The 122,567-nt window shown below is 44.1% G+C and overlaps 1 protein-coding gene across 4 annotated transcripts; it reads right to left on the bottom strand.

Moving 5' to 3' along the window:
• Positions 1-4,466: 4,466 nt before the first annotated feature.
• PRICKLE2 (prickle planar cell polarity protein 2) lies at positions 4,467-112,395 on the bottom strand. Of its 4 annotated transcripts, none has more exons than XM_075005703.1 (9): positions 112,165-112,395; positions 104,841-104,972; positions 59,759-59,942; positions 42,954-43,067; positions 40,922-41,059; positions 38,329-38,532; positions 32,409-32,595; positions 27,413-28,273; positions 4,467-7,322 (listed from the first exon to the last, which is right to left on the bottom strand). In XM_075005703.1, the coding sequence occupies exons 3-9, from the start codon at positions 59,888-59,890 to the stop codon at positions 6,454-6,456; spliced, it is 2,505 nt and encodes an 834-aa protein (XP_074861804.1). In that variant the 5' UTR covers positions 59,891-59,942; positions 104,841-104,972; positions 112,165-112,395; the 3' UTR covers positions 4,467-6,453. The 4 variants fall into 4 exon arrangements, with proteins under 4 accessions (XP_074861804.1, XP_074861803.1, XP_074861805.1 ...); XM_075005705.1 differs by lacking the exon at positions 104,841-104,972 and adding an exon at positions 24,084-24,142 and having other exon boundaries at positions 7,123-7,322; XM_075005702.1 differs by lacking the exon at positions 104,841-104,972.
• Positions 112,396-122,567: the final 10,172 nt, after the last annotated feature.

The following is a 122,567-nucleotide window of genomic DNA, read 5'->3' as shown; positions in this document are numbered from 1 at the left end:
CTTGATGTAAACATGGTTGCTTCTCTGAACCTGTGAAAGCTAGTGTCCCATTCTGCCTTGGAAAAAGCAAACAAAGGTGCTGCAAACATGGGGTGGGTTTTGCAGTCAAAACCTTTTTAGACCCTGTGTTTGAATGTCCTTTGCAACATCCGCCTGTCATATACAAAGAATAGCCGTCCCAGTTTGCTTTGCCATTATCATCCTTACATTTCACCCGAAACTTCCCGTCAGTTCTGAAGAAAAGGATGTGCTCTCTCTGCAACTCCATGTTGTCCTTAGTAAGTGACCACTACTTGAGGACCTCTGCCTGCTAGGAAACCTCAGTGCTACAGTTGGCTCAGATCACAAGGTGTGGTCGCTGTGCACTGAGAAAAATGAATGACAATGGGCAAAGAATGTTGGATTTGTTGAGGATTATTTCCACAGTGGGCCCACCTGGAAGGTGTCATGGAGAAACCCTGGCACTAACTGGATTTAATTGTCATTTGTCGAAAATACCTACAGGATGTTCTCCATACTCTCAATATTCATAGCGTAGCTGGTGACGCAGGCCAGCAGCACGTATATTGCAAAAAAGAAAGAGGCCTGTGCTGCAGAAATACAGTCATATGAAAAACAGCTGTTGTCCGCACATTAACATCAACATGTCGAAAGATCCAGGAAGGTGTTTTCAATTTACTACAAATCTCAGGGAAGCTAGGGCATTGATTGCACTGCCCCTGCCTGTTAATGCAGCACTAAATGCATGCCGAATAAATATCCATGTGGCTGCGAGCTTAACTTTTGGTTAAAAAATCTGTATGTGATAAAGACTGGTTTGCAACATAGTCTGAAGAACTGTTTCCAGTTACTGAAGTCAGCTGTGCTGCATATTTCCATCACCACATGGCCTGAGACACATGCTAAATTCAGAGTGGCCAAGAAAAAATTGCAATGAACAACAAAGGCAATGTGCCCATTGACAGAGGTGTGGTATCTGCAAGAAGATGCACACATCCATTGCAACTGGAGCTCTAAGAGGTGTGACTGAGGGGAGTCAAGACCATACTAGGTTCTTCAGCCAAGGAGCTTGCCCCATTCGAATTTCTTAATGGCGACCTCACTGACAAGCAAACGGATGCAATGCTGACTGGAATACTATCACCAACAATATTGGGCTGAAACCACTGTTTCTGAAGCACTACTAATTGTGATGCCCAACACGCCAGTCCATTGGAGAGTGTTTGGCCGACTGTGAATGAGCTTGAAAATGCAACCGCCTCCCTGGCTGCAGGAAGTCTTAGGGGGAAAAGGAATGGAATTCCGGTTGAAATACTGAAACGAGAAGGTCAGAGTGTGCTCAAACATCTGGTCCTGCTTGCCTCTTGGAAGGAAGAAGCCAAACCACACAATACACAGATGCAACAGCACCTATATATACTATTGTAAAAGGAGAGATGTCCGTCCTTCCACCCATCCCACCCGGGCCTGGTCCCCAGGGCTGCAGCTGCTGGCTCCCTCCACACCCCACTCAGCTCCCAGCCCCAGAGCTGGAACTGCTGACTCCCAGCCCCAGACAAATCCACAAGGCTGGAGCTGCCAGCGGTGCTCTGCACCCTGGCCAGGTCCTGGCCCTGGGGTCCCTTGGCCCCGGATGGATCCCTAGAGCTAGAGCTGCCAGTGGAGTTCCGTGCCCCTGCAGGCCCTGGAGCTGCTGGGGTTCCCCTAACCTTGGCTGGGTCCTTGGGGCAGGAGCTGCCAGTAGAGCACCATGTACCAGCTGGCTTCCAGCCCCGGGGCTGACAGGGTTCCCCAAGCCCTGATTGGATCCCCAGGGCTGGAGCTGCCAACAGAGGTCTGTGCCCCAGCTGGCTCCTGGCCCTGGGGCTGCTGGAGTTACCCTGGGGCTGGAGTTGCTGGATTTCCCCTGACCTGGTCCCTGTGACCATAGCTGCCAGTGGAGCTCTGTGCCCCAGCCAGCTTCCAGCCCTGAGGATACTGGGGTTCCCCCAGCCCTGGCTGGCCCCCAGGGCTGGAACTGCCAGCAGAGCTCCATGCCGTGTCCAGCTCCTGGCCTGGGGCTGCTGCAGTTTCCCCACGCCTGGCTGGGTCCCTGGGTCTGGAGCTGTTGGTGGGGCTCTGTGCCCCAAGCAACTTCTGGCCCCGGGGCTACCAAGGTTTCCCTGGCCCTGGCTGGCTCACTGGGGCTGCAGCTGCCAGCAAGCTCCTGGCTTGGTATTGCCACAGAGGGGAGGGACCTGCTAGTAATATATGTATGTGTTGATAGATCAACTATCAGCATAATCTTTATGCTTGGGCAATTGCAAGAAAAGCATCAAGAACCAAGAAGCCCCCTCTACATGGCCTTCTGAGAGCTTACAATGCTTTTGATTTGGTCAGTGGAGAGGCTCTTTTCTAATCACAAGAAAGAATTGTTTGCCCTCCCTCCCAACAAATCTCCTCAAACTCCATCCACGGTGGCTTGAAGGCTACAGCCCAGTATGGCAATGATGCTGCCAAGCCAGCACCCGCTTTGCCAGCAACATTCCCCCCTCATTGCTTTGTATGCTTTCTCATCTAGCGCCAAGGATGTACATCACCATGCAAGCTCGGGTAGAAAATGCTTCACCATTGCATGGCCAAGAGCGAAAAGCAATGTTAATAACGCTGATAAACGCTCCTTTTACCAGTTGTCTTTGCATACAATGAAGAGGAGCTCCAGCAACGTCACAAGTGCTTTGCTTCAGCTTTGGAGGGATTTGGCCTCCCTCTGTCTAAAGATCATGATTACGGCACAAGATAGAGTAGCTAGTGTGCTGTGCTGAAAGTTGTGCACAAGTTTTGCCATCAAGGATCTACTCTGTTGGCTAACATATCTCCGCTGCCAGTCCAGCACTGTCTCCAAATCTGAAGAAGTGGGTCTGCCCCACGAAAGCTCATCATCAAACAAATTGTTTTGTTAGTCTTTAAAGTGCTACATGCCTGATTTTTTTGTTTTGTTAGGATACAGACTATCACGACTGCTTCTCCGTTACTGTATCTCCAGATGAATAGCTGAATTCTTGCACTGGCAAGGCTGGTACAACATCTGGCCAATTGACCAAATGCTTGTGAGAAAACAGGAAACCGACATTGCACAACTAGCTACAGTTCTACCAAGTGCTTTTATTCTAGAAAAAAAAGGTGCTGGAACTCAAGTCTGATGATTCCTCATAGGGGTTAGGGTGTTCAGTTGTGAGGCCCTGGTCCCTGTGCCGCTGTGGGGAGGTGGGGGTTTCTGCCAGGTTCCTGCGCTGCTGCAGAACCAGGAGTGAACATTTTTTGGTGTTCTAAGACAAAAGAGGTGCTGTAACTCCGTTCTGGTGCATTCCACCAGAAAAAAGCCCTGGGTTCTACCAGACCTGCATGGAGGCGATATCTGTCCCACCCACAGAGGCCTGAGAGAAGGGCAAACATCTTCAAGACTCATTTTATTCCCAATTGCACTAGGCGCTGTAAAATCAGATCACTTGTATAGGTATCTCTCTCTAATTTTAGGTGCCTAAGTTTAGCAGCCAGGTTTGAAAATGTTGGCCTGGCTTTCTTTGTTGTGTGCAGCAGTAAGTCCTGCTACCCTCCCACCTCAAACGTTTCTCATTGTCCTGCGAAAGGACCTAGGAACTCCTTCATAGGAGCTGGCAAAACAGATCCTAGCCAAGTGGTCCTCGAACTGCCTCTTTGAAGCCTATGGACATGCTCATTGACATGAGCTGCTCAGATATGAATATACAGGATGGACTTCTCTAGTCTGGCACTCTCGGGACCTGAATGATGCTAAGTGAGAAAATATGCCAGACTGCAGGATGTCAATGCTTTCTAGCAGCACTTCTAAATCATGCCAGACAATGGATATTGCTGGACAAGAGAGTGCCGGAATAGAGCGGTTCACCTCGTATTCACTTTTACCTTACTTCAGCCTTGCAGCTTTTCCTTTAAGGCAAATGTCACGGTCAGGCTATAAGCAAACCTTTTCAGAAGTGCATGAGACCCAATTAGCAAGATTACTGCAGTGCCTAACTCATGACCCAGGAGGAGGCATCTCACCCTCTGCTCAGGATCCACAGCCATGAGCTTCTCCTGGAGTTAGGCACCTATGGAAATCCATGCTCTAGAAGTTGAAACCCAGAGGGTTTTTTTTTGCCAGAAGAGGGAGATTTTCCCCTCCATATAGCCAATAGTCAGAATTCAAGTCATCGGGGGCAGTGTTTCTCCACAAGTGATCTGTAGCATAATCCTAAACTCGCTCTGACAGGATTTAGGAAGGCAGCAGGCAGGTCCCTGGTATCAAAAAGGCCGAGAAACACCAATAGAGGGGCTTTTGTTAGCTTTTGTGCTTTAATTATAAAGCAGACTGAAAATAAATAAAAATATTTACTCATAAATTCACAATTAACAGACATCTTCTTTTTCAAAAAAAAACCACATACACACATTAGTCTTTTTCCCCTTTGGATCAGTATTTCCATTTATTCCAACTGGAAAAAAACATTTGTTGTTTTAATACTTAGTCTTGTCTCTCTTGTTTTAAAAAAGAATCATCATCACATTTGCCTTACAAACAACAAAAGTTTCCTCACAATAGTTTGTAGCATGCAGACATCCATCTTTAAAATTTCCCACAGTCACTGCTTCTGACAGGCAATCCTTTGTTCCCAGCTACACGATATGGTAAGTGAGGTCCTGATCCTGCAATGGAATCTGCCTGGACACAGGGTGTACCTTGGTGGATCTAACTGCAGGAACGGGTCAGGTCTACAAGCACGCAGGTCTACCTAAATGGGCAGGTAAGTGCTTTTGTAAACCCCACTAAGTTCCTAACACCCCTTGGCTTTTAAGCTTTTGAAAAAAAAGAAAAACATTCACAGCTTTGCTGCAACTTTAGGCACCTAAACACGTTTGTACCTCCGGTCATTCTGCCATTGACATTAATGAGTATTTTACCATCAACTTCAATGAGAGATTGGTTGAGCTCCCAACCCTTCACAATACCAGGCCAAAGCAGTTGTGAGCAGGCAACAGACTGGCCTGCTGCAAACATGTGAAAGAAACTGTATCCATGTTACAATGCTACAGAAAATCTGCCCTCTCCACTGTTCCATCTGGGAACTGGATGGGACATGCTTTGATGTCAGGACCCCACGTGGTTTAAAGCATACATTGAAAAACTCACGTCTACCATAGCACAATGCATCGGAATCCTTTGCTCTACCTTGTTCATGCTTTTGTTGATTCCGCCTAACTCCAATAATGGGCTTAGTCCCACCCTGGGACTACACACTCCGAATTCCTGTTGACCTCCAGGGGAGCTTAGGGCTGGGGCAGACCTTCATGGTGGAATTCAGCCCAATGTGATTAGCTTCTATTCATTTTATTATGCTCTGTGTAGTAGGCAGTGTTGAAGATTCCTTTTGCTAATGAACAGCAGTTAACAAAATCCAGGAAACTAGAGCACCATAAAACAATTCTATACTCAAAACAACGCCATGCTCACATCACACAATTGCACCATTTACACTTTTATTTACTCCAAATAACAGCTCAAAGTTTAGTAACATCAGCATTCTCTACAGAGACAGAAAATTCAACTTTGGTCGTTAAAACTTTGCGGACATTTGGTAGTTTATTCTGTTCTAGTTGCCAAAAAAAAGTCACTTTTGCAATTGTAAAGACTCTGTACTGGACTGACCGAATAACTGAAAATTAAAGGTGTGAGCAGACTCCCAGATGCCAGTTAGGCCTCTAAGATTGAACAAAGCATAAAATGTTCTTTTCATTTGTCAGGAATGAAAAGCCTTAACACACTTCTCACCCAGGATTTCACAGATATACTTAATACATTTGATGGCAAATTGAACAGGGATTCTGAAGTTACCATTTATTTAGCGCTGGGTGAAAACAATTATGAATGTGCATGCATGTTCCCAGTGACTCCTAAGATATAGAAATTCCTCTGATATTATAAAATACAAAAATATTTTCTCCAAACTCTCATTTACATTGCATTTACAACAATCATGGGAATAACTTAGACTCCAGCACTGACTGAGTGACAAATTACTTACCAAAACAAGTAATGAAAACCAAAGCGCCCTAGGAGAACACAAGCTATTCGCAAACTGTTGATTATAGGTAACAGTGGTAACTAAAACATATGGACAATCTGGACTTAAAGAAGTGGCGGTATTTGGGAAAAAGAGGAAAAATACTAAGTAAATATTACAGGTTAAAGTGAATTTTTTTTTCCAAAGTAAAATGTGCAAAATATATTCACCGTGCCAATGATTATGACTACTTATAGAAGCCAATCTACAACCTTCTTACAATTCGCCAGTCTTCAGGGCTTTCTGTTACAATAAAAAGCGCTTATCAGGTCTAAAACAGTGCAAGTTTATGAGTTAATTTACATTCTCAGATCATGCCCCGGCAGCGACACCATTAAGATATGATACAGTTTTTGCTCTTCTGCCTTTTTCGGCTGTGCAATTGTCCTCTGCCACCCATTGTGGAAGATTTGGGCAGGCCATACGATCCATATTTATGCAGGAGTTCCTCGCTGGTGACATATCGGAGACGGGCAGGTTGCGGGATTGGCTCCCCAAGGAAATAGCCTTCATTGTCAGACTCTGAAGAGGAGGAGCAGGTAGAACACCAGTCATATTCTGCAAAATAGGGCCCCCATCTCTCCCCTAAATTGTTCTGCAAAGCTAGATCTGACACAGTCCTTGGACACTGACCATACAGGTCTCTACGGGAACCTTGTTCCATCTTCTCTCTGCAGCTTCTCTGATGCATGAATTGGTCATAGTCCTCCCTGGTTCGCAGTGAGGGCCTCTCTTTCAATCGACAGCACTGTTCGCTGGCCAGATGGAGGGCGTTGTCTGAGCGGGAGCGCCTGGACCGCCGAGGTCTGTGCGGGCGGTAACGCCGATCGTCATCCTGGAAATTAGTTCGCCTGCGTGTGCGCTCGCTCATGGGAGCAAGTCTAGCACTATCCTGTCCAGGAATTTTGTTCCCTGGTATCCCACCATCATACTCAAAACTTTGATGCATCCTTCCACGTGGCGGCATCTCTCTGTATCTGATGGGATTGGCAAGGTTGCGCAGGTTCGGCTCCATATCTTGGTACTGCTGCACGGACAAGAGGCTCCGGACTGACTCGGCACTTCTAAACTGCATAGACGAGTTCAGCGTCCCCATGTTACTCATCTTCTCTGAGACGTTCATTCCAGAATCTTTGCTCAGATCGGGCATTGAGAATCTAGAGAGATGCTCCTGGCGCTTGGCACCACCATCTGCAGAGAGTCCTGGTGAGGAAGAGGAGGAGAAAAAGGCAGTTATCATGAGTTTTCCATCACAGCAGCACAGTGTGAGGAACTGCATTTTGCTTGGTACAACTGATCCCACTTTGTAAAACGACTAAGGCCCAGAGTATTAAAAAGTATTGGAATCACATCTGAGGCTCTGCACCAAAGTGGTTTTGGGTGTCTCAGACCTTGTCTGCCCTAAGCCCCACCCCAATCAATTTACACTACTCAACTTCAGCTATGTAAATAGCACAGTTGAAGTCGACATACTCACCATGGCATCTTCCATTTGGTAAAGGTGGCAGGGGTGGCTCTCCCATCAACTCTGGGCACTCTTGTCATTCTGGTGGAATACCAGAGTCAATGGGAGAGCGCTTGGAGATTGATTTATTGTGTCTAATCAGACACAATAAATCAGCAGCTGGTGAATCAATCACTACACTGTTTGATCCATCACATAATGGAGGTAAGCCCTCACTTGAGACACATGAAGGAGGCCTGGTTTTTGGAAAGTTTCTGAGCACTCCTGCTTGGTAATCAAGGCTGCTTTAAGGTGATGCAAATTCCACCCCCACTCCAAATATAGGGGGTTCCCAAAAATAACTTGTCTCCTTTCAAAACCTGGACCCAGTCTCCCCTTGCATGTCTAGTAGGACATGACTGAGGCTTTGTGAGAACAACCAGTGCTATTTCTGAGACCATTCATGCTTGTCTAGCAATATTAGGCCTTCTGTCCTATAATGGACCATTGAAATAACTGGTGATACCATCAGACGCTGTTCAGAGATGTCAGTGCTGTACATTGTGTGATCATATTTAGCCACTACTGGGAGACATGGCCACAAACTCTTGGGTAGACCTACAGGCCCTGCAGTAGAGGACTATGGTGACACAGAGGTAGGACAGAGCATGGTAACAAAGCCATGGCCAGCAGAATGTCACAGTGATAACAGTGACAGAAGTCAGATGCTGCTGCAAATGCACAGGCCACCTCTGCCACCTGAGCTCAGAAACCCTCTCCATTAGCTATTAGCAATATAGGGGCTATATGGGGTTCCGCAGGGGTCTGTGTTAGGACCAGTTCTGTTCAATGTCTTCATCAATGATTTAGATATTGGCATAGAAAGTACGGTTATTAAGTTTGCAGATGATACCAAGTTGGGAAGGGTTGCAACTGCTTTGGAGGATAGGGTCATAATTCAAAATGATCCGGATACATTGGAGAGATGGTCTGAAGTAAACAGGATGAAGTTTCATAAGGACAAATGCAAAGTGCTCCACTTGGGAAGGAACAATCCGTTTCACACATACAGAATGGGGAGAGACTGTCTAGGAATGACTACAGCAGAAAGGGATCTAGGGGTTATAGTGGACCACAAGGTAAATATGAGTCAACAGTGTGATGCTGTTGCAAAAAAAGCAAACATGATTCTGGGATGCATTAACAGGTGTGTTGTGAACAAGACACGAGAAGTCATTCTTCTGCTCTGCTCTGTGCTGGTTAGGCCTCAGCTGGAGTATTGTGTCCAGTTCTGGGCACCGCAGTTCAAAAAAGATGTGGAGAAACTAGAGAGGGTCCAGAAAAGAGCGACAAGAATGATTAAAGGTCTAGAGAATATGACCTATGAAAAAAGGTTGAAGGAATTGGGCTTGTTTAGTTTGGAAAAGAGAAGATTGTGGGGAGACATGATAGCAGCTTTCGGGTATCTAAAAGGGAGCCATAAGGAGGAAGGAGAAAACTTGTTCTTCTTGGCCTCTGAGGATAGAACAAGAGGCAACGGGCTTAAACTGCAGGAAGGGAGGTTTAGGTTGGACATTAGGAAAAAGTTCCTAACTGTCAGGGCGATCAAACAGTGGAATAAATTGCCAAGGGAGGTTGTGGAATCTCCATCGCTGGATATATTTAAGAACAGGTTAGATAGATGTCTATCAGGGATGGTTTAGATAGTACTTGGTCCTGCCATTGGGGCAGGGGGCTGGACTCGATGGCCTCTTGAGGTCCCTTCCATTCCTAGTGTTCTATGATTCTATGACAGCATTAGAAGGTCTATAAGACCCAAAGAGGAGCAACTGTGTCCTCCAGGAGAGGACAGTAATGCAAACAAGGCCTAGCTAGTTTCAACAGTGCACGTGATCCCTCACATGTGGGAGTTGGAAGAGTTCCTTCCATGGCCCTATATACCACCCCACTTTGTACACCAGGCTAATGGAGAGACTGGGGCCTGGCCAGGCTGTGTTGGAGAAGTGGACAGATATCTGCCTCCCTCTAGGCTCACGAAGATCCCCCAACATGGTGTGGGGATTCTACAAAGCTGCCTTGAAGGGCCCCAGAGGTAACTAGACTGTTATACAAGAGAATGTTACTTCCCAGTGTAGAATAGTTCCAGCCTCCTACTGATCCTTGGGGAACTAATGCATTTGGAGGGTTATACTTGTGTAGATTCTCTGTCCCAGAGCCCCCTCTTGTAAGATGGGGAGCCCAGGCTTTTCTTAGTACAAAGATATACAGAATGGCAGCTGGATGGGAGTTCAATAGCTCTCTGCAGCAGCAACAGACAGATTGCTACAAGAGCACAGGTCAGCACAACATCCCATTTGGAACGGGAACCAGAACACAGCCCAACCCTTTGCTTGTTCCGCCCAGTTCTGTTCTCCCCGAACATCTGCACATAGGTTTGGTAAGTGGCTCAGCCAAAGGCTCACGTTGGATCCTCTACATGTCACATTTCAAAAGCCATTTTAGCTGAAATATAGTTTATTCCAAATCAAATGCAGACAGTTTCTTTTGGAATTGTTTTTGTCATTTTGAAACCCTTTCTGCACAAGCTAACTGGTGAGTCTCTGTGCCTCCTGCAATCCCTGAGAAAGTCTGACTTTGTAACTGAGTTTGAAGAGTTCACGAGTAAATTGCTCTGTTTTTCTTAACAAAACTTTCCATTGATTTAATCTCCAGCATGACTTCTTTGGCATAAGTCGTTTTCTGGCAAACTTCATTTTATTAAGGCCAAATTCTGCTCTCAGTAACAATAACTTTAAATTTAGCACAGGTCTGTCAAAATCAAGATGTTACTCTGGACTTTCTGCATAATTTGGTCTCTGAAAAATCAGCCCTTGACAGAAAATTTCAAAGATAGAGCAGGAGTATCCAAAGTGCTTAGTTTTGGCTTAACCCTTCAGCTACTGGCACTAATGGGAGTGTGACCAGTGCAATATTACCAACTCTTGCAATTTTATCATGAGCCTCATGATATTTCATATTTTTCTTCAAGCCCCACCTCCTGGAGTCATATGATTATGTAAGAATCTCAGAAGAAGTATTATTTCTAGACCTAATGGTTGCAGAGAAAAGCTAAAAATGTGACCTCCAAAGACTCAAACACCAGAAAGCAGATAAAAGAGTGGAGAATATATATTAAGCCATTCTCAAAAGTGGGCTGGGGGTCATATGGGACATTTGGAGTTGGACACACTGACTGTTGACTTTAATGGGGCAAAGTGAGGCCAACCTTGCAAACTTCTGAAAATTCTACCCGCAATGTCTGCTTAGAAAAAGTCCTGTGTTATGCTCAGTGCCATTTTCGTTTTCCTCTCAAATGGACCTTTGGTGCTTGTGAAGTTCTCTTCTCCTGCTCCTTGTTCCCTGCTGCCACACCAGTCCCTTCCAGGGCAGGCAGTTTTGGGATGTCACAAAGAAAGAGGTACAGATTCAAATAAGGAATACCTGTCCTCTTGTAACAATGAACACCAGAACCACTTTGCATTTATATTATTTCAAACATCGCAATGTATTTCCTCAACAGCAATGGATTAAGCCTCACAGCATCCTGCGAACCAGACGCTGGGAGAGAGAGCAATTCATTTTCCTTACAGACTTAGCAAGGATTATCAGATCAAACATTAGAAGCCAAATCTCTTCATTTGCAGTCTCATGCTTCAACCATAACGCTCTTTTCAAAACAGTCTGCTTCCTTTTATTCAGCATCAGCAATAATAAAAAACACAGTGTAGGTAGAGTTACATCCAACATGGAAGCTGTTCTAGGGCTGTCCATTCTTTGTATATTATCCAGAGCATACAATAGGATCATCAATGCCACCAAATGAGATACATTTAAAGGAAACGCATGTGCCAGAGTCACACTGGGCTGTTATTAGAGCCCTGTGCAGATACAAAAAATTGTGTTTGCCTCTGCTTCCGTATCTGCAAAAACAAGCCGCGGCTATCTGTGCTAACAACTGTGACTACAAAGTGGGAATCTGCAGCTTTTCAGGGTTCTAGATACAAAATTTGTATCCACATCCACACCTGCAAAGCGAGCTGAAGATATCCGCACTGACATCTGCCGATGCGGATACCCACAGATGTAAAGTGGCAGTCCATGGATTTGCAGGACTGTAGCTGTTACCCTCTTGGACCTATGACATTCTGGAGAGACTATCGTTTATTCCAGGTAGTGCCCAGGAGGTGGTCAACACTTTCCAAGAGGCACAATTCTTCCCTCCAGGAGATTACCACCTAAAGACAGTCAGACGGACGTATGAAAGGGAGTACAACAGACAGACAATTATTTTTGTATGAGCCTTTAACACTGTTTCCCTTTTCAAAGATGTATGAAGGAGGTGATCCCCAAACAATGACCATACAAAGACCCATCCTCTCCTGCTCACAAGAAGCATCAGAGCTGTTATGAGATTGCCAATGTCAGAGAGAAGCTGAACATTTGGACAGACCACCTTAAAACCCTGACTAGAGATAGATTGGCATGGTACTAAATTTTCAAGGAGTCCATGTCTCTTTGAGGATGGTGGTGATGTGTTTCCACATTGTACAATTGGTTCAGAAAGAAAATAAATGGGTATGTGGATGGCTGGTTGGCTGCCAAGAGGTCCTACTCTTGTATACTGGCAACCCCTCAACCCATGGAACTTCAAGCCAAGAGTGTCACTGCAAGTAACAACAGCTGTAACAGTGAAAACAAACAGAACCACAGAGAAAAAACCACAGCCAACTGTTACTTGGCAACAGAACATGTGAATGGCAATGCAATGCTTGCTTGTTCATGGAAAGAGACAAGAGACACATCACCATAGGAACGCAGAACGGGGGCAGACAGAGCATCAGGAGAGGGAAGAAGAATGCTAGAGCAAAAGCTAAGTGCTGGCCAAAAAGAAAAGTCCTCTCCTCTCTGATGGGTAAAATAAATGCACCAATGCACTGGGCCCATATAAGACTTCATATATAAATTACACCGTTAAAAATAGGACTTATTTCCAAAATCTAAAAGGAATCCAGAGATCCCTCAACCAAACTTCTCCCACATTTTCTCCGTCCCATCTCCAACAAGTGATATGCCTTGTTGTACACTAGGTACATCAGCTTCATGACCTTTGCTCCCCAAGAATACTGCTACCATAGGTACATTTCTGTCTAAGGAAGTGGAGGGATTAGAGTTGCCTTTAAGGTGCTTTGAGGCTCTCCAATAAAGGCTTTAGAGAAATGCAAAAGTAAACTCAATGAGATGTTATGCAGAGAAGCTATTCAGACATCAAATGATGCACAAAAGCGCCTAGATCTATATCTTTAGATGCCTAATTCCCTGTGAAAATCTGGCTCTGAAACAAACGTGTGCATATACGTGTGTTGGGATACAACACACTGTCACAAACATACAGTTAACTACATTTAGGGTAGTTTACAGCAGTTTTCTGACTCATCCTGTTGCACAGCAGAACTGCAGCATGTTTTGAGAACCGCGGGCATCACTGCAATCCCAACGACAGACCGTAAACTAGCGGTTCACAAAACGGATGTGGCAACGTTTGGTTTATACATGAAATTTATCCACCTTGCTACCCAGTTTGAAAGGGGCAGGCTCAAACAGGGCCTAGTCCTGGGACAGTTATCTGCCTAATACCCATAAAAGGCCCCAATGGTGCAAGGTGTCAGTTCCTCAGCACAGAGGAACTCCTCAGCTAATGTTGATGTGAGATAGCGCTAAACCGTATCCTTTTGCAGCAGATGGGCACTGGCCAGGTGACTGGGAAAAGAGGGCGTGTCTAGAGTGCCTCTGTAGTATGGCAAATTCCAGCTGCCAGAGCAATGCCTTGAGTCCACGGACAGCCATGGGTAAACTAGAGCACCATTTGGGGCCACACTGGCTCCTGCTAGCTCCAGAATTCTCACTCTCATGATGGTGTCCCTGGTACATTTTAATATAAATTATGTTCACTGACTAAGGCACAACTGGAAAAAAAAACGTGAGCATGAGTCTCCACTCCATTACATGGGGTGTGTAACCATTATGTGAGTGTCCCCCCATTGGCATCTACACACATGTAAAATGGGGTGTGACAGGGTTGAGATACAGGCTCCACCGCTCAGATCAGCAAAGGTATTCATGCTTTTGCCTCCCAATGATTTCAGTAGATCTGGGCCAAGCTTTTTAATTGTGCACAGTACTTCCAGAGTCTCCCCACTCACACTGAGCAATTCTTCTTGATAATGGGTTACCACACAGAGAAACAAGTTTAGTATACAGGACAAGTGATGCAGCATTATCAAATACTGAGGTTTAATCAGCACTTCTTAGGGATGTCAGGGCTCTTCACCAATAAATCTTCATTATTATTAAGCATACACTAAGATTTAGAGGCATGGGAAAAAGGTTGGTTATAACATGAACCCAGTTCTGAGAATGCTGTCTGTAAACACTGCCAAACAACACCATGGCACACTACAACACAAGCCGCCAAGTGCAAAGAGGAAGTATGTCAGCTGTCCAGCAGCTGTGTATCATCCCAAAGCTACCCTGACCATATCTTGGAGAGAGGTTAGGCCCGCCATAGCTAAAGGAGCAGCAAGCTTTTCATTATTAGGCTTAACTTGAAATAACTTCGCAAAAACTCAACCAAACCCAGTTGAAACTTCACAAAGATGATTTCATACCACCATAATTTTTTTCCTACTAAGTTTGAAGCCAGTTGGAGAACATGAGGGGTTCAAAAAAAATGAAGTGGGTTTCAGGTTAGGATATTTTTCCCTAGCATTCGCCTCCTAATCTGTCAAAAAATGGCTTGGCCTACAACTCCAAGTTTGTTTTCTTCATGTTGACCTTGGCAATGAGAAGCACGTTTCATTGGTTTGAGATTGCTGAAGGAGGAAATCAGTTCATTAATCAATGGCATTGATGCAGTTAATAGGAATACTTTGGAGCAAAAGCAAGCAAAAGTGAGCAAAGCAAAAAGTGAGCAAAGCAAGGACATATGTTGTAGGTTATTCAGAAATACCGGCTGTGGAATTTCTATAGTGCCTAAAACACAAGGGAAGCTTTTCGGTTATGCTACAAGAGATGACTAAGTGATCCAAGCACCAGGGCTGAAATCCTTTTCCCATCGACATCAATGGGACTTTTGCCATTGACTTGTGGCTGACTTCAAAAAGTCTCCCTTAAGCCACAGGTTTACATGTAGGCAATATGGGCTCAAATGTCCTGCTTGCGCTGTCTTACCATCAGAAAATCCATCAGGAGTTCAGGAAGGCTGCAGATTTGCCATGGTGACCTCTACCAATCTTCTCCCGTACCTATGCTCCCACACAGCATCCTGCCTTCTCGCTGAAGGTACCCACCTCACCAGGGGCAGCTGCAGTTAGAGCTCTTACGGCTAATGTGACTAGGCTGCCTATGCTTTGCTTGTACACCAAAAGGGCCTACATTCAAGATGTCAGCAGGCCCAAATGCAATACACGTGGCCGCAGGGTCTGAGGTGTTCTTAGATACTGGGGTATCCAGTGGTACTGGGGTTTCGTATTACTTGCAATTATTGTCTCAGGTGTGCACTCTCTGTGGAGGAAGGAGAAGACACAAGGGAAGTATTTAAGGAGCACTGTGCTTCTGTAAGGCGGAAGTGTGTGTCATTAATGTTCCATTTTCTCTCTTTTTTTTTTTTAAATTACAACAATGAAATCTAGGGTGATCCCCTTAAATAACTGATATTTACTTGCAGCAACCTTAACTCCAGCTAACTGAGGTGTTTGGTCTGGGAATGCAGGTAATAATTCGATCAACTGGAACGTTACCCCCTGAAGGAAGAAAGAGGGACCCTGCCAGGGAAAGGGCATTTTTCCATTGAAGATATTTGAGAAACTTTTTCACTAGACTATCCAGAGAAGTGGAAAACTTCCCCTAGCCCATGGCTGGAGCACGCGTTTATTGTACATATGTAATTTCCCTTTTTTCTTTGCTTCTGTAGGACTTTCTAAAATGTCCCTTTTGGTTGGGGTTAAATCACTATCTGCCAATGACTCTTCAAAGCCTCAATGTGAGGAGTCAGATCGACTGCATAGCTTATCTAAGCCTACTCCCGCGTAAGTTGGCTGAAGGAAGGTGGTTCCCTGATGTTGCCAGACCGTGGCCTGGTGCAATTGGCCAGTGTGTTGTTTTGCTGATTCAAGTCGGATTTGCTGAATAAAAGCACTTGCCTAACCAAGACACCGTGAAATTCAAACCTAAGACCAAACTGAGCCTCCTCTGGCTTCAGTCACAACTGTGCTGGAACTAGAATTCTGGGGCACTGCAGTATCTCATCAGGTTCCAAACAACATGAAAGCCAAAAAACAAGACTCTGATTCCATCTAGAGTTGAGAAATCTGCCCCCCACCACCCCGCATGCACTATCATTGACACCAATTGATCTTAAGCGACACTATTCCCAGTCAACAACTATGTAGCTAAAGGAACACAACACCCACCCCCAAATGTACACACCACGCACAAATGAAGCTCATGCCCTGTAACAGTGTACCTGAGTAACAACAGATGAAGCTGCACAAACTTCATTTGAGGTCAGTGCAGTGAGTCTACATCGAGGGTGAAGTGATGTGACTGAAGGGACAGAGTTACACCAGAAGAACAGAAAGGGCAGCCAACATAAATGCTTCAAGGAGAATTTCAGCTCATAATGCGTATTGATAACTTTGAAGACCCAGCCAAGGACAGACCTGAACAAAGAGCAACTATCGATAAAGGCTGTAAACACTCGGAGAAAGACAGATGCAAGAAACAATGAAAAAAGGGCTCTCTCTAACGAGAGGCCTTATCTTCCTATGTGACCTCTGTTCACAGCCTTGCTCCTCACAGACCAGACTCTGAAGCCACAAGAAAACACACGAGATGTCGTGACACCATCATTAGATATGATGGATAGCCATATACAATTACACTGGTTCAAATGTCTCAAATGTAGACAGGGCTGTAGCTTAAACCAACAACAATCACCTTTTTCCACGCCAAAGCCCCATAAATCATCTGTTGGTTACTCTAGCTCAGGGCCAAGCTTCCCTAAAAGATCTGTCAATCTAGTGATGATGCACACGACAGGAGGTAGATTTTACAATGGTTTTATGGTTTTATGATGAACATTTTGCACAAGTATCAGAGGGGTAGCCGTGTTAGTCCGTGTCTTCAAAAACAACAAAAAGAAGTCCCGTGGCATCTTACAGACTAGCAGATATTTTAGAGTGTAAGCTTTCGTGGGCAAAGACCCACTTCATCAGATGCATCGCCAACTTAAATCCCACCCTCGTGCTGTCTCATCGACAGCAACCAGTTTTAAGCTCACGCTGCTGCTTTGCTGACCTGGGCAGAAAAGAGATTTGGATGACTGATGAGTTTATTGTATCACTCGTACAAAGAGCAATTTACCGTCAGTCCATTTCCTTCCACACTCTGAGAGCACAGAAAGCAAGTCCTCTCTATAGCACAATCACCAATGCCTGAATCATGTTAAATGTTTAGCCGTGTGTACGTTTCCAAATCAGTGTACCCGGAATTAGTTTTGTTTAACTGCAGCTTACACAGGCAGAACAAAACAGAATAGCTTTTTATGATCTTTGACGTCTCTCCTTCCCTCCCTCAAATGCTCCCTGAAGCTGTTGGATTCAGGCTGTGTAATGCTAGGCAGGCACTCTCCTAAGAGCCCACAGCCCATGGAATGGGATTTATTTTGAAGTCCGCCTCAGGAATTGAAAAGAACTTAAGAGAAAGAGGTGCAGCACCATTAGTGAGTTGTTTATAGTGCAGCTTTGCTCCCCCATTGACCTTGGAGTTTGCAGAAATAAAAGTGAACAGTTATGTAACCACTGGAAATAGCTAAAAATAAACAAGGCTAAGAAAGAAACGCAAGGAACTGTGCAAGGCAGAGACAACCGAAGAGCCCGCCATGCCATTAGTGATTCCGACGCTAACTGTACAGCTTGGTACACTGCAATTTACAAAAGGATTCGAATGGTTTCAGAATCCATTTCTTGTCACAAACAACGCCATCCACACAGCACAGTGAAAACAGACACTAGGCCAGTGCCAGCTGGGTGAAAGATTTGACTGGAAATCAGTGAAGCCTCAGTCTTTGGGGTACTCGATGGGACAATCAGGGGAGGTTTCTTCACCAGTCATTCTGCAAAGAGCCCCCACCCCTATTTGCATGCATCAAAAAAGAGAGCCCGCTTCTTGCAGAATCCTGTGGCTCCCTTTCTCTGCCTGCTTTGCAGTGGAGGAGTTTTCAGTAGGACAGAAAACTCTTGAAACTCTGATTACCATGAAGAAGGGACCAGCTGTCATGTCAGTGAATCATTTTGGGAACAAAATTCCAGTTTTAATCCCAACATTTTATTTGCAGGTGAGGTAGATGAACACTATTCAGAGGAGAGTAACAGATCAGAACATCAGAGCAAACGAGGGAGCACCACCAGTCACCAAAGAGAGGGCCAGCTGGACGTCACAACTGTCCACCAAACAGGATTCTGTCTCGACGAACACAAAGTCTTGGGTTTGGAAGGGTGGCTGACCAGTTGGGGAGGCACAGCTATTTAACGCACAATTGTTTTCTTACGATACCTGCTTCCGAGGGTCTGCCTCAGGGCTCGTTTTGTTTCACAAAGCCTATGCTTCTGTGCTTTTGCCAAAAATTCAAGTCAATGCCAGCAGCCTAGTGTTTGCCAGCAGAGATCCAACTACAGCAAACTAGCACGTACTCAGCTAATGCGGGAGCATCTCAATATACACACAGGCTGCAGGCCAAACTTCCGTGGGGGTGGTTGTAATGAAGGAATGAAAAATGGAAGTGCACAGAGTGAACTAGTCAGGGGTAATACACCTTGACATTGTCTGTTGCAGAAGGAGAAACTCAGTCGTCGCCTGTTTGATTGGGAAATGCAAGAATACAGTTAGATCCGTATTTCAAAGTTGCAATAAATCTGCTAAATGCTGTTGCCCTAGTGACTTGAAAGAAATGTTCCATTTCCCAGGACTGGAAGGGAAGGGGGTGGGTGAGGGTTGGCTGAAGAGCTGGGAGAGGTCTCCCGGCCAGCGAGAAAGCCAGCGACATCTGAATGGATTTGGAAGTATTGAGTTGCCCAGTTACTGACGGTGGCTTTTCACTCCTGCCATGTAACCAGCTCCATCATGAACATCTGCATCCTCAATGGCTTCACAACCCAGGGAATGGCAGGGAGACAAAAGACGACACCACGACTGTGATGTTCAACAGTTTTCAGCATTGGCCTCTTTCTGCATCCCAGCTCCCAGGGGCTTCTGTGGGTGCTGAGCGGTTTTGGAAAACCCCACTCAGGGTCTTCTGCTACCTTTAAAGTAACAAAGAAAGGGGAGAGGATGTTCTTGGCCCCGGTGGCTGGCTAGCACGTGCTGCCTTCAAGGAGGACTTCCTACTTTGAATCCCCTCCTCATCAGGGGGAAGAACAGGAACCAGAGACAGGTGGAAGGCAAACAGCTGGCTGGGTCAGGGTTACGGCCACTCCTCTCCATGCACTTCAGCAACTGCCAGGCTCTCTCCACCCCCTCGCTCCTGCTATCAGATGCAGGGAGGCAGATGGCTGGGCAGCTGCCAGGGAAGGATGGGAACAGAGCCACTTCAATTGGGTGAGGTGCTGTCTGATGAGATTCCTATGACCATGGCTGAGTCTTGCCAAATATGGGTGACTTGGCAAAGGGAGATGACCTTTTAAAAAAGGTTTTTCTAGCCCATAAGAAACAACTCCGATCGTGGTGGGCCACCTCCTCTCTCCTCTTTTTTGCATTGAGAGCAAGTGTTTGCAGAAAACCCTTGCAGAGATGATCATTCCCTCTCTCCCCTTCTGCTTACAGGCTGTCAAGAGTTGCTACTTGGATTCCTATAAAGCTCAGCTGGAATTCCCATTTTAATTCCAGAATTGGGTTTTGTTAAATACCAGTTGGCCCTGCTTTTATCCACAGTGCATTTATTTTACAACCACCACGTCCACTCCGCAAACGCCCACTTCTCTGACTCTTCCAGCTGGTCTGCATCTCGCCCTAACCAGAAGCTGCAAATCGCTTCGGGCAGGGCCTGCCTGTTACACCTGGTGGTTTAGTTTTTGGGAGATCCTAACTGGAGTCTCCAAGGCTACGTCTACACGAGAGGCTTTTCCCAGAAAAACTGGACTTTTGTTGGGAAAAATCACAGTGTTGACATGCAAACTTCGCTTTGTCGACAAAACCCAGCACATCTGCTGGCACTATATACCTCTCCTCGTTTTTCCCTCTTTCAACAGTGTTCTGTCGACAAAACAGTCATATAGATGCTCCGGGGCCCTTTTGTTGACAGCCAGGGCTTCCGGTTCACCGGGCAGCCCTGTTTGCAGACCTTCCAGTCAACCAATCTGTCGAGAAAGGGCTGGGCAGTCTGGCTGCTCTCTGTTGACAGAGCGGTTTGCTCTTTCAACCTGCTTTTATGCGTAGACACAATCTGTCGACAGAAATTTTGCAGGGAAATCCTTTCCGACAGTCACTTCCATTGACAGAGGCTTCTCCTGTAGATGCAGGCCAAGTATTTTGTGATACAACTCACTCCAGTAGAAACCTGCCCTCTTGCTGTTCCCGTTGAACCAAATTCTGCCGGGACTGACACCCATGGAATTCCACTGATTTCAGAGTGGTTACTCCAGATTTCCACCTATGGCAAAGGAGGGCAGGATCTGACCTACACTGAGGTGGGTTTCTGGGTTCTCCTTCTGAGCACTCCAACAGTGTCATCATTCAATGTGGATTTGATCTCTGATCAGCGGTGCCAAGAGGTGCTGCGGGGCCCGGGGCACAGTGGGAGGGAGACCCGGCTCAGCACCCCAGAAGGGGAGGGGCCGAGGGCAGGAGGGATGGGGCCTAGGACTTTCAGCCCTCAGCAGTGCCTGGACCCCTTCCCAATCCTCTCTCTCTCCCAGCTGTGTACAGCAACTGCTGTGGTAATTCAAAGAAGCCCAGGGGGCAATTGCCCTCTTTGCATCCCCCAAGTCGGCGCGTCTGTCTCTGATACCTTCCAAGCTGTGTGCAAACAGTGGAATTTAGCTTGCCAGTAGTGACTAATATTCTGCTAAAACCATTGTTTGGAAGCAGCAGAGAGAAGCTTTTATTTATGATTTGGCCTCTAAGCACACGCAACATAGTGCTTCTTCTTTGACGAGGTTTCGAAACGTCCACCGGAATTAACATGAGAATAGCAACAAGACAACTATTGGCCTTGATTCTGTAAGGGACTAAACACTTTCCGGGGGTGCTTAGCCTCAGGAGGGAGCAGCTTGGTCTTATGAGATAAGGATCAGAAACCCCAGAACAGCACTTCCTGACCGTTTAATGAATGAGCCAGAAACTTCAGTGTAAACCCATGGTATCTAACGTGCTAGCCACGTGTGGCTGCCTGGCTGGTTGAGTACAGCTAGTTGACTTGAACAATAAATGTATTTTCAGAATAATGTGGCTAGTTCACTATAGCAGTAGCCACTAAACCTTCAGAACTAGCTGGACACCATGGGCATAAACCTTTTTACAAGGGTATGAATTACGGATGCTAATTTTGTGATGCCGGTAACTTCCATTTAAAGGAGACTCCCAAAGCTGGGTGGCCAAAGGAAACTGCCCCATCACAAAAGCAACTGAGAACACTGTTAACTGGAACTACAGCTGTGAGAAAGCTAAAATGCTGATATACTCCCCCTAGTGGGGCCATTCTTGTTGGCCAACAAACAACGGAGAGCAACAAACTCTTCATTTTCAGAGGACTCCAAAAACATGAATGTTGTAATATTTCAACGCCCTGTCTGTCCGCAGGAGTGAAGCCAGCAGAGGGGCTAGAAAGATGGCACAGCTGGGAATTTAAGAATGTTGCAGCACACTCTTTTGGATGCCAAATGTTGGGTTCTCTGACAATTAGGTTCTCTTATGAATCTGTTGGGACTGGAATTGTTGTAAAGTTGCTCATCTGATCTCAGTGGGAGCATACTTGCTGGCTTTCTCACAGAGTTCCATGGAGAACAGACTGGCTCCATCCTGCACTGGAAAACAAATGTATTTCTCCTCCCCACTTCTATTTCTGAGTCTGTTTCTCATACATTTAGACAGATTAGTCCAGTCTCTGCGAAGGCACCATAGTAATTCAGATTGTGTCAGACTATGATTGATACCGGGGAAGAGACAGGAAAATATTTTAACAAATCTTAATAAACAATGAAAGGAAAATGAGACACAAGAACTACAACCAGGGGTTCTAGCCCCCTTGGTTGGTATGTGTGTGGTTACGTCCCATATATGTTAATGGAGCTCAGACATGCCAATCTAGAGACCAGACCGCTAGGGAACAAATATCAATCCACAACCAGAAAGGAAATCCAGTGCTCTAACTGACTTTCAGTATATCAGTACACATCATATCACAACAGAGGACAACTAGGAACTTTAAGGGTGAGTGCTTAGTAAGCTTGCCCTTAATATTAGTGTGACAATGTTGTGGGTCTTAACTAACTCCTTAAAAGAATTAATGAGAATCTGTTTAGAAATAACCCCTGCTGAATTGCGTGCCGTTTTCAGGGGTGAAGAGTCGCTGCTGATGCATGCTTTTCTGCTCACGCGGTGCAACAATTGGCTGGGTAGTACCATGAGGAAAGAAAAATACTCTTGATCTCTAGGCACTGGACTGAGCCTCAGGAGAAGTGTGTTGATTCCTGAGTGACCTCAGACCAGTCACTGAGACCCTGATCTGGCAAAGTACTCAAGCACTGGCGTAGCTTGAAGTCTGTGAGTACCTCTTTGACTTAAATTGAAGTATTCCTGGCCTTTGCTGACTCTCCCTGTGCGTGTGCTTCCCACCTGGCCACAATACCACTACATTTTTCCAGCCCATTTTCCCACTTAATTAGATAGCAACTCTTTGTAGGTCTCTTCCTGTGTGTTTGTACAGCACCTAGCACAGAGGGGTCTCGGAACTAATAAGAATGGCCATACTGGGTCAGACCAAAAGTCCATCTAGCCCAGTATCATGTCTTCTGACAGTGGCCAATGCCAGATGCCCCAGTGGGAGTGAGCAGAACAGGTAGTCATCAAGTGATCCCTCCCTTGTCACCCATTCCCAGCTTCTAACAGAGGCTAGGGACACCATTCCTACCCACCCTGCCTAATAGCTATTGATTGACAGATCCTCCATGAATGCATCTAGCTCTTTTGAACCCTGTTAAAAAGTCTTGGTTTTCACAACATCCTCTGGCAAGGAGTTCCACAGGCTGACTGTGCGCTTGTGAAGATATTCTTCCCTTTGTTAGTTTTAAACCTGCTGCCCATTAATTTAATTTGGTGATCCCTAGTTCCGTACGGACTGCAGTATGGATATAACTGCAACCATAGCTTTTCCCAGGGGTAAGAAACAGGTAGCTGTTTACCTATAGAAAATGGATTCTAGCCACATGCTTGGTTTGTTATCTGCTTTCACTGGAACCTCCAGCTAATTACTGGTTGTGCTATAATAGAAACATCACTGCAGAATTTCCTGCCAGGAGGGAGTCAGTCAGATTTTAACATGTGCTGTGCAGGTCAGAGACTGTTTGCCCTTCAGCTCTATATAAAATAAATGCTTTCAGTGTTGTCATAAAACTGTTGGACAGATTCAGAGTTAATTACGCTGCACAGAGTATTCTACAAGGTGGAGCAGCTGTGTGGAGACAGAATTTTAAAGCGACTTCTTCAGTGTTTTGGTACAAATGGAAATCCCGGAGTGCTTTGCAGAAAACGCACGCAGGCTTTGTTGGTGGGAGTCGCCGATCGCATGGTGTGAGTGACCCCTCCCATTGACTTCCTTCATTAGGAGAGATGCCGTTTAGCAACCTGTCACAGAGAGCTCTGGGGCAACAGGCACCCTCAGCTGTTTCTGATTTGTGATATATTTACTGTGGCATTTGCTCTGCAAGGGATCTGTCCTGAGTGCTTTCCAAAAGCCAGGCTGAGCCCTTGTGAAGAGGACAAACACCACGTGTGAGCTGCATGCGGTAGCACGGGCTGAGCAACAGCAGTGGTGAAGCGGGCTGGAGGAAGGAGCGCTGTCTCTGAGTGGAGAAGCAGATAAATGAGGGAGCGTGCTTTCTCTACCACTACTACACAGAACGGAGCCTAGCTGGCCCCAGCTCCCAGCTCTGCTGCCAAACACCTCAGTGACCTTGGGCAACTCACTTAAACTATCTGTGCCGGACTTAGCCATCTATTAAATGGGGAAAACAATCCTCTTCTTCCCAGGCACAAGACAGGTCAGCCACTGTCTTTTCAAATGGGGAACAATTTGGGGCAAGGACTGTGTCTTACTCTTTTTGTTCTTTACCTTGCACAATGGGGCCCTGATCTCAGTCGGGGTCTCTAGGCATTATTTTAATACAAATTATTGCAGAAAACTATGATCACCCCCTCGCTTTCATAAATACCTGGTTAACAATGTCAACGTGAGCCTCAGCATTCTGAGCCAATTCTCCAGTAGAGGAAGCTAATGAAGGAGGAACAGCTTCATTAATATATAGTAATAAAGGAAGTGTTTTGAAGGACAGTTTGAATTTAAGGGGAGATTTACAAAAGCACAACTGGGAGTTGCGTGCCCTTGAAAACCTCTTGTAATACTTTAAAAAGGGCATCCTAAGACTAAACAGAGATAGCTTGCCTCCTAATAAATAAAACCTTTTTTAAAAAGTTGAGCTTGTTATGTGGAAGCTCCAAACCATGAAATAATTATTTAAATATCTCTACTTCACTTCTGCCCTGAAAATCCAGCAACAGACCTCAGTGCGGCTCAAGTTTATTTATGTTAAGAAAGTTTCCATATTGGGAGTGTTCAGGGTGAGGCTCTTTCCGACTGCTTTCACCCCCACTCAAGCTTACATGGATTTCTGAAAGTGATTTATTATGCTTTCTCCATCCCCAATTTCCAATTCCCTCTGTGATCTGTATATAGGGTGGGAAGACTGCCCTCCTCTTGTGTCCTGTTCTGAGCTTAATTTATGGAGGTTGAGCGAGGATCTGGCTGGAATCAGATTATTTCAACACCAGGTATGGTGCTGGCAGGTTTCCCAGACAAACACACCAAACTCCACAAACAGGCATAACAAAAGAGTCCTGCTGGGTCAGGCCAAGGAAATTCACAGTCCTTCTAAAGATTAGTCTCCACTAGCCCCACTTTACTCCCCAAACTGGGGCTTTAGAGACATCCACACATGTGCTTGGAGGGCACTTCCTGAGCAGGGTTTGTTTATATGCTCCGTTAGCACTCAAGGTCTGGACAGGGCCTTGCATCTGTTCATGCAGTGCCAAGCATAGAACAAACACCCTGTAAACAGTAACGATAGCTGTGCATGCAGCTGGAGCCTGAACCGTTCTAGGCAGCTAGTTCCGAGGTGGAAGCATGAGAGGTAGCTCATCCTTTCTGAGGGAGGGGATTATACATGCCTGAGTCTGAACAAAGCTTGGCTGAAAAGTAGGAAAAAAAAAAAAGCCAGAGGGGTGGTGCAGGGGGAGGGAGAGGAGCGAAAAAGCAAAGTAAATATCTGTGGTTAACAAACCATACTTGGTATTTTCCTGTCATGAGGATCCAGGCTTTAGGGACTCCTGAGCACAGGCTGTAAACTGTGCCAGGTTAGCGTGGCATCTGATAATGTAAACTACCGTCAACTAGAGAAAAACTCCACTGCACTGAGAGCCTGTTTGCAGACTAATGTGTTTTATCTCCTAAGTCCCAACAGGGTTATTCCACACACATGCTTTGCAGCAGCCCAGGAACAAAAAGCAAATGGAGTCTATGTATGTCCCTGGAATACAGAGAATGCTGAATATTTTATTGGGATACATTTGCAATCCTGGAGGCCAGCGTCAGCTCTGTTTTTGTGGCTAGTTACGGCAGGAATGGTGTACAGAAAAAGGAAAGGCTAGTACAACACTCAGCACCACAATGTTCAATTAAAAAAAACCCGAACAATACCCAAAGGGGACTTATCGTGGGTCTTTCAGAGATTATATTTCAAATAATTTTTGCCCCTAGCTGCTGCTTACAGCAGCTCCTTGGTCTCTTGAGGCTAAAACCCATCTCTTCTCCAGCAGCCAGCATTAATGATTTCCCTTCTTTGCAAGGCAGGCTTAAAGAGCAGTGATGGGTTTGTTTGGAAAGACACTAAAAGACCCCACCCAGAAATAATGATATCTGATATCTACATCTAGGAAACAAAGAAGACATGAATTCAAGGGTTGGACGTGCTTGACTGGCTTATTAAACCTGCAAATTCTGGGATTTCCACACCCACTCCATTACTTACATGGGCCTTTGTCTCATGGGCTATATGGTACTTTCTAGGTTCCAGGGATGCTGTACTGCTGGCTGTCACATCCTGTGTTCTCATGCTAATCTTGGCTCAGCATCTATGCTTCTGTGAGCTAAACCAGGTGAGGAGGACAAGTTTTCATCTTCCCTCTCTCTGCTGTTCTCTAAACACAATAGGGCATGTACTTGATTGTCCCTCCACCATGCCCTTCGGTCCTTGCTTGATCTACTAGCATTTGTATCCTAAAGACACCTCTCAAATAGATGCATCGTGGATGAGATCAGCTAAGATGCTCTGGCCACTGGCCCCATGGGACAGAAGCACAGTGGCAGGCTGTTCTCGAGTTGCTTCCCTCTCTTGGTTGACGGCACCCAAGCCTATTGGCCTTCAGGGCAAGCTGCAAAGCTTGGCATAGCCTCAAGTGTTCTGCAAAGGGGCTGAGCCCCAAGAGGGGCAGGGGGTTAATGCAGTTAGACGGAACAAGTTTCAGAGAGGTAGCCGTATTAGTCTGTAGCTTTGAGAACAACAAGGAGTCTTGTGGCACCTTATAGACTAACAGGTATTTTGGAGCATAAGCTTTCGTGGGCAAATCTTTGCCTATGAAAGCTTATGCTCCAAAATATCTGGTAGTCTGTAAGGTGCCACAAGACTTCTTGTTGGTCTTATACAGAACAGTGATTTCTGGCAGAAGCTGAAGAGGGGACCAGTTTGTACCTTCTGTAATACAGTTACTGAGGGATTTTACATGTATGTGAACCTAACATAATGGACAGCTGAAACTGAAAACAAAGTATCCTCAGAGGTACCCTCTAGATTTGAAAGCACATCAACTGCTCTGTGAAGGCTTAGCTCCACCTCCCAGCCCCAGGGCTTCAAGCTCTGGTTTTTCACATTGCAAAATCCATTAAACTGCCAACACCCAGAGGCATTCCAGCCTGCTCATCGTCATCGGCAAGCGTTCCCAATGCCACCGACTGCTCTGCAATTCTACTTCCACACAGCAAACCATCCTTTTTTAAAACACAGGCCGAACCTCTTTAATCTGGCACTTCATCGTCCAGCAAAATCCATCATCTGGCAAGATGTTAGTTAGCCGAATGTCCACTTATCATGGATGTATCTGAGTTTCCCATGGTCCCATAAAGCTTTTTACAACCCCCAGTCTCTGGTTCCCAGTGTTCTGTGCTGTTATTTAGCTGTCATTTACCCCCAAATGACTTCTAAGAGCCCATTAAACAGTAGAAGAGTTGGTAATGCTGCTACACAACATCAACCTCACATGGTTCGGCAAATTCTCTCACTCGGCACTGGTCAGGATCTGAGGGTTTGAGACTAGAGTAGTCCAACCTGTAGGACCTCTACCTACTTTTCTGGTAGGTAGTGGTCCACCTACCTTTCTGTCTGCCCGCAGGTTTCATAGCAGAACACTGTACCAGCTGTTAGCATCTTACCTGTGGCATTGGAGAGGGCGAGGGACTCCATTGAACCCCGTGGAGTTTGCTCGGTAGGTGTTAGGTCCTCAGTGAATTTAAGTGCATTAATTGGATGCCTTGTTCGACACTGTTGGGTGGACATTCCGCCTCCTTCTTCTTCATCATATTCTGGAACCTTGATACTTCCTCTGGTTTCATTGAAACTCTGGTTAGACATATCACTGTAGCTTTCTTGTGACCTAAGCCTTCCCGGATAATAATCTTCTCTACACTCCTGGATGAAACTTCCACTATGCCCCTTCATAGCCACAGAACTTCTCTTTGGATTGCTGAAATGTTTCCCCCATAAATCTGTCTGAGTGCCTGGGACCTGTGCTGGGTTGTAGGAAGTCCTTATATTACACTGGCTGAGAAGCTGCAATGGGCTTTGGGACTGACTTTGCTCTAGTTGATTTCCATAGTGGTAGAGTTCATCTCTGCTCTGCCATATGTGCTCTCTGTTTAGACTAGGAGTCTGACTAGACAAACTCAGCAGATCCATCTGCAGTGACAGCGGGTCCACATCTGCAGAAAGTCTATTTGAGGTCACTTGCAGTTGACTGCACTGATTTAACAGGTTCTCCTCCACTTTCCCTTTGTTCTTGCCTATTTTGGCGCTGCGGCGGGACTCCTTTGCTCTTGCGCTCTGGAATGCTGAATCTGACGAATCTGAGCCATTCGGGTCATCGCCCATACTGCATGCCCGGGAACAGAATATCTGCCCTTGTTTTGGTAGGAAAGGTCGACCCAGCAGGGATTTCTTGCACTGAGCACAGCAAAAACAGGTTTCTGTAGCGTGCCAATGTTGGCCATCATAAGTCATCTGGCCCTGGTCAATACCTTTTGGGGGAAAAAAAAACATATGGAAAGTGTAAGACCTATGTTGTGAGTTGGAAGATACACCCCGGAAATGTCTGTTGGTCTCATTTTCTCACAACGCATATATGAAAGATGACGAAAACACAGAAGACCCTGATCCTACCACACTTCCTTACATTGAGTAGGCCCATAAAAATAATCCACAGATAGGTTCCGATTCCTTGGCAACATCAATGAGTCTACTAAACTGTGTAAAAGCAGAAATCTTCACAGGTTAAAGGCCTAACCAAGGGACTATTTAATGTGAGGAAAAAGCGGCACAACTGAGCCAGGGTTATTTTATTTCAATGGGTTATTCCATAGTTAAAATGGTAGGAACATAAAAACTCCACAAAGTTACTGAAATTAAAGCAACAAACCCGGTAATTACTTAAAAAACCCCCAAAGACTAAGGCTACGTCTACACTACAGAGATCTTTCGAAAGAGGCCCTTCCGGAAGATCTCTTCCGAAAGAACTTCTTTCAAAAGGGTGCATCTACACATGAAAAAGTGGATCAAAAGAGTGATCTGCTCTTTCAAAAGACAGCAACCACACAGAACTCGCTCTTTCGAAGGAACGGGCCAGGGATAGAAAAATCAGGTGCCATGAGGACTGCTCGTTCAAAGAAGGGCTCTGAGAAGCATGTACAGGTGTTTTGTTTTGAAAGAAGCTTTCGAAAGAAGGCACCTTTCCGGAAACCGGAGTGGAAGCACACTGTCGAAAGGAGTGCTGCATTCTTTCCATCCACTTTTGAAAGAGCACTTTTTGTGGGTAGACGCTCTGTGGGACCTTTCGAAAAAGCCCCCTTCTTTCAAAAAATCTTTCAAAGGAACTTGCTAGTGTACATGCAGCCTAACAGTCCACAAGACATATCTGTGCTGCTTTCCCATTTCTGTGAGGAAGTCAAATATAACCCCACCTTTGTTCTTGACTGCTCTGTTCCCTGTAGATTTTAAGAACAAAACTTATTTTAACTATGACAGCCTCTTTCCACAGAGAAGAGGTGAAGAGACCATATAAAGAATCACCTTGGCTTGCTTTATAGTCAAATTCTAATAGGCAGCAGCAGTCGTGAGGATGACGTTTGCCTTCCCTCAGCTCTGCCTGGCTTCCCGAGGGAATTAAATTCATTGTAGGCCTAACAATGAGAAGCTGTTCCAAAGATGTAGACTCACAGGGCTTCTCAGTCATAGGTTACACCAGCTGTAACTGAAATACCATTGATCTCCACCATATTTACCCAAGAATTATTCCAGCCAGGTTAGCTCTTCTTTGCACTCACAATGGGAGGCTGGCTTTAAATCATCTATAGTTCCTCAAATCCTCCTTACTAAGTGGTATTAAAAGCTTCAGTGCGGACTGATGTGCTATCCCTCCGCTCCCCTACTAGGGTTCAAAATTCAGTAAGATCTGAAGACAGTTGTTAAAAATGGGACAGCCAGTTGGAGAGCGGGCAATGGGCAGTACACAGGACTTACGTTGTCTCTCGAACTTCCTGCAGCCAAGATTGAAATGGGCTTTTTACATTAACCTCCCTGCTACCCGCGTATATTGCAAGTAGAGAGCAGTTACACTGTATTTATGACCGGGGAGCCTGACACCAAAAGAATTGCAATAAGCTGGCTCAAAGAGAGGCTTACAAAGAATGCGCGTGGTACACACGTGGCAGTCTTTTTTTTTTTCTTTTTGGTGGGTGGGGAGGGTGTCAAAGCCATACATATTTTCCAGCTACTGAAGCCACCACTGTAATTTGTACGTTTTTTTGTGTTGGCATTTAGGAAAAAGGAACTGCTTTGTAACTGCTGCATGCTCAGGGCCAGTGTTTCTTCCCATTTTTTCCATCATTGTGCGGAATAAGTTTTGTTATGTGCACCAAGGCATGCAAGGATGTGCACCACCAATAAACACATCTTGCCAGCTGTGGGTGCTCTGCTAATCAGCTGGGTGGCACCCTGAACCTTGCAAGAAATGAGCCTACAGGGAACACCATTCAAGGCTAAAGAAGATCATGAAGGACTTAACTAAGTGTGTGTGCAGAAAAAGGACAGTTTACTAACATATATATATTCCCATTAATCCACTACAATATACCTATTAGCCTGTTTTCATCCAGGCTAGACCTCTTTTCAGTGTAGCTCTCTTCTGCTGTGTAACAAGCAGACCACTTCCACTGCACTTGAAAGCACAAGGGGCAGAGGGAGACCATCAGCAGGGCACGCTATCAGTTCTTCATTCCACAGCCTAGTGCCCTCTCCCCTGAAGTTTCCTCTGAGAGAAACAGAAGGGCTTTTCCTCATTTAGTGGCACTCTTAAACACCCCAGTTCTGCAAAGCTCTTAAGCTGATGCATAGTTTCAATGGACATATAATGCAAGCACGTGCTTAAGCCCTAATTATTATTAATTGTTTGTATTGCGTTAGCACCGAGGTCCAAGTCCTGCTGTGCAAGCCGTTGTACAAACATACAGTCAAATATATTCCTAGTCTGAAAGAGCTTACACATCTCATAGAACTAGAAGGGGCCTTGGGAGGTAGGTCACGCAGTCCAGTCCCCTGCCTTACCATCCTTTTGTTTTTTTTTTTAAATAATCTGTTTGCCCCAAATCCCTAAATGGCCCCTTTAGGGGCTGAATGCACAACCCTGGGTTTAGCAGACCAACGTTCAACCACTGAGCTTCGCCTCCCCCAAGCTTATGAGCTCAGTAGGAAAGAGATATGGAAGGACAGCACAAGGCAACAGTGAGGCAAGTGTGATGAACCTGGCAGCTGGTTTGCCAGGGCTGGGTGTTCTGATGGCAGCCCAGCAGTCATCAGTTTTAAGCAGGGTGGTGCGGGAGGACAAAGTTAAGCAAGTCGGTAAGTGCTCTGCTGAAATCTTTATTCCTCCCTGTTGACTATTTGGTCATGTCATGCGAGAAAAATGATTCCCCACCCCCCGAGTGCACTAAAATGTGCACTCACCTATGGGGACAAATGAAGGCCTGTCTGTGCACCTATCCATGCAAAGAAATTTTTCTTTTTTTTCTTACTGTGTACCGCAAAACAGCCAGGCAGATCTCACAGTACAATAGCATTAGTTTTGAAGCTTATGTTAACCATTTTGATTGGTACGAGCTTATGGAATGCTAATGCGCCAGTGTTTAGGCAAGAAATGAGCCAGAACCTATTGTACAAATGCACTTTGAGAATATATATAAATGCCAGAAATCTAGACCAAATTTTTAGTTGTTGCTTTTCTTTTTTTCCCCTTTCTCCTCCCCACTCCCCCTTACTCCTCAGAACATCCCATCTACTGGTGGATTAAAAAAGCAAATTGAAATGTAATGAAATGATGTCTAATGAGCACACATTTTCCCTTGCACGAGCTCATTAACCCACATACACCCTTTGAAAGCTGGAACAGCACAGATCAGCTGCAACAAATACAAGCATATTTAAAAGAAAATGTTAGAACAGACGATAAATGAATGAGTGCAATCCTTTGGCTTTTGATAGTTGTAATATCTCCTGAGATTGCTTTCCAATGATTTCCCTGTCTCAAGAAAACCCGCCCTAGTACAAAAGGGGATATGAGCAGCTTCTCTTTCTTCTCCCCATAAAAGCAGTAATTATCTTTCTTGATTGTCAAGGGTCAGATGTTTGTATCTGCAGTTCTTTCCTTTCTACACTACCCACAGGGCAAGGATATGGCTGGTGGTATCTCTCGCTGGACATCTTCCTTGTGCAGTGGAAATGCTGAAATACTGACTGAAGTCCACACAGGATTCTGCATTGCCAAGTGTTTTTTCAAGGATATATTAACATAAGTAACAGTGCCAGAAACACCCTTTCAAGTAGAAGTAATTTCAACAGGTTGCCTGAAGTGTGTTCTGCTTAAAATATTCTTACACATTTCTTGTTTCACACAGGATAATTTATTTTATACTCATGTTCTGTGCCAAACTCCATTTGGCTAAAAAGTCAATCAACATGCACAAAACCAGCAAAATAAAAGCAATAGCACAAAAGGCACTGCAACACTACCTTAACTGCACCCACATCAAAAGGTGCATGACTTCATCTCCCTCTGATTTGTTCTTGCTCCTGTTGATAGCCAGAAGGAAGTTTTGCCCTTACCTATGTGTTGTGCGCAGGTGTCACAGTACTCCGCATATAAAGATTCAAAGCAGTTGCAGCAGTATGGCCTGCCTTCCTTCATGATGTACCTCTGTCCGCCCAGCACCGTTTCACATTCAAAACAGCAAAAGTGCTTCATGTGCCAGTGTCTCCCTTCAGCCTCGGTGCATTCATCTGCAAAAATGATCTGGGAAAAGCCAGAGGAGGAAATGAACCAAACAGGATCATGGTGAGAGAGAAGGCTTAGAACACAGAGATTTGTATGGCACCCACCATCCCCAGGGTTGCCAACCATCAGTATATTTACAGACGGTTCATAGAAAATTAGCTGGCATTGGCCGTGTCCATAAAAAATTTAGATGTCTGTAAATTTCATAAAAGTGCAATAAAATTTCCAAAACCTGCAATTATTCTATAGCAATTAAACTTCCGTGCTGCGTCAGCCATTTTACTGCAGACCAGCAGAAATGGAACGTTTTGTTGAGGTGATGTAATGTGAATCATGTGATCCACACGATGTTATCGTCTACTTTATCCCACCGAGTTAGCGTCAGCACATTGGCAACATGACTAGCTAAATGAAAGAGTCCCACAAAAGCTCATCACCAAATAAATCATTTTGCTCATCTTTAAAGTGCTGCATTTCTGCTGTTTTGTTTTGTTAGAATACAGACTAACACGGCCACCTCTCTGTTACTAAATGAAAGTGAGTTAAGTGGCATACTGTTCTTGTGATGTAGGAATGACAATGATTACTCTGCACTTTTGGCCATTTATGTCGCTTTAATATAGTATAAAAATTATGCCTGTAAAAAAATGTGTCTGTCTGTAAATATTTCTCATTTTGTCCGTAAACGAATTTTCTGTGGGTTGGTAACCCTGGTCATCCTGCTCCCCTCCACGGCCTCTCTCAGTTTCAACCCCTGTGGTAAACTGTCCAACATGCAGATTGGAAACTCTGCAAGGCGGGCAGCATCACATCTGTACGGCACCTACCACAACGAAGTCCTGACCCCAATCAGGATTTCTCAGCACTGCCATAATATAAATTATGCTAATAATGGAGGCTGGAGAACTCCACTCCAATGAGAGGATAGCGGGAGGGAAGGCAATCTAAGCAAAAGAGCTGCTTTGGGTTCATTTATAGCCAGGGGGATTTATTTTAATTATGACTGAAATCAGCAAGCAGGAAACCTTGATTTATAATGTTGATTTTAATTGCGTTTTGCATGTCTACTTTTTAGTGATTTCCTCTAAAACATGTTGATTTGCACTGACTGGTGACCACTAGAAGAGGATGAATTGCTCCTAAATCTTTGCACTAAATTTGGTACTTGCTTCTCCTTGCTAAGAACAAGGAGAATTTTTTTCAAACAACTGGATAGCTTAACTTAGTGGTCCCCAATCCTTTCACGAAGGGGGCTCCCCCCAGCCTGACTGCAATTTGTCTTTATTGGGGATCTAAGATTACCCTGGCTCCTCGTCATCTCTCCATACCTGCTCCTTTCCCAGTCTCACCCCCAACCCCTCTGTTTCTCACCCTCTTCTCAGCCCAAGCAACCCGCTCAGCTCTTTCCAGTCCCCAGTCACTGACTTCCCTAGGCCTTGTTTATTTCTGCAGCCTGCACCAGCCTCTGTCCCCTGTGGCCAGTGTGACTGCTATCAGGCTGCTGACTGTCTGCTTGCTGGCTCCAGACACATCCTCTGTGCTACTGCCGTCTGGAACCTGCTCCCTATCTCACTGCCTGCTGCCCAGGAGAAGTCAGGGTTTGTCCACATGCGGTGGAGCCTTCTCAAGACCCACTGGCGAGTTGGGACTCACTATTTGGGAAACACTGGCACAAATTACATTTATTCAGATTCTTAACTCTTACATTTTGTGCTTGTGAAAGGTGAATTCTTGTTTCACAGAGGATGATTCATTTTATGCTTATGATTTGTGCCAAGCTCCATTTGGCGAGAAAGTCAATTAGCATGCACAAAAACAGATTTTTAAAGGAATAAAACTATCGTTGAGTGTTCTGGACACGTAAGAAAGAAGTAGATCAAAACGGGGTTTTATTTCAAACCAATTCATGTATTACACAAAGGAAAAAAAAATATCTGTAATTAGTGAGCTGAACTGATTGCTTCTGGTCAGTATGTCCTTCAAGATGTTAGAACGAGTCGATCTCATCCTCTCACACCAAGTCTGTATCCAGAGATTGAGAGAGAAAAACAGGGTTTCCTACTTTTTCAGCTCCCAATTGGCTTCATTATTTTGAAAGAACCAGTCACTGAACGGAACTAGTTAAATAAACTTGAACTGAAAAAATATTCTCTTTGCTACCACAGAAGAGGTTACTGCTGGTAAAAGCTGAATTAGCTTTTCAACAAGCTCAGGTTCTTGGTGCTTAGCCAGTGACTTCTACCAGCTTAACACTTCGATTCTCTTCAACACTTGGCAACAAATATGTACAGCTGAATATTAATTTGTACATTTAATTTAATTAATTTGAATACATTATAACACATGTAAGCTTTAATGTGTCAATTTCAAATTTAATTTTAAAGAGTCTAATTTTTTTAAAATAAACATATTTAATTTTTAGAAAATCCAATTTAAATAAAAAAATTATTTTTTTTCACTTTGAAAAATGATCACATTTTGTCCATCCTGTTCATAGAACAATACTGCAGGCATGTCACAGGAAAATAAAAAGTTCAGCTCCTCTATCCACAATCGTATTGTACTAATTAGGATCATGGCACTAATTACAATGTAAACACAGTCACATCTTCTATTGAGGTTCATTTGTACATGGCAGATGAAGGATTAATGAATGATCAGTATATGCAATGAAGATCTTACACACGAGCAGTATTTGTTATAGATGCTTCTGAGCACATCAGTAGATGATGTGAAGTCAACACAATAAGCAACATATTGACCTGTGGGACTTTGTATAAGTAACCAATTACCCATTTATTAAAACATCAATTAACCATTTATAAAAGGATGAAGTGTAAGACAGCAGCAGAAACACCAGCAATCTTAGCACCCCTATAATGCTTTTTATCCACAGATGGCCAATTGTTCTACAAAAACGAGAAAGAATCAGCCTCTCCCGATTTTACTGAGGGGGAAGCAGAAGCACAGAGTAGTTAAGGCCATGTCTACATTACCCAGAAGATTGACCCGCTCAGGCTCGATCTTCTGGGGTTTGACTTCACGTGTCTGTTAGAGACACTGAAATGAACCGGTTAGGGGTTGTCTGTCACCCCTGTACTCCTTGATATCATGGGAGTAAGGGAGGTTGACAGATGAAACTCTCCCGTTGACCTTCCTCAGTGAGGATGTCCAGGTAAATAGAGTGCAGATTAGTTAATTCTAGCTATGCAATTGCTGTAGCTAGAACTGTGCATCTGCAACCGACTTAGCTGCCTAGCATAGACAAGGCCTAACCGAGCCATCTGAGGTCATACAGAATAGTAACAGAGAGATAGCTGTGTTAGTCTGTACTCCAACAAAACAAAGCAGCAGAAACGTAGCACTTTAAAGACTAACAAAATGATTTACTCAGTGATGAGCTTTTGTGGGACAGACCCTGTTTTTGTTTTTGAGGTCAGACAGTGAATGAACAGCTGAGCTGCAAACAGAATGTAGGCTTCTCGACTTCTAACAGCACTCCCTGTTCAGTGTTCTACTTTGCTTTCATGACAGAGGGTTAGGAGCTGCATAGGATATTCCATGGAGCAAGTGCACAGGAAGCTGTGTTCTACAGTTATTTCATATTATTTTTGATAAGTGTTGGATGTCTTCATGGAAGAAGGTGTCTAGAAAGGGAAGTGAATAGGATATTTGTACAAGAATTTGTAACAGGACTTTGCAGGGATAAAGTGCATGAAAAAAATTACTCGCCCTAAAAAAGGAAGAGGAAAATTTCAATGGTTAGGAGGTTTTTTTACTGGTAACCTCACAAATCTAATTGGATACAAAAGTCAATGTTCTTTATACTTGACAGGCACCTAGAATGGGATTTTTACTGTACATTTGCACTGATGGGATTTAGAATTTTTATCATACATAGGGTTTTCCACAATTCAGTTTTCATAATGCTCAAAACCAGAACAATTTCCTTCACCAACCTCCGAGCTGAGATTGACACTTGAGAAACAACTAGAATCTGCCTGGAAGGCTTTTTGTGTATTATATTTGTTTAGCCTCCCATATTCCTTTAATCTCCTCTATTAAGTTCGATTTCAATACACTGTAGAGACAAACACAACATATCATAAGATATAAAACCTGTTTTCCTCCAGGACCGAAGTCGGTTTTTTTTTCCTGGTAGATCTGCGTACAGTGGAAGCACCACCAACCACGACTGGATTGAAATCACACAGTTTGGTGTGTTGCTACAGGAAAGTTCTCAAAAAGTTCTCCCCGGCTCCTGATCGGGTGAGAAAACCTGAACCTAGATTAGCATGACCCTGGGTTGATTAGCCTGAAAACTTCCCAGTGCGAATCTCCTGGGGTGCAAACTTGAAACCAAGAGAAAAAATCTTCATGGACCGTAAAAAACTGAAACCACCAAATTTTATCTGGGCTTTGTATGTGTTCTGTGCCACTTAGTGCAGAACTTCAGCTGTATCACGTCTCTACACATTAATATGCAGGCATATGTGGACTATCAGAGGTACACTGCATTGAAGTGGGACTCTGTAGCTACACACAATGGGAGGGAAGCATCATGCTTTAATTAAGAAAATTCTTTGTTTTGCCTTAAGGTGCTGCACCTCTGTCCACCAACTGCAGAACAGTGCAACGAGAGTTTGTTTTCCTGTTAGCTGCAGAATACAGAGAGTATCTCAATATCAGCAAACCTCTGTAGGGTGATTGTTTTTCTAAAAGCAGAACATATCTAGAGGCAAGATCTGACTTCTGCCAAATCCTTGGAACTCAGCAAGCCTGATGTCATTTTTCTGTTTAGCGTTTTGGGTCTGAGCATAAAAATCTTAAATAACCCATCACAGCCCACGTCAGAGCTGAGTATGTAATTCCTACCACGTCATTTACTTTATGAATCAGGCCTATTTTTCCTGGTCTCAGGACGTCTGTGAACACATTGCAACTGTCTCAGATTTATTCATTATTTAACATTATTCATGTTTTTTCACAAAGTTAGTTTTGCACTCAAAAATCAAGGTCGCGTTCCGTGGCTGCGCTTGTCAGACACGCTGGAACCATTGGTGCCGCTCCCTGACGGGATAAGCTTAGACACTTGCAATCAAGCTTCTGGTGCAAATTACTGTGGAAAGAGAATTCTAACCTCACTGTGAGGATCTGAACATTTCCACACTCATTTGCGTTATGAAAAGAGACAGTCCCATAAAAGTGCATGGAAAGTGTAAAAATCCTGTAAAAATCGCACGGGAAATATTCTGCTGTATTGGCTGAGCTCACAGCCTGGTAGAACAGGGGAAACTGCTGGCAGTCAGTGCAAATACGCAGTTTTCAGCCACCCCAAATTCACGGATCCCAGGAGGGTCTCTCCACTGCCATACTGTTTATGGAAGGCCTAGCAGGGGGCAGAGGCAGACTGTTCAGTGGACAGCCAAGTTAGAGGACAGGTGAGATTTTGAGAATCTCCCACAGTAGAGCTGCTGAACTGGTGAATGAGCAGCAGTGGCTGGTGCTTCAGGCTCCTTAGAAATGCTGTGGCAGTGCTGCTCCGACTGGCACTGAGAGGGCCACTGATTGTCTTAGGCCCTGCCCCTTCCGCTCTTGTCCTGGCCCCTCCAGGAGGCGTGGAGCTGGGCCCCTGCCCATCTTGCCCTGGGGCCTGCGGTGGATGTTGGCCCCACTGCAGTCACAGCAACCAGAGCTCTCCTGCATTCCTTAACACAACGTTGCCCACCACCAAACCCAGCTGGTTCTTACCTCGTCACACGCAGCACATCGAGGCTTCAAGCATTCAGCGTGGTGTCGGCCACAATAAATCTTGCCGTCTTGATAAAAGTAGATCAGATCAACCAGCAGCTCGTTACAGACAGAGCATATAAAGCAAGGCGGGTGCCAGCACACGCCATGGCCTGCTCGGGATGCGAACACAGCGATGTCGCCACCATTGATTTGGCCACCACACTGGTAGGACAAGAACGGAGAGGAAGAGGGTTCATTTTACACGAGTCCAAAGGGGCACGCTGCTTCTGGGAGTGCTGTCCGGCAGTCACTGCACAAGCTGACTTAGGCAAGGGGAGGAAGCAGGAGTGTGTTTGTCCTGGCTTGCTGGCCGCCCGTTTGATCATCCCTATCAAATGAAACTTCTCTTTGGTGTCACTGTCTCAATGCTCCTCGGCCGTGATTTGGGGCAGGCCAAAAGGTCCCTAGTGTGCTACAGCTGTCTCTCGTGGGGTGTGAAAGGGAGCATTTGCACAATTTCTCCAGAGCACAAACAGTAAGGACTTTTGGTTCACTAGGCGGCTGCACTTACTGTTACCTTCCACTGCACCCAACTCTTTGGTGCTGTCGTAAGCTGACTTAGGCAACAGGATGAGGGGGAGGACAGGAAATAATCTTCCTGGCACAGCTGAGTTTCCACTGCTCACGGAACTTTATGGAAGAGCCAAATGGAGTAGCCACATGGGCCAGCTGGTCATTTATCACTGCACTACACAAGCAAAGTCTTCTGAAGACTTCAGCTGTATCAAGGCTGCCTTTTCTCACACAGCTCCCTGACTGAACACTAAACCTTCCCATAGGGCCTCATTCAACCTTCTTCCAACTCCTGGCTCCCCTGCTCTTCCAACAGTCCTCCCTCCCGCAAGCTACTCATTAAGGCTACGTCTACACTACAGCGATCTTTTGAAAGAACAGAACAGGGATCGAAAAATAAATGTGTCCGCACACAAAAAAATGGATCAAAAGATAGATCTGCTCCTTTGAAAGAGAGCGTCCACACAGCCCCCTGTTCTTTCAAAAAAACGGGCCAGGGATCGAAAAATAAGACCCTATGAGGACAGCTCTTTCAGAAAAAAAGGGCCTGCACAGATTTTCTTTTGAAAGAAGCTTTCAAAAGAAGGTGCTCATCCTGAAATGGGATTGTAAGAGTGCTTTTGAAAGGAGCGCCATGTTCTTTTGATTTAATTTCAAAAGAATGAGTTTTGTGTGTAGATGCTCAGCTGGTTATTTCAAAAGAGGCCCTTCTTTGGAAAACTATTTAGAAATAACTTGTCTATTCCCATAGACACGACCCCAGGGTATGTCTACACTACAGAGTTATTCCAGAATAGCTTATTCTGGAGTTGTTATTCCAGAATAATGCGTCCACACTACAGGGAAGCTCCAGAATAATCAAAACTTGTTTTCAAAATAGCATGTCCACACACAATAGAGCCTACTTTGGATTAGAGTCCCTGGAAGCACTTTATGTCTACACATCAGTGCTATATCTACACAGCAGTGTTTTTCTGGAATAAGTTACTCCTCATAGAGTGAGGTTTGCAGAATTTGAAAGAAGATGCCCATTATTTCAGAAGAGCAGTTTTGCTGTGTAGATGTTTGCAAAGTTATTTTGGAATAGCGACCATTATTCTGAAATAACTTTGCTGTATAGAAATACCCTAAGTGCCCCCAGACCAACCTATCCCACTGCCACCCCTATGGGCTTATTCCTCAACTCCCTGCTCCTGCCCATGGCGGGCTGCTTCCCTGTTGTTACTCAGTCCGCTTCCAGCCAGTTCCTTCCTGGACATGGTGGGTATGAGCTCAACCCATGGTGGGGTCCAGACCCAGTGCTGTAGAAGTGGCTCCCATGAGAAGCACAGGCTGGAAATGAATTAGGACTATTTCCAGCTTTGAGGTAGGCAGGACAGATTGGTTCACCTGCCTGGACTGAGTTGTGCATGAAGTTCACACCACTGCCTGCTACTTGAGCTGATAAATCCCTAAAAACACCCGGGCCATGTCTACACTAGCCCAAATCTTCGAAATGCGTATTCAGCGCCTCATTAGCATGCCGCCGGCTGTGCTCTTTGAAATTGCCACTTTTCGCTGCTGCATGGCTTGTCCAGATGGGGTTCCTTTTCGAAAGGACCCCGCCACCTTCGAAATCCCCTTATTCCTATCAGCTGTCCTTTGGAAAAGGACCCCTGTCTGTACGAGCAGCGCAGCAGCGAAAAGCAGCAATTTCGAAGAGCCACAGCTGGAGACATGCTAATGAGGCACTGAATATGCATTTCAGCACCTCATTTGGGCTAGTGTAGACGTAGCCCCAGACTGCTCCCATTTGGGAGCTAGCCAGTTACCTAAGGGTTAAATTCAGCCACCTGAAAGGAGATACAGGAAGAAGAGGCAGAGAGACTGTGTCACTGCCATGCATTCCCTCAAGGCAAGCACTGGGGTCAGACTTCCCAGCATCTGACACAGAGATAGATGTTAATGTATGGCTGTGCTTTCCATACCACAGAGAACCCTGCGTGACTCAAACAGAGCCACCAGCAGTGTCAGGATGTGTCCCATGTTGGGCACTTACCTGTTCGCAAATGGCCCCCGTCATGGTGACGGGAAATGGTCGAACATTGCCTCTCCCCAGATTCTCCCTTTTCCTTTGATTGCTGAAGAGTTTGAGTTCCCTCTTCTCTTCCTCATCCAATGAATTGCAATAGCGGACCTGCAATGCAAGTGGAGGTAATTTGCTTTATGCTGCCCAGAACCACAAACACACCTGGTATTACTGTGACTATGATTTCCAAAGCTCGGACGATTACAGCAAAGTGAGACTCGGCAGGCATGATCTGGAAGCAATTCAGCTATGTTGATTTAGGCTCGCTGAGAATCTGGCCCAAGTTTGGAAAGTCTGGGACCACAAGTGCACTTTATAATCCATTAGCAGGAGAGTCATTTTCTTCCTTCAGCCTTTTCATGCCTGAGATAGCAGAGCAGCACTATAATGACTCAGCAATGTTTGTCCTCTGATACCTACTCCTCATAAGTTTATGATCTGGTACTAATTATTTGCTATTGGGTGAATGCTGTATATCCAGCTTCAACTAAGGATTTATTAGAGATTCCAATTTTTTTCGTGGCGGGGGAAGTGACAGGACTGGGGGAGGGGAGTATGTAAACAATCAAAGTTGTAATTTCAACAACAGTTCCGAGAACAAGATGTTTCCACTGCTCAGATAGAATTTCCTGCTTATGGATTTGATCTGAAACTAATGAGATCCTGAAAGAATCTTTTGGGGAGAAATGTTCCTGCTACAAGCAGTAACAGGACTAATCCCACATACCTTACTCAAGAGAGTAGAGTCATTCAATTAACAGAACTTCCATTGGAAATGGATGCTGAACGCCTTCCCTGTTTGCAGAAAAATGCCAGGTTCAGGCCTCTAACTTGTACGAGTAAATTTCGTGTTTATTTACTCTCAGGCACTGCAGGGTCTCACGGGAGCTGCCCAAGCTTAAGACCTACAGGATTGGGCCCTGAAGAATTTGACTGTGTCCTCAGAGTTCAGCATTCTCCTTGCTTCTGAGAACACTGCATTGTATTAATATGGCAACTTGCCAGGCACAGATGAGAACATTAAAACATGACCTAGATAAAACAAGTTAAGCACATGCCTTTTGCCGAGGAGCAATGTGAGGATCATTGTTTATGCAACAGAACTTCATGAGATATTCAGGTTCAATGTCCACACTTACAAGAATTAAAAAGATGGGGCCCTTTTTTGCTGCCTCAGCTAAGTAACACAGGATTCAATTAATATCTAAATATAGTAAGCTGCTGTAAATAGTCTTGACTCAGAGTTGAGGTTCAACTTCTGTAAAATCAGAGCTCCTCTAGCTGTTCAGAAAAAACAAAAAATCTCTGCCTGTTTAGAGACATTTGCAAGCCTTAGGTGAGCCAGTAGGATTTTGGACAGACTTCTGGAGTTCTTTTAAAAACTAGCTCTCACGGATTTAACCAGAACAGTTTCCACCTTTGAACATAGAAAGAAGGAAGATCAATTCAAAAAAATTAAAATTACAGTTAAAATTTGACCTTTAAAAACAAAACAAGAGCTACTAAATGAGCCATGTCTCTATCAGCTTAAAAGGGATTCAGTGAGTAAGGATCTCTAGAAATTCATGTTCTAGAGAAATGTATTTATAAATATGCAGAGAAGAGCTCCCTGTCTATGGATTTTTTTTAAACCATCCTAGCAAATGTAATGGAGAATTGGGTACTTGCCATCAAATGCTATAGGGGTTGGTTTAAAATGTGAGACTATTAAATCTACAGGCGTTTTGGATAAGGGGCTTACAGCAATATGTGATAGTGAAAGGCACCTGGTCATACCGTTTTCATAGTACGACATGCCTGACAGATAACAGCCCATCGCAAGTGGACTGGTTCTTTTAAAAATGTAATCAAGAAAGCCCCGTCTGAAAGCTGCCGTAATGTACTCCGGGTCCTCTTCAGTGGATTGGCTAATCACGACACCCATGCTAAATCTAAAAGGTACATTCCCCTCACCACCAAATATGATCTATTGCTATGTTTAAATTATTTTTAAACCACTCACCTCATTGTCATGTGGTGGGAGTTGGTGCAAAAGCTGCTTAATGCGCAATTTCTCTCCTGGACTGTTCACGTAGGGCACTTTGTCTTCTGGGAGGCAGCTGTAGTACTGGTGAACCTAAACATTGAAAAAGGGCACTGCAGTACACTTCCTTGACTGACTCTGACACATTCTCTCCAAAGGACAGAACAGAGCATTTGGAGACCAAGCGGCCACTGAGAATGAAACGTTCAAATGGAAAAAAAAAAAGCCTTTCAAGTCAAACCATCCGGTTTTTATTTTATATACGTAAACAAAGCAACTCGTCTTGTTTTTAAAAAAGAGAGATAAACAGGATATAGCAGAAGTCCCGTGTCTAACCTAACTCCGGGGCGGTTGTTTACCGTTTTCTCCGTTAATGTCCACACTGTTAGCATGTTTCCCTTGGCCAGGAGAATGTGTTAGCACCTGCCTTTGCAACAGAGGTTAACAGTTCTACTCCCTGGCACCTAACACATTACTGGGTACTTCAGCCTCCACCTACTCTGACACCCTCAAGGTCTTTTCTGTAACAATTTGTGAAAATAATCAGCAGATAGAACCTGTTGGAAGGCTTGTTTTTCTTTTTACTCTGAGTATATAATTAAGACAATTATTTAAAGTGCAGCATTGTGTAGCGCAACGTATCCGCCTCCCAGGAGATCCCGTGTGTGTGTGTGTGAGTGAGAGAGAGACGTACACACACAACTCCAGCTCATCCTTTTGTGTATCTGTATATACAAAGTACATGCACAGCTGCAGCTCAGAGGTCTGGCTGATACCGTGGCGTGGGTGAGGACTAAGCTGGGGTTTGCTGAGTGAGGCACAACTCAGTAGTGGCTGAGGTGATGTTTGAAGGCTTGGGAAGAGCACCCAGAAGGTCCGACGGATACTGAATTGCTCCCCTTTGGCTGCGGGCACGAGCCCACCATCAGAACTGGAAATGGCAAAGAGACCGGCCTGTGCTAGATGCCCGGCTGGCAGCAGCAGATCAGACGTCTCTCTTCAATCTGTGCTTGGTGAGAGCGGAGCAGATTTCCGCACAGCGCCTCACTCATGCCTTTGCTGCCTTGAAGTTAATCTCCAGCAGTGCAGCTCTACCGTGTGGTAACTTGGAAATTTAATTTAGAGCAAGACACTGCTGTCTGCCTATCTAGCCATGCTTCACTCCAATGGCACCAAAGCTATGGCGGCTTCCCACCAGGTCCTTTGTGGAACTGAAATTGCATTTGACTTTCCTGAGAGACCACGTCTCGCCTGCCCCCTGCCACACCACCGTCATGGCAACGAGGGCTATGGTGCTCTGGCTCACAAGTTCTTTCAAAGGACAGGAACTAAGGAGAGGGGATTTTACCCTGGGACTCGCTGTCCCACTGGTGCTTTCTGAGGGCTGCTGCCCACCCTGCTACTCATGGGGGAACTTTCCCCAAAGGGAGAGGAACATGGACACATGGAGGAACATGGACACATGGCCAGTGGAGGGCAATTTATATTCTGAGGGGAGGAGAGGTCTGAAGATGACAGTTCACCCTTTAAATTAGTCTACATTCCTCTAGCCTCTAAACATCTATGGACATCCACACCCTGAATACCAAACAAAGGCAGCCAGGCATGAAAGGACAGGTGGCCAAGTCATGGCATATTATTGACCACATACCTAAGAGACTGGCCTTCAATGAGGCTTGTGCATCTGAGGGCTCGTTCACACAAGGCATTATTCCAGAACAGCTACTGTACAGATTGAACCTCTAAATATGTGGTTCTCTGGTCCAGCAAGACTACAGATGTTCCTAGACCAGAGAGCCCCGGCAGCTGGGACTTGGGTGGTAGGAGGGTCTGTGGCTGGGAGACCAGCCAGGGCCGATGCAAGCAGGGCCGGCAGCCCAAGTGGGACTTTCAGCAGCCAGCTCAGCTGGAGCTGGTGAATGTGGGACTAGAAACCTGAGTGGGGCCAGCGGCTGGGAGTCCGGCCAGGTCAATCAGCTCAAGCATGGCTGGCAGCAGTGGGCCAGCATTTCTGCTACTAAGGACTAGAAGCAGAGCTGGTCTAGGTAGCCAGGGGACCAGCAGCTGGGGGCAGGAGCAGAGCTGGGTGAGGGAGAGGCTGGAACTGACCTCTGCTGGTCTGGCAAATTCCCTTGTTCAGGACGGGTCAGGTCCTGAGGGTGGCAGATCAGAAAGGTCCAACCTGCACTTTAAATTCACACCCTCACTTAATCTGAAACAACTTTCAAGGTACTTCAGGTGCTTTTGAAAATCTATCCCGTGGTTCTGAATTTTGGATTCCTCATCTGAAGCCATCCTAATCTGCAACCCTCCTATCACTGCTTTCATGCCGACGGTGAGTGTTTTACATGCCTCTGTACGTACTTTTGCTATGCTGATGGCAAGGGTCTCTTACATGCAGCATGAACAGCTGGATCCTGAGAGCCCATGAGCTATATGCAATGACCTAAACAGATGGCACATAATTAGTTTCAATAACACAACAGACTGACAACCAACCTCCTATTGTGGAAACTGAAAAGAAATTGAGAGAGCCAGATAACTCTGTGATTTAAAAATAATAAATAAGATACTAAAGAAAATAGTACTCACTTGGCATTTATAGAGCATCCAGCATCCACGGATAGCAGAGTACTTTACAAATAACCGATTAAGCCTTACAATGCCATGACATGTAGCCACCATGGACACATAGCTAGTGGGTAGTAAAGTTACTTAGACATTCCAGTGAGAGCCCTGACTGCCGTACCTTTCATCTCAATGTGGGGATACACTATCCTTCATATCATGGCAGTCTCCTGATTTCTCTCTGCAGAATTTCCCATCACGTCTCTTTGCTGCATCACCTTGTCTCCAATTGTTGCAAATGAAGGTCTTATGCACACTGTACCCTTGAAGTTGAAGGAGCCCAGAAATAATTTCTTCTTGACTGTCTGCCAATTTACATTATGTTGTTCGGGTCCCTAATGTAATGAGCAATAAGACTTTATACCGTACACTAACGGAACAACAGATCAGCTGTAGGTCAGCAATCCAGTATCCGGTACTCAAGTTATGTCAACATTAATGCATTGGCATTTTGTCGACAAAACCCACGGAACATACAAATTCCCGAAGTGTTCTGTCGATAGAATGCACCACTTTTGTCAACAGACATATCCCGCTCCCCGTAAGGCATAACACCTCTGTTGATAGAGATCTGTCGACAGAAAACTGGTCTGGATGCTCCGCCCCGCCCCCGTCGACAAAGGGCTTCCAGGACACCAGGCAGCCCAACCTGCTGTGCTTCTGGTTGGCCATTGGTCAAGAGCATGGCTGGGCAGTCCAGCCACTCTCTGTCGACAGAGTGGGTTGCTCTTTCGATACGCTTGGCAGTCTGGCTGCGATCTCTCAATAGAAGTTTTGTTGAAAGACGTTTTTGTTGAAAGATCTGTCGACAGATCGCTCCAGTCCAGATGCAGCCTCGGTGTTTGTTTCCTGCTATCAGACACAAAAATCTGTGCATGCAGCCATTAGCACTTCCTCTGGGAAGTTTTCCATTTAATCTCAGGAGGCCCGCTGGAGACGGCTCTCATAAATTTAGCAAAATATTTCTGTAGGGATGGGCAAATTCATTTGGAAAACAAAACAAAATAAAACAAAACCAGCAGGCCCTGACCTGTGCAGCGTTGCCTAAAACCAACCTGAAACATTTTGTCAGATTCAGATCAGCTCAGGCAAGCCTGACACATGGTCTCTGACAATCTGCAGAGCCAGCAGAGGGACTGTCCTCACCAGGACAGTTGCCTGTTCCTTCGACGTGCTGACCTTTCTCCCTGGGGAGGTAATGCCTGCATGGTGTGGAGTTTGCACAGTCATATTTCTCCTGGCTGTTCTATTTGCTTATATTTTTGACCAAATGGCCAAATCCTGGCTCCAGATAAGTGCGCTCTAACAATGGAAACACAGAGTGATTGTTATTTCTGTTTGATGCTGTCAGTGCCACAATGTGCTAGGTTGCTTGACAGACATTCAAGAAGGGACATTCCCTCCTCCAAGGAGTTCATGGGTTAGGGATATGGAGATAAATTTGGGGAAAGGGAACAACAATCAAGTTTATATAGGGAAAAAAAAGTTAGCTTGATTCTCAGGAGGCAGCACAGCAGGAGTGAATCCTTAACCACGGTCAGCTCTTGTGTTCTGCCCTGCCTGCACATCTCCCATACTAACAACTGATGCCGGGAACAGAAATTGGATGAAGTGGGGAAAGAGAGCCTAGATGCCATGGGAAGACTGGGACATGGAGAAGATTCCACACCAAAGCACATGGACAGCATCCTGCCCTGGGACACCAGGCACGCTCTGGACTGTCCTCTTTTTGGGCTTGGGAAAAACCAGGATACTCGCAATCTGTTGCACAGCTGCTGCTTTGTGTAAGCACAAAGCCAGAGTCTAGCCCTTGAATTCCTTTTCTTTACTGTTTGCGTTTTTTTAAAGACAAAGATCTAATTTGCTTATGACGTCTATAGCAAGGTAATGGAGATGCTGCTTCCTGATGTGCTCGGAGCTGCTTTTGACGTTGCGCATGTATGTAAAAGTGCCTGACGTCTTAAGTGAAGGGTTGGAGCTAAGTGTTACGGGGAGAATGCTTCCCTTGTGTCCAAGGGTAGGGAGGGAACCTGACCAAAGATGTTGCATTGGGGCTTGGATTCTTTCCTATGCAAATCCCATCTACCCTGATTCACGCAGAAGTGTAGGCTGCAGTAGCAATAGTGGAAGAGCTGATTGGTCTGGTGGAGAAAGAATCCTTCCCTTAACACACCCCTCAGTGATACGATGTGGGCACACAACTCAGTTCTCTTCACAAGCAGGGGACAATCACTGAGCATTCATGGCAGTGTACAACAGATGTTGTATCAGTTCTACACAGCTTTTTTCTGCTGACCATATCGGTGTAACAGAGAGGGAGACTGAAGTCTGAGAATCATGGAATAGAGCTGGGCAATATGTGTGAGTGTAACATAACGCGCTGAAAAATGCAGCTGAGAGATACCCACCTGCTTCTGAATTCAGATTGAATTTGGCTACAAAAATGGGGGAAAATTCAACATAGTCAAAACATTCTGACTTTTCATTTCAAAACAATATTTTGTTCAGAAGCTGTGCTACATTTAACTACAAAATAAGCAAAGGAGTTGGAAATGACAGAAAACATTTCATTTTGGGTCTTTCCTTGATTTCTGCAGGCTTGGGAGGACTCCTGAAAGGCATCTAAAATTTGATTACATCACAGTTGTTTTGTAATGTAACCCAAATATATATATTTATTCTGCTTATGGATGGAAAATATTAGAGGGAATCCTGGTTAACAATGTGTATGTGTGTGTGTGTATACACACACACACACACAGAGTTAAGCAGGATTCCCTCTAATATTTTCCATCCGTGGGCAGAATAAATTTTGTTACGTGCACCAAGGCATGTAAAGATGCACCAACAAAGAGAAACACACGCTGCCAGCTGTGGGTGCTCTGCCAATCAGCTGGGTGGCACCTGAATCTCTCCTGAGCAGTCACCCAAGTGCTCAGCTTAAAGAGGACACTGCTCTTAACTATTTTTAATTACCACATTATTCAGCACTTTTGCCATATACAGCATGAACGTTTAATTTTGTGCTATTTCTCTTTGTAAGAGCCTCCTTTGTCTGTAGGTATCTTAGCAAGGACTGTTATGTGTTTCACACTGAATTCATCTGTTCTGCTCTCAACTCTGACTTGTGCCAGATTTGAATCAGATTGACCCTGAAGGAATTTAAAAGATCTTGGACCAAGTCCTAATAAAAATTAACCCACATCACAGACCCCAAGATACAACCTAGACCAGGAACCTGACAGGAAAGCTGTGGCAGTCAGGACTCAAGAATACTGCCAAGGCAAGAGAAGTACCTCCAACAAGTCTAGTCTTGCTTTTAAGAAGGCCTCTCTCTCTCTCTCTCACCCACACATACACACCCACACTCTGAAATTCACAAAGCAGGCAGAAGAAAACAAGACAAAATGAAAGATATTGATCTTTATACTGATCATTCTTTCCTGCAGTCTCCAAGTCGTATATTCCCCTCATCCATCTCAAAAAGCAGATCAAACAATATACATTCTAAAGATGACATTATCAAACCCACTAATAAGTATTTTGGAAATGAACAGCTCCTTCAAGAGAAAAAAGCCCTTGTAAAATAAAGCTAGGAAAAGAATTCTTTAAAGTTGAGCCAAATCCACAGGGGAGGGGGGTGTTTTCAGTTTAATTCCTCAGTTTAGGAGTTTAACCTTCAAATTCTGAATAAATGATAACTTCACATTCCTATGGTTAATCTATTTTCTTCAAGTGACTAAGTATGAAGAGCCTCTTTCAGAAGGAAAAGGTTGCACAGACTTCAGGGACTCAAGCTATCATTTGACAAAGACATTCCATGTGCAAGAGATTGTGAATAGCATCAACAATCTCTTTTGCCTTCAGCTGTTGCAGCAAAGTAGAACTCACCCATTATCCTCCTATGACACACTCTGGATGCTATGTGACAATTTGAGACTGCATGTTTGGAAATATAAATTCAATCAACTTCTAAAAAAAATAATCACACTCATGTTTCTACAGCCACACACCAATGAAACCCTCTTGTTTTTCATTAAAATGGCGTTCTGTGAGCTGATGACTCAAACTGCCAAAATAAAGCCTTTTTCACAGTTCAGACTATTTCTCTGCTTCAGTTTAATTGGGATCACTGTAGCAACAACCACTCAAAACACAATTACAAACATAAATAACTTTTTAATATTTAAAAGCTTTATTGCTCTTAAAACGTAGCACAGTGATACTGATCTCCCAATCTGTTTTCTATCTAGATTACTGCGTGGTCTTTATTACTGTAATATCAGAGTCTTCAATACCAAAACTACAGATCTCCGTCTCTTGGGCTACAGGAGAAGTTATTGAGCTGTGAGACGGTAACAATGTTCTAGTGTCCGGACAGCACAACTAAAGGAGATGTGAAGCCATGGCCAGTGTGTTACATAGTTGGTACAGGTTGAACCCCTCTAATCCAGCTTCCTTGGCACCACACCGGTGCTGAAACTCTGTAGGTCAATATGGTCTTGCATGGGCGTCAGCAACCTGTCTGAGGCGGAGTGCTGAAATTTGCCCTTTTGCCCTCTATGTATGGCCCAAGTGCCGGTGATACTTTCTAAAGTCACTAATAGTCCGACTTACAACAGCTTCAGTAATAAAAAAGTTAAGATGCAGAGCTTTACTGTTTTAGGTGGTGCCCGGTAGCATTAGCTGATCTTCTGTTAATCCACCGGCAAGCTCCCAGCTACATGGGGGAGAAATGGGGCTGAACTCCGGTCTCTTGGGATGATGAAAATTGGCTTGCATGCCACTCTTGGTACCTGTACTGAGGGTTGCTGACCCCCGGTCTAGCAACATTACTAACACTTCTACTGCTTCCTGGGCTCTTAGAAGACATTTGGGGAACATTACAGCTAAACAGCAGCACAGAACACTGAGAGCCAGGACTGGAAACAAACTTTATGGGACCACAGGAAAGCTGGCCACATCAATCATAAGGGGACCTCTTATTGATATGGAGCTATGCCTATCTCACAGGGCTGGAAGGGAACTTCAGAGGTCATCAAATCCAGTCCCTTGTACTGACAGGAGGACCTAGTACCCTCCCTGACAGATGTTAATCTATTTGCCTCTGATCCCTAAATGCCCCCTTCAAGGATTGAATTTACAACCCTGGGTTTAGCAGGCCAATGCACAAACCACTGAGCTACCCCTCTCTTGTATTTGGTTAGCTAAAATCATGTTGGACCAGAGAGTGCTGGACCAGAAGTTCAACCTGTATTTCCAAGCCTGACCCTAATGCCTTTCTTAGCAGGTGATGTGCGTTGCCAAAGCACCAAGCTTATTAGTGCAGGCAGCTTAAATATCTGGGTTTGGTTGATAAAAACACTTCCTATGGGTTTTAAACAGCTCCCAGGCTTGTCTTTTGAAGGTGCGGTGCAGCTTTCCCTTGAGGACCAGGACTCAGTGATCAGGAACGGAGGGGTCACCTTGGGGAAAGGGTTCGCTTGTGGATGAGAGGGTGTTTGTGTCTTTTATCTTCTTTCTGTGTGAGTTCATTTGGGAGCACAGTGATTGCCTGGTTTCACCCAGACAGTCGTGGCTGGGGCATTTAGTGTACCGAGGTACCCCACAGGTTGTGATCAGTGTTCTCTGGAAGCGAGGCACTTGGGCAGCCAACCAGGAGAGATTCAGGGGCAGCCCAGTGATTAGCAGAGTGCCTCACCGCTGCCCCCAGCCAGCAGCGTGTGTGTTTGTGGGTGGTGCACATCCATATATGCCCTGATGCACATAATAAAATTTATTCTACCCATGGATGGAAAAATTAGAGGGAACACTGGCTGTGATAGGCATATTTAGGACCTAGGGATCTTGAAGGGTCTGTTGTGGGGATACTAATCACTGTACCAGTGGAGATATTATGTCTGCAGGTTCTGCATCTGTTGTTCTGGCAGTATATTGCTCACTCAGGAGTTACTGGGAGGCACAGACATATATGCAGCCCATGGCTCTGTGCAAAATCCACAGCAGTCAGTCAGGGAGCAGGAGGCATTGGCCTCCACCAGTGACAGCAGAATGACGAGTTACCTCTCACCTGTCACTGAGCCGGGAGGGACTCTTGAGAAAGTTACCATTGCTGCAAGACCTGTTTATGCATCAGAGAGCTGCTGATTCCACTATCCCCTCTGCAAACACAGGGAGCCCTTAACTCTGCTCACTGACCCCTTGCTGCAAGTGAATTGATCATGTTGGGAGGAAAAGCTGTTTACGCGGAAGTGTGGGGCTATTTCTGCTGGTATGTGTGCATATATATGTGAAATCCACGTGTGCCTCATCTTGTGACCTTCTATGGGGAGAGCCTGAAAACACATACTGGCTTAAGTGAGATGAACGCAGCAAACAGTTGAAACAAGTCTGTACTGGCTTGAATAAATAGAGCTGTTACTGTAACTTTAGCTGGCAGAGACTGAAAACTCAGGGATCCAGGTTCTGGTCCCACTCTGACTTCTCCCTGAAGACTGGCATTTTTACGAGATTGTTTATGGCCTTTAAGAGTGCGTGTTTAAAACTGACATACGTCCAAAGAAATGAACACTGTTTCCTTGCTAGAGGTAGCATTTATATTTATATAATTCAGAACGGGCTAAATTTTTTAAATAATGACTGCAGAATTTTGCTTGTGCCTTTATTTACGTGTCAGAATTCTGTAACTCCTGTGCCTGGAAGTGCCAGCACCTGCACCCTCAGAGGAAGGGTTAGAATCCTTCTGAAAAATCTGGCCTGTCATGTTTTCCTGTGAGCATGATATGAAACAATATATTCACACAGATAACCTTTATATTACATTGACACACACTCTAGTGTAGAAGGAGATAAGAATGACTGGACTGTCCAGTTCAAGCAAGAATACAGAAATCGTCAGATCCCACAGACGGATGGCTAGTACTTACTATTTGTAGTAATCAAGCTACAGTTACATTCATATTCCCCTTGTGGAGGTCTAGGACCCCGTGCTGGTCAGTGTACATAGGAAGAGAGAGATCCTGCCCTGAGGGGCTTATGAGCTCAACAGACAAGACAGAAAGGAGTTATTTAGACCACACAGGGACTCTGTAGCAGTCAGGTGTTGAACCCAGATCATGCGTTCCACATCCAATAGCTTAAACAAAGTCCATCCCCTCTCCTTACCCACTTTCTGTCCAGTGCTAAGGATGGGCACTGTAATTAAATCCAAACTAGGAAGGTAAAACTTTTTGCAGGTCCAATGTTTTTTTTTTTCTATTTTAACACATGAAGACTGAAGTTTGGCGTGCACCTCTGGAATCTCTCCACTTAATCTCCCCCCAAAACATTTCATGCTGGGTTGAACCGTGGTTCTGGCTCAGATGGTGTGTGTGCATGTTGGAGAGGGGTGAGCTGTATTTGGATGACAAGCGTGGGAACAGACTTAGTGATAAACACACAGAGAATAAATAAAAACTCTCATAAGATTGGGGTGCGACCACGAACAATCTGACTAGCAAATGGAGCCCAGCGGCGATCACTCAGGAAGAATTAATTAATCTCTTTGGCAGGAAAGAAACCATATTAAAAGAATCCTTGTATGTTTGTTAGTATTTGAAACCACATTAATCCATAGCATAATTGAAGAACACCAAGGTGTGCATATAATCCCATGCCTCCGGCGGTGAAAATCATTCTGTCTTTGATTTTAAGCCTCACCGCACAAGACAGGTGTACTCGTGTATGGTGTATCGTAGATGAAAATGCTAGGTAGGATGAGAAGTTCATTGCGCTGTAAGTCTACTGGCAAGCTCAATAGGTCTTAGAAACTGGGGGCTTTAAAATTCTGAAGGTCTAACGGTAAAGCACAGGCTGATCTGCATTCGTTGGATGTAGATCATGGGCCAGATTCTCAACCCCTCTAAAATCACAGGTTATTCCTTCCTCATCAACACACCACATTTACTCAAGGCATAGGCCCAAAAGGGGATGCCTCAGTATGCCAATTTATGCTAGCTAAGGGTCTGGTTCTTTTTATCGGGATTGCTCAGAACTCTTCTTGACTAATCAGAATTCTGCCACATTTCTTAGGCAATCATTCTCCAGCACTCTTGTTCCTGTTGTCTTTCTAATCATCTTGAAAGGGACAAGAACAGGTTAAAAATTAAAGTTAAAACCCCCCGTTGTTACCAGTGACCCCTTAACTTTTTCTTGGTTTTATTTCTTCCATTTTTCTCAGCACGGACAGTTGAGTTAGATTAGTCAGCATCAAAGCTGTTATGCTCACAACTACACTCCATTTCTCATGTTCTAGATGAACTCTGCAAATGTTCTTTAAGCAAACTGACTTCATTGGCATTAAAGAAAAATAATGAAACTGGGAAAAAAAAAACACTAGTGTTTAGAGTTTGTAAAAGCCTGGGAGGGAGGTGAGGAGGGGCCAAACTATTTTACAAAGCTTAAATATAGCTTTGCACATGACAATTTAAGCTCACATGTAAAAACGACTAGCGGTTGTTTTAGGCTGCAATGTACCAACTCTCTGTATCAAGACCCTGCCAAACAGCTCTAAATCCTAGGCGTCTACATGCACCGTAATTACCAGGTCTAGAAATTCACCAGAGTGCCAACCGAGAATTCTATCATGCAGTTGTATATAACACTTGAAACCCCACTGTAACATATATAGGTGGCAAGCTGAGATTAAGCTTCAGAACGATTTTAGACAGCACACTGTGGGATTTGTCCACTTTAATTTCCCTGCCCTGGATATTGCTGTCCAGTACACACACATTCCCAGTTGCAAAACATGTAAACCGCCTCAGATTAAGTTTAAAGGAAAGGAGAAGAAATCGAGAAGTATCCGCATCTGGTTTCTGGTGCAGCGGTTTGTACAAACAAGCTAACTAACTGTGGGATAGGACAAGTTAGGGAAGTCAACTCCCACAAGAATCAAGCTGCTCCAGTAATTTCCATCAGCCAGAGTTGACCAAATTGAGCCCACTGACCAAGGGGTTGGATTCTCTGCTTCACTGTGTTTTACATTCAGTGAAGCGGAGAGAGGCCGGCACAAGGAGCAGGTTTTGCTGCTCCCTGATTCCCAGCATAGCCCCACAGCAGGCTAGAGGAAGAATCTGTAGAGAAAACAAAATTTATTCCAAGTAAAATAAATCTATGAATCTAGAGCAGCGGGAGGCTGCTCTAACCTGTGCCAGCTGGCAAAGGGCCCCAAGGGAACATCAGTCAGAACACTGCATGTCCTAGCCACTGCCGTTGTCTGCTGCCACCACCACATCCGCTGGATCCGAGACGGTAGCCAGGATGATCTAGGAGCTAGCTACACTGGCCTTTCCTCTGTTGCCAACTCACAACACTTGTGCAATCTTCAGCTAGGGCCACAATGTCCAACATGCTAGTCACTGGCCACATGCAGCTATGTGGCCGGTTGAGAGTGGCAAGTTGGCTTAAACAATAAGTTTGCTGCTTCAGAACTGGTTGGACACCATAGGGCTAAGGGATGTGAGCTGATCCTTCCGCACTATCCGAGCGACATACAGGTAGCCAAGTAAAGCCGCAAATGAAAAATATATTTAAAAATATATATTTGCTATCTCTTGTATGCATAAATGCAACAGTCGAGAACTTTTATTTAGTGTGTAAGGCTGTAAATCTGAGTAAAGCTATAGGAGACCCTTGGCTGTTCTTTGCAGTACTGTTTAAAAGCTAGCCTAGCTACTGCTGTAGCTTGAGGGTATTGTAAACTAAGCTTCCTTCCGATATGTCTAGCCAAAGAGAGAACAGAAGCTACTGAATGTATTAACTATTGAATAGATTCTCTGTGACAGCAGCCCATTTCAGACGATGTTGCAAAGCTCCAGGTTATAGATTCCAGTGTATGTTGTAGAAGAAATGGGTCTCATGACCCTTAAAACTATTAATATTACCTTAGATAGTATTTTTATAACTTCTAAGGGACTTGTCCTGAGCAACTGTGCTGGCAGCAAGAGGGGATTAAATTCTTTTGCTATATAGAGGTGGACTGAGTCCCACCCATTGGGAATGAGCGGAAACCCTTTGGATGTTATGGGGCAGCTGAAAGTGGACCATTAACTACTATAATTTTCTTAATTTAGAGAACATGCTCATCACAATCCCTTATCTGCTGTTACGGAGGCACAGCACAGCCACCATCATGAAACCTGTGCCAAGCTTTGCTGGGGATTTTAAATATCTGTCACTCAGTCTCTACATTTCTGAAAAACTAGAAATATCATTGACAATGCTTTCAATTTCCAAAGCCATTGGCAGAGCAAATGAGCGCGCCCATCACACGTTATAAACCCACAAAATTCCCTCCTAGTCAGAAATGAAGGTGGGACATTAAACCTTCTTCTAAATGTCTCTAGTTAATAAACAACAGCCCCTGAGAACTCCAGCCTTCCCTCCCTGCCGCACACGGTGTCCAACAATACAGAAAATACACTGCTAAAGTTTATGGTTTTAAATGTATGGCCTTAATCTGAATACAGGAAGCCACGTGAAGAGTTAGTGAGCAGAGCACCAGCTCCAGCTGAGACTTTGGCTTCGGACACTGTCTCCCCGGTTTCCTGAGTCAGCAGAGAGCTCTGGTCTGTGATTCATATTTATTTGGTCGATTTTTTTTTTGGTCGTCTCTACTGATTTTTTAATACTGAGATGCAAAACACATGTAAGGGTAATGAACTATGGATGAGTAACAAATATCCCTCAAAACCAGTCTTGGATTGCTAGGCCTTCCCTATAACGATTCGTCCTAACAATCCCAAACACATCCCTCATGGGTATATCTGTGTTTTCGTTCATCTAAGAAAGAAATTCCTTTCCAAGAACCATACACTTTCAGATAATCTTATAAATCAGATGCTCATAGAGGCCACTGCAGTCAAATGACTTTGGACTAGGTCCATGAAGCAGTTTCTTCCATTCCAATATTCCAGTCTTTCTTGGGAAATAACAACTTTTCTGTCTTCTGAGATCAGTCTCTTTCCATAACTGAGGCCAAATAATAACCATTTTGTACAAGACTTTGTAGCCTCATGCACTGAACATCATTGCTGAGCTAATAAGATTTCCAGCCAGTGATCAACACAATCTCTATACAGTAAACCCTCGAAATACGCAACTTCAAATTGCGCATAACTTGCTGTATTGTGAGTTAAGCACAACTCGAAGCTTTTCTGCAGCTGCGGGCAACTAGGCAGGCTAAAAGCCTTACCCCTGCCACCCCCCAGTGGCATGGCTGTTTGCGGCTGTCAGTTAAGAACCTCTTCTCCCTGTCTTTCCCCAGCAACGCTGCTGTCAGGCTGACAGCTGTGTGGCTGGGGGAAGGCAGGGAGAAGCAGCCAGGAAACTGACCAGCCCTGGGAGGGGCTGGTCAGTTTCGTGGTCCCACAAGCAGCGGGGAGCTGGGAACCAAGAGTCAGCCTGGTTCTTGACTCCCCATCCTGACTTGTGTGAAAATGAGTTATGCGGCAGTTGCAGGAATGTAACCCCCGCATAACTTGAGGTTTTACTGTACCACTATTTATAAAATTTTGACCTGCAAAATTGTACTACTGCCAAATGACGTGTGTCAAGGTACCAACCTGACTTTTACAGGGTCACCAATCGTCATTTTCCAGTTGATCGTGTTTGAAGTCGGCAAGAACTCAAGCCATTCTTTTTCTGACTCAACTAACTCTCCTTTAGCTAGACTTAACAAACATCTAGCTATAGACTTTTGGGAACATCAGAATTCTGTAACAACACACAAAAGTTGTCAAAACCCACTACTGTACCCTTGGAATTTCATACATGGTGTGTGTTTGTGTGTCCTGATATTCATTCAAAATTCCATCTTCTGATGCTAAAAGAATATGGAAATACTTGTTTTCATGTAGACCTTAGAGATACCCTGAACAGAAAAAGAAAGCATAAATCTTAGAAATCTTGGTGCATGATGACTGTTGGTCATCTCCTCTGATGGCCTTCAAAAGCCATTGTTAAATCATTGTGCATTACGGAGATGGAACCCCTACTCTCCAAACATATTAAGAAAGCCATAGTCTTCCAGGGGATTATTTTCTAATCTACCCAGACTTGTTTTTAGAACATATTTTAGTAGAGCTGAAAACTAAAGAAAAAATTTCCTCCACCAGCAAACTAGTTCACATCAGAGAAATTCTTTAGAAAAGTAACAAAAACATGGCAATATTCACCTCTTGCAAATCCATATTTCAAGAGACTTAATCCATATTTCCAGAAATGAATTCAGACAAGATCAGAATGCACAGTCCCAAAATGGTTCCTGGCTCAGCTCAGCAGAAAGTATTTAAGCATCCATCTTAGCAACAGAGCAGCAAAGTGTAAGATTCACAGCACTAGACTTTGTTTGTTCACTGTCCTTTTTCATCTCCGTGGTGATTAGAGCCAGACCTAGAGCTGCACATCTGTTAGTCTGAAGAGCAAACAAGGCAGTCCAAGAACCATAACTAGAAAGTTAACTTTCATGCCAAGGAGCAAAGTAACCTCAGAGATCAGCACAAACTAGAAGCTGATAGATTAAAATGGATTAACCTGGGTGGGACAGGTTGAACCTCTCTAGTCTGGCATCCTCAGGACCCGACCAGTGCTGAACCAGAGAATTTGATGAACCATGGGAGGTCAATATTGTCTACCAGCATTACCAATGCCTCCACTGCTTACTGGGCTCTTAGAAGGCATTTAGAGGTAAATTAGAGCTAAATAACAGCACAGAATGCCGAGAGCCAGGACTGACAGCTGTAAACAAATTGTATGGGACTGTGGGAAACTTGGGCCACACCCATGATAAGCAGACATGAGGCTAACTAATATCATATTGGACCGGACTAGAGAGTGCTGGACTAGAGAGGTTCAGCCTGTACTTCAGCCTTTCAACATCCCCAGCAGCATTATTATTCTCTTTACAAGATCCTAAACCACTGCTCCAAGCCCATGCACTATTTCTCAAGATGTGTCTGCAGCCAAATGTCTCTTGGAAATAAAACAAGCAACCACGCGAGGGACTAACATCAACGTCCTTTTGGAGTATGCGCCACCACTATATTGGTATTTGGGTTCTTTGACTCAAAACTTATGTCCTCCATCTCTGGGAGGGCACAAAGGAAATCTTCAACTTGTGAAAGCTGAAGGAAAGTGATGCTGAGTCTGAACTAGCCCATCTCGATGCAAACGGTTGAAATGGAAGGTGCCTCGCAATTTAAAGCAGGATTGAGCGTTGCTGTAATGCTCGCCGAGACAAGAAAGAAAAATGCAAGTGGATTTTCTCCAGTCCAACAGATAATATCTGCAGCCCGTGGTTGGTGCCAAAATATTTCAAGAAATGCCTAAGACTTTCATAATAAAGCTAGGGAAAACAGAATATTTAAAGACAGTTAATGTCAGTCTGCGACTATAGACTACCCTCCTATTTCAGCCTCTTTACACAATTTAAAAACGATCACCATAGTAATTATCAAGGCTAACCTCATTTCACATTCTCCTCTGGAATTTAAGCTTTAAGTCTAAAATGTAAAAGCTCAGCATAATGCTACACAAATCAAGTAAATGGCAAGTAAGCAAAAAATTCACCTTTTACACTGACAACATGCTGAGCTAAAGTCATCTTTTTATTTTCCTATCTAGAAATATGCAACCTTAATTTTAGTCATTTGAGTGACTTTATCCAGTGAGTTATAGACAGTATGTATGAGAAACCCAACTCTCTTGCAGAAAATAGCAGCATGTGTTCAGCTTCTTAGAAGTACTCGCTTGTTCCATTGCTTTTAGAGCAGGAAGTCACAAAATTACCTTGGTCACTTATCTGTCATGATACATAGATTCATTTCTTCTTAGAGAGGAGGCACTGGGAAAAAACAACTACCGTGAACTAAAAATTAAATTAAAAGAAAAGGGCAGGCTTCCACCCAGCACAAGTCTCAGTTTTGTCTCACTTGTTTACCCAGAACAGACAGTACTGTATATGAAACACTACAGAGTACACAGAGACATCTAGTGGCTGAATAACATAATGCAATAAACATATCCTCATACTCAAACCCATACTCTCCCACTCTGGAAATCACGCTAATTGTTTCTAAAATAAAGTTTAAAAGGTCATTTTAAACTAAAGGTTTTACCTGTTCTGGTTTCAGGCCTGGAGGCACCCATGCATACTCTTCCAAGGCACAACCCGAATCATCATCAGATGTGGAATTCCTCTGAAAGTCAAACATGAGCTTGGTCACAGTTTTCTCCATCTCCAGGGGCATAACAGTTACAAAGTGCTCTTCTTGCGGGCACTTACAGTGAAGGCAAATCTTCCTGCAAATTGTAAAGAAACAGCTGATGGTGAGTTTCATTTTGAAAAAGAAACAATCTGAGTGATTTCTGTCAATCAGCAGCACTCAGATACCAAACCATAATGTGTCACTCCTGGCAATAACCCAATTCATCCAGAGCAGTTTTCTAATTCAGCATTTACATCTTTCATGGAGGAAAAAACTGCAGATGTGCTAAAACAACCTCAACCCTAACCTGATTGTTAAAGGAAGTTGGAGACAGAAATCTTCCATCCTGTATGCTAAGAAATAAACTGCTACAGGGCTAATAAATATGTGTAGATTCTCAGTTTCAACTGGCATACCTGCAATGACTTCAGATTGATACCATCTGAGGGCCTGGCCTGTACTATTAAATACATAAAATGTCAGCTTAAATGGAAAGATATGCATGAAAACTTCCTTTACTATTTAACAGAATATGTTGGCTTAAAAATGGCATAAAATGTATTATAATATGAGTACTTTAAATTATCGGATGATATGAAACACAATGCAATAGTCTCTTTCTGTTAGACTGTAAGGTCTTTTGGGAAAGAGGTATCTTTTTGTCATAGGCATTCGTAAAGCTCCTAGCACAATGGGATTCCAATCCCTGACTAAGACTCCAGGTGCTACTTCAGTACAAATAACTAGTAATGTAACTATAGCTTGAACCTCTCTAGTTCGATACCCTGGGGACCTGACCGGTGCTGAATGAGAGAATTTGCCAGACCATGGGAGGTCAGTATCATCTAGTAACATCACCAATACTTCCACTGCTTACTGGGCTCTTGAAAGATATTTAGGGGTAAATTAAAGATAAATAACAGCACAGAACACTGAGAGCCAGGATTGGTCACTGTAAACAAACTTTATGGGACCATGGGGAACTTGGCCACACACATGAAAAGTGGTCATCTGGCTAACTAAAGTCACGCTGGATTATGGATGTTGCCAGACAAGAGAGGTCAGGATTAGAGAGGTTCAACTTGGACCTATAAATTGCCATTCAGAGATGCACTAGTTTAATTCACTGAAAGCATCACTTTTTTTTTTTTATATAAACTTATTAACCCTGTTCTTGCACCACGAAAGTCAAGGAAAGGTTTTCCATTGTCTGGAATGGGAGTGGGAGCAAGCACTAGGGAAAAGCCACGAAGATAAATTGTACAACCCAATGTCCCTGGACTGCTTCAAGGACACACAGTGCACTGAGTGAATGGAATGATGGAAGACCGGGAAACCAGGGAGGTTTTGGGGTATGATTCACACCGGGGCACTGCAACTCAGAGAAGAGGGAGTGGAGTCTGTATAAATTGGGTTTTCATTGGCCGTATTTGGAGATAAAATGCTTTCCTGTAATACAGCCTGTCCATGTGTATTTTGTTTAATGTGTCAGATTATGCTCACTTGCACCAGCAATTTCAGCTATGATTTACGCCACTGCAGCAAAGGGCAGATTTCACTTCGCTGTCTGTCACTCAGAAAGCAATGAAGCAATACAGGAAATAAGGGAAGGAATGGGTTTCCAGTTTGCTGGTTTCTTTTGCTATAATTTATAGCCAAGGAAAACCTGGAAGCAGGAACATGTAGGCTCCGTGGGCTTTTTCTCCCAGATTTCCTTATTTCATTTCAGCCATTTCTTCAAAGAGAGTGGAGACTGTTAGCCCTCTGATCCAGTTTTGAATCTGAATTTCCACTGGGCCCTTCTACAGTACAAAAAATGCACTCTAGCAAAAGTCAAGAGGCTCCATTAAGTCAAGCCACGGAGACCTGCCAGACTTTCCCATTTCCTCCTTTTCATCAGATCTAAAGTACACACCGACCAAATGCACACAGTGTCTGGCTTGCCTCCAGTCCATCAAAGGGACTCACTACAGCCTGTGGCTGTTACATTAAAAATAATCAAGGCACAATTTCATGTGAATATTTTAATTAATCAGCTACTGTCAAAAAGCAGAGTAGTCAGTTTCACAAGTGTTTCCATCTCACTTGTAATATGATTAGATTAAAAGCAGCTCAACCTTGCAACAATATGGTAGGAATGAAGAACGTATCGAGAAGCTAATACTTTGCATTTCAGAATTTGGTACGACGTCTAGCAGGGTTTAGTGGTTTTTATGAAATTCATTTCTCAGGATAGCAATCACATTCTTTCAGCCAGCCAGCAACACAATATTGAAAGCGTGGGGAACCAGCAAAATAGACTCCAATATTAGGGGGCAAAATGAAGACAACAGAGAACACAGAAAAGGGAACCAGAACATATAGCTAATTTCTCATTGATTGAATTCCTCAACACTTCTCTCAACACAAAAGCAGTAAAAGGAAAGAGCATTTGTTATAATCAGTAGATATTAAAGCAGCAGTAATATAAGCTGCAGGCCTTCACACTCACAGAAAGGAGTCAGGTAATCCTTGGTGCAACTAACTAAGTGAATCTGTTCTTTCCCTTAGGGACATGGTTAGTTTCACACTGTAGTCTGTGTACTAAAAATTACATATTAAGGGAGGATGTTTCGTCTCCCAATTACTGTGTGTCCGTGCAATCTTGGAGAGGAAAAAGTCTGCCTCTTTAAAGAATGGTTCATATAAGCAGAGAAGTTGGAGAGACAAAGATTAAATAACTTATTATTTATCCAGCCATGTGGAATTGTTCTGGACTCGGAGCTTTCCAAGGCTTTGTTCATTTCAGTTTAGAAAGTCTCAGAGGGTGGGATTTCTGTCAGGTTTTTGGGAAGATTTCACGAATGTCAAGATCTTGTCACGAGGTAGATTAATTTTCTGCCTTTCCTCTCATTACACCATTCTAGTCAATCTTTCTGTCCCACTTTCCAATCTCTGGCTCACTAGCATCTTGTCAACCAGTATACACTGATCAGTCAGACTGGGCTACAGCCTTCTCATTTTGTACAGAATGCCCTTGGGTCTGTGTAGCTGAACTGTTGCCATCTACTGTACTGCCATGTAATGGAAAAGTGAGGAAATAATATTTTAATAATCTTATTTTAAGAAGTTTGGGATCTGATCTTTTATGAGGGATATATGCAATAAATACCTTGTGGGTATCTTTCTTTACTAATATATAGGTCTCATTTGTTCTAGACACAGGGCAGGCATATTTCTCTTTGTTATATGATCTTCAAGCCCAATTCAATTAAAAATAATCCCCCTGGTGCACATCTGGTAGAATGTGTAAATTTCAAACTTCACCTCCTTGAAATGGAACCGGCGAGGCAAAGGCATAAAACAACATTTGGTGCATGAAGCAGATATACCTACAATAGCTAAGTGTATCTAATTATGCAGCAAAATGAAGAAAATGGAGAAGACGGTGTCAATATTCTATTTGAAAGGCAAAAGGTGGCCGATTCCGACCTTGGTTTCACATTGATATAATTCCACTGACATCAACAGAGTTAGATCTATTTGATTAGCCTCTGACTGCATGAATGCTCATCTCCGTACACAGCATCACTAATGTCATTTCCTTGCAAACCAAAGCAATTGGCACACACATGGACCATAGCAAAGACAGTTTTTGGCCAGGTGTGCATAGGAGAGGTAAGAATATCAGAGCCCATACAAGTGCAAGATCCATTAGTTCCACGAAGACATGAGAGGAACCATCCAATATGACGGCGCATTATCGGATGCTTTCAGAATCAGGAGCGGCGTCAAACAAGGATGCGTGCTTGCTCCGACATTGTTCGGGATCTTCTTCGCACTCCTCCTGAAGCATGCCTTTGGATCTTCAACAGAGGGCATCTTGCTGCACACAAGATCTGATGGGAAACTGTTTAACCTTGTAAGGCTGAAAGCTAAGTCTAAGGGGCGAGAAGTCCTCATCAGAGACATGCTGTTCGCAGACGATGCTGCTGTAGTGTCTCACACAGAAGACCAGCTTCAAAAACTACTGGATCAGTTCTCCAATGCGTGCAAGGACTTTGGGCTTACCATCAGCCTAAAGAAGACAAACGTACTCAGTCAGGATGTTGCTGAATCCCCATCAATCAGCATTGACAACTATAGGTTAGAGGTCATCCACGAGTTCATTTACCTCGGGTCCACCATCACTGACACCGTGTCATTGGACACTGAGCTCAATAGGAGGATTGGAAAAGCGGCCACAACTCTGTCCAGACTCAGCAAGAGAGTGTGGAATAACAACAAGCTGTACGCTCACACCAAAATGCAAGTCTACAGGGCCTGCATCCTCAGCACCCTCCTGTATGGCAGCGAGACTTGGACCCTGTATGCCTGCCACGAAAAGAGGCTGAACGCCTTCCACTTGCGCTGCCTCAGGCGCATCCTTGGAATATCATGGAAGGACAGAGTGACCAACACCGCCGTCCTCGAGCAAGCTGGAATCCCAACCATGCACACCCTCCTCAGGCAGCGTCGACTCTGCTGGCTTGGCCACATCCACAGAATGAATGATGGAAGGATTCCAAAAGACATCCTGTATGGTGAGCTAGCCTCTGGCAAAAGACCTCCCAGACACCCCCAGTTGCACTACAAAGATGTCTGCAAGAGAGACCATAGAGAGGTAGACATCGAGCTGGACAACTGGGAAGAACTAGCAGATGACCGCAGCAGATGGAGGCAGGGGTTACACAAGGGCCTTCAGAAGGGCGAGATGAAGATCAGACAGCTAGCAGAGGAGAAGTGAGCGCACAGAAAGCACAATAAGGACTTGCCAGACACCCACTACATCTGCAAGAGATGCAGCAAGGACTGTCACTCTCGTGTGGGTCTTCATAGTCACAATAGACGCTGTAAATGAAGTCCTCAATTGAAACTTTAAAGGGCGCAATCCATAGTCTATGCAGACTGAAGGATGCCTACTACTACTACTACTACAAGTGCAAGATTCATAGCCGCATGCTGAATACATTACTGTATAAAGTGACACAGCGCAGGTATAGCCACATATTTCACTCTGGGGTAAATCCATTATGGAGAGAAGCACTGACTTAACAATAGCAATGTCTGATGAACAAAGACTTTTGTCTTTGAAGTCCTGGGCAGCGTGTGACCTTTGCACACATGCAGAGAAATACAAGGCTGCCTGAGAAAACTGCTCACATTTGCTAATGAGAACAAAATTAAGCAGCTCATTCAGCCTGAAAAAAAAAAGCTAGAAATCTCATCTCTTCTTCACTCCAAAGCAAGACTTTTTGGTGTCAGTCTTTTAACTGCTGGGATTAATTCTACCCTGGGATTCACACTTTCACGCCAACCTGATGTCAGTGCAGGAGGGGGCCAAGTTGCGTTAGACAAACGCTTGCCTATAGTAATTAATATCATGTCAGAAACACCTAAGCAGCTATTTTACATGATTTTTTAATTAATTTCAGAGAGGCCTTTGGAAGATCAGTTCAACATGTCCCACATCAAGCATTCAGGAGTCATGAGTTACACCCTCAAAGTCATGAGACTGGCTTAGAAATCATCAGTGTCTTTAAACAGTAATTTGAAGTTCTTTCTATGCACTTGCCGTTTTTTTGAGCCTTTTGGTTTCATCTTTGTCAAATTTTTCTGACCAAACATGAAGACTAAAAACTTCTTCTTCCCTTCAAATGATAGCTGAGGTTCACCTGGAATCACCTGACTCGAGGAGGTAGGGCTTCGAATGACCTAAGCCTTGCAATGAAATCACTGAAGTTGGCAGTGCTGCAAATCCAAAAACAGGCACAGGACCTGTTCAGGAGACTGTGGAGATCACAGGGTTTGAAAAAAAAAAAAAATGGCGGGAATAAGGCCAGGAGGAAGGAGGACACTCGCTATTCTGCTATGGAAGCTTAATACAAGAACAGGATTTGCGTAAGGAGCCATACACTTGTTTGCCCTGATGCAGGGCCAGGAAGAAAGGAGGTAAATAGGGAGGAAAAAGAATATTTCTTGGTTTCATATTTTATTGGAAAGAAGCCCTCACTGAGGTGACTTCACAGGGTACCAAGATGTACCGTGCCTAACAGACTGAAAACTTGGGTCTCCTCAGGGTGAACAATTCATTGGATGAAGTTACAGGATGGGCACGTTCTTTGGCAATGTTTGTCTCTCTGTTGTTTTCCTGGTACAACTACTGCTGTACTCTACAGACAGGGACTAAAGTCTTCTCAGTGACATCTCACTCCTGTACAGCCGCAATGGAATAGTGGAATAGACGTTGGCCTCTGGGTCTCAAATTAAAGGGGACCTACTTGCCCCTCAGCAAAATAAGCAGCTCACCATTACTGCACTGCAACAATAGCTCAGATTGGCCTGTGGAGAACAGGAGCCCAGTGCAAGCTCTCTTGAGATGTCACATGCATCGTACCGCTTTTGTGGTACAGCTCTGCTGCTACAGGAAGAGCTCTGTAATAGCGAGTCAGCCCAGGGAAACAAGAACAGTAGAATCCATAGGAAAGATGGAGCCAGTCAACAGGTTTGGGGATCTGTATCCCAAGCACAGAGTTTGGAGTCATGTTCCCAGTTTTGGGCCCATCTGGCCTTCTCAGTGGCTTCACCAGTGTAATTGTATTCATTGTGGTGGCAGGCAGAGGCAACGTGTGAGGGTGAACATGGGGTCACTTGCACCCACTCTGTGCTAAGCCACTTCTGGTGAGTGTAGGGGAAGCCCTGCCTCTCCCCCAGAGTGATGTGGCTTGACAGCAGTGCGAGTATCCTAGGGGAAGGAGGGAGACTGCCCCCCCCCACTCACAGGAAGTGAAGGGGTGCCTCCACAGGAAAAGGTGGGAGGAGGTGAAGCAGGGGGAGGGGACAGAGGAGGAGCAGGAAGGGGCGGAGCCTGGGCAGGGCAGAGGCGGGACAAGGGTACACGGCTGGTGCCCTCCCCCAACCCTGAATCCCTGCACTAGTTGCCTCTGGTGGCAGAGGTTCTCTTTTGCTACATGCTTGTACAGCATTTAGCCCAATGATACCCCCAACTCCACTGGCACCTGCCTTTGGGGGTGCAGCAGAAAGCTCATATAGGTGAAAGGTGTTTATCGGTAGTAGGATGTTATTACGAGAATTGCAGACAGGCAGGTTACTTCACACAACATAAGCTGAGACTGAATCTTTGCTCCCAAGAACCTGCAATGACTTTAAATTGTATGAACAGAGAACAGCACCTGCAACGCCAATGGGACAGAGATTCACACTTGGGTGAACTTGAAAGTTGGACGTGGCTACTTTACAAAACCTCTTCTGACACAAGCAACGACGCAACTTCTCCCTGGACGGTGCAAATGTCAAGCTTCCTCACAGAAAACTCCTGGTGAAAAATCAATCACCTGGTCGTGCCAAATTCTGCAGGGCACTGTTAGTGCAAGATGATTTTATAACCCTCCTAAACCTCTCATTGTAGCAGCCCTAGTAACCCTAGTAATGCCTAGTAACCCCTGCTGTGCTGAAAACCTTCTATTCTCTCCCCCGCACCATCCTGATTTAAAACCTTACTTTCCGGGACAATGTTATTTTCAATGCATCATCTGCCAATTGATTTTTGTACTGCAGTGTTTCACAAACTGTGTTCCGTGTGACATGAATAGGTGTTCTGTGAAAAAAATGTTGATACCCGTGATGATTTCCCTTCTAAAATATTAAATAAGAAATAATGTGTGTCTCAAAAATACTAAGGTATCTGAACAGTATTTAGATTGTAAGTATATTAATGTTTATAATGCATTCACACTAGTTATTCTGGGACTCATGCCGAAGCAGAGATGCAGAAAAAGTTCCCATTAAAAAAACCTGTCAAATGTACTCAATTTTATTTTTCAGTAGCTTTATAAATAACTAATTTATAAAAACACAAAATTTAAAAATACCTAATTCGTGTCGCATTTTTTTTCATAAAAATGTTTGTTATGTTTCAAGGAAGAACAGTCCTTTTTTCAACAGCACTGTCCTTTCCATTTTTCTACAAAAGAAGGACACTGTCCTTCCTTTGGCTGTTACATTGATGCTTTGTTTTGGGTTTGTAGTTAATTTTTTTACTTACTTATAGGGTTGCTAACTGTTCTATCAGGACAGTAGCTGTTCATTCAGATGATTTTCTCGTTATTTTTTCTTTTGTAAAATAAAAGACATCTAAAAAACCCAACTTTTTAAAATCAACTTTTGAGCAGAACATCGGCAATGTTGTGGTATGAACGCCTTCCCCTCCCAGACCAACAGGTATGTGTTTTGTCAATATATTCCAAACACAAAAGTGTTTTGTGCCCATATTCGTTTGGGAAAGTCTGTTGTACTGGATTCATATGGCCTCTGCTTAATGGAGGCACTCAGCATAGAAGTCTGTCTTTAACTCAGGTTTCTCTTTGCAGGTCACCTTTAATGAAACATCACAAATCCCAACTCTAGGTCTTTTTCACTCCTGTACTCTGATGTTTACCATCTTTAATTAGGAAACAGCTGTGAATGTAACGATTGCAAGCAGGCTCCCGCTAGCCACTTTTCTTCTATCTCCTGACTTATTGTAATGACATGTTGTCATTATTCTGCAACCATTCATCAATAAAGCTACATGATAGCCCTGTGAACATGAGGTACAGTTAGCTGCTGGGAGTCAATGGAGATTGACTCCTGTCATGTATCCCTTGACAGAAATCCTGTGTGTCAGACCCTTACTACAGCACCCATTCTGCAGATTGGTAAACCAAGGCAGAAATAATAAAGCACATGAGTTGCTTAAGGCAGTATCACTTCAAGACAGGAATAAAAGCCAGGATCTCTTTGTTCTAGGCAAACAAAACAAACCTTTGACATTTGTGTAATTTCTACAAGCACAGCATGCTGGAATGCTGTTGTTCGCTTCACAAAGCTGAAGAAAAGCGTATGTCGCGATGGCGGGGGGGTAGCGGGACAGCAGTCTGACATTTAATGGATACAGTAAGGCATAAACATTCTAAATTTTGACTCCAGCCATCAGTAAATCCTGCTGCCCCAGATCATCCTATGTGTGGAATGCAGGAGTCTGATCTTGTCTAAAATGGAAGCAGTAGCAACCACCAAGGCAGAGATGTTAACCTCAGTCAAACTAAACAAGGGACAGATCACCAGGAACACTCAACATTCCTAGCATAGCTTCTCCTTCCTCCCTTGTCTCTTGTGCGGCTGAATCCAGTAAATTGTATCAGACAGAAACTTTGTTACCAGGAGAATGTGTAGCAAATACAAATTTCCGTCTCCCAGCACTGGCTACTGGCTTTGCTCATATTGGATGCAGAGGAGACTGTTTTTCCATCTGAGTAATTAAGGATCTACATACATTTCGGTACACGTAGAGGTGTGATATTTTCTAATCCCTAAAAGCCAATTCTCTGGCTTCCGAGCAAAAATTACAGCTGAGTTTCACCCATTTTGCAAAAATGGTGAGGTGTTTTTTAGCTTCTTGGTTGCTGGACACACATGACCTCCACTGTCATTTGCAGGACAATTATTTCAATTCTGAGGAAATGCTGAGACATGTTATGCAAGTCGGAGTTATTATGAAAAATAACTGGAAAGCTACCTAATCCCACAAATGCTCTCAGGCATGGTTTCTTAGGACCCACTTCTGTTACCCCTCCTTTTGTTAGAAAAGAGAAACAGACAACGGAGGGGAGGAAATGAGCTCTTTTGAAAGCGCCTGGGCTTCTCCTGTAGTCCCAGTTCCCAAATAGGATGACCAAGCAAGAATGAGAAACTGTTTTTTCCTGCTTCTCACATCATTGGCTTACTTACGAGCCCAACCTGCCCTACAGTGTGGATAATTGGGACGTAGACGAAGTCAAGTCTTGAAATGTTTCTGTGGGATGGGTAACACATCTGGGAGAAACATCCATGTTTACATCAGCACCCTGCTGTCTCTACAGGTCATGGTAAGAGCAGGTGCAAGAGGAGTTGCAAACAGTCCTCCGGGGGAAAGCTGAATTCTTTTCCTCCTTCTGTGGCCAGCCCCGTCTTTGTTGCTTTGAGGTTTGGTTACCATAATGAGGTTTCTCAGCACTGTGCCTTCAAGTGATTCATAAATCAGGGGCAATTAGAGCATGTGACAGGCTGCTTGCCAAGTAGCCAGCACATTACACTGGCTACCAGTTGGTTTCCATGGGAAGCTGAAGGTGGTGGTTTGCATTGGAGGGCTCTAAATGGCTCTGGTCTCAGCTGCTTTAGAAGCTCTCTCCCTCCCTTGGTGACACTATAATCATTGCCTTCCTCCAAGGTGCTGCGATGTCCTGGGTCTTCAACACAGGCCTGAGAGGCACCAGACAGCCACCCAATGGCTACCGAACCCAGATGAACTGGGAAGCTGCCAGGGATATAGCCCCAGCCATGGCACCACCTCGGGAGCTCTGACTGGGAGATGGCCCATTTCCACTGATTGCTCCACTATGCTATTTTAGCCAGGAGGAGGAACCGGAAGGTTGTCTGAGCAAATGGCGGCATCCTGTTATGGCTGCATTGGACGCTGCTTGTGTCTGATTACTGCATCCAAACCTCTTCCTGGTTCTGCTCTGCTCCTGCCTTCACTGATCCTACTCCAAGCTTGATCCTCACCTCTCCTCCTGTCCCTGTGCCTCGCCTCCAAACCTCAGTGGCCAGTCCTGGCTCTGGCCCTGGATTCAGACTCTGCCTTTGCCCTCAGCTCTGACCTTCAGCTTCGATTCCTGGTTCTGACTCTGCCTTGGGCTGTGGCTCCAGTAACTGGCAGTTGACTCCGGTGCAGACTTCGGGCTTCATTCTCCACCCAGAACATCCCTTAGACATGACACCTGCTCAGGTCACCAGGCCAGAGACCAGGATACAGGTGGTCTAACAGGTGGTGCAGTCTCCAGCCCCCTCGACTTCAGTGAGAGAGGAGTGAGGGCAAAGTGCCCAGTCTTTGGAACTGTATCCCCAGGGCCGCAGTTGGATAAGACTCTCATTCGGTAGGGAGAACAGAAGGTTTTTAAGGCGACGGGGACACAGCACAAAGCAGTCTTGTCAGCACAGAAATCAGAAGCTGTCAGTACAATCCATCTTGGGGAGAGGGGCTCGGGGGGGGGTCCCCAAACCGGGGCCCTCAAGCCCCTTCTTCCCTCTCAAGTCATCCAAGATCCCCATCTCCACTGCCCAGTTACAGTTCAAACCAGCCTTCCACATTTCTATGTCCTGTTTCCCAGGGAAGAAAGGTGCCACCTGGTTGCCTAGGTTGCAAAAGGCACGGGTATGTGTCAGAAGTCATCACACTGAAACGTCCATCTCCAACTACGCATGTAGAGAAATCAAGGCGCCACCTTGCGTTCCTGCAGGCCAGTAACAATCACATGCAGTCTAACCAGGGGAATAAAACCCTCATACACATGACTTTGTGACAGGAACGCTCTTCTCCTTGCAGGCCCACTAATGCTGCATATGGCGCATGCTATGAACTCTGGTGGTGGTTTCTGGGTTGTGGTTGCTGGCTGGGTCTTCTGTATTAGGTTAGAGAAGGTTATGTTCCAATATCCTTCTTAGTATCGCCTGCGCTGGTAACAACACCCCTGGATGCTGACATGAGCAAGTGAGAAGACTCAAAATAAGCCTGTGGAAGGGGTGTTCCACTGGGGTTCATATCTCCTTCCGTATGACTTTGTTCAAGCAACTTGAGTAATGTTATAACAAAATATCCTCCCTCTGAGTTGTGCCCACTGAAATTTCCTGTCTGGAGTCTGGCCTGGCTGCAGAGAAATGGTCTCTCAAGCATGGAGGTCTAACACTGCAACTATCTGTGGCAGAGCAATTGAGGAAGATTCATATAGAGGCCCTACTAGGAGAGCAAAAGAAAAATAAATGTATGGTATTGACCAGATCAGCACAGCCAACTCGAGCCCCGAACCCACACTGCGGTCACTCAAAAGTACAAAGTCGCTCCTCAGTCGCCTTCTGGAATGAAAGGCTGTGAGGGATCAGGGACTGACACAGAAATGCCAAGAAAGGAACTGGGTGGTGGCAGTCTGCCCAGTGAAGAAACAGTGCCAAGAATTACTACTGCTGTCGCTCTTCACACTGCAGACAGAACTTGGGGATTTCGAGTATTGCTGCATTAATTCTGCAGTTCTGGATGGCAATGGGGGCAGGGGGAGGATAGCTAAGCGGTTTGATCATTGGCCTGCTAAACCCAGGGCTGTGAGCTCAGCCCTTGAGGGGGGCATTTAGGTACCTGGGACAAATAGATACTTAAAAAAAAAACTGGTAGGGACAGTGCTTGACCCTGCCAAGAGGGCAGGGGACTCAATGACCTCCCAAGGTCCCTTCCAGCTCTATGAGAGATGTATCACTATATACTATATTATAACAGGTTTCACAGCAAACCATCCTCTCACATGGAGGCTGAGGGTTCAAACTCCACCATACAATCAACTTTAAGTCCATGAAGGGCTATTGCATTGAACTAATGCACCTTCAGCTTCACCTGTGTAAAACCAGGGTGCTTCCATCTTCACCCCTCTAAAATTCAGCTGCATCAAAGCCCACAGAGATTATTTTGCTCTGAACTCTGGCAGTTTGGTCCATGAGCAATACTTTATGTGAGCAAATTGTGTGATCTAATCAGCGCAAATCTTCCTGCAAAGCAATGTCTACATTGCAGCACTCTCTCTTGAGAAGCTCTTCCAGAAGACCTCTTCCAGAGAAACTTTCAAAAGAGCATGTCTGCACCCAAAAAAGTGGATTGAAAAAACTGATCTGCTCTTTTGATAGAGAGCATCCACACAGTCCCTGCTCTTTCGAAAGAATGGGCCAGGAACTCAAAAATCCAGCACCATGAGGAGTGCTCTATCAAAAAAGGGCCTTTGGAACATCTACACTTGCTTTGGAAGCAAGCTTTGGAAAGAAGGAGCTATTCCTGCAACAGGAGTGGAAGAGTGCTTTTGGAAGGAGCACTGCGTTTTCAGTTTCATTTTGAAAGAACACTTTGTGTGTGTAGATGCTCTGTTAGCTATTTCCAAAGACCTCCCTTCTTTCAAAAAATATTTCAAAAGACCTTGCTAGTGTAGACATGGCCTACATCGTTATATGCACTGCTGAGGTGGTTCCTCTAGTGAGCTGGTACAAACTATGTGAGGCACTGGTACAGAGCAAAGACTTGAACAGGATTTTTAAATGGCTGAACAATATAATTTGTCGAGGAGAATCACAGGAGAGATCAAGAGAAGAGCTGCCAACTTAAACCATGAATTACCCCTGAGTCCTGCCACCCAGAAACGTCATATCACTTCTCATCTCCTCCAATCTCTTCCGAATGCATTCCTGGTATTGAACTTCGTACCAAACTCTCATGGCTCTACTGGTATTAAGTGGCATGCGCGAAAAACAAGGGCACATGAAGTGATGTGCGTGATGACTGCACACAACATTGACTGTGAGCCAGGCACTCTCTCAGCATCCCATGGAAGTGCTGCTACGGTTCAATCAGCACACCCAGCAAATTCTAGGCTTGCAAATGGCATTATAAAAACTGCCCTATCCTGGGAGACCATCTTGGTTTTGACAATCCTGTGGCCAACTGAGATGGAGGGATGCTCATGCAGCCCACTCACTAGCCTAAGTTGCCCATAGTGCATGATAGCGTCACAGAAGAAAGAACTAATAAACAAGTACAATGGTTCATGTGAGTAACTTGACCTTCATGCTACTACAGGTTGAACCTCTCTAGTCCAGAACTCTCAGATATGGCAACATCTGCAATCTGTCATGATTTTAGTTAGCAAGATGAGCACTTATCATGGGTGCAGCCAAGTTTCCCGTGGTCCCATAAATTTTGTTTACAGCCACCAGACCTGGTTCTCGGTGTTCTGTGCTGTTATTTAGCACTAATTGACCCCTAAGTGTCTTCTAAGAGCCCAGTAAACAGTGGAAGTGTTGGTAATGCTGCCAGACAATATTGAACTCCTGTGATCTGGCAAATTCTCTCATTTGGCCACTGGTCAGATCCCACAGGCTAGAGAGGTTCAACCTGTACGTTCACACTGTGCCATCTACTGTGGAGTGATCTTCCCATCGTTGCAGGCCCATACTGTGAGGGCAAAGTAACTGCAGTGTACCAGAGGAAAATTATGCTATTAGACTAAAGAAATTTTAAGAGCAAAACAGCCTATACCTTAAAATATTAACAGAAGCAGAAAGAACCCTCTTGGTTAATGAATAATTCTAGTGACTATCATAGATCAAGCAAAGCTGCACATCTCAATACAGTATTTGCATTACAGGGATTGCCTTTCTCTTCCTAGGAACAACAAAGCAGGAAGACAACAAGCGACCGGCTGTGTCTTCTCTGCAAACTTTAAATTTCCTTGGTTTAGGAATGTACAACATACCCTTCAGGTTCCCTGGATTTAATTCCCTGTGACTTCCATTATGGCAACAGCAGTCTATGTTATAGCTAAAGTTATGTTAAATCCTTTATTAAAATTAGGCTACAAGATTTTTATTGGTAAATATTGGGAAACATCAATTCTATTGTACACATACAAACTGCGTTTCCAGACAGGCAATGAAAGAAAAGTGCTGCTCGATACCCGATTAGGATTTAAGGATATTTACACTGAATATATTGGCACATGATGTTGATAGTCTGTTTTAATGGTGATTAAGCTTTAACTTTTGAAACTTACTGTATGCCATCATTAACGAATTATTGTCTGATGCCTCCCAGAACTTCCTGCAACTGGGAAAATTTCAACTGATACACAGAGTAAAAAATGCTTAAAAATGTAATTTAGTACAACTGTGAAAAGTAAAAAAAGTTTCAATATAAACACTGATATTAGTTGTCAACTTATAAAAATAAAAATTGAATTTTTCCAATCTTAATTATAACTTCCTTTACAGGCATTGATAACTCTGAAAAATTCCTCTTTCTGGCTGAAATTCTCATTTGCTTGATCCCAGATCTTGAATTATTATTATTTTTTTAAAGATTCGGCAAAATCCCTTTATACAGAGATGAAAGATACAGTGTCCCCAATCAATTTTAGGAGACCTTTTGCTCAAGGGGTAAAGTGTACATGGCTGAAACAGACAATGTGAAATGATGTTCCAGCTAGCTTGTCCTTGCTGTGAATTAGGTATTTCAATTCACACAAAAGATGAAAGAGACAGGAGTCCCTCACTGCTCTGTTCCTCAACTTAGCACTAGTACATAGAAGGCTTGGGGCTAAGTTATCTTTAAGCTATCATTGTGCTCCCCAGGTTTCTAAGTCTTAATTGAGGGACTGCACAGTTCCTGGTACATATTAGAGCAGCCTCAAGGCTGCCTTAGTTTATAATCTGATACTTACAACTTCCCTGCCAAGAACACTTGGAGCATATTACTTTCTTTCCGCACCTCTCAATCCTTGGATATTCTCCCAGAACAATAGGGGTACAAGGACTGCATAGAATCTGGGGAAGACCTTCATGTACTAGAACCGTTTGTGTTTTCAGCCTCTTCTGCACTGCTGTAGCAGAACCAAGGAAAGAACCCATGAACATATGAAAGCTCAAGACCTGATTCTGCAGTATTTCATACCTTGAGTAATGGAATGTTTTGATTTGATTTGTGTTTTACACCCAGGAGTTAGACTGCGACAATAAGTACAAAGTATATGCTGGATAAACATCAGGATCTTGTAATAATGATAAATATGTAGCTTTTGCAGAACACTTTTCATCCATAGAACTCAAAGCAACTTGCAAAGGATATTGAGTATCACTGCATCTATGTTACAGATATGGAAACAGAGACATGAGAAGACAAACTGATATGTGCAAAGTCACATACCAGGCCAGAGGTCAAGACAAGAGTAGAACCCTGGTTTCCTGAGTCCCAATCCAGCCTTCCAGAAGAGCACAGAAAAAACTAAACTAACTACCATACCATTTGTCATCTCACAATTCTATCATGAATTGCATAAGATTTGGTGTTTTCCTAAAGCCCTAGCTTCTGGAGTCAGGTGATTACATGACAACCACCTTCCATTAAAAATAAGTTTCTTAGCCCTCAAACTGTGGAGAAAAAGCTAGAACACGTGATCCAGAAAGATTCAAGCACAGAAGGCAAATGCCCCTAACCTCATCTCACCTCCAAAATCATGGTGTGATAATCTTAATCCCAGAGAAAGCAATGATGGCATTCTCATTGACTTCAGTGGGGCCATTATTGATTATTATTATGTAAATCTCATGATTTTTAAGCCAATCCCACGGTTTTTCAGGGGTTTGCCTCCTGAGTTTTGAGCACTCGTGATTGGCAACACTACTGAAGTTTCCATATTGCAGTGCTACCGTAGTTCTTAACCTTTTCATGAACTGAAGGGACCCTTTCAAACACATAATGGCAACGCCAAACACACCATTGTCTGTGTTCTACAAACACCATTTCAAGTGTCCTGTGAGAACCAGACTTACATAATGAAGACTCAGCAAAATCTTTTACTAAATGCTCATTCTCGTTTTAATTCCACAGCACTCTATCCAAGAGAGCTCTCAGTTGTTAAAACATCAGTGTCCCTTGAAAAGCTTGCACTGTACCATAGGTTATCTTCTGACATCTTTAATTACACCATTCAGTTGCTTTCCAGCTCAGCACGATACAGCAGTGTGGGCCAGTCTCAAAGGATTTCTTTATATCACTTAAATAAGGCAGAAGATTGCTTCACAATGCTTGATTCTACCAGGGTTTATACTTTAATTTCTAACAGCACAGCAGCTATAGTGAGCTCCAAACAGATGATTGTGACCATGGTAGCCTACGCAGTCCTTTATTTGTAAGTTTGTATAATACTGATCTCGGCACAGTTATTTCATTGGTCCTCCCTTGTGAACCATCACGTTCTTGATATCATTTTTATAGTGAACTCTGCCAATTCTATTTTAAATTAAAGCAGTTCCATTATGACTTCTTCAAGGTGTTATTTTTTTTTTATTTTAAAAGATATTTACAGCTTTGGATCTGTACCAGGTAGGGAGTAAACATGCTCCCCTTTGAACATATCCTGGACTCCATATGCCAAAGAAAGAAAATGTGACCAACAGACAAAATATTCAGGGCTACTATAAGCAATCATACTTAAAAATACTGTAATTATTTCAAAGTTAAGGCTTACCAGAAATACTGACCCACCTGTCAGTGCTTTGTGAGTATGCTGGCTAAGAGTAGCAAATACCGCATGAAGGAACAGACTAAGCCCTTTCATTTTGTTAAGTACAATAGAATTGTTTAAGATCAACTATAGAAGAAGAGTGAAACACCAAGCAAAATATAATCTTGTGAACTGCAGACAGCTTGCTGCATAAATTTTTGTCACAAATTCATCTTGGTACCCTTATAAATAGACCACATGGAAGTCAGACATTTAAGTGCTCACACAGTAAGTGAAACAATCACGGACTAAGAATGAGAAGGTTGAGGAACGAGACAGAAGTGCTGAAAGTAGAATGATGACACTGCATCTGATGTGAATAATTATTCTGGCATTATTCTGTCCAGGACTATTCCCCAATGGTTTATAAAGGTTTAATCAATCCATCTTTAATATAGACCAGGAATCATGGCTACAAAACAAAGAGTAACTGGGATTGAAATCCTTACATGGTCACAGGTCATGTCTATTCACACATGGCTGCTTAAAGGAATATAAAGAAGACTCTCTGAAAAGAAAAGTACATTAGAAAATATAACTCTCTGGTTGAACGCTATCTCAGTTTCTGGAGAAGGTGCTCTGGCATGACAAAGGTGCAGTATAATTAACTCTTGAAAACTGTTTCCAGAATTATGTTAAATAATAAAACAAAAATAACCCTAATTGCAAAGTCATCCTTCAGACACACAGACTGTATGCACAAAAATACCCAATGCTGCCACACTTCCTAGAGCTGAATTTACCATGCAGTAAATCAACACAGAGATCAGCATGTTTTCCTACTGAAAACCTTTCCTAATTATTTTTAAAATGAAAAACATGTTAATGGGGCTGTAGCATTTATCTTTGACTTCCTGTAGCTGTAAACATCAATTTAACAATTAATCTTTTTCATTCATAAACAGCAAGAACAGCGAGGTTAAAAATAAGCATTTTGTAACGGTTCCCAATAAAAGAGGGTAACAGCAAAGTTATCACATCACCACATGCACATACAGGAGAGCTGCCAATCTCCTGTGCCCCCTACTACATACTTCAGCTTCTCTCTAAAAATATGTGACAATCTAAAAGTTGCTGATAAAAGGTCATTTCTTACCTATTCTCACGGATGAGTATGCCAGTCCAGGGGAAGAAAATCCACAAAACTGTTTGGCTATATTAGTTTTTACCATTTACTTTCCTGTGGTACGCCGTTACCAAGAGCACACACAGCACTGCAGTGTGAGAAAGCATCTTGTTTTCTTTCTCAAAACTGTGCGAAGTAGACTGGTAGGAGCCTTCTTGAAATGAACAGCAGGCTTCTGTGAAAGCCGTTTAGAAGAGACGCACGCAAAACATACTGTTGCTTGAAGGAAAAGGTACTGTGGAAACCATCAGCAGGAAAAGTGTGATTTTTGCCCTGTGTCCAAATAGATTGCGTAGCTTAGCGTGCCTTCTTCCGAATTCCAGCCTGATCGCTTTGCTTTCTCCCTACCATATGCTTTTCCACCCATCCAAATGCTTGCAGCAGACCTCCCAGCTTTGGGTTTAATAAACGATGCTTAGAGGCAGCCAGAGTATATTCCATTTGCTCTCCAAGGCACAAGACATTAACAAGGAAATATGCAGCCCATGGAGAATAATTGCCAGCCTGATAGCTGAGCCAGAATCTTTACTGTTGCAGTGCTCTCATCTCCTGCATGCTAATGAAGCAGTGATGTCAGCAAGTCAAAATCACTGCATCTGGACAGTTCAGATTGTCATTGGCCAGTGTCAGTAATTTATTTGCATGTAAATCAAGCTGTTCTTACCAATCAATAATCTTGGCAGGCTATTTAGAAAAAGACAAGAAAATCCTTCTATCTGGCTCATGTTTGTATTACATAAAGCTGTCGAGGTACCAACAAACAAAACTTGAGGATCTGAAGATACTAATGATCTTTCTAGAGCTATGATCGTATTTGTTGCTGACCAAATCACTATCCAACGGCATATTATTTAAGCTTTTCTACCTTAATATCTAATATTACAGCTAACATGTGAAGAGACTTAGAGCTCACAACAATTTTTGTTCCTCATAAGTTTTAATACTCTCTTAATTCAATACCCACTTAATTTTATTTCCTCAGTTTCTTATGATGCCCCATTGATCTTAGCCACAGCATGTTTACGCCAGGTTGGTTAAATATTCTGAGTAATACACATTATTAAGGGGGCATTTTGTTCAGTGCCTGTTTTATAACCTTTACTTATCTGGTCCAGAGTCATGAGATTTGTGTATATTCCAGGAACATGTTTGACACCACAGGAATAAGCTCTCATGGTCAACAGAGAAAGAGAGTATCCCCATCATACTTAAAAAAAAAAAAAAAAGAAGTAGTCATCGAGAGTCAGTGTTGTCCATTCTTGGGATTTCATCATAAAGCTGACAATATTTGGTGTTTTATCTTAAAGACCAGCTCATCAAGTCAGGTGATTTCATCAGACTCTGAGGTTCAATTTAGGGAAAAATGTGTTCCTAGACCTCATAGGCTTTGTCTACACAGCAAAGTTATTCTGGAATAACAGCTGCTATTTTGAAATAACTTTGCTAGCATCTACTCTGCATACACACTACTTTTAAATAAACTTGAAATAGCAGGCACGTTATTTGGAATTTCACAAACCCCATTGCAGGTAGAATAATGCCTATTTCAAAAGAGTTGTTTCATAACAGGTGCTGCTAAGACACGGAATAGCACTATTTTGAAATAGGCACTATGTGTCCAAACATGCTATTTTAAAATGTATTTGTGTGTGTAGCTATGCTATTTATTTTGAAATAAGCTATTTCAGAATACCTATTCTGGAATGGGTTATTTCAAAAGAATGCTGCTGTGTGGATGTAGCCATAGATCACGATAAAAGTTTGAAATTATTGCCCTTGTAGGCTAAAACCCCCAAACCAACCAACCAAAGAAACAAAAAATCCGTAAGGCAAATAAATACAGAACCCCACTACTTTTTGGCCTGACTCGGGATATTTTGAGCACTGGCAAGGCGTGATGCTGAGACAGTTAGAGAACCCTGTGTTTTCAAACTAACAGCAGGGGCTTCCAATGCCATCGATAATGGATTTGATGTGATATAAAATGGGTTTCATTATGTGAGATTTTACTCAATATACCAAAGGTCAGATGTTCAACTGGCCTGAATCAACACAGCTCCACTGACATCTGTAGAGGTCTTTGGGCCAGACCCTATGGAAATGAATATTTGTGGAATTAGACATTTTTTAAAAAAGGAAGTACCATTTTATGTAAATTACTGGCTCAAACACATGGTCCTGCATTCACATTCATAGAAGCAGAACCCTGAGGCTGCATCAAACTGCCCCCAGACCTCCCCCCCATAGGGTTGTGTTTGTAAATATATGAGGGATGAGAAACCCAAAGGTGTCTTTAAGGCACTTTTGACCCCTCTGCCAGGTCCTATCCAGAGTTCAGCTCAGCAAGACTCCAGGACCTGACACCCTTTGTTTTGCACAGTTCTCCATACAATTCTACTGAAGAATAACAGCGTCAAATGCTTCCCAAGGAGACACTAGGGACTGGAGTCACTTTCTATCCCTCTCCTCAAATTACACAATTCCACAGCATCTGGAGGAGAGAAAACAACCCCGCCCTTCCACCCGACACATTTTGTCTGTTTCTGCTTCCATCACTGTACAGCCAGGCTGGCTGTACGCTCAACCCTGAGTGGTTAATGTGAATAGAACACAAGCATTTGCAGAGCCCTGAACTGTCTCCCTACCAAGGCCCCCAAAGGACATATTTTATCTCTAATGCAGGATATGTTCATTAAAATATGTAGGCAACGAAACAAAACTCCACTGGGCTGAGAGCAAAATGAAGTTCGTTTACAGACTGATAATTTAAAACAGAAACAAATCAGACTTGTTTACGGTTACAATTTTCTCTGGAAATGCTGCTAAAACCACATGCCAGCAAAAACGGGGCTCAGTTCAAAGAGTAAATGCTATTTGTATGACAGCTCACAGGGTGCACTAATCTTCATTAAACAGATACATAAACTACTTGTAATGGATCGGTCCTATTGAGGAGTTAGATATACTTCATACATGTGCTTACGGGTGGATTGGCTTATCGGAATGAGCGTTACACTCCATAATAAGTACTGGCAGGAGTTATTAGCTCTGCCCCTCCCGGCACACATCCAGCCACTGATCCTAGGGCTATCACACGCCTGGGTTTTCCTGGGCATGTCTATTTTTCTGTCCTCCAACTGGGCAGATTTTTGAAATAAGAAGGAACGTCCAGGAATTTTCTGCCCCACATTTTGCAGCTCAGAAAGAGCCACCTCTGTGTCCAAACTGGTCCTTCCCCAGCATCTGCCAGATCCCGCCTGCCTGCGCCCAGCACACCAGGTAAGCTGAGCTGCAAAGCACCTCTTGACTGGTTTGCCTGCTGCACCATGAGGCCCAGAGCTTGGCTGGGAGGGGTGACAGGGCCAAGACCCTTCTCTCTGCCCTGGGGAGGCGAGAGGCTTGCAGGGACACACCGACAGGCCACCACTGCACCCTGGGCCTGCACCAGCCACTCTGCTGCTGTGACAGGGAGCATGGCACTGACCCCCACCTAGCGTGTGAAGCTGCAATTGCCCCACCCAGCACCCCCCAATGCTCACTCCAGCACCCCCAACTACCCCTTCCAGTACACACCCACCCATCCAGAGACCCCAAGTGCCCCTCCCAGGACACACACACCCAGCAGCCCCATGATTACTTCCAGAACCCCCAAATACTGCACCCACCCAGCACCCCAACTCTCTCCAGCACCCCATGTACCCCTCCCAGAGCACACACCCATCCAGCACCCCCAATACTCTGAGCACCCCAAGTACCCCCTTCCAATACACCCCCTCATACAGCACCCCAATATTCCCTCCAGTACTCACAAACACTCCCAATTCACACACCCCTCCTGTACCTCCAACACACCTCTCTAACACCCCCCTATATTCCTTCCAGTACACATCCATTCATGCAGCTCCACCAATACAGCCTCAAGCACTGCCAGTACACACACCCTTCCAACACCCCAAAACACTCCCTCTCGCACCGTCCCATCTGTATTCCCTCCTCCCCAACACCCCCTCCCCCTGGCAGTGTTCCCTATCGACAGCCCGAAAAAACTGGAACCCTAATCCTGCAGCACTTCTCCATGCATGGAACCACTCGCCTTCCCCTGCGCAAATCAGGCAGAGCAAGCTGGTACGATGCACCCGATTGAACCAAACTGTCTTTTACCAGGCACAGCATTGTCACAACCATATACACACATTTGGTTTGGTCTGGTTTGGTTTGGTTGCAGGCAGTGTCAGAGGCTCCCCCTAAAATGGCTGCACGGAATCAGAAGCTGGGGCTGAAAATTTAGCCTGTTGTAGCCCTGTTACTCCTCAGCTGGCCTATTTGGTTGTTTGTTTGTGCTGGTCACCAAATACTGCTGGCATAAGTAATTGCATGAAGAATTCCAAGATTTTAGGTTCTAATTGACACACAATGGGACAATGAAGGGGCAGGTTGTGACCTCAGGTAACAGCCCCATAAAACAAAGGTTTGTAGGTATGCAGCCAGCAGTGGATTAACATAGGGGCAAAAGGGGCAGTGGCCCCAGGGGGCCCCCACGCATGAGGGGCCACAAGGCTCCATAACTCCATTTTGTTTAAACCATTCTCTTTAATAGAACAAAAGAACTGTACCACGTCATTCTAACTTTAAAATTAAAGTGTAATTTTATTATGCATCATGAGTAATAATAATCATGGGTAGATTTTAATATATTGGGGAGTGGGTGTCCCTTGTGACTGTGTTGTCCCAGGGCCCCTCCTGTTCTTAATCTGCTCCTGCTTGCAGATAACCTAGTGATTAGCTTAAGAAGAAGAAACCTTTGTACCACAGGACCGCATGTATGTCCCACAATTCCTGGCAGACTTCCCCTCCCACAATTCCCGGCAGACTTCCCCCTCTAATAATTAGGGGGCTGGAGCATATGACTTACAAAGAAAGGTTGAGGGAATTGGGACTGTTCAGTCTTCAGAAGAGAAGACTGAGGGGGGACTTGATAACAGCCTTCAACTTACTGAAGGGAGGCTGCAAAGAGGCCAGAGAGAGGCTGTTCACAGTGTTCATGGATGGCAGAACATGCAACAATGGTCTCAAGTTGTGGTTGGAAAGGTCCAGGTTGAACATTAGGAAAAGCTTTTTCACTCAGAGGGTGGTGAAGCATTGGAATGGTCTCCCCAGGGAAGTAGTGGAGTCTCCATCCGTGGCGGTGTTTAAGTCTCGGCTCGACAAAGCCCTGGCGGGGCTGATCTGATGGGTTTGGTCCTGCTTAGAGCAGGGGGCTGGACTCGATGGCTTTTTTAGGTCTCGTCCAGCTCTATTGTTCTATGATTCTATGTGAGAGGCAAAGTATCCTCAAGGCGCCATAACGTACATTTCTCCTGAGCCAAAGCCGATTTGATTGTTCCAGTTTTGGTTCCAAATCTCTCATGGAAATGTACTTTTCTCTCCTGAACAGGTGCTGAAGGGGTTTGCAATCATCCCTTTCACATTCCCTGCTCTACTGCCTGTGAAAACACCACACATGTTCAAGTAACTCCCCAAGGCACACTGGATGCCCTCCGACCGAGGCAGTGCATCACGCAGTTCAAATGGGTGTTTCATTAAAGGAGAGAGGTGCAGGCCAAGCAAGTGGGGCTTGATTCACTAAGATGACTTGAATGACTTTTACAACTACAGAGATGGATCCAGTCAACACTTGGAGGAGATTAGTGCTCTAAGCTGGCATTTTGTTCAAAGAAAAACATTGGGATTCAGAAATCCAAAAAGGGCCAAACGATTATGATCAAAACTTAGAACCTCACTCACAAATTAGGCAGAGCATGGGTCATAATTCTGCCACAAAATGTGACACCCTTGTATGACTCTAAAATGGTCACAAATGTCTACAAATTCAGCCTACAGCTCAAGTGCTGGAACTGTCATTTTAAAATAGGGGCAGGCAAGATTGTGCACGTGGGCTGGATTCAGCCTTTCAAGCCTGTTAACCCAGCCCACCCCTGTGCACAGAACAGCACCACTCAAAGCAGCTAGCTGCTCCCTGTGGCTCTCTGTGCAAAGATGGGTGCAAATGAACAGCCAAAGCTGAGCAACTCTCAGACACCCTCTACTGTCTTCTTCATCCCAGTCCCCTTCCCCATGTTCCCTTCCGCACCCAACCTCCATCCCAGACCCCACACCTCTTTTCCAGAGAACAGTGCAGTCCCTGAGCACTTACCAAATCTTGGAGCGCCCCCAACGTCAAACATTATTGCCCACTCCTGTTTTAAAAGCACACATGCTTCTTTCCAACAACTCATTTTCCTGATTACCCATCAATCAGTGTGCACTCATGTTACACTGCTTACTCTTTAGACTGCAAAAACCGACGCAACATGGCAAGCGATAGCAGTGGCAGATAATCAGCAGCAGGATCACCAGGCTCCTGAACCAGACACAGATGTCAGATCACGTTGCCTTTCTGAATTATTTAGCAAACATCCTCAGAAGAAGCTGATGGAGCTGGTCAAAGCAGCCTGCTGCAGAAAGAACTGTTGGCTTGCTGATGATTCACAGGCTAGCAGCCTCCCAACGTTCCTTAACTGGCATGCTGTGAATATGCAGCACAAATCCTGCTTCGGAACTTGATTTCTGGCACTTCCACCAGAGCAAAACTGCTGCTGGTCAATGATCACATGCAGCTCAGAGAATCAAAGGGGAAGAAGAGAACGCAAAAGGAAACGCTGGTAGATAAAAGTGGCTTTGACCTACTTACAATACATTTCAGAAAGAGACATTACCACCCTTGGATAGAAAAAGAAAATCTAGCTCCCAACACATGTATCTTCAGAAGAGATACAGGCTGAGGAATCTGCAAAACCAGGCACCAGGTTGCAAAACAAAACAAAACCAAACCAAAAACAAACAAACAAAAAAAAACACCAAAAAACAAAAACCACACACAGCGCTAAGCAACGCTCCTGATTTAAACCTACAAAACAATTTATCTATTTAAGAGCAAATACTGTCTGGAATTCTTCTTCCAATGGTGATGATGGTGGTCGGTGGAGATGGTGAATTATTTTGCTGCTGCTGCTGTTCGTGTCACAGTACTCCCATCACGGATCCTTTGTTTGCTCAAAATAAGCCTCTTGAACTGCAGATACACACAAGGAGCTCACTCTCTCCATATTTTATCCCTCAAAATGCAGAACTTACGGTTGTTTCACAGGTATTTTTTTTGTCCTCCCTTTCTGCCCTCACCGGCTACGTCTACACGTGCACGCTACATCGAAATAGTCTATTTTGATGAATAACATCTACACGTCCTCCAGGGCTGGCAACGTCGACGTTCAACTTTGACGTTGGGCAGCACCACATCGAAATAGGAGCTGCGAGGGAACGTCTACACGCCAAAGTAGCACACATCGAAATAAGGGTGCCAGGAACAGCTGCAGACAGGGTCACAGGGCGGACTCAACAGCAAGCCGCTCCCTTAAAGGGCCCCTCCCAGACACAGTTGCACTAAACAGCACAAGATCCACAGAACCGACAACTGGTTGCAGACCCTGTGCATGCAGCATGGATCCCCAGCTGCCGCAGCAGCAGCCAGAAGCCCTGGGCTAAGGGCTGCTGCCCACGGTGACCATACAGCCCCGCAGGGGCTGGAGAGAGAGCATCTCTCAACCCCTCAGCTGATGGCCGCCATGGCAGACCCCGCTATTTCAATGTTGCGGGATGCGGATCGTCTACACGTGCCCTACTTCGACGTTCAACTTCGAAGTAGGGCGCTATTCCCATCCCCTCATGGGGTTAGCGACTTCGACGTCTCGCCGCCTAATGTCGATTTCAACTTCGAAATAGCGCCCAACACGTGTAGCCATGACGGGCGCTATTTCGAAGTTGGCGCTGCTACTTCGAAGTAGCGTGCACGTGTAGACACGGCCAATCTTTGCAATTTGCACAGCAAGAAAGCTGCAGTAAGTGACTTACACACTAGAGGCACACAGTGCAGTGACCAGCTGCTAGAATGGAAAGCCAGGATTCTGGGTTCTAATCCTGGTTCTGCTACTGAATTCCAGGGTGGCTTTGAGCAATTTGCTTTCCCTCTTGGATCTTTAGCACTTCATCGGACGTTGTGGTTTTTGTAACCGCTGACCTTCCTTTCAATTCCTCTTTTCATGACCATTGCAGGTACATTGTGGCAAAGGCTCAGAGTGACATGACCACCGCAGCTGATAGCTAAGGTGGGTAGGATCAGAGGTTGGAGAAGCACTGGTTGCTGCTGGTGGATGAAGGAGATATGGAAGGTGCTGAAGCAACTTCTCAGTGCCATCTTCCTCCTAACAAACTCAGCAGTGCTGGTCTGAATGGTAGTCTCAACTCCTGAATGTCATCACAGAGGGCAATAAAGACATGAGTGATAGCTCAGTGGTTTGAGCATTAGCCTGCTAAGTGTGGGGTTGTGAGCTCAATCCTTGAGGAGGCCATGTAGGGATTGGTGCAAATAGATGAGAGGGTTGGTGCTTAGTATTGCCAAGAGGGCCTCCTGGGTCTAGGAGAGGTGTATCTCCATTACTCAGAGGGCAGGGGTAGCTTGGTGGTTTGAGCATCAGCCTGTTAAACCCACAGTTGTGAGTTCAATCCTCGAGGAAGTAATTTAGGGACAGGGGAAATAGATGTCAGGGATGGTGCTTGGCCCTGCTGCAAGGGACTGGACTAGATGACATCCCAAGGTCCCTTCCAGTTCTAGGAGATGCATATCTCCAATTATATGTAGATGTGGAATACCTAGACTTCAGTAAAGCATTTGATAGTTTCACATGATATTCTTATCAAAAAACTAGGCAAATACAATTTAGATGAGGCTACTATAAGGTAGGTGCATAACCGGCTGAATAACCATACCCAGCGAGGAGTTCTTAATGCTTCTCAATCCTGCTGGAAAAGTATAACAAGTGGGGTTCCACAGGGGTCTGTGTTCAGACTGGTTTTGTTCAATATCTTCATCAATGATTTAGATATTGGCATACAAAGTACGCTTATTAAGTTTGCAGATGATATCAAGCTGGGAGGGGTTGCAACTGCTTTGGAGGATAGGGTCATAATTCAAAATTATCTGGATAAATTGGAGAAATGGTCTGAGGTAAAACAGGATGAAGTTTAATAAGGACAAATGCAAAGTGCTCCACTTGGGAAGGATCAATCAGTTTCACACATATAGAATGGCGAGTGTGTGTCTAGGAATGACTACAGCAGAAAGGGATCTATGGAGGACCAAGCTAAATATGAGTCAACAGTGTGATGCTGTTGCAAAAAAAGCAAACATGATTCTGGGATGCATTAACAGGTGTGTTGTGAACAAGACACGAGAAGTCATTCTTCCGCTCTACTCTGTGCTGCTTAGGCCTCAGCTGGAGCATTATGTCCAGTTCTGGACACCACAGTTCAAGAAAGATGTAGAGAAATTAGAGAGGATCCAGAAAAGAGCGACAAGAATGATTACAGGTTTAGAGGATGTGACCTATGAAGAAAGGCTGAAATAATTGGGCTTGTTTAGTTTGGAAAAGAGAAGATTGAGGGGAGACATGACAGTGGTTTTCAGGTATCTAAAAGGGAGCCATAAGGAGGAGGGAGAAAACTTGTTCTTCTTGGCCTCTGAGGACAGAACAAGAGGCAATGGACTTAAACTGCAGCCAGAGAGGTTTAGGTTGTACATTAGGAAAAAGTTCCTAACTGTCAGGGTGGTCAAACAGTGGAATAAATTACCAAGGGCGGTTGTGGAATCTCCATCGCGGGAGATATTTAAGAACAGGTTAGATAGATGTCTATCAGGGATGGTTTAGACAGTACTTGGTCCTGCCATTGGGGCAGGGGGCTGGACTCAATGGCCTCTCGAGGTCCCTTCCAGTCCTAATGTCCTATGATTCTATGAGTAGGCTTTTGGATTCTTGAATGAAAATCCCCATGTGGATGAGAGCAAAAGTGAGCAGGTAATAGACAGGGAAAGACTGCTGGCCTCAGAGAAGAAAGCAGCCCACTGAGAGCTATCCTGGGCTGGAAAGCCAGTTTGAAGGAAAACAAGCTGACCACAGTAAAATTAAGACTGTGGCCTCTCAAACATAGTTGGACAAAAATTGGCAACTTTTTTTTTCTGTTTGCAATGGCCATTAGAAGCATAAGCACCTACAAACAGCTGTATTTGATCAGACCAAAGGCCTTCTGACAGTGCCAATGCCAGAAGCCCCAGAGGAAATGAACAGAATGGGGAATAATCAAGTGAGCCACCCCCTGCCGCCCATGCCCAGCTAATGCTGATGGGCCTGTCCTCCAGCAATTCATCTAGATCTTTTTTGACCTGTTTTAGTCTTGGACTTCGCAACATCCCCGGGGCAAGAAGTTCCACAGGTTCACCATGCAGCGTGTGAAGAAATCTTTCTTTTGGTTTGTCTTAAATCTGCTGCCTGTTCATTTCATTTGGTGACCCCCCCACCCTTCCTTCTCCACGAGGTCTGAACAAAGGAATGTGCTCCCAGCTGTTTGTTTTTAAACGCTGCTGGGTAGACAAGTAGGCTGCCCCATCCTGATCTCGTCCCATTCACACTCACACTTAAAGTGCATGGAGAGATGAACTGTACAGGAGATGCTTGCATTTACTCACAGCACATCTAAGCATGTGGCTCAAGCCAGAGCTACCCATTTCTCTCTTTCATTAGCATCACCATTCTTCACATAGTTTACAAGAAAAAGAAAACACAGGAGGAAGATGATAAGCTTACCGCTTCCTTAACCCACTATGCTGCAACACACTACTGAAGCGGGCATGAGATACTGGCAGATCTTACGTGTCCTGTACATTGCAGAGACACAATGGAGCAAGATACAAACTGAATTTCAATCAATCACTGTATCTTTTTTATTTATAATTACCTTAATGCTAAATGATTACACTGTTTAACAGTAATAACCCTGCTTCACAGCCCCCAGCCTTAGCTATGCATTATTAAATTTCTTGTATTGTAGTCAGATTTTAAATGTTATTTAACAATGGTTGTGTATGTTTGCTCTTTTTTTTTTCTCTCCTCATTTTAGGAGGAAGATGGTCTTTTTAACAACAATCTCCTAAGGCTACCTAGAGCAGTGCATCTGAATTTAAGCTAAATACATCTAACAGTATTTTTCTAATTAAATGTTTTTCTTGGGGCTTCTCCATGGTCAATAACACTTTCTCTAAAAGCCAAAAAACAAAACCAAAAAACACCGCAAGGAAGAAATTCACAAATCTTCTGCTTATCTTGTGCCATATTTTCCAAAGATCTAACCCTTTCTATCAGTTACACAAATTAATTTTCTATTTACATAAAATTACACATTCACAATGAGATTTGACATCTACCCTGGCAGCAGCTCCACATTGTTTAATTCTAGCTGTTCTTACTGTCTGACTTTGTCTGGATCAATATCATGTTAGACATTTTTACTCTGAAACATGCTCAATGGTGTATTCTGGAGCAGTGTTTGTGCCTTGAGAACTTCCTGTCTTCCACCATCCATCTGCTGCCCCCCTTTCTTGCAACACCATCCTTCTAGCAGGTGAGGCCAGGAGATCATTTGGAGTCTATCAACGTAACCCCTTGATCAGCAGACAGGAGCGCTGTTGAGTGGCTTTCCATGTTGCAGGCCCTCAGAGGATGGTGGTATTACACTGGCCCAGGAGCAAAGACTATGCTGAAGATTCTGATACACTTTCCTGCAGAACAGTGCACAGGCCAACTAACTTAGTCTGCCCAATTATTTTACAACTGCAGCATGGCAAGATGACAGAGCTAATTTTCAGCGGAATGCATTTGTCCCTTTGCCTCCTCAGGAAACATTCTCCCAACCTTCTTTCCTTGCTCTTTCTTCCTCTCCTCTGTGTACAAATGGGTATTTAACATCATATTATGTGCATTGTCTTACCCAACCTGTGTGTGAAAATGTTTCCGCTGTACATGTTGCCTGTTCGTGCATGAGCCTCTGCTACTAGAGAACATACTGTCTTTTAGGTCCATCAAGTCCACGCAACAGAAATGAGAGCAATGCCGTGACTCTCTCTCCTTAAGGGAAGTCGGAATCTCAGCACAGAGCAAAACACACCATGGTTTAAAACGCAGCATGGTCCTCATTTGGAGAGCTAACAAAAGAACAAAACCGACTCCCATCAGCAAATAGCAATGCAAACCAGAGAGTTCTCCTCATGTGCTTGCCACATGCTCCTAAATGAACCAAAAAAACAGTCCCTGTTGACAGTGCTACGACTGAAGAGAGATCCCACATTTGCAGTCTTTGACACTGGCACAATAGCTTCCAGATCACTGCCCGCATCTGCCTCCTCAGAAAGGTGTGACTATGTCAATAATGATGCACATTCATTTTCCTGCACGCGCCTGAGTGTCTCCATGCTGACAGATGGATCTGCTGCCCTCCTGGATGGCAGAGAGATTGCGCAATTTCCTGAAGTGCGCTTTAGAATTGTTGTACTGGAGCTGGGTTACACCTCTAATTCAGCGCCATCCTAATTTGTGAATCAGCGGGAGGATGGCCCTACTGCCATGGCACAGGAAGTCAAAGGAAAGTGTCATTGCCTTAAGATGGCATTTGACTGGGACAAGCATCTTCCATTGAGGCTGCAGCACCAACTGGTGACACTTGGTTGGCAAATCTCTAGTGACCAGAACACCGGCAGAGCTGCTTGCATGCAGACAGGTGACCACCGTGCTCAGTGATTGCATCTGAAGGGTCTGCTGGGTGGCACCTAATCTAGGGGGAGGAGATTTCCCACATGGCAGTCTTGATTTGCATAATTTCTGAGTCATAAATGTGACAGACTGACAACGTCTTGTCATATTCTAAGTTGCACTCATGGAACTAAGATAAGCCTAAGTTAATTAAGTTAATCTTATTGAGTGAAGGTTAATATTTTGGCGTGGGGGAGCATACACTGCATTACAAATGCTATTGTGCAATACTGTACTAGTCTCAGGTAGAGAGAGGATGCTAGTCTCCTTCCTCTGCATAAGCCTTTGACGCCCCCCTCACTTCCAAGGTGCATGCATCTGCTACACTTTGGACTTCCATGCTTAGCACCCTCAGGACCTGACCAGGACCTATCACCAACCCTCACAGATTTTTTTAATCTAACCTGCCCCTGAATGGCACCCTGAAGGGCTGAACTCACAATGCTGTGTTTACAAGGTCAATGGCCTAACCCCTGAATTATCTCTCCCCTCCCCCACAAGCAAGTAATAGCATCTTCCCCATTTAAGCTTACTAAGTAAATAAGTAATAGAATCTTCTCAGCTGGTAAGTAGTAGCATCTTCCCAGTTTAATGGCGTGGACATTTTTATTTAGACCTCTCAATAGGTTTACCGGGAAGTCATTTATCTAGGATCAACCAACATACAGGCTGAACCAGAGCCTTTGCTGGGCCACAGGAGGTCAATACTGTCTAGCAGCATTACCAACACTTCCACTGCTTACTGGGCTCTTAGAAGACATTTAGAGGTAAATTACAGCTAAATAACCATCCAAAATACTGAGACCCAGGACTGGTGGTTGTAAACAAACTTTATGAGACCAGGGAAACTTGGCCACATCCATGATAAATGGACATCCAGCTAATTAAAATCATAGAAGGGCATGAATGCTGCCGAATGAGAGAGACCCGGACCAGAGAGGTTCAACCAGTATTGCCTTATGATTATTTTCCCAGCATCCTTACTACTAAATAAAATCAAAACATGCTTACAGCAAACATTCCAACCCAATACACCTGTAACAACTCTCTCAAGAAGCAGGTCATGTACAGTATTCATAAATTATTGCAGAGCAGCAGCAAGAACTTCACATGCAGTATAAGAGCCTACACAGAAAGAGACCAAACTCTATCTATGATCTTCGTCTACCACTCAAGCTCAGGCCACTTACATTATCTGTGCTGTTACCAGTCAACTCTTCACTGAGCTAAATCTTCTCGAGAGTTTCTTCCCTCAGCTTTACTTGTGGAAAACAAGTTACCATGATGCAAAAAGTTACTCTCTGATGTTTTGGTTTAGAGACCCTGTCTGGCTTCCACTGATGTTACTGGGAATTTGCCAGATTTGATTTTCCTTCGCAAAATAAAAAAAAATAAAAAAAATTAAAAACTCCTTTGTTTCTGAATGTAGGTTATGGTTATGGCAACAGTTCTTTCCTCTCACAGGAAATACATAAGAGCACTTAAATGCAATGAATAGTTTGGAACAGGGAGTCTCAGACTGGAGGTTCGGACTGTCGAGGGTGCAAAGTTAATACACGTGGAGTTGTGAGCTGCCAACCTCTGCCCCAAACACTGATCTGATGCCAGCATTTATAATAGCGTTAAATACATAAAAAACTGTTTGCAATTAATGGGGGAGGGTGCACTCAGAGGCTTGCTGTGTGATGTGCTCATCAGTCAAAAAAAAATTTGAGAACATCTCAGTTCTTATTCTACCCACATAAGAAGAATGCTTGTGGCTTATTTAATGGCAACTACAAAGAAAAGATACTTGTTTGGGCAAGAGAAAGTGGGTATTACTGTTGGTCTTTGGTGTCTCCTGTGAGTACTACGGGCTGTGTACTGTGCTCTATGGAGAAAAAATGAAAAGTCTGTTCAGGTGTCAAAACGAGAGCAGATTCACATTATGCTTTTTGCATCCTTTGAGGCGGGGAGGTGCGCACATGCAGAGGTCTGATTAAAGCTAGGGACTAAGAATACTGCTCACATCCAAACATCCAGCTCTACACTTCAGAGAGAACTTTGGAAAAATGAGTGCCTACTGTTGAGTTCCTAAGCCCTAATTTAGGCTTCTAAATAGGTGACCTAATTTCCCAAAGTGCTGAGCATTTCAGTGAGAGATGTGAAGTCCACACCATTTTAAGAATCAGGCCACCTATTCTGGGGCATGGTCTTAAACACCTAACTATAGGCAGGCAGGTTGTGAAGGCTTTCGACGCATCTCTGTCCTATTCACTGACGCACCTCCTTGCTAATTTACATTGGCTGTATCTTGCGGTGAGGCTCATCATACTCCAGTGCCAAAGCGTGTCTATGAATGTGATGGCATTGTGATGCAGACAGCAGCTCAGCTTTGCCCAGCAGTCTGGTCATGCTTGTGAATAAAGCTGAATGAACTCAGGTGTCTATCAGTTAGAGGTCAGTCTGGCATACTAATCACATCTGACACCTGCTATTTCCCCCTTCTGCAACTATTTTAGTTAGAAATAACATTGTTATCATAGCTTGAGTTTTTTCATACTTAGGAATAAACTGCTTTATAGAATTCTATTTTGGGATTTCACTGTGCTTTTTGTGTTTGTATTAGATTTTGCTAGCTCATAACACACCATAACATTCACCACTCCTGCCACAAGCAAACCATGAAATATACCACCTAGGCAGTGATTTATATGGCACCTGACTCATGGAAATTAAAAAGTTTTAACATTCCCTCTAAGACCTTATGTAACTTACATTTTGCACAGCTAATGTCTAAAAAATAACAGTACAAACTATTTCATCATTTTATCTGCCTCAGAGGTATGAATATTAAGTTCAGGTTAAAAATAATTTGCTAAATGTTAACTAACGAGAATGCGTAATTTGAATAGCCTTCTTGGTAACTTGCTTTTTAGTCTGCCAGGTATTTCATTCGTTTCTTTTTCAACCATTGGTATACAAGAGGAACTATTTAACAATATAACGTCCTCTTCACGTAATTAGCCAAAACATATTCTGGATGAAAGTAACTGAGAATTGTCTCTGCCTCATGACACTTAATAGAGAAAGGGCTATTCCTCACAATCTATAGGCCTTTCCCAAAACCACACGAGGAACATCCACCAAATACAATATGCAAATAGCCAGCTACATCAAAATCATTTAAAAAAAGCCCCATGTGCCAATATGAACAGGTCACCATTTCAGCTGTCAACTCTGTATGACTGAAATACAGATCAACCCCATATCCACTTCAAAGGGGACTATGGTGAAGTCAGTCAAACTGCTCACTTTGAAACCTGAACCCCTTTGGTTTTATAACACATTCCTTTTCAAACTTGGTTAAACCAGTTTCTTTATTACAAAATGTGACAGATCTGTTATCATATATCATCCAGAGGTAACAAGCAGTCCTGTAGTGCTTTAAGGACTAACGACAGCATGCACTCATGAGCTTTCGTGGGTAAGACTGACTTTTTCAGATGATTGGATTATAAATGAATAAAAGGATGAATAAGGAAAGATTGTGATTCAGAGCGGTAGAGGACTACACTGAGTCTGAATCCACCAAAAGTTTGAACAATGCCTTCAATACCCTCCTCCCTGCACTTGCTTCTTCTGCAGAGAATTAGCGCTGTGGACACAAAATACCTAGAGTCAGAGTTAAAGCCCAGAACAGATCCATACACCATGTAGTCCAACCGCCGTATAACACAGGCCACCAACACCCGCACACTAAACCCAAAAAGTAGGGTGGCCGTGTGCCCAGATTTTGACTGGGAAGTCCAGTCGAAAAGGGGACCTGACTGTGTCCAGTGAGATCTACAGATGGGACACCCAAACCCCACTTATTGTAAGGGGAGTTGGTGGGGGGTCCTGGTTCATCACCTGTTCCAGCTGTACTCAGCCAAGGCCACCTCCTACTTTCCTAGGATAGTTGCAGCTTACAGCCTGACTTTGCAGGCAAATTCCTCCTGACCCAGGTGGCAGAGGGTGCAGAGGGAAAGCAGCAAGTGATCAGGGAGCGGGGAAGGAAGAGCAAAAAGGAATTGAGTGACAGTCTCAGAGGAAGAAGCAAGGCAGGGACAGAACTCTGGGGGAACAGGTGGGCCATTGGGTGAAGAGGTGGAACAAGGTTGGTTCTAGCACTCTGGTTAGAGGGTCTGGTTTTTAAATTTTACTGATGACAAATGAAATGAGAGCAATGTCATACACCACACATCGCCTGTTCCCCCTCACTCCTCCAACTTCCACAGCCACCACGGACCCCCAAAGACAATGCAAAGGCAGCCATTGAAGTCAATCGATCAGGACCTTGGTGTATTTCCTCCAGCTTGTGCTCGCTGCCAAAAAATGGCCAAGCAGCATCCATCAGCTGCGTGCTTTGTTGCCTGTGGCTCACTGACTCACTCCCAACCATGGGAACCAGATCACAAAGATCCTGCCTTGCAAGTATCCCTCTCTCTGAAACCATGAGAGCAGACTGACCACTGTGAAGTGAGCTAACAGAAAGCCCAAGAACGGTTTGTAAAATCAAATCACCCAGCATAAAATCTTGGCTTTCATTTTAACACAAACGACAAAGTCATTACTTCATAGTATCACTGCAATGAGCCATTACTCATTAAGCACATTGAAAAACCACAGGCCATGTATTTTCCTACCCCACTGTGTTGCATGCAGCATTATCGTCAAAGGGTGAAACCAACATATTTGCTAAACATTAGCAGACTAATTCCATCAGCTTTCTAAAAGTAATTATTGCCGCTAGTGATGGCTGTTGGCCTCGTTGTTTTGTAGCTCACAAAGTATTTTGCCAACTGCTCTAGAATGAATTGAATTGTTCTTCATAGGGAGATCTGTGCAACAATGAGCAAAACTTTTTACTTCTCTAAAAATAAAAACCAGGTGGAGATCAGAAGGAATCTTCTCTTTGCAAGGGTTCAGCTTTGCAACCAAATCGACAACACAACTCATTTTGGTTGAAATGAAAATCACAAAAGCAGTCAGTACTGCATGAGAGCTTCACAACAGCGCTGCATGCTGTCTTATTATAGTTAACATATTCACACAATGCCCCCTTATTTTAAGGGCTTATAGATGAACTGTAAAAAATCCTTCTATGTAGAAACTATTATCTCTGTATATTATATTTCAATAGCAGATCAGAGACCTAAATTACACATTAGGACCCTGCTGTGCCAGGCACTACATGCACATCACAAAAAGACAAGCCCTATCTCAAAGAGGAAAGACAACAGGTGGATAACACAGACAGACAAGGAGAGCGCAAGATATCCTTATAATTAGCACACTGAAAGGCAATCACAGCTGCTTAGCCTCTGCTGAGTATCTGTAATGTCTAGCAAACAAACCTTCCAACAAGCAATATTTTATCACTACTTTTCTAACAAATCTATTGTGTTAGTTTTCGTTATTCTGGAATGACACAGGCAGAAGTTGCAAACTACAGAGGCCTTTATGTAGTTACAGAACTCAAACAATTTACTGCAGAAGTATCACCTAGTGCTTAGAGAAGTGGATCAGAGAGAAGAGGCCTGGGTTCTGTTCTCAGTTGTTCTACTGACACATGGTTCAACCTTGGAGTAGCCACTTCACCCCCCGAGCTTCAGTTTTCCCATCTGCAAAATGGGGATAATAGTATTTAACCATATTCACAATGTGCTTTGAGCATCTCTGATGAAAGACTCTATGCAAAAGTGCAAAGCTTTATTAAATTGTTCATCACAGAAATGTGCCAATCATCTATTTCTGAAGCATCTGAGTGTACTCTGCATGGCTTGCACTCAGGCAAAGCCAATTCCCTTGTAATACTCTGACATTTGCCCTGTCTGACCCCCACATCAGAACTTTGGAAAGTTAGTGATGAGGATAACATAAGAATGGCCATACTGTGTAAGACCAAAGGTCCATTCAGCCCACTATTGTGTCTTTTGAGAGTAGCCAATGTCAGGTGCCTCAGAGACAATGATCACAACAGGCAATCCTCAAGTGATTTCATCCCATCACCCATTCTCAGCCTCTGGCAAATAGAGGCTAGGGAAACCATCCATCCCTGCCCATCCTGGCTAACAGCCACTGAAAGCATGCAAAGGCGACCTGGAGCTCATTGAAAAGAGTCTGGTCAAACAGCTGAACTCTTAAATACAGTCAGGTTCCAATGCATATCTGACAGTTTCAAGACTCCAGAGGAGATGTAATTGCTGTTAACAAAAATATGGTATTCCTTTATAATAAGGTTTAACTAATTTGGGAATTTTGGCAAAAAGATAATTGAAAATGGTGGCAGTGTTTAGAGATGGAAATTATTTCCATCATATGGGGTCCTGGAACTGAACAGAAACACATTAGATTGTATATATATATCATCCAGTAATTCCTGCATCAAACCCAGTAATTTACAATCTCACACTTCATTTGTATAATCTTGTCTGATCGCTTTTTCAGAAGAGATTATTTTGGGAAAGAAAAAACTTTTTCAAAAGAATCCTGTAAACTTCATATTTTCCGGGAAAAAAAAAAAAATCCCTTTGATGCTGAAATGGACATCCTGGCTGTGCCTACACTACATTCCTCTTTCAAAAGAGGAATGCAAATGAGGGAAATCAAAAATGCAAATGAAGTGCTGATTTACAAATCTCACATTTCATTTGCATAATCTTGTCTCATCACTTTTTTGGAAGAGTTATTTTTTAAAAAGCAGTGTAGATGGGGTTCTTTTGAAAAAAAATAACCCTTTTTGGAAGGAACCCTTATTTCTGGAAAATATGAAGTTTACAGGATTCTTTCGAAAAAGTTTTGTCTTTCCCAAAAAAATCTCTTCTGAAAAAGCGATCAGACAAGATTATACAAATGAAGTGTGAGATTTGTAAATTACTGGGTTTGATGCAGAATTACTGGATGATATTCTAGGCACTATGTTACCCCTAAGGTCAGACAGTGTTTTTCCACATTTTTTAATAAAGTACCCCTTTATCAAAAACAAAAATTAAGTACCCCCAGTACCTACAATTTTCAGACACAATTTTTTTCCCTACCATTGTAACACATTTGTTTAAACCAGTGGTTCTCAACCTTCCCAGATAGATGTAGCCTTTCAGGTGTCTGATAGGAGAAAGTTTCACCTCACTTTTAAAAATGACTTGCCTCCAAAATCAGACTTTTGTATTTTAAAGTGTTGCAACACACTATTACTGACAGATTGCTTACCTTCTCATCTCTACCATAAAATTGTAAAATAAATGAATTAGAATATAAATATCGTATTTAACTTTGGGTGTGTAAAAAACAGACCTGCACAAACAGGTGTATGAAATGTGTTTGTATCGACTTCATTTATGCTTTTTATGTCTTCTTTTTCCTTGGCGATCACTTGATAACGAGTAGGATCTCTTCATATCACCCTCATATTTGTGAGTCTGTTGATGGCTGCTCAGCCTGATTCTGGACTGCAGGTCTTACCACAGAAGGGGCAGGTGCCGGTAGCTGTTGGAGGAGCTTGGGGCAGTTTTTGATGCTCTTTTCTTCTTCTTCATCTCTCCTTGTCTTACACTTATCAAGTTGCTGAGTTCCAGAGTGTCAGAGCACAGGGTGAGCCATGGGAACAAAAGAAAAGGCATGCTGCATCTGCTCGTCAGCTGGGCCAGGCAGCCTGTGTTGCATGGCTAGGAGGTTGCGGTGCGGCCATGGATAAAAGAGCAAATGCTTGACATGCCTTTCACTTTATTTCACATTTCTACCATGTGCCACAAAATTCTGCCACATGCTCTCATATCTAACACAGCCAATGCCTAAACAAAAAAAGTCTCACAATATCCTTGTAAACAGGGAATTGGCATTAAGTGGGTGTGTTCCCAATGGGGTCCTGGTGGGAGGAGGGGGAACGGACTCTTGTTCCAATGCTATTTAATATTTTTGAATAGTAACAGAGAGGTAGCTGTGTAAGTCTGTACTCCAACAAAAGAAAGCAGCAGAAATATAGCACTTTAAAAACTAACAATGATTTATTCGGTGATGAGCTTTCACGGGACAGACCCACTTCATCAGATCAATTTCATTTCCAACACAGACTGACATTTATAAGTACAGAGGACCAAAGACATTTGCAATAAAAACTGACAAATCAAATAGGATTGAAGGAAGGGGGTGAGGGACGTTAATTGTCCTGTCTGAGATAACTACAAGACTTTCAAGTTCAGGAGGTCATTCTCTATCCTTTCCTGCTTGCTGTATAGGATACTGATCAAGTGGTTCCTCAGTTTCTCAAAGAGTGTGTGGCACAGCTTCTCACTATAATCGGTGTAGTACGTTGATTGTAATGGGTTTTTCACTGTCAATCCCTTGGGTATGATGTCCGTCTTTTTGCATTTGGAGAGAAAGATGATGTCTGTCTGGATCTGAACGAGCTGTTTCTTATAGTTGATGGATCTCCATTCCAAACAGCTAAATGTAGTGCCTTGCATGTTGAATAGTAACAGAGAGGTAGCCATGTTAGTCTGTACGTCAACAAAACAAAGCAGCAGAAATGTACTATATACAGTGTTTCCCCAACCATGCATAGACTGAAATTATATGCGAACGCCACCAAATGAAATACAATCTCAACTTTGCTGAATGCTACGCTGTCCAGAGGCTCAAAAATAACGTGGACATTATAATCAAGCTGGCTGACAATGGGGGTGCTATAGCCATCGTGAATAAGTCAAGACTATGAACAGGAGGCAGCTAGACAACTATCCAACACCACATTTTACAGACCTCTTTCCTCAATTTTGTCAATGACCTGGAAAAGGATATAAAACCATCACAGATAAAAGTTTGTAAATTACACAAAAATTAAGGGAGTGAAGAGAATAGGTTACTGATGCACAGCAATCTGGACTGTGTGGTAAATCAAGCTGGGCGAGTAATTAATCAGTGAACACTTTATCGAGGGACACTGGATTTGCTATCATTGATCATTTTAAAATCAAGATGGGGTGTTTTTCTAAAGGATCTGCCCTAGGAACAATTTTGGGGCAGTTCTCTGGCCTGTATCACAGAGGAAGTAATTTTAAACGATCACAATGATCTCTTCTTGACCTGGTACCTATGAATATGATTCTGTGCTGCTCTTTGAGAAAGCAATCTGTCCCCATATGCTCATCCAAGAAGCTGGGAATGTTAATATATAATGACAATTTACTTTTAGGGAGAATGGATGGTCCTGTAGTTAAGATCCCAGATTGAAACTCATGAGAGCAGAGCTCAGTTCCAGGTTCTGTCAAAAACTTCATGGGTATCATTGGGCAAATCACCAAATCCCGTTGGGCTATCCATAAAACAGTGATATCAATAGTTCCTTTCCGTTACCTCTTCATCTGTCTGAGCTACTGACCCTATAAACTTCTGGAGGCAGAGAATGCCTCTCACTATGTGACTGGGTTATGTACACAGGTTAGGGGATACCACATTAATACCACAATATACAAATATTCATAAAATATGGATATGAAAGTGGAAATATTTGGTTCCAAAGTGACTGCAGTTGGTACGCTTTCATTACTGAGAGCACACAGGTGGTGAAATCATGGAATTACAAGGCCAATCGCCTTGACGCAAAAGGCTGAATTACAAGGCCAATCAACTCAACGTGAAAGGCTGGAAACAAATCTTTGAATGTGAAGCCTGCGCAAAGATTGCTCAAATGTTCCAGCACAATAAAACAAATACTTTTTCAAATGACAAACTACATGTTTAAAAAAATGGGAAGGGAAAAACACAGCAGCTTTGATTATTGTTAGACAAAATGCAAGTCACCCAAAAGGAATCTGAACTATTTCAAGCAAGCGATATAAACAAACTCACAAATTCAGCAAGTGTGCTGCCATAATCATGGCTAACGATCCCTGCAAATGTTAGGAATCAGTTATTCAGCAGAGGGGGTAGAAGGCAGGTGAATTAAACATGTCTGCGCATTGTGTTACACTGCATCAGTTTACATGAAATGACAAAATATGACACAACAGAAGTTGATGCATAGTGGGAAAGTCTCAGCACTGTGACAGCAGAATGGGCCATGCAATTTTCATTGTTACTTCGAGCTATAAGGTTCATTTCTCATGCACTGCAGGAAAGAAAAATGAGACAATTGGAAATTACAGGTCTGTTATTTGCGGTGTTTGACTCTGAAGTGTCCATATGAAATTAACAGATATATATGGATTGCAAAATTAGCCTATAATGGGATTAAACTCTCCTCTCGCGAGTGCCCCTGGCTGAGTGTGTGTCCTCACACTCTCCCTTTGTTTAATGGAAGCCCTCTGGCTGAGTCACACGCTGTCCATGTGCAGAGCAAAACAACCCCCTTGTAGGATACAAGTCCAACAGAGCCTCTCTCAGTGCCCTATATAACATTTCTTGATTTGTTCCCATTCTGGAATGAAGTGGTGCCCCGAGGCTTCCTTCCTGGAGGCAAGTCTTCACCTTCTCAGGACCCTTCTGGCTCCAGCCCTTTAGGTGGGTCATTTTAGTCCAATTCACCCTTCTGGGAGTCCTCAGCATCTAGGCCACTTCTCCCAGCAGTCAATGGGAGTCGGGGGGGGGACCCTTTCCTTCCCGCTACTCTGGGATCCAGCCCAGGGACCCTGTACATAGCAGCTATCTGCAGTGTCCATTCTTCTGCTGCTCTAATTCCTTGTGCCACTTCCCCATGGCCCTGTGCCATCTTTACCCTCACCTCAGGTCTCTATCCTGTTTGCCTTGAGCTCTCCACTCTGAGCTATCCATGGCCAATGCTACTCAGCCCGCCAACCCACATCTTCAGTTCTTGAGCTCTACAGAGCAACTTACGGCTGCAGCTCCTTTTATAGGGCCGTGTTGGCCTCTGATTGGCTGCTTCCTCTGCAGCCACTCTAACCTGTCAGGAGGATCTTTCTACTGCCCTTTCATGTGGTGGGGTGTGGCAGGACCACAAAGCATCCAGTAGGGGGCCTTAGGGCCTCGTCTACCCTGTCACAAAGCCCCATCAGTCGTAACTTCCTTTCTACAATAAGCAGGTGTTTTTCCTATATCTTTTCACAATTTATTTTAGGAACCTCACTTCCTGCAGCTGTCAAATTAAACAAATTTCTTCTCAATGGTACAAAGCCACTGTCAAGATGACTTAATGGTAAACCCCTCAGTCTTCTTTCACTCCTTAGAAATGTTTAATCTTTGTATTGGGTTGATAGTGCTTCAGACACATTCATTTATTACTGAGGGACACATATTGACACATGCCATTACACTATAATTAATTATACTGTCACAAATAGTCAAATACATGTCAAGCACTAGCTGGCTTGTTATTCCAAGTGTAAAATGTGATTTATCACATAGTAATTTAATGCTTTACAACTTGTGATTTCATAACAATTGCCAAATCAATAAGAGCATTTGTACCACACTAACGCTGCTTCTAATTTTGAGGGTATAATTTAGTGTTCCAAAATAAAACGATCTATAATTTTACACCTATAATGGATTGTGGTCTTTGGCCTTGAGTCAACTAGATTTTAAGAAGCAGTGAGAACACACGCTCTGGAAAATCCAGCCCCTCTCAAATATCTCCAAGTTGAGTTATCAGAAACAGAAGTGCCCCAAAATCATTAGCTACTTTTGCACATGCTTACATACCCCTTGCAGTGTTCCCTGTAAGCTGAGCGCTTTGACAGCTGCCCAGAAGAGATTCAGGTGCTTCAAAGCTGTTAAGCAGAGTACCTACAGCCACTCACAGCTGGCAGCATGTTTCTACTGGTGGTGCACGTCGGCACATGCCTTGTTCCACATAACAAAATTTATTCCACCACTGATGGAAAAAAATTAGAGGAAACCCTGAGTGGTTGTGTCTATGAATCAGGAAGTGTGATGTCAAATTATCACCAACTGTGCCTGAAAAATTTATATCATATCATAGAACTGGAAGGGAGCTGCCCCAGATCCTTAAAAAGGCTCCCTCAACTATTGAACTCACAACTCTAGGTTTTTAAGGCCTATGCTCTAACCACTGAGCTATCCCTTCTCCCATTTGAAGCCAAGCTGGTGTCAGTCAGGAAATCTGTCTCAAAATATGTACCATAAACATTCCCCTAAGGGTAATTTACACTTCCAACTTCACACCATCATTATCAATCCCAAGTACAATTAAGGTACAAGAACTATATTAGTGTAACAATGTAAGCATGAACAGCTTTCTACATTAGAACTCTTTTCAGTTACTTCACTACATGACATAGACTTGAATTCTCAAGAGAGTTTTGCTGTCTGTTGTCAGTTCAATGTGAATGTTAATGAATACAGTCTAATAAATGAGGTGTCAGCAACCTTTCTGAGGAGGAGTTCTGAAATTTACCTTTTGACCTCTTTGTACAGTCCGAGTGCCAGTGATACTTTTTAAAGTCACTAATAGTCCTAATTACAACAGCTTCATTAATAAATAAATTAGGATACAGAGCTTTCCAGTTTAGGTGGTGGTTGATAGCCTCAGCTTGTGTTTTGTTAATCCACATTGCTTTGAGCAAGCTCCCCGCTGCATGGGGGGAGGAAGGGCAGGGCTGAGCTCCCTCCTCAAGCACAGATGAAAATTGGCTCACGTGCCACTCCTGCACCCGTGGCAGCGATTGGTGACCATGGTAATACATATTTAATGGATATTTCCCATTTGAGTCCTGATGTGATTAAGCAGCACTGCCATTACCAAAGTCTACCTTTCTCTTTCATTTCTACCCCCTTGCAATACAGCACAAACTGGAAATGTGGACACAGGATGAAATGTTGGTAACATCAGTCCAATTCCAAGGCAGGAGAAAAACAAAACTCAAGTTTCAGGTCATGGAAGGGAATTCCAATAGGAATTACCTCATTCTACCTTACACCCAGGAGTTTCTGCTGAAAGGCTGAAGAGACACGTCAACAACAAGACATCACAGAAAAGCCTTGGGGACAAATTATCGTCATATTCATGTACTTATATGCTGGTAACCTTCAACTAAGATCATCAGGGCCTCACTGCTAGTTCTGGTACGTACTCATAGCAAGAGACAGTCCCAGCTCCCAAAGAGCTTCGGATTTAAACAGACAGGCAGTGGCTATGTGAAAGGCAGTGTTATTTACCCTATTTCAAAGGTGGGACATTGAAAGGCAGAAAAATTAAGTGATTTACTCCAGATTACACAGTGGCCAAGACAGGAATTGAATCCAATCCCCCGGAAGCCTAGCCCAGAGCCACAACTACAGAAAATTTCTTTCCTTCTGGCTTCATTTACACCTCTACAATTCCATTAACCATCCATGAGAATACATGGGCCTCAGGGATGGCAGAACCAAGCACAAGGATCTCGATTTTATATAACATAACCTGCCTCTGAAACAATGAGGAGTCCTGTGGCACTTTAAAGACTAACTGATTTACCTGGGCACAAGCTTTCATGGGAAAACATACTTCGTCATGTGCCCACATAAATCTGTTGGTCTTTAAGGTGTCACAGAATTCTTTGTTTTTACAGATACAGACTAACAAGCTACCCCGCTGAGGCTCTGTCTACACTGGCCGAGAAGACTGACCTGCTCAGGGTCGATCTTCTGCGATTCAGTTTTGTGCATCTAGTATGGATGCACAAAATCAACCTCTCAGGGGTTGCAGCTGACACCTGTATTGCTCGCAAGATGAGAGGAATAAGTGAGTTTGGTGGGAGAAACTCTCCCATTGGCTTTGTTTAGTAGGGACAGCCAAGTAAGCCGAGTGCAGTTAGGTCAATTATAGCTATGCAATTCCAATAGCTAGAATAGCACATCTGTCATTGACTTACTTTGCCTAGTGTTGACATAGCCTGAGACTTGCCTCTGAAACATAAACAGTAAGAGCTCTGGACAACCACAGTGGCACTTACCCATCCAGACAACCTCTGCGGCACTCAGGTGGAATCCAGCCTGGCTCATAGCAGTTGCTTCTGACATCTAGAGTACAATATTTCTAATCAAGCACTCAGCATTCACGCAGAGTCTCCACGGTGATATCTGAGCTAGAATCACAACAAACGGACGTAATTTCAGATCCTGCTGTATGCTAACTGTGGGTAAATGTTAACTTTTTTCCACACAGTTTTCACTGTTCTTTTCTCCAACTGAAACCTAATACTCTCCCATTCAAACTATACGTACAAACAAATCTGAAATGCAATTATTGTAAGAGTGGGTGCAGAAGATGGACAAAATATTCCTCATGCAGTATTGGCCCACTTCAAGCAAGCAAAAATCATGCATTAGGATCTCAAAATCACGAGATTGGTTTAAATCATGAGATTATTCAATAACAACATGGGTTCTTTTTATTTGCCTTTTAGCTAGTGAGCTGTTAGAGTTAATGCTTTCAAATGTTTCTCTACAACCATTATGGCAGGAAGCTTAGTTAAAAAAAAACGAAAGCTGAGATTCCCACATAAGGCTAGTGATAAAATCATGGGTGTTGGCAGCACTAAAATATCGAATTCTATAGCTGGTGAAACCAATGTGTGCAGTGTGCCAGAGCTGACGCATGGGATTTCTATGACAGCTGTGTGTGTGAGTTTTCCAGCTGGAGCATTCCTGCTGCAGTGTAGAGGTACTGGGTCTGATTTCCCTCTCCATTATTCCAGAGTGGAATTGTTACACCAGGGTGAAACTGGAATCCTGCACCAAAGAATCTGACCTGCCATGTTTTGTTAAGTTCCTTAAGGACGAGGAGAAAACAGTATATTTCAAATTTAGTCATCACTAAAAATTAAAACACACAGAGGAGTAAATCCTGCATATTTGGCAGTGCTTGATAATTCATCCAGAATATACAACCCTTTTGGCACATACGTTAAACTTTATCTGAAGGCCATAAAGCAACCTTTTAGTTTTGTTTTAGTTGGGGCCATCCCAATTTGTGTCTCTTTGGGCTTCCATTTTAAATATGGAACCAACTCATTCTAACAAGGTACGCCTCAGCCAGTCCTGCGTAACTAACCAAGGATGGAGATGAAGGGAGTATGCACTTAGGGGTAATACGATGAAATTAAGAGCAGGAAAATGTAGGCTTCATGTCAGGATGGCAAGCAGCCATCTTCGGAACTCAAAACACAAGCCTCTACACAGCTTGGACTAAGGGACCATGAAAGAGAGCTCAGGTAGTGTTCATTGCACCAGGCACAGAAAAATGTCCAGGAACATAATGAGCTGAGGATACCCTAGGGCCCAGTGATTCAGAGGGGCCCAAGCCACTCCTGCTGCTACAGAGGCAGCGGCCAGAGAACCAGGCCCTTTAAAATGCCACTGGAGCACTGCTCTGCATGACTATGAGAGACTGGGGGAAAGGAGGAGTGCCACACCCTGGGTGATGCAGAGAGCAGGCTTCCCCAGCCCCTCCCTTTCTGCCTGAGGCCCCTCCCCTTTTGTGAGAGCTGAACCCCCCTTCTCTCTCCCCCCGTCACATGCACACTTTGCACAGGGGTGACAGGAGTCGCTCAGCTCCCCTGCAATACCTATGGTGATTCCCAAACCTTTTCACAGAATGGACCATCCTTTGCATAACCTCATGAGTACCACCCCTACCTCAGGGGACCTAATGCAGATCCCTCGGGGCAGCCACTATGGCTTACCTGGCCAAGCCACATTCAAAACACATTCTATATTTTTCTAATTTCTCTTAGTGTGAGGAGAGCCAACACCACATCAGCAGCTGCTCTCCACAGATAACCAGCAAATGCTCTGTGGACCAATGGAGAGCCAGGAAACCTCAATTTCAGGCAACTGGACGTTCTCCAAGATGAGTAATTCTCCAAATCCCATTGCAAGGCAGTGGAAAAAGAGGATGTGGAAGCATTGGATGATACCCTGCACACAGTAAGCCAAAGGTGAGCTCTAAGGCTATGTCTACACATCAGCATTACTCCTAAATAAACTACTCTGGAATAGCTTATTCCAAAATAGCGCAGTCCCACACCAAGTGCATTTCGAAAGGGCACTCATCCACTTCAAAATACAGCATCTACACACAACAGAGCCAGTTCTGAAACAGAGCCACTGGAAGCACTACGGCTTATTTCAAAATAGGCTCTATTCCCTGTCTACACTCCCCCTGTTCTGAAACAGGTACTAGTCCTCATACAATGAGGTTTACCAGTTTCGAAATAAGGCCTCTGCTATTTCAAAATTATTTCAAAACCGTGGTTGCATTGTGCAGATGCTTGCACCGTCATTTCAGAATAGTAGCTGTTATTTCAAAATAACTTTGCTCTGTAGACATACCCTAAGAGATATAATGCAGTGGGCTCTTGAACTTTCCAGACTCCCCTCTTTCAGGAGTACAATCTGTCTTGAGTACCCCTGAGTTTCACCTCACTTAAATACTTCTTGCTTACAAAATCAGATTTAAAAGTACAAGTGTCACAGCACGCTATTACTCAAAAATGTGCTTACTTCCTAATTTTTACCATACCGTTATAAATCAATTGAAGTATAAAACTGTACTTCCCTTTCAGCCTATAGTAGATAGAGCAGAATATACACCTCGCTGTCAGTACGAAATTAGTTTGTGCTGACTTAGCTAGTGCTTTTTGTGTAGCTTTTTTAAAATGAGACAAATATCTAGATGAGTTGAATCCCCACTGCAAGACTTCTAAGTACTTCAAGAAGTACATGTACCCCCGGTTGAGAGCCACTGATCTAAAGGGGCTTTTCCATTTCTGATTTCATGTTTAAAGGCTTCATGTGTCACTCAAGCCCTTGGTAGCCAGAACATCATAAATTTGAAGCAGAAAATCCTTGCAGGCTTGGAGGGGTTATAGGATGTTTTATTGCAAGAATTTTCCCCAGAAAACTCTGTGAAATGCGATGGTTTGCTTGATGACAAAGCAAAGAAAGAAGATCTTGTGATAAAAGCTCTGGGCCAGGATCCAGGAGGTTGGTGTTCAGTTCCTCTCTCTGCCACAGTTTCCCTTAGAGAGCCATTTGCTCCCTGCATGCCTCAGCCCCCCTTCTGTAAAATGGGAATACTATTCCTTCCTTTGCCTATTTATACTGTAAACTGTTCAGGGCACGTGTAAGGACAGTTCCTAACACAAAATACTAGTTGGTGCTTCTTAATCACAGACGACCCTCCCTTCCTCCAGCTAGGATGTTATTTTTAAAATTAAGAGTTGTTCCTCTATTGGTAACTAACTGACATTTGTGATCAGACAACAACGTCCCCTCCCATTTCCCACTGGATGAACACACCCAAAACTGATCTTGCACTAAGCAACAGTAATGCCTCGTTATGTCTATTCATTACTATAGATGCTGTACTTCTTCAGTGGGGTTTCCACAGGATGTTATCAAACGTTCTTTTTCCCATTAGCACAGCTGAGTGTGCTAATTTGACAGTAACATGCCCTGCAACAGCCACTAGATAGCACGGCATGGGAAGGACACACGGCAGTGTGCTCCTAATTGGAGGAGGAAGGTGTTTTATTATCTGGAAAGTCTGGGCTCCATGACTCAGCTGGGTGCCCTGTCACAGACCAATGGAGCTGAAAGGTCATTTAAAGATAAAACACCGTTTATAGTTTCCAAAGAAGCTGTTAAGGATTTGGCTCAGGAACTCTGACAACTCCCTGGAACTCCTGCAGTACTGGACGGGTGTGAGAGTAATGCATGACTTCACTCCACTCTTGCCAACAGTGACCAAGCAGAGTTTTTAGCACAAGTGCAGCGCAGCACTTCCCCAGACACACGGTGCAAAGATCTGAACCTGCATTCCAGGCGGGGCTGTCCATGACTTTTGTGAGGGGGCAGAGAGGACGTGGGCACAAACTCCTTCTCCTCTCTCCCATAAACCTTGTGTTAGACCTAGAAAGCCCCAGCCTTGCCCCCAACAGACTGTCCCAACAAGACACAGCGCTTGCCCAGCTCAGTGGGAAGACAAAGCTACCCCTTCCGAAAAAACATGCCTCCTGCATGCTGCAGAATTTAGCAAGGTCTAAGGAAGCAGCGGGCAACCTATGGGCCATTGAGGTTCTACGTGTGACCCGCAAGACATTCTGTTACCATCGCCCACCTATGGGGTTGCCAGACTCCGCTCATTTCCAGCTGCCTCGTTTTTTTCCTGCCGGTATTACTAAAGTGACACACAAAGCAAGGATGTGTGTTCTGCTGATGGCATGCAACACTGATGGTGAGAGGTGTGTGTGCCTTGTGCAACCAACCAAAGCTCTGCCACAGCCCCACTGATACATACCACACATTCTAGGCACACAAACGCAGTTAGCAAACTACCCTATTCTGGGAGATCATCTTGGTAACGACAACCTTGCGGCCCACTGAGATAAAGGAGGGTTACTCATGCAGCCTGCTCACTAGCCTAGGTTGTCCATCACTGGTCCAAGGACACAACCCCTTCCCCAAGATTTTCCAGAGATGCTGCATCTCTACACACAGACACCCCTTGTGTGGCCCTGTGCCCCAACAACATGTCTTGCCTGCTTTTATTGCATATCGTCTTAAAATATTTTCCCTGGTTGGGTTGGAGACAGAAGCCCCCTCCCCCAGCTCCAGTTAGTGTATACAATTATTGAACATGCCCATTTCCAAACCATGCTTTCGAAGTCTGTTAAATTCTTGCTCTGTTTGAGAGCAACTGCCACCTACAGATAGAAATGACTGGCCTGTTCTCAACAACACACCAAAAAATGCTGCGTACCTGCTTTATTTTTCTTTTTTTCCCCAGCCAGAATTTAAAATGCCTGGGTGCATATTTAGGTAGCCTCCCCTCAGCTGTCCCCTCTGGTCTATTTAAAACCTGCACCCGTATCTTACAGAAATATTTTAAGCAGATAGGCCTGTTCTCTGGAGACATGCGTTCTAAAAGCCATGCTCTCTCACTGACTGGGATCTGATCCCCGGTAGCTCAGAAGTATCACTGACAGAAGACAGAGGTCCTGAACAGATGCCATTTTGCGTAGCCTCCCTGGAAGCAGCTCAGTGCTGTGACACAAAAGTGTATGCTTGGTTTCCTGCTCCCCTTGACCTCTTTACTTTTTCTGTTCATGAATGATGCACCCACTTGTAGCCCAGGCAGTGACAACAATGAGGTTCTTATTTCCCACTCCCTCACTCCCCTACCCCGCAATGCAAAAAGCCATAACTGTCAAACAGAACCACTATATGTTGGCTCAGCCGTGCTTCAGCCCTTTAATTTGAGCTCTAGCGTTTCCTAAGAACTCACCTTTGCAAAGGGATTGAGAATAATTCATACAGATTCTAATCACTAGATGGAGCAAATAATATAAACTCATTGAAGGTATAAGTAGATCAAACACCTAATTAAGGACATAAGTGATAACTTAATCAAGATCATTACAGAAATCAGTATGTTGCTGCGATTACTTAAATGGCAAGGTAAGAAAAATGCTCTTGCGTAACCAGAGCTTTGAAAAACTCAGGGAGGCCAGCTCTGTCAATAGGCAGCAAAGCACAGAAAGATTACACAGTAACAGTGCTTTCTTGTATTACACCAAAAGCTGTGTGCCATCTGAGGCTGATTCAGGAAAATACTCAAATCCCCTGGTAATTTCCTGCAGACAGAACATTTAATCATCTCCAAGCCTCCACCACAAAAATCCAAAGTAAATGATTAACACTTTCAGAGGAATTTGCCTTAAGAACAAGAACCGTCTTCTGCTCCAGGATGGAGCAACTATTTGTTAGAGCAAATATGTGTGTGCGTGCGTGTGCACGCTACACACACACACACACACACACACACACACACACACACACACACACACACACACACACACACACACACACACACACACACTCCCTTCTCTCAACAAAAATAAAGTCAAGCAAGCCAAGCCATAACATTTCTCTTCTGCATTTTTTATATTGATTTAACTCATCAACCAACTGCTTGCATGATTGGGGTTATGTGCAGGTCTGTGGGTATGGGATGCACATGCAGTCTACAGATACACCATATTGGTTCATTTTATTTTTTTATCCCAACGAATGGGCAGTTTGTAGTATTTATGACCAGAATTTGAAACATGCAAGTTTTTCACTGCCCTAACTGACTTGACACCTTCAGTTGCCTAGTTCTCAAGTTTTTGCAAGTGATTATTTTAAGAACTGTCCTAATCCACTCCCTCCCCAAATGGATATTTGCTCAGTCTGCATACAAGGATCACGATGTCTGTTCTCCAGTGACTCTGCCAGCTGCACAGATAAACACATCTGCTTGAAGAAAGCAAGAATCCCAAACTGTGCAAATGATTTGCACTGGCTAAACAACTGCAAATAGAGGACGTTAAACACATCTATAGCAGCAAACAGCCAAAGTAATTTAATGAAGACCAGCGTTCTGTAGATTACGTGCTAGTTTGTATTTGTGAGAAATATCTTTTTTTCACCCAAACATGTGTCATTTATGACTAACCATTGAACTTGTGAAATGTGACTTGTTAGTTGCTTAATTGCAAAAGCATTCAAAAGCCATTTGCATTAAGCATGTTTTATTAGATACTTAAAAATCCTTGTTTTGCTTGAAAGAAAAAAACTTTGTTTTAATTTCACATCAGAGAAAGGCTATACTTGCCTTAGAATGCATTCTAATGTTATAAATATAAAAATCCAACATTCAAGAGTTTAAAATAACATTTTAGCCTCTATTAAACACAGCTGTCAAAAGGTTCAAGATTTGCATTTTGTCATTCCACACAAATCCCCACAGCAGCTGAGATGACATACTCTACATTTTGGAACTCAGCTAAAGATAAGCTTCAGACTTCCACAATGTTTTACACTGCAGACACTTTGTGAACTCACAAACTACAAGTGGTTTGGAAATTAGCAACAGAAGCTATGCAAAGCCACCACTGTCTCAAGTTAAACTTTTAAAACTTCCCTAGGTAAAAAACACAAACCAAAAAAAGACCCCAAAATTCCGTTTGAAGTAGAGACATTATAACTTCCTAGATTAGTCAATTAAGTCTCTGCACAGTTATTTAGCAGCATTAATTAAATGAGACCAAAATTCTCCACAACATTTGAGCTACTTAGCTCAGTTTTCCTACCTAATTGCAAAAGCAACCCTGAGTTTACAGCTTGATAACAGAAAAATTACAACTGAAACCAACTTCCCAAATGTAAATATTAGCTGCAGATTATATGTCTTATGCTCTTCTATGTTACAAACTGAACCCAATTACTTACCCCGACTAAAAAGGCATTTATTTCACGTGCAGAAAAACCACAGCGGCAATGGGAAGGAGAAAGGAAAGAGAGAAAGATGGAGAGCAAAGAAGGAGAGACGTCTTTTCAATGTCTTCCTAATGAGAAAAGTGTGGTGGCTGCAGCAAAGAGCGAAATGCTGACTGAGGCCCTCTGGGGTACTCAGTGAGAGGTGGAGAAGCATTCTCACACGGCCTGGCTAAAACACTGCCATTTGGAGTGGCTTTGCTGTTCCAGAAAGCTGTTTGTAGCAGCTAGGTCATTTGGAGAGTTAAAGCACACAGGCTGTTTCCAGTGACGCCCACTGGAGTTCTAGCTTATTGGTGAAAAACAGGAGGCATAACCCAACCCTGTCCCTCAAGCTGAATTCTGATCTCCAGAGCCAGCATCCCTTACTGCGTTAACTAAGAGAGCTAAAGAAATGGTACTGTACCCAACCCAGCTCATGATTGAAGGGCAGTAGAAAAAGCTTCACAAATCACATGTAGCTCTGAAAGTAATAATGGATCTCACGGTTAACTATTGTGCTATAAAACACACCTGAAAATAACCCAGTGCTGTTCACATTCACATGTGCTTTTCCATGGAACCTAGCTGTAAAGAAGCTCAGTTCTTTGCATGCTCCTGAGCACGGTACTAACTTTTAATACCTACACTAAACTGGGGGCTTATTCATAAAATCACAAACTACAGACCTATGACATGTGCCACTTCCTACATGATGCCCAATGACTTGGAAAATTGCTGTTCATTTCCAAACAAACGGTGAGCATGGAGAAGATTTAGGCCTTTTATGACCCCATGACAAATTTTGGTCTTATATTGTTGTGAAAACCTAGAGAAAGTTAACTGACATATTTTAGTAAATGCAGAATTGAGTCCACAATTTGGATAAGTTTGGAATTAATCTGTAGGTATGTTGCAGTTTTGACAGTGGTTTTCAACCTGTGATTAGGGCAATCATATCTCCCTGTCCCAAATATGGGACAGGATGATATGGCGGGGAGGGGCTGCTCCTCCTGGCTCCACCAAGCTCCCAAGAGTCGCGAAGGAGGCGGCAGCGTGGGGCGTCTCTCGCAGGGAGCACTGAAGCAGGGAAGGGCTCTGGCTTTTCTCTGCTGTCACCTGGCTGCTGGGCGGGGAGTGCAGAAGTGGCTTCGGCACTTGATGTGTTGCCACCTGGCTGCTCGCATGGCTGCCCCCTCTGGCTGTCACCTGCACCTGGCTCCTTGCCTAGGTGCAGCACAAAAGCTGGAAGTGTCCTGCAGTGAAGCAGAGGAGTGTAGTTGGGTAGCGTCATCTCCCCTCCAGGCAGGCTGGATCGCCTTTTAGGCCTGCGGTCCCTCTGCAGGGTGGATTAGAGAGGTGGGGGGTGTGGGGCAGGAAGGAACCAGACTGCAGGATGAGGGTTCTCCACCCTGGCACAAGGTAACCACAAACAGGCAGTTTCAGATCACGGGAAGGGCATTCTGTTTTTCTGACCAACCAGAAGTATGCGGACACCCCCATCTCCAGGTGCAAACTTGGAAGCGCTGTCCCTGCTAAAGGCACCCACAGATCAGGGCCCTTTCTCCTGCTGCACCAAATGCTGGGCTGAGCAAAAGCAACATCTACAGCTGAATTCCACCCAGCCAGTTTCCAGCCTAAGACTTCCATGATAGGGGTCCACAGACCAAGTTCCAAAGGGAAATTCCTGCTCTTGAATTTGTTTAGGGATTCCCAAATAGAAGATGGAAAATCACATCCTACCATGTATACTCAAGCACGTGTTATTTTCTTCTGCTGGAACACCCCAGAATGGCTTTCCAGCACCCTTTTTCCTGGTGCTGCCATTCTTAAGAGGTAGCTGAGCAGCTCCGAGCCACAAGTGGCTTTTTAAAGAGCCATTTGAGGCTCCTGCTGCAGCTGCTCTCTGCTGGCTTCTAGCACCCTGCTGTGCTGAAAGCAGACACAGCTTAATTGGTTGAAACAAACCAATTAAATTGAGTCTTATTATCAGCACGGTAGGGTGCTGGGGGAGCTGGAGGGAGCTGCACAGTTGTGGTGAAGAGCAGAGGGCCCAGAAAAAGAGCAGCAGCACGTGGACCTCTGAGTCCTGGAGAAGGTGAGTGAATCCTGGATTGGGGGGGCAGTGTAAGCTGCCTGGGGGCAGGAGGGGGGCGGTTTGGGCTGTGGGGGAGATTAAAGGCTAGTGGTGGGTTGGGGTCACGGGGTGGAGTGTGGGTAAAGCCCTGCAGTGGTTTGGGGTTGCGCGTGCGGGGGAGGAGGGTTAAGCCTAGTGGTAGTTTGGGGCTACAAACTGGAGGTAGTTGGGGCTTGAGTTCTGGCACCTTTTTGCTACAAAAAAAGCACCGTACTCGAGGATGCTGAACTGATGTAAGGACTGCCAATACCAGCCTTAAAATAGTTTCTTCCATCTCAGCACAGGCACATGGATAAAGCAATGAAGGCTACATGGGCGAAAAGGAGCATGACTAGAGAAATCATTTAGCCACCGTATTTCCAGATTAACATGAACGGATACTTTTACATTTAAAAGTATTACCTTGCAGGCACACACTATACATTTTAAATCCAGAAATCGAACTCCAAACAAAAAGTTCCACGGTAACCAAAACGCAGGCAAGAAAAAGGTGTTTCTTCAAAATTTTGGTGCGATCACGTTGGGAGGATTGAGAGCCTGAAAGCAAATTTCACTTACCTTCACTTTCAAATGATTGAGAACAATCAAGGGATGGAAGAGAAAAAGAACACTTGAAATAATAATCATGAATCCAGGTATGGTATTCACATGGATGGAGTAATATAAATTAGATCAACCTTGCCTCACGGTGTAGATCTGCCTTATAAAGCCATCCAATGTACAGTGATGGGCAAGCAGTTTCTTTGTATGTATTTGTTCTTTTTTGAGTAGTATCTTATGCATCACACCTAGGTTCCAAACTCCTTGGGTAAAGGAATGTTTGATTGTAAAGTACCAAACACACTCATTAGACTTCTCCAGTAATATTAGCTTGCCCCAAATTCCAATGCTCTGAAAGATCATTGGTAAGAATGTTTTATTTTTTTTCTGGAGCAGACATTTCTAAACTCTTTTCTCCACACTTTGTTCTGGTAAGCGGTAGCTGCAGGAAAAAGGGTGCTTTCAACAATCTAAAGGAGCGAGTTTCTGAAAGCCTGCGTGCTGAGATAATAAAGGTACTTTAAGTCGAGTTACTATGGAGTCTATACTGGGGATGGGGGTGTTGACGTGAGAAACTCTCCCACTGACTGCCCTTTCACTTCTGCTTCTGGTGGAATACTGGAGTCAATGAGAGGATGATCAGCAGTCGATTTAGTGTGTCTTTACTAGACCTGCTAAATTGACCCCTGAGGGATTGATCCCTGCAGCACCAATACCCTGGTAAGTGTATACAAGCCTAAGTAGGTTCTAAGGCATTTGGAGGTTAGCGAGCCCATTGAGGAGTTGACTCAGAGAACCCATATGGGTCAGACTGCATCTGATAAAATCCCAAAATATGTTCTCACCTAGCTCTCAGTCATACTACTTGACTGGACTTAATTGTTGCTGTTCTAATCAAGTGAATTCTAGCGCTCATCATAACACAAGAGCTGGGCTGCAACCAAAGGGGAAACCAGAACGAGAAAGAATTTTGTATCCATTTATCAAGCCCTCGAACAAAACTCTACCACCTAAAGCCTAGAGTAGAAGCTTCCAACTTCTCATTCTGTTCCACTTGTGTTGTAAGCTGCTCTATCATTGTGCTCCTTCCCTCCAAGGACCTATTCAGCCTGTCCCCATAGTATTTCCTGTGGCCCACAGCAGCATGTTCAGGTCTAAAAGGATCTACTTCAGGTCCAGGTATTTGGCTCAGGTTGCTTACATAGGCAGGAGCTGGGTAGCATAGCCTTCCCTCTTCAACTTCTCCACTACTTGGAAACTCTCTGTGTGCCAGCAACATCACCAGAGACAACCACCACCCTCCAGGCTCAGCAAAGGTAACAAAAGCCTCCATGCTGCAACACAGCAATTTAAAACTCCAGCCTGGCAACTTATTACTTCATTAAAAGCTCACTAGGTAAAGGAGCAGATTTTATTAGAAAATGTCACTAATACCAGTGTATGGTTTTTGTTAGTGGTGTGCAGCTTATCAGTATTCTTTTCATGCCATAAGGTTACTACATGATAGGTGTGTTTGCCCTGCCCCCAAGGATTTCCGCAGCAAGGTGAGCTACATCCCACCCAATAAGCCCACTTGTTACAGAAGGCACAGGGGGCAGAAGTGGGTGTGGCCTGTGTGGTCTGACTACTGGCAGATGTCGTAGCCCTCTGGGACACAGTTTGCTGGGGAAATCTGGAGCGATGCCAAAGCTACTGCATGCCATGGCTAATGTAGAATCAGTCACTTTTTTCAATCCATGTGCAGAATAAATTTTATTATGTGCACCAAGGCATGTGCAATGTGCACCATTAATGGAAACACATGCTGCCCACTGTGGGTGGCTGTGGGCGCTCTCTAATCAGCTGGGCAGCACCTGAATCTCTCCTGGGTGGCTGTCCAAACACTCAGTTTACACTGGCCACAGCATCAGAGAGCTACAACTAATTCCACTGCAGCATCCAACATATAAGGAACACAACTAGGAACCCAGCCCAAGGTGTTTCCAAGAAGGCACAAGTACATACGGTGTGTCTGAAACTCACGAACACAGCAGCTCTCTCCTGGGGCCTGGCATTGTGTAGGGTGGGAAAGATGCCTTACTTGAGGATTTCCTTCCTCTTTAATGCCTGTGTTGCTGTGAGAAGCTACTTCAGCTTAAAATTGACTAAATTTTTTGTCAATAGACACTCAAACAGATGACCAAATCTGTCATCCTGGAGGCTGTGGGATGTGATTTCTCTCCAGGAGGCAGCAGGGCTCCATGGTAGAATTTATCAAATTATGAATACTTTCCTATCCAACCTCTTTTACCGCACTGTAAATCCTTTTCTTGTTGTCTATACAGTTCTCTCCCGCCAATATTGGATTAGTCTGAAAACCAATAAAACCAACAAAACATCCTTTTAAAGATCCTTAGCTACACATATGGAATGGATTAAATGATATTTTATTTTCCATTTACTTGTGCTAAATAAAATGTGTTCATAGAACCATTTAATTTTGCACATAAGCAATTTATTCCTGTTTTATAGAGCTATTCATCTTCTAGCCAGTCTTCCAAACAGTCCTTCATATATTCATTTTGAATGTGCTCATCACAGTACTACTTAAGTGGAATTTATCAAACTATGGTTCAAAAACATCATGTTCAAAAGTCTCTGTCCCTTGACATGTATGCATAGGAACTTTGATTCGTGTAAACCAAGTTTTTGATATTTAAGACAAGCTAAACAGTCTTTTCTTTTAGCCTTACCAACATAAAAGTATGTTTTTGGACTCTGTGGGTTCTCTGTACTGATAAGATATTTTACTTCTGTGGCCAAAATTACACATCATGTGAGGATGATCATCTGGCCCCTAAGGTATGCAGAAATGGTCAAAATGGAATTGTTTTGGCCTGTCTTGCTGAAGTACTTCTCTTTCTAGAACCATCGCGCACTTGCAAAGTGCCCTTTTTTTTCTTTTTTAAATGCAAGAGACTTGCTTCTGCATTTCGATGAACTGATTTCAGTGGGGACTCAGCATCTCCCCGGATCTGGCTCTTAACCTCCTATTTACATGTCTCCAGTTCTAAATCTTGCCTTCTTGCCTCTTGGTAACTGACATCAGGGTCACTCTATCTACAGCACTATCGGCAACACATGCTGCACCACTTTTCAATTCCCCTTTGAAGCTGCTCTCCGAGCGCTTCAGAAAACACTGTCTCGACGACTTATAATTTCCATTAATTTTTGGTTATGATTAGGGGGTCAGTCCGTGCAACTCTGATAACAGCAGGGTTGATAAACGCGACTCTATTAAAATTATATGTGCATAAAGGAAGAATAATTAGGGGAGCAAATTCCTGACAACGCTTATCAGCTGCGTGCTGGCTGCTTGCTTTTGTACTGCTAAGGGCTTCTGAGAGGCAAGAGGCTGCCCTGTGCCCTAAACTTCATTGTTCCTCCATGCAGTGTTTCCAGGCACAGTGGACGAGTCTCTCCTCACCATAGGCAAGATGCTGATTGCAAAACTATAGGGGCAATTGCTGTGGGAGGCAGGAGCACAGAAAGATTACAGGAGGAACGTTTTCCTCTCGGTGCATCTGTGCCCTTCCCATTAACGCAGATTGAAATTATGTATGCAGCTGGAGTAGGTGACGAGGTTTACAAAATCTGTCTCTGGCCTTAGGAGCAGGAGGCTTTGGGGGAGGGATGGAGAGGAAAGAAACATGTTTGCTGAAAGGAGGAAAAGCTGTAGCTGCTTGTAACCACAGGAACTCCTGCACATGCTCACTTCTGCCCCCTCCTAAGAGGCGTCATTAGTCAATGGTAGTCACTATGGTGAAACTGATCAAGATAAAAGGTGGCTGAGACAGTCGTAAAAGATCGCAGCTCCTTTGAAGCCATCAGAGCTCTGCTAAGTTGCTTATTGTATCTGTTGTCTGGCAGGGGCTAGCTTAGTTTTCAGCTGACATTATTTATTTTGATACACCATGTATCTCGGCCTGTATGTCAGTCACTGCAGACATGCACAATTGTTTAGCATAATGCCCAAGATATGAAATTAAGCCCAGCACTGGGGAATGCCAGTTTCTACTCTCTCACGCTCGAGTGGGGTTGCAGGAGTGAGGGCGTTGTCTGTTCACCTTGCAGTCACAGGGTTTTGGCAATGATGCTGTGGGAGCAGGTTCAGGACCGTAACGGGAAGAGTCCTCTGGCAAACGTTTGGAAGAGCACCAACAAAGTTCTGAACTGTGAAAACTGGATCACGTGGATAACATCACAGCCAGGTCATCATCCCAAACTTTTCGCATCACGCCCCCCCTTTGATCTTTGAGAAACCGTCACCCCCCCCGACCTCTTCTTAACCATCATCCAAACCCCCTTTTAACAACAACAACAAAAAATCAATTCCTAATTTAAAATAAACACAAAAACTTGACAGAAAAGTGTTATTTGAAATTAAAAATAAACACAAATAGTTTTTCTTGGCCCCTTGCAGGTGCTTGGTGCAGCCCCACCTGGCCAGCTGCGTGAGCCCCGTGCCAGCCGCCAGAGCTGCCTGTGCCAGCTACTTGCCCATCTGAGCCCCGCACTGCCAGGGCCAGCCACCCACCCACCAGCCCAAGCTGCCCAAGCCCTGCAATGTCGGGGCCAGCCACTCAAGCCCCATGAGTCCTGCAAGCTGGCTGCCTGAGCCCTGCGAGCCCCCCTGCCCAAGTCCCTCCCCTCCCCTCCCCTCCCTCCCCCAAAGCCAGGTACCTCCAGTCCCCCACTCTCACTCCATCCTCCTCCCCCAAGCCAGGCACCCCCAGCCCCCATCTAACCCCATCCTTCTCCTCCCCTCCCCAACCCACACTCACTCCCCTTTGCAGGAGGCAGCTCGCCCCATGTGGGCCTTCACCAGCTGCCAGTTGTTTTATAGTGGCTGCGCCAGGTGGCCCATGTAAAATCTCAGGGGCTGAGAGCCGGAAGCAAAGACTAGCTCTTTCTTTGGGTGGGGAGAATGACAGGAGTGGGCTGGGTCACCTCGTGCCCCCCCCCCCGGAATTTCTTCATGCCCCCACCTAGGAGGGCACACCCCCCCAGTTTGGCAAGCCAGGATCTAGTGTGAAGTGTAGAAGTCACCACAGGGCAAGGTAATTGACGCCCACTCAAGATCCAGTTGACTGTTTATAAAATTGCCTTTCTCAGAGAGAACTTTTTATAGCATCCTTTATCCTGGTCCCTCTGTCACAGCTGGTTCATTATTTGCACTGGAATAATAGAAGAATCATAAAATATTAAAACTAGAAGGGACCTTGAGAGGTCATCAAGTCCAGTCCCTTCTTGACATGACCTCCCCTTAACACAGGCAGTCCTGAAGAGCACTTGGAATAATAAGCAGCAGTTTAGAGTTTCACTGATAGAACTGTTCAGCTTTATGGTTCTGACCCAAAAACTACTGACTAGGTCAGGAGCAGGCCAGAGCTGCCCACCAGGCTGGATTTTTAGCCTTTTAGTCTGCCTGAGTCTGGAACCCTCACGCAGGGATCAACCCCACACCGTTAGAAGTGTCTGTCCATTCAATGTTCCTCTCTGCACCAGGCCTCATGCACTGTCCTCACTCCCAGACCAATCCTTCAGCTCTGGTTGACCGCCTCTGGCCAGAGCCTGCATGTGGGCACTCCACCCCCTTCTGTACCCCAACTCCCTATCCTGAGCTCTGCTTCTGCATCCATGTGGTAGCTGGGAGAAGGACTGAGTGCTGCTCACGGAGGGCGCAGGTGGTGAAGGAAGTGTGCGTGGGAGGGTGGGTGGGTGGTTATTTTGGGGGAAAGGGACCCCCATAGGGGTGGGGATTGGCAGCCAAAAGGCAACTGAGGGAACATAATACTGGACAGAGATGAGTTTTGGAAGCTGAGAATGGAGTTTGTTTGGGCATGTCTGAGGTTTTGGAAGCTGAGGAGGGGAATAGGTTCTATTTATTCTATCCTAATTATAGGTATTTTCATGGTGATTAAACACACATTAATCGATATTAAACCACTATCAAACACAAAGACACACTGGGCTGCCCATTACACATCACTGCCATTACACCCCCTGGGTAACAATATCAGGCAAATCAGATCTGCACCATCAACAAAACATTTCCCTCGTGCAGGAATTTTAGAACACTAAAATTAAAACATGCATGTTCCCAGGTAGGTAACTCTAACAAATGATTCCCAAGATAGCCTTTTTTTTGGATTTGATTCAACAGAGAAAACAACATACAATTTTTTTTCCCCCTTCAAGATAAACTCTATATTCTAAAACTAAACAGAGTTGGGTAAGCAAAAGCCAGTACAGATTTCAAATATCCTGTACTCTTTGTATTTATTTATTAATTTTTTTGGAAAGCTGGACTGCATTGGAGAGACACACTGTGAAAACTCTGGACTACCACTGGCACCAGACGTAAACACTAGGAGAGCTAATATCATGTACTGTTTTTATCCTGACAGTCTATACCACAGAGTACAGCTGCAGTTTGCCATTCCATGTTAAACCACTCTCAGTGTAAGATCATTTTTAGGGTGTAATTGTGGAGGCGAAAACAAGATATTATCATAAAATCAAAAAAGAGGGTGAGGGAACAGCCAAAGAAACGTAGAAATTAAAACACTGAAATGCAGGCTTTTAAAATCATCTTAGACATCAGAGTTAGCATTTCCCTTAAAGACAACTGAACCGTTTCATGAGTGTATACTAACCCCTAAAGAAATCCTTGGTCTTTGTAAACAGAAGGATCCTCTACAGATTTTTCAACTGAGATGACTGTAGCTGGGTCTCAGTTTTAATAAGCCCACTGATTACTTACATCTTCTGAAGTTTTTTCTGCTGCAGTGGATAAGTGGTGCTATTTAGAAGAATGGAGTAAATCTCTCACTTTTTTAAAAAAAAAATAACACTCTCCTACACATAATAGTGGTTAGTAGGCTATAAGATCAAAACAATGTAAGAGCACTGGCTAGTGGCTTAATGAAATCGCACAGGAAGGAATTCTCTCTAAGGATAGGTCCACACTAGCTGTGGAATATTGAACGCTTAGGTTTGATTTTCCAGGGCACCATTTGGTGCATGTGTGAAATGGTGCATTCCGGGGTCGATGTCCCATCGACATTCTGCAGCGAGGACAGAGACCAATGTCAATGGCTGCAAAAATGATTTTAGGTACACAACTGGTGTACCTAAAATTGCATTAGCAGCTTTTGACATTCCCAGTAAGTGTAGACATAGCCTAATCCTGTAATCCAAGAGCAAAAGAAAAACCAAGAAAAGCGCAATGAATGCTCAGTATTGCCAGCTTACATGATTTTAATATGTCTTACAAAATATGCCCTAGCTTCTGGAGTTAGGCAATTATGCAAGAATCTTAATTAAAAACATAAGTAATTTCCTAGTCCTCCTGGTAATGGAGAAAAGTTTGAACACATGGCGAAATTCCACTCAATTCAATGGGGCTAAGATTTCATCCATAAGCCCTTCAGACTAAAAAAAAACAGAAGACAAGTAAAACAAACCTAAAATTTATCTTAAAAAAAAACAATAAAAACTAAGTCTCCTGATTTTTAAGCCCATTTCCTGATTTTGGGTGGCCTGCCTGATGATACTGGAGCATTTGGGGTGGGCAACATTGAGTAGAGGAACTCCTGCAGAGATGGAATGCTTCAAAACTCGCATGTAGACTCTGCTTTCTGTTTGAGTCAATAATCAC

This window comes from Carettochelys insculpta, chromosome 11, assembly GCF_033958435.1.
Source record: "Carettochelys insculpta isolate YL-2023 chromosome 11, ASM3395843v1, whole genome shotgun sequence".
Taxonomy (NCBI): Eukaryota; Metazoa; Chordata; order Testudines; family Carettochelyidae; genus Carettochelys; species Carettochelys insculpta.
Note: the sequence above shows the minus strand (reverse complement) of the source record. Positions and strands in the feature narration are given on the sequence as shown.

Coding starts and splice junctions, on each gene's coding strand:
- PRICKLE2 (XM_075005703.1), bottom strand. CDS start 59,890: ATGCCCCTGGAGATGGAGAAAACTGTGACCAAGCTCATGTTTGACTTT. Junction 38,533..40,921: donor CGGGGGCCATTTGCGAACAG/GTAAGTGCCCAA, acceptor TTGTCCTACCAG/TGTGGTGGCCAAATCAATGG. Junction 32,596..38,328: donor GATGTGCTGCGTGTGACGAG/GTAAGAACCAGC, acceptor GGCTTTTCCCAG/ATCATTTTTGCAGATGAATG.